The sequence below is a fragment of the Scardinius erythrophthalmus genome, assembly GCF_964197995.2.
Source record: "Scardinius erythrophthalmus genome assembly, chromosome: 12".
Lineage (NCBI taxonomy): Eukaryota > Metazoa > Chordata > Actinopteri > Cypriniformes > Leuciscidae > Scardinius > Scardinius erythrophthalmus.
In genome coordinates, this window is record NC_138232.1 from 20,119,620 (window position 1) to 20,263,798 (window position 144,179).

A 144,179-nucleotide genomic window follows, 5' to 3' on the forward strand; every position below is an offset into this window, starting at 1 on the left:
TTTTAGTATTCTCAACATTTGTCTCAGATGGCCAATTCATGGCCAAAATAAGCTGCAAAACCGCTCGTTTTGAATGCGTGATTTTTTTCCCAAGCCAGTTAAGCGCAAAGCCCTCCCCACAGCCGATTCTAAAGATTTCACTGGTCATGTCAATCTCAGGGATGATTGTCTACACCATGCTGAAAACAAATAATGACCCTGAACCCAACGCTAGTAAAACACCAACAAAATGTATTCCTTTTTACACAAATTATGATTAAAGGAGTAAAGAAAGGCTTTGGGATGTTTCTTGCTCAATACTATACATAGCATATTTATTTTTCACCAGGGTATTGGTGCCTTCAATGCAATTCTACACTCTTGAAAATGTTGGGTTGTTTCAATCCATGTTTGAGTCAGATGTGGACAAATCCAACCATTGGTTTAAATTAAATTTTTTTAAATATTAAACCCAGCAGTTGGTTTTGTCCATATTTGACCCAAACATGGGCTGAAACAACCCAGCATTTTTAGAGTGTATATAACACAGAATATTCTAAACAAACTAAATAAGTCTATAAAAAAATAAACTCAATATAAAGTCAGTGTTTCTGCCATGTTTCAAATTGATGCACCTCTTACAACAATCACAACCCAGCAACTCATGTATCATTTAGAATTCTGAGTTTCCCACTATATACGACTTCTGTCATTCATGTGCTTGGAAATCATAATTACGGTATTTCGACTACTTGGTGGGCACATATGTTATATGACCTCAAAACACTTCTGCCATAGTGGAAGATTTGTAAACTAATACATTTCACATTTGCATCACATAACCAGCTCCATATGTATCACCTTTTTTGTTTAAGCTTATCTGTTTTAAAGAAAAATTTAATGTGCTTTTAGCACCACATGTTAGAAGCAACATAATATCATTTTGCATAAATTCCACAGGAACGTTTTTCTAAAATGGTTCTTAAAGTCATATCAGCAAAACAATCAAAAAGAGGATTAAAAATTTGTTCTGTTGGGGCGCTCAACTTTACTAACAATATAAAGTTTAAGGTGGGCATATTATATGTCCAATTTAAAAGTTCAGGTAAAATCAACTAAGATTAATGCCCCTTTTACAATTACAATACAAGGTGATCAACAACACATTCTTCCATGCCAAAGTGGTACATGCCTGAGCTCACTAACAATCTATGATAAAGTTAGCATATGTAGCATATGCTGTGAGCAGAGTGTGGATTAACTGGCATTGGCCTGCTGCCATTCATCTCCAGCATACAGCTGTAATTTATACAGGCCGAATGAGCTGATGTGATAGGACCATATGCTTGAGTGCATCAATGCTGCTCATAATTCAAATCTAATAGCTACTTAAACTGAAGTGAGAACCTGAGCAAGGCCCTTCATACAGAGTGGGGTAATAAGGGATGAGGGATGACTGGAGTGGGTGACTGATGCTGCTGGAGCTCTGTGGAAGTGGAAAAGAGAACAGAATGAGAGAGAGGGGGAGATGATGCTGTGTGACTCCTGGCTTTCAGTTCCAGCTCTTTAGCTGAGTTGTTTCAATGGCTTTCCCTTCGCTAACACATGTCACATGGCTAATCAGTGGGTTAATCAACATGTTATGCAGCTTAACAGGAATGTTTAGAGTAGAGATCCAGAGATAAGAAGATAATCTACAGTCAGTACTGCATATTTGGCATTGTACCTACTAAAGATTCTGCTTATATGATGACTTTGTTCAGTAGAGGAAGAATTAGTCTTTACTAAAATGTTGTAAAGCTTGAATGAATGTCCAAGCTAATGTTCAGCTAAAATCTGACATGCAAGAGCAAAATGTTAACTCAGCTTGCTTGATCTGATGTTTTTGTGCCTGCTATAATATTGTGTAACCCAGTAATATTGGGGAAACCCAGGCTAATGTTTAAAACTATGATTTAAAAAAGAGAGAAATAAAATATTTACACAAGTTTATTTCAGTTGTTTTCACAACTGGCATAATTTTTACCACAATGGACTATTGTAACACACACAAAAAAAATAAATAAATAAAAATAATAATAAAAAAAAATATATATATATATATATATTTGTAAAATATATATAAATGTGAGTACACCACTCACATTTCAGCTTCTTCTCAAAGAACACTATAGGAAATGAAACTTATATTTTAGAGTAGTCAATGTGCTGCTTGTATAGCAGTATATATTTACTGTCCTCTGAAAATAACTCAACATACTATTGTCAAAATAGCTGGCAACAAAAGTGACTACACCCTAAATGAACATGTCAAAACTGTGTCCAAAGTGTCAATATTTTGTGTGAGCACCATTGTTTATCTAGCACTGCCTTAATCCTCCTGGACAATTCACCAGAGCTGCACAGGTTGTTGCTGGGATCCTTAATGACATCACAGAGCTGCTGGATGTTAGACACATGGTCCTTCTCCACCTTCCGCTTGAGGATGCCCCACAGGTGCTCAATAAGGTTCAGGTCTGGAGACATACTTGGCCACTCCATCACCTTCACCTTCAGCTTCCTCAGCAAGGCAGTTGTCATCTTGGCGGTGTGTTTGGGGTCGTTATCATGCCGTTCGACCTGAAGGGAGGGCATCATGTTCTGCTTCAGAATGTCACAGTACATGTTGGAATCCATGTTTACCTCAATGAAGCACAGGTCTCCAGTACCAGCAGCACTCATGCAGCCCCAGACCATGATGCCACCACCACCATACTCGACTGTAGGCAAGACACAATTTTCTTGGTACTCCTTACCAGGGCGTCGCCACACATGCTGGACACCATCTGAGCCAAACAAGTTTATCTTAGTCTCATCAGGCCACAGGACATGGTTCCAGTAATGCATGCTCTTAGACAGGTTGTCTCAGCAAGCTGTTTGCGGGCTTTCTTGTGAGCCAGCTTCAGAAGAGGCTTTTTTCTGGGACGACGGCCATGCAAACCAACTTGTTGCAGTGTGCGGCATATGGTCTGAGCACTGACAAGCTGATCTTCCACTTCTGCAACCTCTAAAGCAATGCTGGCAGGACTCATGCGTCTGTTTTTTGAAGCCAGCTTCTGCACCTGACGCACAGCACAAGGACTCAACTTCTTTGATTGACCCTTGCGAGGCCTGTTCCAAGTGGAACCTGTCTGAAAACTTCTGTATGACCCTGGCCTGTACTGTAACTCAGTTTCAGAGTGTTACCAATCTTTTTGTAGCCTAGGTCAACTTCGTGGAGAGCAACAATTCTAATTCTCAAATCCTGAGTTCTTTGCCATGAGGTGCCATGTTGAACATCCAGTGGTCAGTGTGAGAGAATTGTACTCAAAGCACAAATTTTAACTGCTCTAATACAAGATACACAAATTTGTATGGTCATGTCAAGTAGACAAAAACATGAAAATGATGAATAGGACATGCGGCCTTGCATGGTTAAACGACATACAGCTATTATCACTTAGGCTGTACTCACTTTTGTTGCCAGCTATTTTGACAATAATGGCTGTATGTTGAGTTATTTTCAGAGGACAGTAAATATACTGTATACTGCTATACAAGCAGCACATTGACTACTCTAAAATATATCCAAGTTTCATTTCAATAGTATTGTCCCTTGAGAAGATATACTAAAATCTTTATAGTGTATATATATATATATGTATATATTACACATATACATATTATTTTGTAAAGTTAGTGTACTTGTTTACCGAGGAGATAACAAATTCAGTGAAATGCACGCTTGAGATAAAATATAAGAAATGTGATGTGAAGGAAAAAAGAAAGAAAATATAAAGTAAATATCACTTAGCAGTGTAGTAATAACATGCAGAGAATGTTTTATTGTACATTATTTAGGCAAAGTGTGAAAATAGTATTTAATTGTGTGTGTATTTATAAGAATCGTGACAAACAGCTTTATTCCTAAAATGTTTTAAATGTTTTCTACCACAGATTGCTATTAACTTCAATAGGCTAACATGATTTGACGGTGTGGAATTCTCATGTCACAAATACACTGTTCGTGGACATTTTAGTGGACAAATTAAACTAGCGAGAGTGTGAAAAGTTTGTTTTAAGTGACTTGATTTTCACCTATATATTATGTTTGCTCTATATATCGTACTTTAGGTTGCTTTCTATTTAATTACAAGATATGACAAGAAAAATGTTTATTTCATAAATAACATTTATAATAATATTTTCATAATAAATTAAGTCAATGATGTATTGTAATGGATCTGAATACAAATACTATCAGTAATGTGCAATATAAACGTGATGAGATCACTAACGCTTTAAAAGAGCCATCAGTGCTCCCATTTTGATCTGATTCTCTGTGTTGTTTGTCAGGAAAATCACATTGTGTCATCTAATTACACCTTAGTTCTGCTTTTTACAGCAGTTCTGTCTGTTGTCATTGTAATTCAATGGAACACTGTACAGAAAATAACATGAGCTTGCCTGCAGCCAGTCACATCTTATTTCACCTATTATTCCTCTTGTTTACTCTTTGCTATGACATTCTTCTATAAGTATGAGATGCGGCATGCTACCACAGCGCTAGCCACCATTGTCATCTCCAGCTCAAGCCCAAATCAATGAGAACAGCCACACTTCCTTCCCTCCCTCTCCCCATCGCTCAATTCTTCCGAATGTCATACCCATTGCCCATTGTCACTGTATTAACCGTAGGCTAGCTTAAAAGTAATTGGAAACTGACGCCATCCAGAGCTCCAATTAACGCTCCCGCCAAAAGTCCCCTGTTCTGTGTAATCCACTATAATAGCTCCATGTTTTGGGCGACGGTGGGTTGCCCGTGTTCACCGTTCACCTCCTGACACTGGGCTCTTCAGCTCCATACAAAAACCCCCCGTTTGCAATAATCTCAATTTCCAGCGTTTGTCTCCCTCTCTCTCACTCTGTGGTGTTTGCTCGCAGTCATTGCGTATGTATCGCGGGAGCAGGAGGTGTAATTGACTGCTGACGACTTGGCGACAGGATTGTTAATTATTACCTCAGGGAACAGCGACCGGGGGAGAGTTCAGCTCTTCCACTCAGAGCACTTAAACAGCCGTGACTACTGCACTTACCATATTCAAATGCATCCTGCTCTGTGCTGTCTGGTGTCAAACCTCTCACTGTGACAGAGAAAGAGGAGCTTCAGAAATGTGGAGTGAAAGTACAATGCAACATTGTCCAGATGAAGAATGACTTCTTAGTCTTTTAGTATGGAATCACCAAGTATTTGTAACATTGGCTGCTAATGACAAAGTCCTATCCACTCAAAGCAAAGGCTAGCTGATAGAATAATGAACCATGCTAATGTAATAATAATTATATAATATGATTAACTGCTCATTTAATATCACAATCTTTGCCTTACAACTCTCTAAACTATCAGCTTTACAACTACTCTTGAAATTCTCATTAAATGTTTATCCTAAAATGTGTAAAACGGTTGAAGTGTGTGATATCTGTAGCACTAGCCTCACCAAACAGAATTGCAAAAATAACAATCCCAGTGACCTGACAGCAGACAAGTGGTTTGGAGAAAGGATAGATGAATCTACACAGTATCCCAAACTGAAGTGATCATGCATATTTTTGAGTGAGTATTGTTGTGTATGTTTGGTCACATTGGCAAAGCTCAGAATAAATTCCTGGTGGCAGGGACTATCAATAGTGTAGCGATTCATGAAGCACCACTTACTCAGAGGTCACTTCCAAACTAAACAGCTTTTCCTTACAAAAAAAGAAGTATACTTCAAATTAATTTTATTAAGTATATTTAAGTTAAGTTCAAGTATATCTTTAAGTATACTTTATGTAGTAACTATACTAATATCAATGTACTAGTAGTATTCTTGTAAGTGTACTAATTCAGTACTACTTGACAAAATTGGCCTGCTTTTTAGTGCATAAAAGTGTAACAGTAGTAGCCTAAACTTTGAGTGTACAACTAGTTTACGAAGTTCATTCATTTGCACTGCAACTATACTATAAGTGAACTTAGGTATACTGGTGGTTTACTAGTTAAAGGGATGGTTTGGAGTAATTTCAACCTAGGGTCCTTTGCACCATGACCTCGAGTCCGTAAAAGTCCTGGCAGAAAGTGATGCCTAAGGATGTAGTGTAACGACGAATTATTATTTTTTCCGAAGTGTTGACAACTTAGTGTTAACTAATAATTGTTGCAAACTGGTACTACTAACAAAATATTAGTGCATTCCTGGAACTGGGCGTCGTTACACTACATCCTTATGCATCGCTTTCTGCCAGGACTTTGCCAGGAAGTGACCTTGACGTCCGGGTTAGCAGTAGCATAAGCCAACAGGCAAGTGTTATTTAAATAAACTCCTGATGTACTTACAAACTTTCCAATGCCTCGTTTTATGAGTACAGAACATATTTGTAGCTACTACTGTAGAAGTTTGGTACCATTCCGGGCATTATTAGATCGGTGATTTATGAGATACAACCTTGGATCCATTAACGCCTGCACTAAGGCTGATATCTCTAAATAAGCTCTAACTTTAATAATGTTCGACAGAGGGAAAAAAGGCTTCTGGGAGGGTGTTTGGCTCGAGGTCATGGTGCAAAGGACCCTAGGTTGAAATTACTCTGAACCATTCCTTTAAAGCTACAATACGTAATTTTTTTCCACCGCTAGAGGTCACTAACCTCTTACAATAACAAAGGCATAGGTTGATGATAAGCGGATTGATGGGACTTGCTGTCATGCTGATGGATCTAATAATGTTTATGGATGAGTGAAAACATTGTTTTTTAACATGACTGTGGTATGAAACAGGTCGCGATTGCTAATGAGAGACAAATATCAGCGCACACGCGAGTCCCACGGATATAAAAGAAAAAGGACATTTAATTCTACCGAACTACCCGCAAGTGCTGAATTACTACTTACACTAATCAGTTTATTTGACGAATTAAACTTGTGAGGTAACGCAGCGCTGTTTCATTTGGTCTAATGTTACACTATCATACTAAACAGCATTTGAGTATGTTGAAAGTTATAGGCCTAATGTTATTCTATGTGTTAGTTTGTTTGCTATATGAGTCTAGCAGTAAGCTAGATCAACATTAGAATAACATACTGATCATATTCTAACATGTCATCATGTTGAGCTATATAACATTTATTTGTTTTATGTACATTTGCTCACCTGTCTAATAAAGTACATGCAAGAGCAGCGTCCCTGTCAAGGCGTGACTCGTGAAGCTCTGTCAAGTCTGCTTGCCATGGTCCATAATGCTCATACTTATAGTTTACTATTTATATATTATTTTTGCACTAAGTATACTTCGTTCATATTATGTCATATTAAGTATACTATGTTCATATTTAGGTATTAATTTGTATACTTGAAATATACCTTTAACTGTACTTTAACTCTTTTCCCATCAGCGGAATCATTACATCATTTTTACAAAACTTTCACGACCCCCAGAATATTTTGTTAAATATCTGAAAATGCAAAATATCAAAAAAGAAAAAAAGTAAGTTTCATAAAAAACAACAACAACAACAACAACAACAACACTAAAAGCTGTGTCAATTCATAGATAGATGGAGTAACGTTAGATCAAGTCCATCAACAAGCCCAAAACTTCAGTCTTACCTCTTCCTTGGTCGACATTTCATTCGGTAACGTTAGGCAGTTTTTATATGCTGTTTAATGTTTGATGATCGCGTTATTTTACATTTGCGTAAGCAATCTTCTATCACTTGTTTCTGCTTATTCTTCGCCTGTTTTTTGAACTGGAGATTCTGCACTACTCTTGCAGAAGATGCGTAATAGCGCCCCCTACCGTATAACAGTGGAAACATGGATAGCCGAAAAATTCCAGCAATGGCGGGGGAGTACATTTGAAGTAGGCTAAATTCCTATGTAGGCTATACTACCAGTGGACTACACAAAAATGTACAAACTCAGAATTAGGAGCATATCTGTTTTCTTTATAAATCAATATTTTCAGACAATGTAAGTTCATATGACAGTATGTAAAACTATGTGAAAAAAAAAAAAAGTATTTAAAGGAGTATCGGCCAACTTGTCAATAAAAGTCAATACCCATATTGGCCTACTTACTTGAAATTTTGAAATTATCTTAAAAAAGTATACTAATAGCACACTTGAATAAACTTCTTTATGCAAATGAAACTTCTTCATTTGCAAGTTCAAAGTTCAACTTGAATCCTTGAATCCCCTTACACGTCCCTCATGTGAAAACCCTTTTCGTCTGCAGAATTTTGCCACAAAAGGTAATAATGTAAATATGCACCCTATGTCATGAGAATGTAGAATTCCACAGTGTGTCAAATACTGTAATATATAGCATTGTTTGTGGCTGGATGAGTGCAAACTGATGGCAGTAGAACAGCATGCTGGGTCAGTCAGAATGTGGCTTAAGAACCTCTGACCTACTCCGTTAGTTTGTCTGGACAACCTCTTTTTGGCCTTTATTCACAGTAGTGGCAGAGAGGAAAGTGGGAAAATGGGAATGGGTCATGAGCCAAGTCGGATTCGAAGTCGGATTCGGTCCCTTAAGCCAACCACTGTGCGCTACCTACTGCACAAAAGCTAAAAAAATAAAATAAATCATCTCCTACAAAACACAGCAACACTGTGATAAAATAGATTTTTTTTACAAACACTTTCCAGCTTTGTCTGGTGTTGACTTGTTGTGTTAGCTCTGTTCTGTGAGATTGGGTAGATCAGCCTGGTTAGAGAGACATTGCTTTTGCTCCACTGTGGCATCTATATCAAGCTTTCTTTGCGGGAGGATATGGACGGGGGTGTAAAAACAATTGGACAAAATGGCCTTAACACGATTAGAGCCTCTTCTTTCTTTAATCAAAGCACACACACATGGGGCACAAAGGGAAACAGAGAAAATGTGATTCTCCGCTGAAACTCCGTAGCCTCTGTTCTCTGGCTTAGCTTTACCAGCTGTCCCCTATGCTGAAAATGAGGCGACACACAGGATTTCAATGCCTCTTTCACTTTTAAACTATAGAAAGGCTCTCACTATGTTCATTCCAAATGGAGTCTGGTATACAGTAAGATGTCTGATCTTAGCAGCTGTATGACTGGAGTGTTGATGGATTAGGAAAGCTACAAACTTGATAAATAGGTGCAAGTGATCTTAAAATACTAAATATTTGTTAAGGTGTGACACAGTCAAAAGTATGTAATACTAAGCCACTTTTGTCCAAAGCAAATTACCTTGCATTCAAAATAATTTCATGCATTCCTTTGGAATTGAACCCATGACATTAGCATGCTAGCACCATGCTACTGTTTGAGCTACACAAACACCTTGTTGCTATAATGCAGAGATCACCAATAAGCAAAACTCAGAATCCATTCTCCAAACTGCTTGTCCTAGTTGCAGGAATGCTTGAGTCTATCACAACTCATAGCGATGTGGATATGTTTTACAGGCTCTACAAATCGGCAGTCCAGTCAAGTCATGACACATTTTACTTATACTGCTTAAAAGTATACAGCTTTAATAAACATGAACAAACAGTTTCAGTTTTGCTTTCAATTAGAATTGCAACTTCAATTTCGACTATAAAGCAGCTGTCCAGTGTGTTCATGTTTGACCTCATTGGACTGAACAGAAGAAATGAACTGGAGACTTCCACGTCAAAGAGGGCGGAGCCCCAGAGCACACATAACTTTTATGTAATCGCCACGGACCAAAGGTTCAAAGGTCTTTACCAGCCATGAGTGAGTTTGGTTTTACAAGTTTTTGAACTCCTGAAATTAACTCCAAAAGTCCAACATTATTTTGGCCTGATTTTGTTTGAAGTTCTGTCACACCAGTTCGTTCTTTGCTTTTGCTTGAAGTACGTCGGGGCCTTTACAGCATCTGGTATTGCAGGCGGTCTCCCATCCAAATTCTAACCAAGCCAAACCTTGCTTAGCTTTTGAGATGTGCCCACTGGACCATGAGCCACTGCTATTAAACTATTATTAATACAAAACTAGCACTTTTTGGCTACACAAAATGGTTAAACAAACTTTACATTGCAAAGTTGAAACATAAACTATACATGTGAAGTAACATATAACCATGACATGGATGGAGCTTATACTTTTTGATGCCATAAAGAGAAAGCCAGAATTCAGATTTCACACTTGATTTATTTATTGAGTTTTACTCTTGTGGTATTGTGGCTGCCAACCTACAGTAAAATTTACAATTAATTATAGGCCGTCCTGGACCCTCATTTTAGAAATCTCTAAACAACATACTGACTGCTGAAACATTGTTATGATTGTTTAAAAAAAAAAAATTGACCTTTTGGAACTTCAGTTGAATACCCATGCTATATTTCATTGCTGTGGATGTTGAAAGTTGATCATTTTGCCTGAAATCACTGGTATTTCTATAGTCGATAACTTTGCCCTTGTGATCTTTATTGTTTATTCAGTAGAGAGATCTTTATTTTTTGACATCTTTACTATGCATTTTGGCCCTCCATATTTCAGTGCGTGCAGGTCCGAGAGGAAGCTTTACTGAAGCCCAATAAGAACAGTGACATAATGTTGGATTCCCATCTGTAATTTGATAGCCGAATGAAAGGAGTATACCTGGAAGGGCACAAAGCGTTTAAAGATGGCTGTAGCTGGCCCACTTGCCCTTGCCCTTAGTCTAACATTCAAGGGGAGAAGAGTATCCCTTTGTTATCATCCTTCTCTCGCTTGCAATTATCACCCTCTCCACTTCCCCCTGCCCCGCGGAGCCCAAGAGCTGAGCCGGCTGAAGACGAAGAATAGCTACATTTATAATTTTTTTTTACTCTCTCTCTCTCTCTCTCTCTTCACTCTCCATAGATTAATTTTACAGGAAGCCCTGTCACTGCCCATACAGGGAGGGTGAGGGAGAGAGAGAGAAGGAGAAAGAGAGAGTAGAAAATGAGGGGAGGGGAGAGATTGGGGCTATGGTGCAAAAGCCTTTTCGCATTCCTTTTTCCCCTTCTTTTTTTTCTTTGACAGATCATTTTCATACGGGGTATCAGGGGGTCTGGCCGATAATTGGCATGCAGATTGCTACTGATGGCGTCCTGCAACAGAAGAAAAGAGCCGGCTAGTTAGAATAATGAGCCAGCCGTTCTGATGGATGGCCGAGAGAGGAGGTCATACAAAATGTTTCAGACACAATCCAAACCCCGTTCCCCTCCCCTCACCTCCGCACAAGCGTCGCCAATATCCCTACTTCTCCCTTAAAGAGCCGCTCTTCTTTGCCTGATATTACATTATTGCTCTCCAATCTCTCGCTCTCTCTCATTCTCCCTCTCTTCCTCACACTTTACTTTACTTAGATCCACCTCTACTTCCTTATGCTTGCTTTCCTCTTCCAGCTTTTAGCTCACATACTTCTTTTTGTTTAAAATAGCTTCACTTCAAGGCCTTGATGTCAACAATATGAACAGATGTGTTCGATATGAATAAACCGCAGTGTGTATACAGGCTATAGTCATGTTTGATAATGCCATGCCATTTAAAGCATGTTTAAAGCGTCTGAAACGTCCCCTGCGTTTGGCAATTAATTGATGGCGTTAAGTGGCTTCTTCAGTTCCAGAGAAAAGGATGCTTAGTAAGAAATTCTCTCTTCATTAATTTTCCAGATGTTACATCAAGGGTTAAAAATAAGGCTTTATACTGTCATTTCTAAAGGGTGGAAAAAAGGCTGCCATATCTAAACATTCATTGTATGTTTAGATTCTCCTTTAGATGTGTATAATGTAGCACATTAGATGCATAGCTAAATGTTTACATACTTTTTAAGGAGGGCACTTGATGTGAATAACACCAAAGCTATTTCACTCAATGACTAAGAAAGGAAAGGCATATTTATATTTGTCTAGCCCGTATAAATTCAGTTGTTGCATGGAAAGATGGCTGATATTCCTTAGTAATCTTCATAAACATAAAATACTGCATAGATTATGCAAACAGTATACACTACTGTTTAAAATTTGGGGGTCGGTAAGATTTTTAAAATGTTTTTTAAAGAAGTCTCTTATGTTCACCAAGGATGTATTTGCTGTATTTGCTCAATAATACAGTGAAAAAAGAACTATTGTGAGATATTATTACATTTTCAAACATTTTTTCTTTTTTTGCTTAATATTTTTGTGGAAAATGTGATGCATTTTCAGGATTCTTTGGTAAATAAAAAGAATAGCATTTATTTGAAAGTAATCTTTATAAATGTAATTTACTGTATTTACTATTATTACTTTTTGAAAGGTACAGTAGTATATGTAATACACAGTAATATATATGAAATAACATTCATATAGGCCTATATTGTATATTTTTAATATATTAAATGTCTAATAGTATTTGGCAGAAACTTATTATTATTAATATTATTATTATATAGCAAATAGCTCCTCCTGAAAGAACCTGTATTCAAAATCAGTATTGTTTTTATCATTTTTAAATGAAGTACAAAGGTGACCTTTGTCTATAATTCGGATTTGACTAAATCTCAGGGTTTCATTGCCATGCCTTGAGGAAAGATTCAGTTCTTTAAAGATAGTTCTCAATAGCACACTGACAAGAGGATTTGGGGTGTTGGGCCTTACACATATCAACCACCATCAACTTCAGTGTGAACCAGAAACCTGTTCTCCTTTGCAGGCAGCAGTAATTATTTTTTGAATGAAGGTAGGTATTGGAATGCTGACGCACCCTGTTTCAGCCTTTGTGTTAAAACCAGAGGCTTTAAACGTTTCTTTTTTAAATCTCTCCCTTTCTTTCCTTCACTGTTACCCGAGGTCTTAACTCCCATATCTGTAACCACATAACTACTCTAGCTTAACCCCACCCATTGTGTCAATACTTGTCTGTCTCTCTAACTTTAATATATGGCTGTTCACTCGCTCACAGATCTGTTGGCGATGGTGAAACAACCCCCTGTCAATGCCAATATTTCCCCTCTGCTCTTCTCCATGACTCTTTACCATGATGTCAGAATGGGCCTGGAGGGTGTGGTGAGGCCTAGTAGTTAAAGCTTCTCACACAAAGGAAGCTGTCACATCCACACCGCCCCTTGAATGCCGTCCCTCCTCTCTGATCGCTTCTAATCCCAGCAGCTATACTGATAATTAGCCCGTCCTGTCATCCAGCCAGGCACTGCCTCCTCTCTTTGATCACCTCCAGTACAGGTAATGCAGCAGAGGAAGGCTGATTTAGGCCCTGTCCACACGTACACGGGTATTTTCAAAATCGCAGCTTTTTCTGTGCGGTTTGGCCGTTTGTCCACATGCAAACGCAGAATCCGGTCACTGAAACCGATTTTTTTTGAACTCCTGCCAGGGTGAAGATTTTTAGAAACTCTGGTTGCAGTGTTGTCGTGTAGATGGTGAAAACCGGAGATTTTGGCTTGTGAATTTTTATCCAGGCTTCTGATTGGCCAACATGGCTTTACAGTTAGGGTTATATCGCCACCTGTTGGTTTGGAATGCTCTTGACAAAGATTCATTGCATTTTCTATTTTTTTTTAATGAAGGAGGAAAAACTCAGTTTATAAAAATACCCATGAATGTGTGAACTAGGCCTTAGTGTGGAGGTGTGGAGGACATACGCTTTTAACTCAGGCCCTGTTTAAACCTCGTATTAAGATACGTTTTGGTCAATCGGATCACAGGTAAACGAGGAAAACACCCGTTTTTAACTGGGGGCAGATTTACTAAAAAGGGCAAATTAAAGTGAGCGCAATTTCAAAACAGCGCTGATGGGAGTGGAAAGTTCTGCGTGTGATCTACAGACAACGAGCAAACACAGACTCCGTCAGCTCATTTACATTATGACCAACGCAATCTACCAGGTAGTGTCTAGTGTCTGGTATTTAAGACGTGTTTTTTTTGGGCGGTAAATAATGGCGCAAACACTAGTAGGCCTACATTGACGAGCGCAAACCTTAAATCACCTTGCGTGATTCATTTAAATACATTCCTCCCATAAATTTTGCACCTGAAATGGAAACCATCTTGGCTTCACGTGTTTACGCCTTTTCAGCGCTAATTTTTCACTGAGTGTTTTTAGTAGGCCTAAATCCTGGCAGTAGGTTGCGATGGCGCAAGCTGTTAGTAAATTTGGCCCAGGGGCCGTGTTTTAATCCGTCTCTTTTGTCCACTTTCAACCACTTTTTTCCTGATTTCTACGAGGGGAGGGTAAATATATGAGCTTATTCAGATCTTTTGATTCAATGGAAAAATAAGCTCACGCAATTAATTAATATATGAACGCAACCGAAGACGACAGAAAAACAAACGGACAGCGGCAGCTCTTGTTTCTGATCTGACAGCCGCAAGACCAAGCCAAACGCAGTGAATGCGGGTTAGAAATCAGGAATGGTGAGAGAACATTGTGCTTGGTAAGTTTTTCGTCTTTAGCTGACAAATTTTAAATCGCGGCTGGCTAGCGTGCTTCCCATAATGTTTACGCATTAAGGCAGTAGGCGGTCTTTTGTGGCTGTTCGAAGGCATTGGACCACATGAGCATCTACACCACGAAAGCAATCCAGTCTGATGTGTTTTCGACTACCTCTGGAAGTGGACAAGCTCAAAATGCTTTGACCCAGTTTAAAGAGAATTCAGTGGTGGACTGTTGAGGCAGGTAGCAACAAAATACTTTTTTATAAATATGTGACTTAATGTGTTGGGAAAGATGTTTTTTTTGTTTGTTTTTCAGATTACAGATGTGTATTGATTTCAGTGTGTTTGCATTTCAATGAAGTGTGGGGGTTCTAATATTTTATAATGTATTTTTTTTGTGTGTGTGTGAAACTGGTAAAGAGCACTGTTGCATAAAACTAACACTGTCCAGTGTTTTTATATAGATGCACAAACCCAACAATCAAGACCACAAATTGTCTTGGTTTCTTGTGTTTAGTACTGAACACTTTATTGCATTGTCTCATCAGGCATTTGAAACCAACTAGTAGTATTTTAGTAGTATATAGTAGTATATTTTTGTTCCTTAAATGTAGTAGTCAACATGTACTTAAGTAAATTATTTTAACACATGATGCTTAATATTGTTTGGGAGACATGACATTTTTGTACATTGTACATGGCAAAAATCATACCTCATCAATTATATGGCAAAAGAAAGATAGCCTATATAAATGTATAAAGGAAATGATAACATTATTATATGCACTATGTATCCAAGTAATGCATTTGTGCAAATAACATTAATCACACTTCATGTTCACAAGATTTTCCTTAAGATTTTTGCATCTTTAATTTTTCAGAGACCAGAAGCTATTTTTCATAGGTCCAAAATCCTCACACACTTATTGGTCACTTGTCATTTAACACAAAATTTACCCAAAGCGATTTAAAGTTCAAAGCATCAACCTTTCCAGTGAGTTACATCACCTTCACTGCTGCAGTTTGCAAGTGCTGTGTATTCAGGATTAGTTGCTAATCGGGATAGTCCAATTTACTGGAAGTTGTGAGTATTGTGATGGAGATGCCAGGGATTGAACCAGGACCTGCAATTTGCGCGCCATGTGCGCTATACCACCAAGCTACATCCTCTTATTAGCATGATTCATATTCCTGAACATACTCAAACCTGGAAATTTCAGGAAACTCCAACTTTAAAGCCCATCATAAATCCGAGCTGCGCTTTCATCAGCTTTTGCGTAGAGGAAGTGTCCATCCCAGAGGGTCCTCCTCGCTGCAAACATAATCTCTCCCGCACCCCCATCAACAGCAAACAGAAAGGGAACAAATTCACTGTCTCATCCTCATTCTTCCTGTCGTGCCAAGAAGCTGTATACAGTACACTGCAGATCAAAGCCTTAATTGAAAAATAATTATAGGCACTTAATCATGGGAGGCGGTGGGCTAATTGAAGCAAAAACAAGGCAGTGAGTGGAGGCCCTCCGAATCGTAGCAGAAAAAGGATATTGTGTGAGCTCCCGTCTTTAATAAAGCATCGTCTTCAATCCCCCATTGTCTCCCAGATTAAATTGGAGAGGGCTATTAGCAGAGTTAATTGGCTCTCTAATTTAGATCTGGCCAGTCTCAATGCATAACGGATGTGAGTCGCAGCGGCCCGTGATGTGCTCACTCTGTCACACCATATTGCCAGACCTGATTGGTTAATTGCTCTGGAATCAGCAAAAGTTTGTGCCCATCCTTCAATTGCAGGGGACCTCTGCTTTCCTGGAGGAATCGCCACCCTCAACTCAGTGTGTTGTCAAGTGATTCTTCATTCGTGCGTGACGGAGAGCAGCTCCAGACCGCACTTATGAGTGTGTTTGCAAGTTATTTGGACAATAAAATCCAATTGCCGATCTCTTGAGTGAGTTTACGTTTCCTATTGTAAAGATGAAAATCCACACAGCTTAAATAAATTCACCCTGTGACCTCACTATCCGCGAGACTCTGACCCGGGGGTCAACACATTAAATGCGGCTATCGGTAATAGAGAAAAGGTCTTTATTTTCCACCAGTGTGGAGAACTTAAGCCTGCCGTTTCCAGCACCGATGGGACCATGTCAGTTTCTAGCATCTGTGTTTCCTCTGTGTTAGAACAAAAAACTATTTCAATGTCACTTGAATTTGCCATTTCCCGGTCTTTCCGCGAGAGCCGCGCTGGATGTTGTTTCGTCTGCTTGGTGTTGCGTATTAGTGGATGCTGCTCATTGAAGCCGGGCCCCCGGGCATTCATCTTGGAGGATTTGAAATCCTCTGTCTGTCAGCTGAAAGCGGCAGCACTGGCATTATGGAGCTTCGGGATGGACAGAAGATAAAGAACAAGGACACAGAAGATTGTGAGGAACTATGGATTGACTGTTTCAACACTTATTTCAAGTGTGAAATGTGGGTAAAAATCCTAATTGTCCTCTTCTTGACTGGCCCACATTCAGTGCGAAATCCTCAAGGCCTGTTGAGAAGTACAAACAAACTGTTTCCGCTTGGGGCTTCGGAGAATGAAAAGAGAATGAAAAGAAACACTCTTATCAAGTGCTCTGCAAATTTGTTTCCTGCTGCGATACAAGCCGCTTATTCTGTACACTCTGCGCCCTCTAGTGACAGCTGAGCTGTAATAGCAACTAGGCATCAATCTAGTGGATAGTGAAGAAGAGTTACAGAGGAAGTAAGCCAGGTAACCATGGGTAAAAGGCTGTAAATGGCACCCTATTTGTCACCATTTTCCCTGGAGAGTCTTTCATCTTCGCCAACACTGCACGGCTTGGGTTCTTTTCTCCGAGACTTCGCTAATGGAGGGCCCACAATAATTGCAGCAGCTCAGGCTATCAGAGCTCAGAGGCACAGACAGAATTTAAAGGCCAGAAACCTTTATGTCTCTTTATGAGGATGCAAGCCATTCTAGGTCACGGTGTAAAATAGGACAAACAATCGCCAGGCCACTGCTGAAAGAGCGGGTAGGAAGGCAGGTTGTGCGTTGCCGGGTGAGAAACGGAGAGGGGTGCGATTCAACATTTAATCTCATTCTGAGATGAATGTGTGCTGATAAGAATGGCAAGGAACCCAACTCTGTTGCCCGAGAGATAAGAACATGCAGCCAGGCTATTGCGGCAACTGTAGCCTGCATGGTCGCTTATTTGGTCAGAACTTAAAGCCACCTCACTCGTTGCAAACTATAGTGTTTCACCTTCATCACACATGGCAAACATTACTTTGAAATATTTTCTCATTAGCTACTGTTTTACTTTGCATTGTTACTTCTACGGCTATTATGATCATGCCATGCTTTAAAATATGAAAGATGAAGAATTATATAGTTGGAATCACTTTCAGAATGCTTGTTTTATGAGCTAAAATCAAATTGACAGCCAATCAGAATCCACCTGACTTTAAAGAGAACAAACATAACTGTAGCACACTTACAATAAACAGAAAGTTATAGTTACCATTCTTGGAGTGAATGGGCCTTCAGACATTTATTAACCTGATTTTGTTTATGTTTCATATGGTCATGAGTAATGTTTTCATTTTCACCAATACCGCAACCATATATTTATTGAAGGTATTTGAAAAAAAGGTTTTGAAACCCAATGGTAGTTTACTGTATATAAAAAGCTAATTGAAAATGTGTACTACTTCCTGCTTGGCTGCTAAAAATTCAATGCGTATTGGACTACGTTTGTCACTATCAAGTGCACGGTTTATAAAAACAAAGTGTCTGAAGGTTATACTACAGCACACAAACAAATAATGGCTGATATTTGTGGCTACAATTTTGAGGGTACACTCAAAAAAACATTGTAAATGCACTTGTAAATTATATACGAGTCTGCATTTATTTGACAGGTCACTTCACACATCATCACCACGCTGCTCCTGGTCTACTGGCCGCAGAACTCCATGCACTGGTGCCCGAGGTTCCGCCGACCTCTGAACTTTTGCGTACTCCTGCACGGTTTGCTGTGAGCTCTTCTATGGAGGACAGCTCGAAATCACTATCTTCATCAGACAGCTAGAAGACAGGTATAATACAAAGCCATTCAATCCAATACTAAAGACAATGGGTCTCATTCACTAGTAATTGCATACACTTTGTATTTATGTACACATTTGAACTTCTCACGAAAATTGTATGCCTAATTCAAAACACATGCTTATGTAACGGACGTAGTCAAGTAAGAGCTGTGCGTGTAAACCTCACTTAACAACTGTCTATTTAAGCAGATATATTCATCTTCATTCTTCATTTGAAAAAGGCAAAGCAAAACTAAGACTGCAGGTATACAAACCACAAACAAAGCAGCGCTTGCCGTTTTGAATATCAATCATGCTGATCATGTTCTTTATTCCACTCAGCTCATGTTATTATGAAAATATTTGCACAGTGGAATGCTCAGGTAAGATGACGTAAAATTAGAACAGCCTTCTGTCTTTGCCGTCATGATTTCTTTGCTTGATTTCATAACTTTTGCTCTTATTCTCATGCACCAACTCGTTCGCTAAACTGAACAGCCAATCAGAGTTCTCTCTCTCACCGACGGCCCGACACTGATTCTACATGTTAAATCGGCCAGAAAAACCCTGTGCGATGCGTGTAAACCTCATTCACCCGGCCTCAAGAGGCACAGTCTTTAGCGTCCTTGTGGCGCGCCCGCCTCCCACACCGGAGAGTTGGTCGAGTAGGACCGGTTAACAGTAAGTATATATGTGATGAAATATACCGTATATACCCGAATATAAGACGAGGTTTTTGTCCTAAAAATAGGCTGAAAAATGGGGGGTCGTCTTATATTCGCGATATAGACAAAATCACGGGGGGAAAGGGAGAAAGAACAACTGAATAAATATGAAATAGTGACTGAAACATAACCCATTAAGACAAATGATTTCGGCTATACTTGCATGTAAAATTAGAGAAGCAACATTCTGTGTTTAACTGAATTAAAACGCTGCTCCTCTCTGCCGCGCGAGACGCAGAGAGAGCGAGAGAGAGCGAGAGGTGCGCGTGCGCGAGATGCAGAGCAAGGTGCGCTAGACGCAGAGAGAGAGAGAGAGAGAGGAGCGCGTGCGAGACGCAGAGCGCAAGAGAGAGAGATAGAGAAAGGTGCGCGCGCGCGCTGGAAGAGAGAGAATGAATTATCACTGCAATTTTCAAATAAAATTATTTTCTGTTGAAAACCAGATTTTTTCCACAAAAATCTCTTTTTGTCCCAAAAATAAGTCTGGAAAATGGGGGGGTCGTCTTATATTCAGGGTCGTCTTATAGTCGGGTATATACGGTATTTCATATCTATATCTATGTTTAAAATTTCATCTTAACATGTTTATAAGGCCACCAATAATATTTGATTTCAGTTTTTCTTACATTTTTTGCAAATTTAGAATAAACTTTAGACTGGAAGTTATTGATGGAAACATTGAAAACATTCGAAACATTCGTAAGCAGAATTCACGCACAAATTTGTGCAAATGTATGCATGCTTAGTGAATGAGACCTAATGTTCAAAAACAAATTATATTTCTGCTGCAAGATTTCAATAGGTATAGAAATAGCTTATATGCAAGCTTTTTTTTTTTTTTTACCGCTCTCTGTTTTACAATGGCAGGGCGAGGGGAGGGGCTGGATGGTGGCAGAACTCTAGTCCCGCCTACAGGCTTTTTGACTGGTGTGCTTAGCTGTCTTTCCAAACTTCTTGTCAGTGTTTGGACAACAGAACCTGCAATCATAAACCATTCATGTTAACTGACTAATACTGTAATGTAAGACTAAACTTTGATTAAACTGAATTCTCCACATCCCACAGGACATTGAATTGGAATGACAGAATGACAAGAAATTTCACCCTGGTCCACAAAAGTTTATTAAACATGATAAAATATATGATTTAAATACAAATTTCTATAGGTGGCATTTAAAAAAAAATCTGTCTATTCTTTTGTTATAGAGTGTTGCAATGATGATACATTTTTGTAAGCCAAAACCCAAAAAGCGAGCTTGCATTTTAGCACTTTCGGTTCCATCATCCTGAAGGCAATAGGTTTTTTGAACGGGTTTTTGGTTAAATGCCTGAAATCAGGGTTTCTGCAGGTTTCAGTAAGTCAAATTTAAGACCATTTTAAGACATTTTAAGACCATAAAGATTGAAATTTAAGACCTACACAACGCATTATCCAAGTTAGATAGATAGTTACCTCGGGATCATTAGAGTATCTATCTATCTATCTATCTATCTATCTATCTATCTATCTATCTATCTATCTATCTATCTATCTATCTATCTATCTATCTATCTATCTATCTATCTATCAATCTATGATTATCTGATGTGTGTGTGAGAGAGAGAGAGAGAGAGGTAGATTTTTTTTAATAGAAAATTGTACTTTTGCATATTATACTGTTAAAAACACAATTATTGTTGATTTTAGTTGATCATAACTAGAGAGGAAATGATGAGATGATTGAGTGACCAAAATTATCACGGTTATCACAGAATCCTGTTCAAAAAGTACTAATACTACAGAATGAAGTCAATTCAACAAGTTTTATGTCGAAAAACAGCAAATAACAAATTGACTAGCATCAATATGCACTTTTTGTTTACGTAAACATTAAAATATCATTAAAAATAATGGCCAGATTTTAAAAGAGTGTCTTGCAACATGTTATCTACTAACATGTACAAGTTCAAATAAAGTTTTGACAAAAAAGGTTTTATACAAAGATAAACCTCATATTTCAGCCTTTAAATATTTTTTTATAAAAAGAATGAGTCAAAAAAGATAAATTACTGACATTTACACATTAGCTTATATTTATTAGTAGTGTTTGGGTGCACCCCCATCCTTCATGTTGACTGAGCTTTCAATGTTGTTATGGAAAGGGGTGATTGGTTGGTTCCTGCGGTGCGTTTGCGGCATTCTGAAAAGTTTAGATTTTTTTCATCTCGTTGCGCCTGGTAAAAAAATTAGCGCGTCGCTTCAATTATGAGCGCGCTTCCCGCGTGCCTATATTTGAACAAACTTGAGCGTGCAAAAGACGCAATATGTGAACGGCCTCTGGCGAGCTAGCTCATATCAAGCCACGAGCTATTGGCAGCACGCGAGCGACGTGTTGGAGACCCCTGCTAGAGCTCCGCTTTGTAGGCTACAACTCGATACTTTTTTGCTACTTTGTAATAACTTTCCGCGGCCAGCGTTTCTGGAAATGAACGAGGGTAAACACTTTTTAAGACCTGACTAAATGAAATTTAAGACCTAGGATGAAAATATGGCCGTTTTTAAGACTTTTTAAGGCCTTAAATTTAAAGTTCAGAATTTCAGACTTTAAGACTTTTAAAGACCCCGCAGAAACCCTGTGAAATAAGGTCCGTGGTTAATACAAACTCAATAAATTTTAACGTTTTTATTTCACAACATGACATACATCAGCAATACCCTCTTATGATTTTTTTAAAAGCTTTTACTTGTTTTGAAAAAGGTGGGTTGTTAACAAGTGGCTAAATGGGGTTTTCGGGGACATTAAACGTCATCATGCAGAACAGGTAAACTCATCTACTCACTAGTCTGCTTTTTATAATTGTGCTCTTGCAAACCAATCTAACTCAAACTTTCAGGGAACTTTTGTTTTCTTTTAAAGACTAAAAGAGCTTTATGGTGTTGACGCTGAAGTCATGCGACCGTGATGTACTTTGTTTACAGCCTACATTTAGCTTTTTACTTCTGGCGATTGTATTTAGGCTTCAAAATTAAAACAAAAGTTGTGTTAATTTTTGAAGATTATCATGAATGTGCAAGAATCAAACTTTTGTTGGTCACAGGTCTTTTTTCTGCAATAATCCAAAAGCCATTAGAAATTTCCTATTGTCTTTTTTTTCAAGGGACCCAGGGTGATGCTAACTTCCAGGTTGGCCTACAAAAATACATCACTGCAGAACTCTATTTTAGCTAAATGATTTGCACATACATGTTAGGGAGTGGTGATCATATACATCATTTATATATATTAAATACATTCAATATTCAGACTAGTTCCAAATGGTCTTGTTGTGATTAAAATAAATAAACTATGTATAGGAATTTGGTATTTGCTCACCATGTGGATTGGGAGTTCTGAGGAGTTTGGGTGTGTCTGCAGTCTCTGACAGCTCATTATCTGTCCAATCAGGCTCAGCTGTTGGGTTCATCAGTGATCCTGATTGAACAAGGCGGACAGAGGTGGAAGGCTTGGCCCGTGAGCTGGTAACATAGGCACTGTCCTCAACTGTCTCATCCTCATCTGAACTGAAAGGTGGTGTGCTGAAAAGAGAAATATACTCATTAAAGACTGATATTAAGCTGCTTGGTCTTTCACAATCTATTTCATGTTTTAATTTTCATTTGTCCCTGAGTAATGTTTTCCAATTGTACGAAAAAGTATACCTGTTCTTTTTTTGCTGTGTTTTTGGATTCTGAATCTGAGGAGGTGCATTGGAGCGTGGGGAGGGTGTTGGAATAAGTGCTTTTGGCTGTAGTCTCTTGGCTTTCTGAATGGACGGCTTTGAGCCCTCGCTAGATCGGAGCCTTTTTTCCTTCACTGGGGTTGAATTTCTCTTTCCCCCTAAAAACAAATATACAAGATTGACTGATCTTGGTTCAGATGAGTAGCAATCAAATAGAACATGATATGAAAGAAGATAAACAAGATGCATGAATATGGGTAGTGTGGTGGCATGATAAATAACACTTCTGCTCACTCTGTTTCGAAGTGCTGGGTGTTAATTGCCCCTGGCTCTTCTGTAGGCTTTTCACTCGCCTGGTGACCTCATGTACCAAGTTGTCTCTGTAGTTTTGAAGGTCTGGCTGCTGTCTATATCTCTGCTGCCGCTGACCAGTCAACAGAACACTCAGACTCTTAAATGTTTGCTTAGAGATGCCCTTGGTACCCTGCCAAAACATAATCACTTTAACCACTAAGCAATGTTTTTGAATTACATAATATTCATGTGTTTTCATGTGTTCAACTTTTTTTTGTCAGAAAACAATTTACTTTATTAATATAATTATTTACTTTATTATTCGGTTTGCATGTCGGGATAAGACTATCAATCTTACAGTTTGAATTAAATCATGTATTTCCTAAAAAAATCTGTTCTATTTACAATTTTTACTCCATTTTGCCACATGTCAAATGTAAATATTTGTGTCTGCAATGTGTTCTACCTTCCGCAGTCCCATATTCTCCAGTTTTTCCTCCAGTGATTCTTCTAGAATGGGTCTACACTCTCTCATCAGCTCTGGCTTTCCTTTGTGTAACTTTAGAACCTTCCACTGGGGTTCATCTGAGTCATCCAGGCCTGGAGGTGCATGCACAAGTTTGCTTTAAATACATAATGGCATGATTGGTGTATGCATACAGTATACTGTAGTTAGAAACAACTGAACCACATACTCTCCCCTTCCTCCTCTAGCTCCTCAGGAGAATCTTGGGCATATTGAGAAACCACTGGAACTACCAAATGAGATGAGAAAAATGGGCCAAAACCAGATTAAACTTAATTCAAAGCAACAATATTTTATTTAATCAAGCAATGAGTAAGTCCACATAGATATAATTCATTACCTGAGACTGGAATGACCGACCGTTTTTTAATCTGTGCGATAAAGCATCAATTAGAAAGATAATTAGTGTTTAAGAATCAAGACATCAGCAGATCATTTTACAATAACTACAATCACTTTAATAATCTAATTATTAATTAATATAGTTAAAGGTAAAGTGTGCAATTTTTTAATGTGAAAATCCTTAAAATACCTTTAAAATAATATCACAGGTTAATATGAGATAAGTTTGAAGGTTGTCCTAAGTGTAAGCACTGTGATGCTTCATTTTACAGGATGGCCTGCAATAAACTGTTTGCAATAAACTGCAATAAAATTGAGATGTGAAGCAGGAGGGCTAGTAGAGCAGTTTGGGGAAACCTTTGGAATCTGGAAACATTATTTTTGTAATTATGTTTGGTGCCTCTAGTGGAACTTTACCTTTAAGGAAACTATTTCCGTGACAATTGCATGAAATTATTGCTCACTTTCTTCCACTGTTTGTGATTGTGAAGTAAATAACCAACCTTATCCTCCAGAGATTTGATGAGTCTGTCCTTCTGGCTCAACTGAGAAGAGAGAGAGACAACCTGCTGCTGAAGTTTCTTCAAACTGGAGCCAGAGTTTTTCTCTACAGACAAGGCCTCCAGAAGCCTGGCATTCTCTCTCTTCAGCTGTGACATACACATACAAATCACAGACGTGATGAGAGGATTCCAAAATGTTGCCAAGACAGTGCAATACCAGAAAGACTTGCCTCCTCTTGCTTCTGCTGGTGTCTGTTCTGTGCTTCCTGGTATTTCTTCTTCCATTCACTTTTCTGAATGAAAAAAAACAAAACAAAAATGGAACATGAATAATTAAATATAAAAAATACAGAGTAAATATTTAAAAATGCAAGCACTATGTGGACTGAAAAGTCTCATATATTTATAAATTTTACTTTCTATAACGATACAATCAGGGATGTAGTGGAGGCTAAACGCACATAAACGGCGTTTACTCACCTCCCAAAAATTCGGAAATAGCGTTTGCCCACCTCCAAAGTGCGTTTATCCACCTCTAAATTTCACGTTATTTGAGCGGACTTTGCTTTTCCAGTGCGTGATCGCCGATCGGTACATGATTCGAGCATTTGGGCCATTAACGACAGAGCAGAACGCGCAGCGCAAACACAGAGCAGAACATTGAGCAGAGAGCGCAGCGCGCCGACACACACACACACACACACACACACACACACACACACACACACACACACACACACGGAACAAAGAGAACGGCGCACACACGTAGCAAAAAACACACGCTCGTAAAGTTACTAAACAAGCTGCGCGAGAATGAAACTTGATCGCAGCCGCAAAAGGAAATCATTAAAACGATGCAAAAATTATTATTATTATTATTATTTTTTTTTTTTATTCATTACAGGCAGCTGGTTTAATGTAGGGAGCATGTCGAAACCGAACTGTACAATAGATTCAGAGGGAATCAAGCCTGTACCAGGTTAAAGGGATAGTTCACCCAAAAATGAAAATTCTGTCATCAGTTACTCTCCCTCAAGTTGTTCCAAACCTGTATGACTTTCTTTCTTCTGCTGATCACAAAAGAAGATATTTTGAAGAAAGTCGGTAACCAAACGACTGATGGACCCCATTGACTTCCATAGTAGGAAAAAAAATTACTATGGATGTCAATGGGGACCAGCAACTGTTTAATTACCAACCTTCTTTAAAATAACTTCTTTTGTGTTTAGCAGAAGAAAGGAAATCATACAGGTTTGGAACAACTTGAGGGAGAGTAAATGATGACAGAATTTTCATTTTTGGGTGACCAACCCCTTAAAGACTTTTCCCTCTACAGGGAAACACTGATCCACATTTTTCTGATAGACCAAACAACTAATCAATTAATCGAGGAAATATTCAACAGATTAATTGACTATGAAAATAATCCCAAGTCCCTAATCATTATGCACAAGTGCATTGCATTGGAAGCCCTGGATATAAGCCTCCCTCTCGAACTCTCTCTTAAATATTTTTGTTTTCTCTGTTTTGTCATTTAGTAAACTTTATAGATTTCAACCATATTATTCCTTTTTGAGTCTCTTTAACAAGAACTTAGATTAAAGCAGCACTAGGTAACTTTTCAACCTTCATAATATATTTCCAAGACTCTTGTGATGGTACATCGACTTACAGTAGGTTGAATGACATGTCTGCCATAGCCTGACGGGGTCTGTATAGTTTTTAATCGTACTTTTAAACTTCGGGGTTCGGGTAGTAACCCCCGCGCACAAAAAGAACTACAAAATTCGACTGCTTTATGGCATAGGCTACCTCACTTCCCCCAACACGTCCTCACATGCTGTTGGACTAAGTAAGTATATTGCTTATATTGTATATCACTCGGACAAGCTTTCACTCGTTGGTGTGAGCTAAAAAGCACCTGGCGTTCTTGTCGATGGATTAGTAACTTAGACATCTTCGGAGGCTATAGCTCGATGTTCGATGTCCGACGATTTGAAACGTGTTGTGTTTATTCCCCAGTCGAACAAGAATGAGCATCAAACAGAAACAACCCGCTTACGGGGTGTTCGAGGCGCACATACAATACAGACTGTGCCGAGTCAGTTAAACAGGGCGCGCGCAGCTCTTAAAGGGGACACACCTTATTTCTCGTTACAGCTTCCATCCGACTGAACAGGGACCGGCATACAGGGGGGAGGGGATCAGGCCGTGAGTGAAGAGACTGCTCTGCGTGAGTGGTATTTACGACAGTAACGTTAAATACAAGTAGTCCACAGCGACTCTAGGGGTCGTTGTTTGACCAAAACGGAATTCCTACCTAGTGTGGCTTTAATGTATGAATTGAAAAGTGATTGTGTGACCTATGATGAGGAAACAACCAGTGATACCCTTGGTAGTACCATCAAATGATAGCCTATAGCGATGTCATCAGGATACACATACACCGGTAGGCAGTGGCCCACCTTACTGGGTGACCACGTCGTGGTCCACCAGAATTTATAGTTTACCCACCTCTTTTTTTACCACTACACCACTGGATACAATCAAATATATAGATACTTTATTAGGTAAACCTGTTCAACTGCTCGTTAACGCAAATATCTAATCAGCCAATCACATGGCAGCAACTTAATGTATTTAGGTATGTAGACATGGGATGCATCTCAATCAGCTCTCTAGTTCAGTAGTCAGGGCACTGATCAGAGAGTCAGCCATTTTAAGGGCTGTTTCAATCGCAAAATTGTTACAGTGCACTGAAACGTTCGCTCCCTAAAAGGTCCCACAATGCACCTTGAAAACCAGGGAACCACCCTTAACGGAAGTTCTGAAGCGAAAAACAAAAATCAAGTGAACCAACTCACTACACATATTGACACACGATAGATGTTTTTTCTATCCCCTTCCATGCTCAAAGTATATGTGGCGGCCATCGCAGCGAATCACACTCTTGTGGCAGGCCAGTCTGTAGGAAGAAATGACTTTGAGGCACTGAGAGGCACCTATGTTTTCCTATGGCAGTGAGCGTTCTGCGTGCTGTTTATGCGCCCCAGGCACCTCGCGTTTTACCACCTGCTGCGCCGATGTCATCGCGTTTTTTTTCCACTGTCCAATCGAATGAATGGAGAGGCGGGCCTTCCGTTGTAGTGATGAAAGCTACAGTTGCTTTGAACGCCCGGGCAGTGCGATGATGGAGGATAAACTTGTGGTGCTCTCGCGGGTTACCAGGAGCTTAACGACCTCACGAACTGTAACTACCACAATTTTAACAGAAAGTAAATAAAATTAATAAAAGGCTGATTTGACGTTTACTTTACTGACAGGACAGCTGTTTCAGTGGTTGCCTAGCAACATAAAAATCGCATCGCGTTTTCGACCTGAAAAACGTGTTTGGTGTGATCGTCAAGTTCTTGCGGGGAGCCAGGAGACTTAAAGGTGCCCTAGAATGTGAAATTGAATTTATCTTGGCATAGTTAAATAACAAGAGTTCAGTACATGGACATGACATACAGTGAGTCTCAAACACCATAGTTTTCCCTTTCTTATTTAAATCTCGTTTTTGAAAAACACCCCTGAAAAACAGGTGAATCTCCACATAACACCAACTGTGACGCAACAGTTGGGATCATTAATATGTACGCCTCTAAAAATTTGCATATGCCAGCCCATGCTCAGTGCCAGGCGAAACTGCACAGCCGAATCATCAGAAGTTCTGCAGGTGAAGAAACAAGCAGGAGGAGGATCATAGGGAAAATGGCAGATCTATCTATAATCTGATACCGCTACAGTTTAATTCGAAGTTGTTAGTTGCTCTGCTCGTTTCACCACGGACTGTTTTTCTAACCTGGAACATATATCAAGCAGCCAGGCTTCTCTTGGCGTCTCAAACGGACGAAGGGGGCAATTTCAACTAACGTTATATTCCCGCAAGCGGTAAGTAGTGATTTTATTAACAATAATTTACACTGTGTTATCTAGATCCAGCGCGATATTGTTTTTTCCTCGAGAGACATCGTGGCTTGCAAACGAGCGAACGAAGCATGGCAGTTGCTCAGTGTTTGGATGTACAAATGAACACAAAAGTATTTTTTTTAGTTCCTTCATCAGAGCCTCCGGAGAACCAGTGGGTTATGTGAATTTCTGATGTGTAATTGTTCAAGTTCAGACAGATAATGTTTCTCTCAAAGTCGTTCAACACTGTTTATGCATCAGTAGATCGCGTTGCAGTGATAAGATCTTCATTCACGCGATCAACCGGCTGTCATCTGCTCAATGCTGGAAAAGATCTAAATACTTAAAAAACTTCTCATGATTCGTTAATCCCGATAGCTGTAATAGTAAAAACGTATAAAAGCTGTAATAGTAAAAGTTTTCCAGATAGCTCTACATGTAATGCCAGATATTTCATATGCAAGCATGTCAGCCAATCACAGCAGTGGGCAACAACACTGAAGTCTCACAGCAGACACGCCCCTTCAAACAGAGTGTTCAATCCAGGGAATGAAATCAGGCTAGAAAATATGCCTTTTATTTCTAAATTATAACAAATTTTGATCTAAAAAACATACTAACATTATAAGGGCACCCCAGGAAACATTATAAAATAATAAAATAATCCATTCTACGGCACCTTTAACCCGCCTTGCCCTCATATTGTTCCGATCTAGGACCTGTCCACAGTCCTTAGGGCCTTTCAATGCCCTCTGTTTGAGCCCTACTGCTAGCTTTAGTGTCAGTAAAGTGTGTGGCCGACATGCAGGTACTCTCAGTGAGCGCTTCCTGGGGCCGGTTTCACAAAGATAGACTTTGACTATGGCTTAGATATAGTAGATAGTCAGACTTCAGATAGACATCTAAATCAGACTGTTGCACAAAGCACTTAAGACTCTGACTATCTTAAGTAGGACTACACTGCAATGCATTCTGGGTAAAATAAGACACTTTTCAAAACAAAAAACATGGCGGATCGAGTAAGCGCATTCAACCGCTCAGTGCAGTTTACCCCAGCGGAAAATAAAAGAGTCATGGACTGAGTATGTTTTTATGTTTCCACTGTTCAATCGCGCCCGTGCCTCTCTCTCTCTCTCTGACACACACACACACACACACACACACACTCACACACACACACACACACACACACACATTCCAGCATTGCAATCTTGACATCGCAGCCTGTTATTATGCAGCGTTCACACCAAACGCGAATAGAGCGTCAAATTCGCGTCTGTCGCATCTAGTTCGACGCTTGAACATTTTGAATCCATTCGCGCATCCAAGGACTATGTAACGGCCCTAACAGTTACAAGGACATTTTACTTGGGAATGTAGTAACAAGAAGAAATGTTTAAATTATGAGCCATTTTCCCTTTTCTTTTGGCAGTTTGTAATGTAACTGATTGTTACTGCTGGTTGCCAAGGTAACATAGAGTCTTAGACTTAAGTTAGCCTGTGGGTAAGGTGTCTTAATTTTTTTGGTCTAAATTAAGTCAGTCTTTATTTTTGTGAAACAGTCTAACTTGCATTAGACTAGTCTATGAGCAAATTTTAGACTTGTCTAACACTATAGACCGGTCTAAAATAGCTTTGTGAAACCGGCCCCTGTTTGGAGTTTGGGCCTAATGACCTTAAAGTTGTCCTCAAACCCAGGCATGGATACGTACCTAAAGTGCTCTCTACTCCGTTCTCTCCCTGCTTCAGAGGATGAGCAGGGTGCTAACTTACTTTGCCTGGTCCGGGCCCTCAGAACTTACGTGGAGCGCTCTAGCCAGTATCGGCAGTCAGAGCAGCTATTTTGTGCTTCAGAGGCCGCACTTAAGGGCTGCCAGTTACGAAGCAGAGATTGTCCTGAATGCCCCATTGGAATGAGGACCCACTCCAAGGGGGATGGCCTGCTCCTGGGCTTGGTCCAGCAGAGTCTCCATTGGGGATATTTGTGCGGCAGCCGACTGGTCTTTGCTGTCTACCTTCGCTAGGTTTTATAACCTGGATGTCTACTATAACAAGGTACGATCTTTTCCGCCTTGACTGTCTTGCACCCATAATAGTGGTTTGGCCTGTCTTTGTTGAGGCTCCAGCCTTGTGGCTTGAGCCTTGCAAGTTAGCCTATGCTTCTGGGCTCATAGGACAGCTTCTGTTCTGTGCTTATAGCACGGCACCATGGTATATCGTTCCCCAAAGTGTGATTCACGCAATGTGATAGACCGTTTCGAAAGGGAACGCTCCGGTTACTAACGTAACCTCGGTTCTCTGAGATAACGGGAATGAGCATTGCGTACTCTGTCATGCTATACAGCTGCACACAAGTCGACGCTGACGCTTATCAGTTGAAAGATTCTGATAAACTGCCATTCGGCACCGACTTACATAGGCAGTCGGCCCTGCCCATTTTGCAGAGCTGAAATGCCATAGGTTTGTGCAGTTGCACAAATGTTAACAAATCAGGCTTCAGAATTCTGAGAAAAAAGTTGTCCCCCAAAGCATGTCTCATTATCTCAGGGAACAGCTCTGCTGAAGTTTAAACTGAGCATCAGCACGGTGAAGAACTGTGATTTAAGTGCAAGTTCAGCACCTTGTTGAATCTATGCAACAAATAATTAAGGCAGTTCTGAAGGCAAAAGGGTACTAGCAAGTTGTACCTCATAAAGTGGCTGGTGAGGGTATTATATACATACATACATACATATATATATATATATATATATATATATATATATATATATAGAGATATATTACTGTATATACTTGCCTAAGAGTTGTTAAGGTATTTGCAGACGAATAATCCCTTCCTTGCCAGTTTAAAGGACATTGAATAATAATGTCCATTCATTTTAAAAGTGCATTGTATTAATTACTCATGCATGACTCATTGAACAAGGAGAGAAATCTTACCTTCCTTGCCATTATCTCTTTCAGCTCTCTCTCTCTTTTTTCTCTCATTTCTTTCTCAGGGTCAATCTCTTCTTGTAAACTGACATTGTTAAATAGACCTACTTCTTTGTTCTGCAACACCAGCAGTTTCTATAGATGAAACAATGACAAATAACATAGAAAAGTATTACAACAACACTAAACTACTTTTCCATCATACAAAAATATCTTACCTCCAATAGCTCCTCTATTGAATGGCTTGTAGAAATACATAGCAGAGGATTTGTCTCCATCTACTGGTGACAATTTAAAATGTTCATTTTATTAAACTTGTGTACACTCACAGCCTCTATGGATGAGCTCTTGCTTGCCATGTCTTTTGATTCCTGGAGAAACAATTGTCTCAGCTCTCCAATTTCCTGCTGAAATTTTCTTCTCTCCTCTTCTTTCCATCTCTCCAGCACTTGTTTCTCTGACTGTTCTCTCCTTTGCTGCTCTTCATGTTCCTGGCAGAATACAGGATTTTTTTTTATATATAACAAAAATGTACTTAAACTGGTATTTCATATGGAGTGCTTAAAGGGGTCATGAACTGGATTATTTTATTATTTTATACTGGTTCCTGGGGTGCCCTTATAATGTTAGTATGATTTTTACATCAAAAATTGTCATAATCTAGAAATAAAAGGCATTTTCCAAGCCTGATTTTAGCCTCTGATTCGTTTGCTTACGCAACTTTTGCGTACTTTTGTGAGCAAATGTAGCATTTGCTCACAAAATGTTTGTGTGTTTCTTCCCATCCCTTTAGATGCTCAATATTACTGGGAGGAAAAATTATATTTCAGTGCTTTAGGGTTCGCTCACAAAACTTTTGAGTTCTTGATTCAAACACAAACTCACATGCTGCCGCCTCAAATTGTCGGTTTCTCTCTCTGCCTGTAGCTGCAACTGTGTCACTCTCAGTCTCTCCTTCAGTTCTTCTATCCCATCTTCCATCTGTTCGACTTTTCTCTTTTTCTGCCTCTCTGAGAAACACACATGCACAAGTGATACTGAGTTGACAAAATATTCTTTATTTATTTTTCCACATCATAGAAACATATTTATCAAGTGAAATTAAAGTGCTAGCTTCCTATCTCTGAAATTTTATGAAACTTCGTTTGAAAAGTGAGTGGACACACATTTTCTCACCAACCTGCATCTGTGACCTCAGGATGTCTTCGCTGAACATGTGCTTGTAAGTAGGAGTAGTTGACAAATGATTTTTCACAGAACTGGCACTTTCACAAGGAAAAGGGATCAAAACATTAGAACTGGTTTTATGATTACTAGGCTCTAGCACGAAACAGGCAGTTCGCTTTAATATAATGTAAGAAAAAAAGAGTGTTTATTAGCCTACAGATATACTACCTTTCTAAAGTTTGGGCTCAGTACTATGACAATAAAGACATGTACAATGTTACAAAAGATTTCTAGCCTATTTAAAAAAAATGCTGATCTTTTGAACCATCTAATATTAATTATTCTAAATTATCACAGTTTCCATAAAAAATATTAAGTAGCACAACTTTTCTCAACATTGATAATAATCACAGGAATATATTACATTTTAAAATACATGAAAATAGAAAACAGTTATTTCAAAAAATTAATATTATTATTTTTTCTGTATTGCTGATCAAATATACGCATCCTTGGTGAGCATAGAGACTTCTTTCAAAGTAACAAAAAAAATCGTATGGACCCCAAACTTTTGATCTGTACTGAATGTGAGTGTACCATTTTAAAAAGACTTTTCGAAAGCTCCTTATGTGTACAACTTTTTAAGAAATCCACCTTGTGATAATTATTTGCACTGGCCTGCAGGAGGAGCTGTTGAGTGCTGATCAACTTCTTTCTCCGTCGATTCTCCAGCTTGGCTTCCTGCAGATTTTTTCCGAGTTCTGCTCGTTGTTCTTCTCCTCGCTGGACCAGAGAGAGCGCCCCCTGCAGACGCTCCTCCAGTCCTGACAGCTGAGCGCTCAGGAAGTCCTGGCAGTGCAGCAGGTACTCAGTGCTCAGCTGAGACATACGAAGCAGCTTGATCAAAGAAGGGTCGGCAGGCCCACGGCAGTTTGGACACCGCTCGCCGTCCACGGCACAGAATGTTACGGTCATAATGAAGTCCTGAAGCACTCTGACATCTATCTCTTGCACAACGCGGTCCACGTCAAGGGCGGAGAGACGCCTCCAGTCTATGGGCTCAGTGCGTGAGCGGAAGCGGAAGGGCTGAAGTTGGTGTGCTGGGCTCCAGGGTGGTGTGGGGGACACAGCAGGGGAGAACTGGCCCAACATGGTGAAAGGTTTGAGATACAAAGATGAATCGATGTGGTGATTCCTAACCAGAGACTGGATGGGGAGAGAAAGAGAGAAAACAAAGAGTATTTCTAGATTAGCTATGACAACATATCGGAATTAAATTTTAAAATACAATAAACTAGAAAATTTTTAAATTGGAAAACTATTACCATATTACTGTTTTTACTATTTTAGCAAGCAACGCAGTCTTGGTGAGCATAAGATACTTCTTTCTCTAACCCGCCTTGTTTCTTTTTAGTTTGTTTTCTTATATCTCTCTTTCTTTCGGGACTATTGAGAAGGTAACCACTAACATGAAGATAACTGCATAAGAAGGACATACAAATTTTACATGATGGCTATCTGTCTGTTCAGTTCTTTTGTATTTCTGTGTTCCACTATTTAAATAAAAATCTAAGTTAAAAAAGAGAGAGAACGAGACTTCTTTCAAAAACAAAAAAAATCTGATCAAAAAACAACAACATTTGACTAGTATAAATGGCAGAGGGTGAGATTTTCACTGAAAAACATCTTAAATGTCAGACTGTTTATCACACAATGCTATTACATTGTTTCAAAGTAGGCTATGACCTGTTTTTTTTATTCATTTTCTTTGAGGCATTTACAATAATATTTTTGACTATTAAAATGTTTTACGTATTCAGCAATGTAGAAATGTTTACAGAAAAATGAAGGCAAAACACTGAAACACTGAGAACATGCAGTTTACATTTTCAGTAAGCTTAAAACAGATAATGTATTATTATTTATATTCATTTTACTCATTATTACTTATTATATGTAATTTTTAAAAGGAAGCCTGGGCAAAGGTTTTTCTTTTTTTTTTTCTATAGAGACAGAGCGCAACGCGTCATAATCTGAAGAACATGCCCACCAAGGGGGAAAACAAACCAACCGTCTCCATTGACTTTGCATTGCGAGAGGCTGCCTCCTTGTCATTTCTTGCTTCTAACAAAAGACAGAAAAATGCCTAAAAGCTGCTATGTGACAAGGTGTACAGCAAACAAGCTAAGAAACCCAGAAATAAGTTTTCATAAGTTGTCGACCCCAAAAAACGAGCGTTTGAGGACATAAAAGTGGATACAGGCTGGAACAAATGGGTAAATTGTGGGATCCTGACACTCAGTATGCACTAAAAATACACTACGTGTGCAGTAAGTTAAACATTTGGTCACTGGTGAGTCAAATATCCAAATGTCAGTTTTATATATTATATTTCTGTAAGATAAACTATCCTGTGTAGCCGATTACGGTCTCCTCCAGCGGACGTACGTTAGTTCTCAGAGTAATGAGACACGTGACGCTCTGTCTCAACTGCCCGTATCCACTTTTATGTCCTAAACACTTGTTTTTTTGGGGTCGAGAGCTAATAAAAACTTATTTCTGGGTTTTGTAGCTTGTTTTCTGTACACCTTGTCACACAGCAGCTTTTTCTGTCTTTTGTTAGAAGCAAGAAATGACAAGGAGGCAGCCTCTCGCAATGCAAAGTCAATGGGCACGGTTGGTTTGTTTTCCCCCTGGGTGTAGGCATAGCCTAAATGCGCTCTGTCTCTATTCTAAAACACAATTTAGAACCATTATCTCAAAGAGATATTATTCCCATAATATACAAAAGCACAGGCACATGCCCTCTTTTAGCTATAACAAGTAAAGGAAATACTTTTTTGCAGATGGCAGACAACATACTGTTCAAGTCCATCTCTGTGACAACTGTTAAAGCCATAGGCAATTTCAATAAAAATTGTAAATATAAATATATATAATGAGTGCGAAAGAGAGAAATACATGCATTGCCTTTCTTATACTCTGTGCAGTAGATATGATATACATTAGTCTTGGCATAGCAGGCCTAGGCTACATTAATTACATCAGCCATAACAACAGAACCAAACATAGATCTATTAAGTGAGTAGCCTATTGTATATGAGAAATAACTCCTATTTCTTAAAGAGCAATTTTCTTTATAACAGTCTATATTGTTTCTTTATACAAATCTGTCCGGATGTTTACCTGAAAATGCTCTTGGTAAGGGTTCATCTCTCTCCTATGAAACAGTGTCATAGTGTCTGAACTGAGTTTGATGCCTCTTAGTTTACATATCAACAATAAACCGTCTCTCTGCAACTCAAAACACAACCCCTCTGATAAGCAGCTTATAGTATTTCACTTCCCCTGTTTCTAGACAACCAGCCACGCCTGTAAATCACTGGTCTTACTCTTAACTAACTGCACGATCTCAGCAGCTCACCAGGCAATTTACCTGCATCAGGCAATCAATAGTAATATATAGTACTTTTCTCTGGGTCTTATTGACTGATTGACCAAAATCAGCATCCTCTTCTGTTAATAGCAATTAAAGGATCAAATAATGATAACGTGATATAATCAAAAACTGAAAGAGAATTTCATTTATATTTTATTAAAACACAAAGCCTTCTCTTTATCAGGCCACATTGTTAAAGACGCATTCAAATGAAATTCATTCAAAAAAATACTTGAATACACATTTTTTTCTATGATCAACATGATCATAGAAATGATCAACTTGAATTCCTAAATTAAAGTCTGATTTTTTTATTTTTTTTTAAGAAAATGCTGGTATTAGTTTGTAGTAGTTTGGCATACTTCGTATTTGGCAAACTACATGAAAGCATGGTTCCATCCTGCCATGTATCAACGGTTCAGGTTGCTGCTGGTGGTGTAATGGTGTGGGGATATTGTCTTGGCACACCTTGGATCCTAGTACCAACTGAGATTGTTTAAATGCCACAGCCTATCTGAGTATTGTTGCTGCTGACCATATCCATCTCTTTATGACCAGTGTACCATCTTCTGATGGCTGCTTCCAGCAGGATAATGCACCATGTCACAAAGCTCAGATCATCTCAAACTGGTTTCTAAAACATGACAATGACTTCCAGAGTCACCAAATCTCAATCCAATAGATCAACTTTGGGATGCGGTGGAACGGGAGTTTCGCATCATGGATGTGAGCCGACAAATCTCCAGCAAATGCGTGATGCCATCATGTCAATATGGACCAAAATTTTCCAGCACCTTGTTAAATCTTTGCCACAAAGAATTAAGACAGTTTTGAAGGCAAAGGGGGGTCCAACACGTTACTAGCAAGGTGTACCTAATAAAGTGGCCAGTGAGGGTGTGTTTTCCATGAATAATATGTTTAAAAACGTTTTGGAAAATGTTTATAGCCAATCCAAACCAAGAACAAACAAAGTATAATAACTTTTTACTTAATTACATATTTAAAGTCATTAAACATTAATCTAAAAAAAAAAAAAAAAAAAAAAAAAAAACATTGTTTACACGTTGTAAGTTAAATAGCCTAAGTTATAACATGGACATCAGTGCTGATCATTATAGATCAGTGATGGACACACATTTCTAAGAAGATTTTTAAAAGATTGCTCTAATCATCTCGGATGTCCTTATTTGTCATTGATCGATGTGTAGCCTTATTAATTACAGTACAACGCTATAAATCGATTGCCATATAACATAACGTTAAATGTGTAACGACGTAACCTGTGTAAACAGTTTCTGCGATCAACGGTTGACAACGGCAATAACACTATACACAAAAGTAACTAATAACCGTAATAGTTAATGCGCAAAGATTTCAGACACTTACCTTTGTCTCTATTATAAAAGGTCACAACAATAGTTTATAAGTTGTTTATAAGTTAAAAGAAGAAAACCGGAGCAATTCATGATGGCAGTTTCAAGCTAAAAATTGAAAGGAGAAGTTAACAGCTGGCAACTGTTGCTGATGGGCGGGGCTAAGAGAGAAGCGCGTCCTGTTGCCATGGAGACTACTGACTCATGACCTCAGGTACAAAACTGAGGATAAGCAAAGAGGCAGTTTTCAGGAGATTTGTTAGTTCATCTATATTATATTATATTATATTATATTATATTATATTATATTATATTATATTATATTATATTATATTATATTATATTAACTTGTGAATTATATAATATTGTAAAAAAAAAAATTGTGAAAGTAAACAATCTAAACAGAGTTTAATATAAAATCAATTGTGTTGGGTAATATTTTTTTCCTCACAATTTGAACATAAAGTGGCAGAGGAGAGGACAGAGAGAAATGTTTCAAGCTTAGACTGATCACCAGTAAGGGAAATGCTTCCAGTCTAGCGGTTATTTGATATGCTTTTGTCAAATAACATTATGTTAATCTGTCGATAATCTTAAATGCAGTTACTTTATGTAAATGAACACAAGATGGCGCCACAAATTAGTAGGCTGCATGTCTGAGATGGTGGCAAGGTTTCCTGCTAAAAGAGAGTTAAACACATGAACTCTAATTTTGTTTCTACATATATTTTAACATATAGGCTATAAGTAGAACATACCGTATTCTAGGGTATTTAATTACTATTTTAATAATTGTGGTGGGGAAAGCAGAGGATTATCAAAATGTCATTATATAGATCAGTGGTCCCCACGGTAATTGTTTAAACTGGGCCAGCCAAAAAATAAATAAATAAATAATTTTTAAAATAATAATAAAACTATATATGCATATAGCATATACAAATATAGAATATACACACATATATACAACACTTTAAAAGTACAATAAACACCTGTAGATAGAAAAACAATTCATCTCAATTCAAATCTTACCATGCCTTCCCAAAATAAACTGCAAAGTAATTTAATGTTTTTTAAACAATAAATGCAAAATAATTCACGAGGGTGAATCAAAATAATAATAATAATAATAATAATAAAATAAATAAATAAATAAATGTGTGTCTAAATAAAATATATATGGTCTTCTAAATCAGTTTAGCTTGATAACCAATTAATTTATGTGTATTTGAACAGATTCTCTTTAAGGTATGTTTAGATCCCATTCTTGCTCTCTGCCTGACTGCTTTGGCCCCTTCTGAGCAAGTTCATCCTTTACTGTCTGTTTAATGAGGTGCTTGACTTGCACAGCTCTGTTCTCACAGTACTAACAGCCTCGCTGGTCTGTTGTTTTTACAGAAAAAAAGGAGTGTTTCTAGTCTGGTTCTAGTAGTTTCTTGTTTCTAGTTAACCATATGTAGCCCCAGCCTGATCTCACGACAATTCGTACGAATTCGACGAGGTGGCTAATTCGTACGAATTCATACGACCTCACTCGTACGTATTAGTACGATTTTTCCTAAATCGTACATATTTGACGATTTACCCAATTCGAATGAATTCATACGAATGACCTACCCCTCACCCCGCCCCTAAACCTACCCATCACGTGAGTTTAGACAAATCGTTCAAATTCGTACGAGTGAGGTCGTACGAATTCGTACGAATTAGCCAATTTTCCCACACTCGTCGAATTCGTACGAATTGGTCGTGAGATAGCGTAGGTAGCCCTCATTGATATCACAGGTTTGCTTTATCCTTGTTGTTCTCCCATTTCTCTTGCATTTTTTTATTTGTATTTTGGTTCTTTTGTAATTAAATATAACTGCTGCAACTAGATCCTGCATCAACGCCTGAGCCCACCACAGGCAGGAGCTTGAGCCTACCGCGATGCCTACATCAGAGCCAACACCTGAGCACATCAGGTGCGAAAGCCGGCAACAGTGGCAACGTCCGGCAATGTCTGTCCCAGTGGGCGTGCTCGTGGAGTATAAGGGCTTGGAGGAAAGCTGAGAGGTGACAGCACTAAGGATGAGCTGTACCTGGCCTCTGTGAGTGACCACCTGGGACCATCGTCCTTACAAATCCACTGGACTCACTCGTCCCTCCTGCTCCGCCTTGGTCAGTCGTCACTATGCCTATGCCATGGACTTCCAGTCTCTGTGTCTCCTCGGCTCCACCTGGTCTCCTCCTCTACTGGCTCCACCTCAGTCGGACAGACTCCTGGCTCCACCCTGGACACCCTCTTTTGTCTCCTCCCTGGCCCCTCCCTCCTTCGACTCCCCCATGGATTCTTCTTCAAACTGACTTTTGTGTGTGTGTGTGTGTGTTTACATCCCGGTACATACCGATTAGGAGTGCATCCCCGCTTATATTAGAACATTTTCCTAACCCTACCTGGCGGCACACCAACAGTGCACAATAGGGCTTTTCACACTTGAAATACCCTGGGTCATTCTAAACCCTGTGTAAACAGAATCCTGGGTTATCTTTATTCACGTTTAAGACTGCTCATACTATACCCAGGGTTAACAGTTAAACCTGGGTATTCATAAGCTTCACATTCCTAAACCCTGGGTTAAAGTCCTTATCCGACTTATTTTCATGGAAACACCGTGCAATGTATATGAACACATTCATATACGTCGTTTCTGTGTAGGAAAAATGTCAAACGGCGATCGAAAACGCGACAGTTAGAGTGAAGAAGAGACCGTCATTCTTACCTTTATATTTCGAAAAGTTCACTCAGAAAAAAACTTGATATCACAGTCAGCAATGTGAGGACGCACATGAGCCTGTATGTAAACAGGTTACTTGTTGCGTTTGTCCATTCAGTAACGATTGACTTTAACCTGGGGTTTAGGAATGTGCAGAAATGTACAGTTTAACTGTAAATCCCGGATAGTATGAGCAGTGTGAAACATGAATAAAGATAACCCAGGATTTCGTGTACCCGGGGTTTAGAATGACCCAGGGTATTTCAAGTGTGAAAAGCCCTAATCTGGATGTCTCCCAAGTGTCTGTAAAACACTTTTAATAGGAAAATGCCACACTGAACCTCAGATCTCTCTTTTTTTCACTGCTATTAATAAATTAGCATTTAGGCCAAAGCATTTATTATTAATTACTAGTTTTGAGGTTAATAATGGATGTCTGGGCATGATTAATGCATTGTTAATTAGCTTTTACTATGTATTTTCACTGCCTTAACAGATGCCTTACTGCTGATTAGTGTTGTAATCCTTTTAAGGTTGCCTCCCTTATGTCTTTGTTTTACTCCTTTCTCCATAATGCCTCTCAACTAATTTTGCTTCAGTAATGTAATTTCATAGTGCATGAGGGACAATATATTTAAACTCATAAGAGAAGACATAATCCAGACAAAAAAGCTCCAGATCTTACTTTTGGTCAAGTCACACTATAGCGTCTCAACAATACAACATAAAAAACATGACTGCGTGTGGATCTCAAATAATCTCATGAAAATATTGACCTTGTATTGAACTGATACATCCACTGCTTAGTTGACATGTAGTTGCAAGGTTACTTAGTTAGAGGTAGTCTAAAGTAGACCGTCAAAATAAAGTGTAACCAAACGTTTTATAAGAATACAATAAACACTGTTATTTGGGCCAGACACTTTGTGCTATTATTTAACTCGGTCTATATCGGTTAATTTAAAAATAAATAAAAATAAAATAATAATGGACATAAAACAAGGTTCACTTAACTTTTTTTTGTTAACCAATGTAGACTTTTGTCAGATTTTTTTAAAATATATAATTTGAGCAGGCCAAGATTTAAATGTTCAATTAAAAATTAATTAAAAAACTATTTAAAGGTTTAATTAACTTCACAACACATCAGTACAAAAACTAACCAGTGGAGGGTGAAACCTAAATTACAGTCTAATAAACTATGCTTGTATGAATTTGTGGATTAATTGCCTTTTGATAATTAAGACTTGCACACTGTGTGTGATGTACACATAAGACAAAATTCTTGTGACATTTCCCAACATTCTTACGACTACTACTAAGTACATTTTAATGAAAAAGAAAAATGTAATAAAAGCCAGATATGACCAAAATAAAGCCATACCTAACTGAGTTGAATGGGGTGTTTTTTTTTTTTTTTTTATGAGAATATTTTTTACTTCTGTCTTTCATTGTGTAGAAATAAAAAGAAATGTAAAATGGCAAAATGGATTAAACAACTTTCAGAAAATTACAAGCGCCGAGTACTGAGGAAAGCAGCATTGATTTTTTGGAAACAGCATGGTGTGGTGGGGGTTTAAGAGCGGTCCAAATAGCTTCTCGCTTTTCATAGTTTCACACAGTAAATGCTCAAAAATGTTCTGCTTTAAACAGACACTGATCATTCACCCCTAAAAGAAGCCACATGGAAAAAGAAATCTATATTCATCAATGTGTGCGTCACTGGAAAGTCTGGCAATAGATAAGCTGTTACAAACATCTCCTTTGTGTCTTTTGGTCAGTCTGTTTGAGACATACTGTCTCTTTGTTATCTTCAGTGCTTATAGAGACACAAAGAATGCCAAGCACTTGAATGATGCAATCAATGTGCCTGCAGTTTATAAAAGGACTTGACCGATTCACTCAACTCTGTTAAAAAATTATATTACATATACGTTTCTATTCAGCAGTGGATCCTTTTTTTCTTCTTTTTTTAAAACACATCACAATATGGCCCCGGATGTGCAGTAAGCTATTGGTTGCTCCAACATGCATTGATCATATAGGCTACAGTCTGATTGTGAGGAAACATTTGGCTTTATATATTTAGATGGCCACAGGAAGATGATTCATACATAGGCCTGATGATACAGTGCTGTGCCTGCTGTGTGACAAGCGGTAAGAGGAGTTAAGAAGCCAAATCTAGATGATTTGATCGGTGGCAATTTCATGCGCAGCATGCATGCCTGCCTCTACAGGTTTTGCTGTGTTGACAACACTTGGTACAGCAGAGACTTAATACAGTTATTCTTACATACATCTACACATAATTCCCATGGTGGACACTGCAATTACATTCAGAAATATGAGTCAGATGCTTAAAATACTTGGAGAGGTCCCCAGAATCGGCCTTCTCAGCATATTATGCAGTTTTATAATCACAGTTTCAGTTGGTTATGTTTCTCAGTTTTATTTAGTCGGTGCATATTGCGTTCTTCATATTTCCTACTAATGTTTTTTTTTATTCTCTCTCAAAAAATATTAAAAATAAGCCAATAAAACAGTCTGAACTCAGCATTTTTAGAGCTTGTGCATGCATGCATGTTTGTAGATTACGCATGTAGGCCTATGTTTTTATTTAGCCTATATTGATTATAATTTATTATTATTATTTATAGCCTAATTATTAATATTATTCATACATTATTGAGAAGAGTCCACCCCCATCTCATTTATCCTAGTCCATGTAGGCAAAAATTGTAAATCACTTAGAAAGGCCTCAAAACCTTGAATTATCGCTTAGAGAACGGCGAGATACACAAAACTTAACACATATGTGACTTGGCCACATAACGTAAAATGCCATGTGACTAAATTACTAAAAGAAAATAAACTTTCAATGAGAGATATATTGGGACACTTAGGCCAGTATTTAGCTCATGAATAGTAGGCTAATACTGTTATGCGTAGGCTACTACGTTTGCACATCATAACATGACAGGGACTAGACTCGAGGTCCAGAAATTCAAATTCATAAGCCAAGCGAGTCCCAGCGATCGTTTCTGTCAATCTCCAACTCGATAGATGGCGCTATAAGCGTCATCTCGTTCCACTCGCCTCACTTCAGTCCGCGGAGGAATAAAATCCCTGTGTGTTGACTGACGCAGGAGAGAGCAGAGCAGTGGACGATTGGAGCTGCGCTGATGTGCAACAACTAAGACCGAGAGTCAAGAGTCCAGGGTTTTATCAGAATACCACATTCGGCTAACAGATGAGCGTCTGAAATGCCATTGTTTGCACTTGATGTATTCGGTTACCACATTCATAACTTTACTGTGTTCTCTGCGCATAATCGAGATCATCTGTCCGGAGCCGATATTACTGTTCCAGTAACGGATTGATCCACGCTTCTCATTCAAAATTCCGGCATGACATGTAGATAATCATCCGATACTTAGATGGGGCTCCTGAGGATCATCATGCCACCCAAGTTCCAGCTGCTGGCTGTTATGGCGTTTGGAGTGGCGATGCTTTTTATTGAGAACCAGATTCAGAAGCTGGAAGAGTCTCGGTCAAAGCTGGGTAAGACTGCGGTTTTGTCTCAAACCTTGTACTGCCTACCTAGCCAGTATGATAGGGACATGCTATGCACGTTCGATTCTCGATTGGTATAGGCGCACATGATGCCCAAAAATGCGGTTCATGTAGGCAGCTCATTAGGGTTTCACATTCTGCTGCTGCTGCTGCTGCTGTTGTCTCCTTTACAACAAACACACAACAACTGCAAGAAAGACAACCGAGTTTGCATTGCATAGTTCACCCACAAATGACAATTCTATTCTATACCCCTCGACTTGTGTCTTCTTTCTTCTGTGAAACACAAAAAAGGAGAGATTTTGAAGAATGCCGTTGCCATGCAGTGCCAAGTAAAGATGTCAAACCTGAAAAGGATGTAGTGTCACCAATGAAGTAGCTCTTCTGCTATTCTTCATGTCTTTTGAAGCTGTATGATAGATTTGTGTAAGGGACTGATATTTTGTTTAGAATCTTCCTCCAGTGTGCAACAGTGCCCACTTTTCCGAATTTTTGATTCTGGAAGTAGTTTTTTTTTTCTTTTTCTATAGGATTTATAAAAAAAAATCTTCATACGAGTCATAAGCCATGACCGAAACCAACCAGCTATGAGGTGAATAACAACATTACAAACTTTAATTTTAAGAAATTGAAAATTGGACAACGACAAAGGTACAAGAGTAAACTGCTTTATTGAGGGGAAAGAACAACAATCCAATGAAGCATTGTGAATGATGGTGAAATAAAGATGGATTAATAAAAAAATCCTGATTTAAAAATTGATTAGGTACAGTACCTGCCAACATTTTGAAAACACTAAAAAAAATTATGTTTTTGGAAAAAAGTATCTTATGCTCACCAAGGCTGCATTCGTTTAAACAAAAAATACAGGAAAACAGTAATGTGAAATATTATTACAATTTAAAATGATTGTTATTTTATTATTATTATTTTATTTTTTTACCAGCCATGAAACAGATTAAAGTTACAAAAGTTATTCAGTCAAGAGCAATGAGTGATTGTTCTTTGTCTTCAGTTGTTTGATTAACATTAAAAACGCAGACAGCAGGAGGGATATAAGGCTGGTTTCACTTTAAGAGTTAATGGATTGATTACATATGCGTTTTATTTCTCAACTGTTTTCCTTCAGTTAAGACAGAATTGACTGTTTATTGAGCCCTCAAAATTACCGCAAGGGAAATTCCTTCACCGCGACAGCCCTAGCTGACACTTTAACAGTTTATGCACGGATCCAATATACTGTTACTCAACATGCGGTTTCTCTCAACTATTTAACGTTCCAAAACTGTTTAGCTGAATACTCGCCAAGACAGGCATTTTGACATAATTTTGTATGTATTTGACTTGTTTAAGCGCAGTAAGCCAATCATGTTGGTACTTACGACTCAATACAGAACTTATATAGATCAGTGGTGCACACGCTTTTGGTGTGAGCACGAAACTTGGAAATGACTAGAATGTTGCGCAATACAAGCACTATAACCAGAGCGAATGAGATGAGGCGGGTGTGTGTCACTTCATCGTCAGAGAGAAGAGAACCAGAATGCGAAGCTGACGTTATTGCCTGTGTCCTGCTGGCAACAAAACAGAAAACGCCAATCGGAAAGACAAGAGACTGATCAAGGCCGATCACGTGGAAAATCATCCAAATCCGGTCCCTGGCCGGTCGATTGGTACATCTCTAGTGAATGACAATTGAAATTTCGTTCTGTTCCTCACATAATTGTCGTCATATGACTCCAGGGCTTGGAGTAAAGAGTCTTGTGGGCACCTTTTAAATTCTGACAGAATTTTTATTTTTGGGTAAACCATCCCTTTAAACATAAACCATAGCAATATACTTTCACTGGCACATACATTATTAAATGTTACTATTAAAAACTCAGCAAAAGGGTATTTTTTAGTACATTTCATCAAACTCTTAAGTGAACATGCTTTGAATCATGATCATGCAGTCAGTTTCCTCAACCAAATGCATTATTTTTGCAAAGCAAATGCATCTTTGGTTGTCACCTGGGATGTCTGACTGTTTGAAATCATGCATTGATTATAGCCTAAATGTTTATAGTAGTGTATTATGTGTTGATCATACCCCGATTTCTTGAATAGAATGCATTGTTTTTGTCTGAGCATTTTAATATCCAGAGCTTTCTGTTTGCATCTTAAATGGTGTGATGATAATGCATCTGTGAGCTACATATCCACTGCTGATGTTCCTATTAAAGGTATGAAGCTGGTGTGTTTAATCACACACATCCTCCAGTGACCCATGACAAAGCAGCACAGGTGCATCCACACATTAGTGCAGCAGAACTGCTGAAACAAGTCCATTTATTTGGTCTGGCACTGAACAGATTGCTAGTAGAGAATGGGTAGAAGTCTAGTCAGGTCTGTGGAAATCCTTGAATATTTACTAGTGGAAAACTTAATTTGGACTCCGAAGTGAGAAAAGCAACACAAGGCTTATGTTTAATGTTTCTGACCGAAATCCAGAAATAGGAATATTTTCTGAAGTGGGAAAAACACCAATGTTGAATGTTTTTCCAGAAGAGAAAAAAATTATATATATATATATATATATGTGTGTGTATAAGTGTGTAAGTTTATTTAAAATGATTAATAATATAAATAAAAGTAAAATATTTTATAATAAATAATCCTAGAGGTCTGTGAACATCTACATGCTTGCTTTTATTATGGAATAATCAAATCATTTGCGCGTAAAATGCGTAGAAATACATTTACATTTGCAACTAAAGAAAATAGCATGACAGGCATCATTTACATATAGTGGCACCTTTAAAATAAATGAATAAACATGCCACTCCGTTACCAGTGCAAATGATGCTGTCATATTTAGCATCGAGCCCAGTTTTTGCATTATGGATGAGGAAATATTAATCATAAGTCCATGAAGTGGAGAGTTAATTAAATTGAAAGCAATGCTGCCGTTCTAACCTTGTGATGGACGTTTGTTGAGGCTTAGGATGCCAGGACTGACAGAGGAGTGAAATCTGATTTGCCCTGTGCAGGCTTTGAATTTATAGACCCTGCACTATGCTTATTAGGTTGTCTCACATGACATGGTTCATTAGAAGATGGAAAACCCTTAGCTTTGCCTCCCACTCCACTAAGTTACAAGCATCACTGTCAAGCTATAAATCTGGTGTTCAGCCACTGCCAACAGGTCTATTATTGGGGGGTTTCTTACACCATAGATTATACAACATCATTTTATTCTCATTCCACTACCAGCTGTGCAGCTCACAAAGAGAAATAAGCAGAAGCCTGTATGCAGAGTGACAGGAATAGCTCCGCTTTAAAAAGCCCACGTTGTACGTTGTAAAATTCTCCTGTGTACTATAGGCAAAGAGATGAAAGCGCCGAAAGACTGGATTTCTGAAATCCATTTGATGCCAATGATATGCAGCATAATCTCTCGGATATGCTGTGCAAATAGTTCACCGGATTGATAGAAATGCATTTGGAGGCATGAAATGGCAGACATGTTGTATGTATGCATTAAAGACATTTATAAATGCGGTTCTTTTGAACTTTCTGTAAAAAAAATGTATCACGGTTTCCATAAAAAAAATTAAGCAGCGCAATTTTTTTAACATTGATAATAACAAATGTTTCTTAAAACCAAATCAGTGAATTTATAATGATGAGTAATTTTGAAATCAGTTATTTTTGCATCTATGTTTTGTGGTGCAGAATATGCTCACTTGAACTTTTAAGAATACTTTCTTTCATTCCTTTTATCAAACCACTTTATGCAGTTGTACTGCTAACTGAAAGTCCTTTTCACTTATCGCACAACAATCATTTTATCATTTTGAAAGGTCTCTTTCTGCAGTGAAGGTAGTTAACTGTTAACAGACATGCAGACAAGATTGGATGTCCTTGTTAACAGGTGATTCATTCCCATGTCAGCCACTGAAATCTCTCAGGACTGGGGGACAAACTTGCTGTCCATGTGCCCAGGGGTGAGTGGCTGATAGCAGAGCTCTCTAAATTGGAGACCTTTCTTTGATGACTTTTAAATGGAGTGATTTATTCTGTTTGTCATCAAGGCAGCATCTCTCAGCTGTTTCACTAGAATTCATCTCATGTTCTGAGAATTGAATGGGCCCTGTGTTGTCTGGCTAGATGCAGAACAGGTCTGATCTGATGACAGTGCAATATATATATATTTTTTGTCTGGCTTGCTTTTCTGTTGTGTACACTCTTGCGGGCAAAACAATGCCTCTATCTTTTGTGTCAAGATATTATGGGAAATGGCGCAATTCTTGATTTGACTTTCTAATTAAAAGCTAATTTTACTGCTATAATATCTTTAAAATATTATAGAATACAAACATTGCTTGAACCTGCTTGACGAAAGAGAACAAACCTCATTGGTTCTTGCGGAAGCTCAAACGTGCTGCGTAACACCGTGTCCTAACCAGACGCGATGCGATAAGATTCCAGCGACAAATAATTTATCTGTCCACACTAGACGCGACACGACTGCGAGATGCGTCAAAATCAATCAAAACCCACAGCCAATCAGAACAGCGTGTGGGCGGGCTCTCACAGCAAGTGCACAGCACCACCGAGTAATCTTGACGGCACTCGCAAGAAAATTGATAAGTAGGCTACATAATCAAATTCACAAATATTACACCATTTAAACATTAAAAATACATAGGCTACTGAGTTACTAAAACAATCTTTGTCAAAGAATACACTTGTCTGTTCACAGTTTGAACGTTCTTGTTTCCATTTGTTTAATTTCAAGATCTGAGGTGAATTATCCATTGTTGCTTTCATAGCTACAAAGCTGGGAGCACTAAATGATATTCAAAGTCACATTGCATGCTTTTAACATTAAATAAAGCACATAAACAGTACCTGAGTTTATCATTGCCACACTTTGTGTTTGTTGTTCCAGCCACGAAGTCGCAGAAAAATGGAAAGCGTTTCTAAAATAAAATCGTCGCGTGTCGCCGTCGCGGCTGGTTAGGACAAAAAACTCTGATTAACATGGAAAATATACCTTTTATCGCGTGCCGCGCGTAGTTAGGACACGGTGTAACATGATAATGAATCTCATTGGTTTTCACACGTCAAGCGAACATGCTAGAGCTTCCGTTTACCACAACTGATGTGTGAGTTTATATGTGAATAAAAAAACTAAATTCAATCTGTTAATCATGAAGCAATCATGTCTCCTCTGAAAATTTGGACTAAACCACTCAATTCACATGGAATAGTTATACAATCTCTTTATGAACTTTTTGAAGCGTCATAGTGGTAGTTGTGTAGCTGCGTAGCTGTCAATGGAGAGGACATAAATCACTGAGATTTTATTAAAAATATCTTCATTTGTGTTCCGAAGATGAACGATAGCCAGCAGGACGTTTCCGAATGGTTAGTTTAAAATATTATGTCTGGACTTTATTCGGATGGTAGTTATTATCATGTAGCTAACGCTAACCTACTGTTGCCTTTTCACGAGACATCTGTAACATCTGTAATTGATCTTATTACAATTACATCAAGCTCTGCGATCTTGAAATGTGGATATCGCGCACGCCGTATAACCAACAGGAAAACGCTATCCAAATAACAAAGAAGTGTACAACACTCGCGTTACAGTGTGTGTATTCACACACATACTTGATGCTATCTAACTTTACATTAGCGCAAGTAACTGCATAGCTAATGTTACAGCCACATTCTACGTGTAACAAGCTAGGTAACGTTAACCATAAACAGTAAAGCAACAACTTGTATTATTAGTTGACTTACTTGTCCGAGGTGTGTAACGTTAGCTGAGCCAAAGATAGTTGGTACTGATCCAGACTTTAGTTTCAGACGTTCAGCAAGCCCAGCTCTGTATTAACCCTTCGGTGTTCATTTGTACATCCAATTATTGAGCAATTATTATGCTTCAAAAAGCCATTATATCTCTCGTGGACAAACTAAAATCGCGCGCGCGCGTTCCTACTTCCTAGCTCATTTTCTCATGGGAGGAAAATATTCTCTGGGCGGGCAAAGCAGAGACAGGGGAGGTAACATTCCTCCTTATAACGTCATAAGGAGGAGATTCAAGATCAGCGCGGTTGAGCGTCCATTTTCTCAAAGGCAGAGAAAGATAGCAAAAGCTCGATTTACACCGATTCAAATTTCTAGAAACTTGGGGACCATATACAGGCTAGGGGAAGTCATATTAATGTTAAAAAACCCCAGAAAGTGAAAATTTCATGTCATGGGACCTTTAAGTGTGTTCAGTTCAGTCTTAGAATGTTTCAGCTAGTCGTTAAGTGTGTCCCCGGCATTAGACGTTTATCAGATGTTTTTACACAGCAGATGCTTTCCAGATTAACAGATCTTTAGCAGACATCTTACAGACGTACCTGTGCTAAATTTTAAATTACACTTCATGGATTTAATCTCTCTTTATCTTTGTTACAACAGCTTTTATAATTGTTAAAATTCTCCTACATTCTGTTTACTGATATCTGTAATGGCAGAGCAGATGAAAGGTGCATTGCATGTTCTATTTAACTCTTTCCTCGCCATTGACGGAAATTTCCCTCATTTGTGTGAAAAAGCTTTCCATTGTGAAAAAGCTTTCCATTTGTGAAAAATCCGCCATTGACAGAATTTTCCGCTTTTCTGTTTTCACTGTTATATGGTACGGGGCGCTATTACGCATCCTCTGATAGAGTACTGCATCTCCTGATCAAAACACATGAGAAGATGCAGAAAAAAATCGATTTCATATGTAATCATATGCATATGTAAAATAACGTGATCACCAACATTAAACAGCATATACACTAAAACTGCCTTTTGTTACTTGAATGAAATGTTCGACCCAGGACAAGTTATAGGACAGTGTTTTTTTTTGTGTGTGTGAAAATTATCAAAAATGCTGGTGCTGGCTGACAACTTTATTTTTTTTAATGCTGGTGGAAAAAGAATGAATTTGCTTTTACCATAGTCCATTGCATATTGATTTTGTTCATGGTGTGAGTAGAGATCTTTTTTTTTTTTTTTCATGTTTTGTGTGAAAGGGCCTTTAGGTACTTGAAAGTTCCCTTTCACCTTTCATGATTTCCAATTACCCATGATGGTAGGATCTCTACAACAATCTTGACGTTAGGTTTGTGTGTGTTCTAAAGCATATGAAATCTGTTATATGCAGCTTTCTGCATATTGCCTACAGGCATCTCCCAGGAAATATAATACATACAGGGGTCAGCTCAATTTCCTAGAGATTATCTTGCAACCCGCTGGCACTCCATTGGCATGGGAACTGGTAAATTGGTTGGGAAGTTACCTGCACTTTGTTCACCTGTTCACAAGCAATTATGTTTCTGTAAATGCCTATCTGAACCTGATATCACTTATAATGAAACTGAGATCCTGCCAGTGTATCTGTTTGTCACATTAGTATGTCAATATATTCCTCAGTAATGATACAGTTTGTCTTTGGGTAAATTACCCAATGAAAAAGCGTAGTGCTGCTTTAAAAAAAAAACATAAAATGGAAAAATATTTTAATGAAATCCTATTATAATTTACCTTGGAAATCCAGAGTTCTTGCGAGAGCACAAGTTGAATTTGCTCAGCGAGTTACTCTGACGTCGAGTAATGATGCTCATTAAATATGCCCTTGTATCCGAGCTGCACCAATCACATCAGGTTATCTGATATAGGCGGGCCAGAGGCGAGCTAAACAGATGACGACAGCGCTGTGACGTCGAATTCATTAGTAAACATTGCAAGATGGCTATGGATGAACACGAGTTGTTTGAAACAGCTTTGGCCACTACAATGAACAAATTAGACTTGGCTTTTTATCTAAAAGAGGAACAGAAGTCGGCGCTCAAATCCTTCCCTTGCAAGAAGAACGTTTTTTCTGTTTTCTGACCGGATACGGCAAGAGTCTAATCTACCAGTTAGCTCCGCTGGTAGCTAAGCGTATGGGGCTTATTGTTGTGATTGGTCGTAGTGTTATCCAATTGCGTGCAGTGAGATTTTCAAATGCATGCTTGGTGCCACCCTTCGAGCTGAGCGATTTTCATTAGTCGATGTCAGATCCTTAATCTTTCAGATTTGGGTCTGGATTTCCAGGCTAATTATAATTGTTTATCATCTCAAAACTAATATTGCCATTTACTTTGCAATTACATGGTATAAAGTCCACACCAACTAATAACTGATCAAAAAAAGTTGAGAGCCAATCAGAATCTCCCCAATTCTGAAGAGATTGTGAATTTAAAGTACAGAAAACTACAGCATGCAGTTACATTTACATTTATTCATTTAGCAGAGGCTTTTGTCCAAAGCGACTTACAAATGAGAACAAGAGAAGCAGTTAAACTAACAGTAGGACAACAATATGCAAGTGCTATGACCCTTCTCAGTTTAATCTAACGTAGTACATGTTAATTAAAAAAAAAAAAAATAGAATAGAAGAGAAGAGAAAGTGTTAGTATTACTGGATCAAGTGCTGTCGAAAAAGAAGCGTCTTCGGCCGTTTCTTGAAAGTGGCTATGGACTCAGCAGCTCTGGTTGAGTTAGGCAGATCATTCCACCAGCAGGGAACAGTCATGGTAAAGGTCCGAGAAGGAGATTTTGTGCCTATTTGAGATGGCGCCACAAGACGTCCTTCGCTTGCAGAGCACAAGTTTCTGGATGGCACATAAGTCTGAAGTAATGAGTTTAAGGAAAAGGGAGCAGAGCCAGTGGTTGTTCTATAGGCAAACATCAGTGACTTGAATTTGATGCGAGCCGCAACTGGCAACCAGTGCAATTTTGTGAGGAGAGGAGTGACGTGCTCTCTTCGGCTTGTTAAAACCACTCTGGCTGCAGCATTCTGGATCAGTTGCAGAGGTTTGACCGTGCAAGCTGGAAGACCAGCCAGGAGAGCATTACAATAGTCCAGTCTGGATGGAACTAGCACTTGGACAAGGAGTTACAGTCAGTGTATAATAAACAGAATGTTATTGTCTAGTGGTGTGGAAGCCAATATTCAAATTCAAAGTTATCATTTTAGGAATCTTTATAGATGTGAAGCTTACGACTGCAATTTTGTCTTGTCTTACAAAGTCCAGTCCATTATGAGAGGGTATTATGTAGAAACTGGACAGTGTGTGTGCTAATGTGACTGTAATATTGGCAAAATTGCAAGTTAATAGACATTTGTGTAATGTGTTTGTGATTAAATAACGTTTTGTATTTTAGAGACATGGACAGAACATATTTAGTTTGTTATTGATTCTGCCTTCCGTTATGACCTACTTTGTTGAAGAAAGATTCCTCTGAACATTTCTCTGTAAAAGAAGCTGTGCTGAGTTAAAGTTTACATAAAATGGGCTTAGATTTTCTTCATTCTTTCTTTTTAAATTTTTTTTTTTTATATCCCCATCTAATATTTTACATGCCACAAGTAAAATTAGGCATTAAAACATCACATGAACAATGTTTGTAAATGTGTTGTGTAAGGTAGGAACTAAGGATGTCAGTTTACATAAATTCCAACAATCGATTGCGGTTTAAATTAACTATCAATTATTCGATTAATCGTTAACCTTAAACTCTTAAATATACACACACACACACACACACACACACACACACACACACACACACACACACATATATATATTATACATATACAGTATAATACATATATACTGTGACGATTTGTAGAGAGACCAATCGGACACTGTTTGACAGTTGGAGTATGATTTGATTGGTTTAATCATTCACAATGTCTTATAATAAAGGCATAGTTACTTGTTTGTCCATTCTTTGAATTTTCAGTCTACATCATTGTCTTCTGTGTAATCAATCTTGTCATCTCGTTCATGATTAGACGTGTTTTATGCTATTTTATTGTGTTTCCCCCGTGACCTAGTTTTTCCATGTGTTTGATTAGTCATTTAGTTCACCTGGTGTTCATCAATTATCTCATTAGTTCACTTGTTTAGTTCTGGTATAAGTACTCTGTTTTGTTCAGTTCTTGGTCCTGTGGATGTTTTACCCAAGTTTACACCCCATCTCCTGTGGATTATTGAATTTTGTACTCTTCGTCTTAGTGCGCTGCTTATATCCAGCCACTCGTGACAATTTACCACATATTTTACCACATATATTTATATATATATTTCATTTGAAGACACAATGAAATATGTGTGCATACATGGTGCTGGTTAATATTTAGAGCAGGAGAGAATGTGAAACATGTCCATAAAAACTTGAAACACGCTTGCTCTGATCGGTATATGAACTGTGATCTGCGTTGCGAGTGTTGTTAAACTCGTTACGTGCACAAACGTAACGAGAGAAAACTGCTCTCATGTGCGGTGTGTTGTTTTTGTCACGTATTAAATATTGTTGCAGACATATTTTTTATGCGTTGGTAAGCTCCAGCTCTAACCGCATCCTGGAAATAATGCAAACAACACTTTTGTGCTACCGTGCTGACTTATGACACTTATGACACGTGTGTCTGAACAGGCAGAGGCGCTGAACCGGTCTTGTTACATTGGAATTCTTCGGTGTAATGTGTTCTCATTCGTATCACAGCGCAGTGATTGGATTAAAAGAGTTTATTCTAATGAATAATAGGGAGAAAAAACTGGTGACATAGATGTTTCCAGCCACATAGATGTGTCCAGCCATGACAGCCAACCACCACTCCAAAATGAATGCATGTACATCACTTTTCGTGGCATAGGTTTAACTTTTCCATTTAAAATTTTTCTTTTTAAACCAGAAGAATGAAATGGGCCAGAAAAACATAAACCACTTTAAGAACCACTTTTCCCTTAAAGGGTTAGTTCACCCAAAAATGAAAATTCTGTCAGTAATTACTCACCCTAATGTTGTTCCAACCCTGTAAGACTTTCGTTCGTCTTCGGAACACAAATGAAGATATTTTTGATGAAATCTGAGTGCTGGCTCACTCCTCCACAGGCTTATGGACACTATAACTTGCTGGCCCAGAAAATGTATTAAAGACATTGTTAATATAGTCCAAGTGACTCCAGTGGCTCAATCTTAAGTTTATAAAGCGACGAGAATACTTTTTATATGCAAAAACAAACTAAAATAATGACTTTATTACACTTTTCATTTCCTTCTCTCTGGGCCTCGAGTCTTTTCACGTAGTGTTTTTGCGTAGCGCGTCTGTGTTGCACGTCACCACGCATCACACACATGACCAGCATCGCCCAATAGTGAGCCTACGTGGTGACGTGCAACACAGACGCGCTGCGCAAAAACACTACGTAAACTAACTCGAGGCACAGAGAGAGAATGAAATGAATAGTGGAATAAAGTTTTTTTTTTTTTTCCACAAAAAGTATTCTCGTCGCTTTATAAACTTAAGATTGAGCCACTGGAGTCACTTGGACTATATTAACGATGTCTTTAATACATTTTCTGGGCCAGCAAGTTATAATGTCCATAAGCCTGTGGAGGAGTGAGCCAGCACTCAGATTTCATCAAAAATATCTTCATTTGTGTTCCGAAGATGAACGAAAGACTTACGGGGTTGGAACAACATTAGGGTGAGTAATTACTGACATAATTTTTGGGTGAACTAACCCTTTAATAATAAACACAATGAGTGCGTTTGGTGTTTTCATTGATGTGAAACCAAATGTTAACATCTCAAAAACACGCTGTAGGGTTTCATGACCCTTTTAGTGTCAGTTTTTAAAACAGTGGTCACAGATACACAAAAGGTCTTTAGTGTCTTTTGGGGCCCTTTTAAGAGTAAGATCACATATAGAATGAACATACATTTGGCATATTTTGACATGTTTGGAACTTTCAAATTTTTGTACGTTGCGGTCTCCCAAGATGAGACTGACCCAACTCCCCCCTCCCCCCTCTCCCCTCCCCCCCTCCAGCCCTTCCTCCCTCCCTCTCTTTTTTGAATAGAAATCCCTTTTGAAAGAAGTGGGTTATAGCCACTTGGAGTCCAATCTGAAAGCAGACAACCCATAGAAGCCCAGTGAGGGAACAGCTGAATAGATTTTCCAACTCGCTTCCCTCCATGCTCCTCCCCTTTATCCGAAAATTGGAATGGCTCTTGTTTGTAGTGGATTCCCTGCTCACCCTGCGGGTCTCCTTGGCAAAGTTGTGTTTACTGAGGCTAGTGAGGGAAAAAGGAATGGATGATTGACAGCTGCCTCTCATTTCACTGTGAACTCTAGTCTGATGTTCCACAGAGACTTCCCCTTAGTTTTATCACAAAGAAAGCACTCTCGGGAAAAAACTTGTGTGCCATTGTAGGGGAATATATATATATATATATATATATATATATATATATATATATATATATATATATATATATATATATTTCTTTTTCTTTTTTTGACGTCATCTTGTTCTAATATACCTGTTATATAGAAGAATGACAATGACTTGACTTGACTTGACTTGACTTGACTTGAATGGGTGTCGTTTTGCCCATTTTCTCTGTTTTTAATATTTGAGCCCATTACCAACCCCATTCCACCCCCCCAAACAAAGCAGAAAAACAAAAGCAAGTGAAAGTGAATAACTGTTTTGTCATGGTAATATTGGAATTGCCATGTCATAACATCCCGGTACAAGTAAAAGTACTGACACATTAATTTTGATGGGGTGCTTATGTTTTTATACAGATTATAAAAATTAGTTTTAGGCCCTGTTTATGTGTGTGTGTATTTTTCCCCCAGTCTTTCTATGAATACAGGAAATGTAGGTGTCTTCTTTTTAATTGAACACCTTTTTTTTTTCTTTTTTTTTATAAAACCATTCATTCTAATACTAGTCATTTTGACCCCCTTTATGCATTTATGTAGGTTTTTTTTGGTTCGTGCATTCTTGGATTAATAGGCATTTTAAAGATCAAATTTGCAATCCTGTTACTGGTGAAGTTTTGAGGTCGACAATCGATATTTTCTGAAGATTGATAATGGCCCTACAGAGAATAAACGGTTGGGTGGATATACAAAATAGGACATAAAATTATAAATGTATATATAAAAAATAAAAATCAGGCCATATTTTGAATTTTTATTCATGACATTATGTAGCCTAAGTATTGTTTTCCTAATAAATTGGACTGAATGTATTCACTCACTTTGTGTCTTTGCAAGGCTATATTTAATTGTCCCTCCTCCTGTGCTACTCTATTAATCATTCCCTTGAAGTCTAGCTTTTAGATTAATCAAGTGACAAATGATCCAGCCAGGCTGGATGTTGAATCATAGCTCATCAGACCAATGCTCCACAACACTAGGGGTTTCACCTGCAACCTAAAGATTTTCTCATTCTTGCATGGCGTATGTTTTCCCACTGCACACAATTTCATTAATACAATCTTCAAAACCTTTTCACAGCTGCAGTCCACTTATCAGTTGCTCCCATAAGGAAATTCTGACTGCCGAGTCTCTTTCAGGGCTGAAATTAATTATCCTTAATATCGCTAAATGAGAATAGCTGAATATTAATAGCACCAGTGCTGACCTAAGAATAGCGCTCGTCTGAGATCATTTGTTTCCATTCTCATCTCGCTCAGCCATCCTGGAGCCCCATGCCAGAGGCTTTTCTAATGTGCAAGTATGTTCTTGCAAACATTCACTTCTCCATCACTACCCACACATCACCCCAGCCTCCATTCCAGCCGGCCTCTCACGTCGGCAGCCTCACACACGCTCCAATGATCACTGTAATGTTGTCAGGGGAGAGCAAGTGTACCATACACACTGGTAATAATGGACAATTGGAGGTTTTTAGTAGCAACAATGAAACCAGTTTTGCTTCAGGACCTGGAATTGGCATTGGACATGTTTTGAATTGGACATCAAGCCCAGCATTATATAAAAATTGTAAATGAGTAGGAAAATTGGCAATTTTAATTTTTAAATGTCTTGGAAAATTTGTAGATTGATTGTTTCCGAGAAGATCTTGACCAAAAAGTGTCTGTCTAGAAGCTTGAATCATTCACAAGCTTCTATAACTGAATTTCAACCTACATGTTAATGCCTTTTTATATAAATGCTGGGTGGAAAGACCAAGATGTTATTTTTAAATACTTATATCTGGGTCTTCCCATCTGGCATTTGTACAATATATATATATTTTTTTTGACATGCATAAACCTATGAATCTCACAAATGAGGTCATGTGACTGAACAATTAGCTCAGATGATTGGCTGTTATTATCCTCTAGATCTTTCAGATGCTGTTGCTTCCAGACAGAAGGCATCTGCCGCAAATCGCTTGCAAAAATGGAGTTCATCAGAGCATTTTGTTTGTGCGCTCAAAACCAAAAGTAATTTATTACATTAATAAAAGAGCCAGTTGCTTTGCCAGTGGCTACACCTCCCATTTTCATTTTGAGAAAGTTTTCCAAGTAGTCGTGATTTCGTTCACTTGAACGAATTGGGCTTTATTTGCTAATTGTTTTTGAGAAAATCAGATTTTTCTGGTAAATTAAACTTGAATGGACTTGGCTTGTGAAGTGACAGATGAATTAGATTTTTTTAAGGGCTGATCACACCAGTCACAAAAAGGAAAAAGGTGGCACATCAAAGCTCCATAAATAGAAAAATATGTTTGTGTTTGAGCAACCTCTTTGAGCTTTTTGCCTGCTGGATGTGCACACTTTTTGTCTAGTTTGTTTGATGGGAAAATATGGTGTGATTTGACATTAATTTTAATGGCGCCTGCCATCAATGCAACTGATTTTTATTTTATTTTAAGGATAAGTGTTCTTTTTCATTTTACTGCGATTAAAAACTGGCCATCCAATAAAATGTGCCGTTTTAGTCACATACCCAGAGCTGCTGTTATATAATTAGGTGCCACTAACAAACAGACTATTTTGCTAAGCGACAGTGAGAAGGAAGAATACAAAACCAGCTTGCTTACTAAACTATGTTCAATCAAATGTTAGGTGCCCTTTATTATTTGCATGGATCTCAACCAGCTTGGCTGAGATTTCTTCAAATCCAGAGCTTAATTTACCCATTAAGGTCATTGCAGAAAGAAGCCACAAAACAGCACTGTAACAGCACTGTAACAGCAGCCTGTTGTGAGAGGTGGTGTTCATGCTGTGAAGGAATTGATCTGGTGTTGAGAGAGATGATCTCAAAGATAAAGACTGAACAGAGATCCTATAGATAACAAACTCTTTCCCAGCCAGTTTGTGAAAGAATTTCTCACTTTGGCTGGCGTAGCTCGCTGTAGCTTCCACACCCAGCAAGAAGGTGAAAGTTGTTGTGCTGAATCACTAAGGCAGAAGGATCGTCATAAATTATTCATCAGACTCTCACACCTTACTGCCGCCTTGGCACAGAAAGGGAATGCTGGCTACTATCTTCACTCGTCTCAAGTGTTTGTGTAATCCAAGTAAAACTATTGATGGCTTTTTGACAGCTCTTTTTTGATCTATAATAGCAGTGAAAGGCTCACGAGAAATCTGATGATGACTAGTTTGTGACTTTGATTTGACTTTCGTCCCTAGCTTATGTGGACAGCTTCATCTACCCGCTGAGATCAAAGTTACAGACATGCTCTTGATCTTAAACTCTGCCTTATGAATAACACCTTTTAATCCATATTTAATCCATATTTTCACCTTTCTGCTTAATACTGAGACCAAATTGGGTCAAGGTGACTCTTGCCAACCAGGATTGACTGCTGGATTGATTGATTGGAAATAATGAGGAAAAACAAACACAAAAATAGCTCAAATGCATGAATTGCATCATATTTCTGTTGTATACAGTTGTATAAAGTATGTAGTTTCAAGAATATATTTTTATCCATCAAGTTACAACTGCCGTTTCTGCCGCACGCCACACAGATAATTGGTTTTGTGACAGTTTTAGAGAAAACCTGCTACTCTCACCTATAAAAGGTGAGAAATGAGAAACGGTTATTATACTGGGGTAGTCATAGTGGATCATTGGTGACGTATTTTGTTTGTGTGTAGTGAAACAATAAATCATATTATGTTTACACTGACATACTTGAGAGAAAATATGAAGAGACATTTTATCGTGTTTGTCATGGACTAAAAAAAATATGATCAATAATCATTGCAACATATGTATGTATATATATATATATAAATTTTTTTTTACATTACTTTAAAATAATTTAAGCAATTTTAACTTTCTTTTATAAATTATACAAGATTCAACTTGATTTCTTAAATATTTTTTTCTATTTTACGTTGAATTGACATGTACAGCCAGTTTATACTTAAAGCAGCAACATAGGGTTAGCTCACCCAAAAATGAAAATTCTGTCAGTAATTACTCACCCTCATGTTGTTCCAACCCTGTAAGACTTTCGTTCATCTTCGGAACACAAATGAAGATATTTTTGATGAAATCTGAGTGCTGGCTCACTCCTCCACAGGCTTATGGACATTATAACTTGCTGGCCCAGAAAATGTATTAAAGACATTGTTAATATAGTCCAAGTGACTCCAGTGGCTCAATCTTAAGTTTATAAAGCGACGAGAATACTTTTTGTGCGCAAAAACAAACAAAAATAACGACTTTATTCCACTTTTCATTTCCTTCTCTCTGGACCTCGAGTCTTTTTACGTAGTGTAATAGCGTAGCGCGTCTGTGTTTCACGTCACCACATATCACACATGACCAGAGTCGCCCAATAGTGAGCCTACGTGGTGACGTGAAACACAGACGCGCTACGAAGATGAACGAAAGTCTTACGCGGTTGGAACAATATGAGGGTGAGTAATTACTGACAGAATTTTCATTTTTGGGTGAACTAACCCTTTAAGTTAATAACTTAAACTGCTCGAAACTGCTGCGTTATATTTTTTTCTTGGTAATTTGGCGTTCAGTTTCATACTCTACGCTGTTTTATGAAGGCCCACCCCTTGAACATCTCTGGCCTCTCCACTGCTGTGAAGAACTGTAATAAATCCAAACTGATGATTCTTGACCATGTTTGCGATCATGGTTGGCGCAACCTCTGTGCTTACAATACAGAGTAAAAATGTAACATAATTTGCGTTTTAGAATTGGTATTTGCTATTTCAAATGTTCAATTTCACAATACAGTCAAACAGTATGCATTGAATGAACTTAATGCATTGAATCTTTTCAAGGTTTTGCTATTAAAAATGTGTCTACAGGGATGACTACGCCTCCATGTAACAGGGACTGAGGTCTTGTTGGGCATAAAGTGATGCGTTGACAAACTATACGATGCAGAATTTATTTTTTGTTCACGGTTTAGCTATTTATCTAAAGCTAGCGGGCGCGGCTTTGAAACTGAAACGGCATATACTCCCTGTTTGTATGCCATTGTAGGCAATACTACCCTTCTAATCCGTAGAGGATATAGTGCATAGTATGTAGTTTGTCATTTGGGACAAAACTGATAGTTATATATTTTTACCCAAACCAGAAGTAACCAGTAGTTTCACTGGTGTTGGACTGGTAAGTGTTCCTGCAAAATCTGAAGCCTGCAATCTTCCTGCATTAGAGACCTGTGCTATTAGTTCTTCACACTGTCCCTATGAGGTCTGCAACACTGTCAAAGTGTCACACCGCACAGCATCCATTAACATGTTATTCTCACTCACACGTCTGTGTCACAGTCTGGTAACAGTCAGAAATAATAACCACCAGTTCAGGTCATGCTGTTCCTCAAGTAATCCACTGCCTCATTTGTTTGTTTTGTTCATCTCTTTTCTATCTACAAGAGAGTAGAGCGTATGAGAGTCCTTCAACCAGTTGGTGGATAAGGACCCTTATACTTTTGCTCTAGTGTCTTGTTGATGCATCGTTGTCTTATTATTTTAATAATTTGAAATAACCAAACGTGTGATGTGCCAGAGCTTCAACAGATGCTCATGCTGGTAATACGAGTATGAGTCCGGCTTGTGACATTTCTTGATCCTGTTCCCCCACTCTCCTCCTCATCATTTCTCATCCTATTTCTCACTCTTTTTAAATAATATAGACAAATGTCACTTCAGCTGTTTTGCTGTAATAAATGGTCTGTGACTGACTCCTGTTTCATTTTTAAAATTTCTGTGAAATTTTAAAAGCTTTGATTCATTTTAATGATGATGACGATGAGGACATGCAGTTATTTGCAGTATATTGCACTACCACTCAGGGTTTTTCCTGTATTGACCAGTTCTGCAGTATACCCACTGATAGCTGGCTGCTTTAAAAAACTTTAAAATGCTCCCGTGAGTGTTTGTGTAAGCGCTCTGTAAAGAGTATCAAAGGTTTCTATTTACAATGTGTTTTTGCAGCGTTGAGATTTGCAGCCAATCACATACATATCTGTAGAGCGTGTGCACTCAATGGCCAATCAAATGTGTCAGAATCCGCTCAAAATAGCAGATGCCCCAGCTACGTCCCTGCACACGCAGGTAACTGACCTAACACAACATTTCTGTATCTGGGATTATTAGCAGAAATGGTTTACTATGCATTATCTTGCTCAGAGGGACAGTATGCTTGGACAAAAATATTTCCTTGTTTGTTAAGTCCATTCACAGCAAGCAGTATTTTTCCAGTGAATCATTTAAATTAAATTGCTGTGCTTAAATAAAAAAATAAAAAATAAAAAACAGAATTAGCAAATACAAAATAATTGCACAACCAAGGTGAAGAACTGTAGGCAAGTTGAGTTAAATGAATAGTTCACTTAAAAATGAAAATTCTGTCATCATTTACTCACCCTCAAGTTGTTTCAGTTCAAACCAGTATGAATTTCTTTCTTCTGCTGAACACAAAGGAAGATATTTTGAAGAATGTTGGTAACCAGACAGTCAATGGGGTCCATCAACTGTTTGGTTACCGACATTCTTCAAATTATCTTCCTTTGTGTTCAGCAGAAAAAAGAAATTCATACAGGTTTGAAACAACTTGAGGCTGAGTAAATGATGACAGAATTTTCATTTTTAAGTGAACTAATACTTTAAGTTGTAGGTTGTAAGTTGTAATACCGATTTCAGAATGAGCACTTTGACATTTGCAGTGGGCTTATGTAGCTTTTAATAAGCAGGGACAATTCCCGAATTTTAATAAATAGTAATTTACATGTGACGTTTACATTGGAAAAATGTACAGGGAGTTTAGATGTAAAAACTCTGACTCGTTAGGAAACATTTACACATCTTGGTTGCTTCACTTAAGATATGAGCAATTCAGTTCTTTATTAGCAAAGTTCGTAACCATTGTGAATGGCGCCTTAAGTATAACTAAGTGAGAATGTGTCAGCATGGACATACATTGACTACGCTAGGCATAGGCATGCCTGCATAGTTTTGGTTTGTGCAACAGGTATAAATATTTATCGGAAGGCTGGGCGTAGCTAAGCCCAGCATAGAGCTTACACTCCAACATTTTTATGCCCAGCAGTTGCAACCAACCCTAGACGTCTAATAATTATAGTAAATTATAGTGTACTAAAAAATGAAAATTCTGTCATCAGTTGCTCACTATCCATTGCAAACCCATAAGACTCAACCCCATGTGTATGATGGATGAGAGCAAACCTCATTGGTTCTCGCACATCAAGCAAGCACGTGAACCTATGCGAATAAGAGCCAAAACCATTGTCTCTTCAAAAGACTTGGATTAAACTACTCCATTTATATGGATCTATTTCACTTTTTTCTTTATGAACTTTGAAGTGTCAAGTTTGGTGGAATGGAAGGACATTTGTTTCAAAGACAGACAAAAGTTGTGGGTTTGGAATGGCGCAAGGGTGAGTAATTGACAGAATTTTCAGTTTTTGGGTGGACCATCTCTTTAAGAGTAAAAAAAAAAAAAAAAAAAAAACCTAACCAGAATGAGGAATATCAAAAGTGCTGCCTTGCAAACGTTTTCTTTTTTTCTTTTCTTTTTGACGCTTGGAAGCAGCTAAAATTGTTAAGAACTGACATTTGTTTTTAGACCTTGACTCAAGAGCTGAGTTATTGTGCCAATAAAGGTGAACTTCAAGTGGTTTCCATGGCGACATTCTTTAGTTTAAGTGTTCTGAAATGGAGGTTTAGCCACCAATTCTTGCCCTGAGCTTTGTATAGGTGCTGTATAGGTAGATTTGGAGACCCAGATCTTTAGAGCTGTAAAGGAAGGAGGCTCTATATTGTGATGGCGGTATGTTGATGTATGGTTCTGAAAAGCTTTTGTGACCTCTGTGTCTTCCCTCCTGCACTGCTTATCTGTGTGAACATTCCACTATATTCACTTGGATTCAGTGTCAAGGTAAGAGAGTGCAAACTAACTAGCAGGTGGGTTGCATGGAGATGTGAGGAAATGAATGTCAAAGCAGCGTTACGTTCATCTCAATTTTTTCAAAGGCATGTTTACTCCGAGGTGCTGAAATGTGTTTAGTACCTCTTTTTTTTTTTCAACTGGCATCATGTGTAATTAGGACAAATCATTTGTTGTATTATTGATTTTGGCATGAATGTGATACAGGGTAATGGGTTTGTCTCCAGTGCCTAGATTTGTCTCCAGAACAGTGAGTTTCTCAGAAACATATTATATATTTATTTTTTCAACTCAAAAGAAAAATTAAAGCTTCATATTGATGGCACAAAATAGCTTAGGGAATTGTGTTGTTTCCAAATCATACATTGCAATGCATATAGTATCTACAATATTTCTATATTTTATATTTGTATTTTATTTAGCATTTTATACGCACGCACACGCGCACACACACACATATATACATATATACACATATGTGCATACACACATACATACATACATACATACATATGTGTGTGTGTGTATGTGTGTGTTTATTCAAATAGTTATATATAATTTTAATTTAATTGTTATTTGTAATTTCAGTCATATTTTGGCCATATCACAGTGTAGCAAATATTCGTTATTGTGGGAAGCGGAGGAGGGAACCGGCGAACATTCAACAGATTTTAATAATAAAATAAACAAATACAAAATGAAAGTAAAGACAGCAGCCCCTCACGGACAACTGCTGTCACATATAACAAAACACAAATAAAATCCAGGCCTGGCCTCTCTCGCTCTTCACTGTCGTCGCTCCTCCTTCATGCTGCCGCTCCTCCGTGAGAGATACGAGACTGGTGCGTCTCGCAGGTGTCGCTCATCATTAATCACGCCACTGGCCTCGCGCCGTTCTCTCACGGCCCTCGGCCTCGTCCTGCTCGCCACACACAGTTCATTCAGATAATTTGTTTATTGATTTTGTTAATTTGAGAATAATTCATGAACAATTTACTTTGGTTTCTGAGAAGCTCATATTTAAACTCTTCTCACACTTTTTGATTCTGAACCGGTCATGAACACCTTTTATTTGAAATCGATTGGTATTTGTTATGCTACATAAATTGACTATTAACAGCTACATTTTTATCAATTGGGTATTTCCAAATATTACCTCTTATTTTTGGTTTGGCTGCATTGTTTTTCACAAGTTTCTTTACGAATTACGATCAAATACTAGTATCTTGATATTAATTGGAAATGCCTGTCATGCAATTGTCTATAGTCGTTTAACTCTTTTAAATGAGAGTACTAGAAATGTAAGTAATGGAAATGTAGTGTACTGTGGTAGCCCTTAACAGCTGCGAGGGTGCAGTTGTTTATGAGCTAGAGGTTGTAAAGTTGTTCACAGAGCAAGAACGGACATGAGCTGGAAAATCTGCATGGCTGGCAGGATTTATTAAGCCTCTAGTGTCACTGTGCCTGTCTCAAGAGTACCTTTTCCTTCAGGCTTTAGCCATAAATAATTACCTGGAACCTATTTTCTTCATTTGTTTTCCTCTTTGCATGTAGGAAGTGAAACTGACACCCTTGCCGCAGTTGCTGGATGATTACCTTTCATAGGAGAGAATTTAGTAAATGGGTTTTAAGCAAATGTGAAATATTCAAAGGAATATTTTGTCCTGTGGAGTAGATTGTGCTCTTTCATGAGGTATCTGTCTTTGATCCAGGTAGCTGGGCTTTGCAGAAACAGTGGGACCTAGTGTACGTACTGTACTCTTTGAAGTCTGCTCTCATTGCTGCAGTCTCCCATGTGGCCAGTGGTCCATCCTGCCGCATGGGAACTGCCAGTAGCTTTAGTTTTGTGTTGTTAACAACATCCACCAGGACACATTCTCCAGCGCAGCTCCTTGAGCAATGAGTGACGCAAGGTAACAAATGTCTACAGAGAATGTGATTAGTGTAGGGGAACATTTGCCTCTTAAACTGTTTTTACTCTGCAACAGCAGCACAGGATAATTTTTTTTTTTTTTTTTTAAACGTAATGTATTCCTTTGATGGCACATTTGGATATTCAGCAGCCATTCTTCTTCGATGAATGGAAAGTTCAAAAGAACAGCATTTATTTATAATCTCTAGGTCAGTCAAAATAATGGACTAAAACAAACTGTTCAACTCTCTACAATGCTAGTAAATCAATCGCACATGCGACCAAATATCACAAGAGGCGACTAATATGTATTTCATTAGACAGTGGCTAGTAAATTGTATGATTACAGTCGCCTGCAATTGAGTTAGAGGGAAAAAAATGTTTAGCACAGATTTAATTTCATTGCCTGCTGAGCTTTATGCACCATCGCTAGGCTGAGAGCGTCCTCTGTCACGTTCTCTCACACACGCACACTCATCGTGAGAGAAAGAGCGAGCACATGCAGGGCTCGTCGACAGAACTTTCGTCGTGAAAATGTAGCATTTGCACACGTTTTTAAGCCTTGCCAATTGAAACATTAAAGCGGAAGAAGACGCAAAAGAATACTTGCGTGTGATGTGTGAGAAAGTTTGTGTGTGCAAACTGCACATCCGAAGCACACAGAATTGAGCTCTCTTTGATGTCGTCTTGCGCTTGAACGGACAATTTCATACAAAATGATGTCAAAATGCCCGTCTTGGCGAGTATCCTGGTGAATCTCTGGTAGAAAGTCTGCCGAGTAAAATAAATAAATTGCTAGACAACATGGCGACTCAAGCTTCAGTTTGTCCGTAGAGGGTTGCTGTTGTGGACGTGAGGTTGTAGTTGTAGTACATGGTCTGAACATCTGATTGGGCGTCGGTTATATTTGAAATTTGTTCATTGATGGTTATGTTGAAGTTATTTGATATGCTCTAAAATGTCCTTTTTGTAAAATTGTTATAGAAGTAAAAGAAAGAAATCAAGTAATAATTTCTCCCCATTTATGGTTTTGACACTTTCTAGATCTTTCTGGATTCTGAGTTCATTTGACTGTTGTGGTCCAGGAGTGGATTGTTGCTTGATGATGAATTGTTGAACAGCCTAACTGAAGTGAGCTAATGATTGTAACTGAATAGTCTATTGTTAGCAATACAGGAGTTGATCTGTATGTGAACCTCTTTATTTGGCATTTATGCCCACAAGATCACGTGTCTCTGATTCAAACATTTTCTTGTCTGTTTCTGCCCCTTTTCTTGTGATGATGTCTCCACACAACAGCACATTAAAGGGATAGTTCATCCAAAATGTTTGTATCATTATTCACCCTCATGTTGTTCCAAACCTGTATATAAAGCTCTTTTTTATTCTGTGGGACACAAAAAGTTATTTTGGAAAATGTATCCGTGTCCATACAGTCAGTCAATGGGGTCCCCCAACATTCTTTAAAATGTTTTTTTTTTTTTTTTTTTTTGGATTTACAGAAGAAACAATCAGTGAATGTCATTTAATATTTTCATAATATACACTCCGAGTCACTTTGTCAGGCTTCTTTGCCCTGTAATGCTTGTCTTCACTTCATTGCGTACTGACATTCTCTCTCTTCCTCCTTTCCTTTCTCCTATTCCTTTACTTCTCCCTTTTTCCTATGTTCAACTGTAAAGGCCCTGTTAAAGGGATAGTTCACCCAAAAATGAAAATTGTCATTTACTAACCCTCATTTTGCTCCAATCCCGTATGACTTTATTTCCTCTGTGTATTTTTTTGGTCCATACAATGGAAGTCAGTGAACATTTTTCAAAATATCTTGTTTTTGTTCTGTTGTGCTCATTTTTGGATAGACAATCCCTTTAACATATCATTGCTGTCGGACCGAATCCTCCGTAGCATATTTTGTCATTTTTATGTTTTTCATAAATCATTACTAATTGGTCACCCTTTACGTCTGTCTGTCTTGTTGGTTTTTTGGTTATTTATTTTTTTACAAATAATTATCCAATGAAAAGTATTAAAAAGAGCTTGTGACTAAACCTCATAACTCCATTGGATCCTCAAACTGTCAGTCAAACCTTATAACTCCACCCCTCCTCTATCGTGAATGAAGTGCCACAGTTTGGACCGTCTCTGCTTGTTTGCAGTGCAAGGGTAAAAAGAACTGGTTGTTTGAATAAGTACAGGGTTTTCTTTACTCAAGAAATGCTATATAGCCTGTAAAGGCTAATGTTTTATGTATTTAAAGAGCGTCTTTTGTTTAGAAGAGTGTCTAAGTCTAGCATCTGTTGTCGAGTCATAGCCAGTACTGTCTTAAATAGTTGTAAATAGTTGTCGTCTTTTATGAGATTTTGTCCAAATGACAGAAAAAAATGAGCGTCCACATAGCTATAGTAATATTATTAACCTTTAAGTTGATGAAAATGTAATGCAATGCACTTTATGCCTCAGACAGGTGTGATATTTAAGGACACCTAGTTCAATGAGATCTGTCAGGTAATAGTTTTTTTATTTTTATTAATGCCATTCCTTTTAAACTCACCTATAGTACCTTTTGAATAACACAAATTAATAAATACATGAATACAAATAAAGCTTTCATTTATAGCATTTTCTCTTGCAGAAGAATATTTATCCTATCTTATCTGCATCAGTGCACATTGTTTTTCTCACAAGGGTTAGAAATAAAAGACCTTTCAAATGTCATTAGTGGCTCTTGGAATGTATTTTTGGGATGTTAATGAATTAGTCATGAATGACTCTCTGTAACACTGAAGCTGAGTAATTTTGTCAAATTGTCATGGGTTATTGAGTATATGTGAAAACAACAGTTCAATTCTTTGTCTCAGTCACTATACAGATGTTGTCCTCGGTGTTGTGTGTGTGTGTGTGTGTGTGTGTGTGTGTGTGTGTGTGTGTGTGTGTGTGTGTATATATATATATATATGTGTGTGTGTATATATATATATATATATATATATATATATATATATATATATATATAATATAATATAATATATATGTGTGTTATGTCTAAATGGTATGCAAACAGACACAGTTGTCTCTGTTTTGCTTTGAATGATGCTCTGAGCTTGTCTGATTTCAGTGTGTTTGTGTTTCTGTGTAATGGGAGCTGTCCTAAAGACCCTTTTACACTAATGGTGTGTGGTACCTGATTCATCTAATGTGAACCCTAGGGGTACTTGTCCTAATTTAGTACATTATTCTGTATTCATGTTGTACACAAACACCTAAGGGATGGTTCATCTAAAAATTGAAATTTTCGCTATGTTCTTGCAGTCATGTTGGTCCAAACAAGTATGCTAGGGCTGGGTGACATGTGGTCAAAAATATTCTTGCAATATTCTTGTTAAATAAGGTGCTGTACAACAGAACTGTAAAATGTTACATTAAGAGATATTTATAAATATAGCTCGCCCAGCCCTATTTTTTGCCATTAAAAATGGTTTTGAAAAGAAGCTTAGAAAAAGGTTCATGCTATTCTCTTCAATACAGTGAAAGTGAACGGGACCAGGGGCTCTAAAAAAAGTAAAAAGTTCTTCTGACTCATGCACTATTCTTCTGAAGCCATTAAATAAATTTGCATGAGGGATAGACATTTGACCAATAGTTGGGCAGATCTGGTTTGATTTATATTTCCAAATGTGATCATAGATGACCGGGTTTGCACTGCCTGCGGCATCTCTAACATGGCATCTCAAGGTAGGAAGAGACAAGGTGAAAAGAGGAAGTAAGATTGACAGAGAGCTGAAAATAGCCTGTTATGCAGTGATGTCTCTGTAGAGCATCCGTCTAATGCTGTGATTCTTCACATGCCAGAACTGATTTGACACACTCAAGCTTTAGATTTGTAGGTCATAATGACGAATGTTATAGACAAATGTGTCAGTTTTCCTTCTACAATCACAGGGAAGATGTTAGCAGTGTTGCCAGATTAGAAATGTCGAAGTATCGTACCAAAACCTCAAAATTAACGTTTTTTGAGAAAAATGATCGTACACGAACCAAACACATAAAATATAGCTATTTTCCAACAATTTTATTTTTCAAATAATTTTACAGCCAATTTAAACAAGCTGTGTAATACGCTCACAATAACTGGAGGAAGTCTGGCTACTTCACTTTTTTTTGCCAAAGTGCAAAAGATATGCCGACAGTCCACATTTTGAACTAGACCATAATTAAACTATTATACAGAGAGAAAAAAGTGCACAATTAACACTAGAAAGATTCAAATTCGATCTCTTAAGTCGCTGTCATCATCGACCACATCCACTTGTGCTGTGTTGGCAGATTTTGTTGGTTGGGGAATCCTTTTACGGTACAGATTGGATGCCGAACTGAACTGTCTTCTTCTGCAAAACTGTAGTAGTGTAGTGTTGACGTGCGGTCGACACCGTGTGGTGCCTGTGTGTGTGTGTGTGTGTGTGTGTGTGTGTGTGTGTGTGTGTGTGTGTGTTTGCAGGGCCGTTTCTAGCCTTTTTGGCACCCTAGGCAAGATTCCTATTGACCGCCCCCCCCCCCCCCTCCCTCCACTATCCCTCTAGGGGGGTTCGGGGGCATGCTCCCCCGCAAGAAAATTTTGTTCATTTTAAGGTTAAATTAATGCATCAATCTGGTACTTTGAGAGCTAAAAATTAAGAGCTTCAACCCATGAACTGTGCACATTGAACAAAGAAAAAACATTGACTTGTACCTGGACACTAAAGAGGGCTCAAACATTTTATTAGTTATCATGATATAGAGTCTCAGTCTACATTACATTATCACTGGTGTTTATGATTTATATAAGTATTCCTATGACGTAAAATCCATATAATAGCCAATAATATGTAGGCTACTTTATAAATTAAAATGAATATTTCAAAAGTATATTTTACATTACACTATAGTATCGGAAAATTACAATACTTCTGTCCTCCTAATTTCTTCACTTGCAAGAAATAAACCCTTGAGCTTTTATTTTGGAGAAAAACACCAGATCACCATACTGATCACAAAGCCTTTTGATTTCGATTTTAATTCATTGACAAAATATAACGCTAGAGACCTTTATGTTAGGCTATAAATTTTACATCTCAAGTGTTGGGAAAAGGGAGAAGAGCGATTTCGGCAAAAGGCGAATTCGAACTCAGGTCGAACGCATCCAAAGCTACTTTCAAGCACCTCACGCCTTACGACCTATGCCACTGTAGATATTTAGTGGTGGGTGTATTTTTGCTAAAAAAGACAGGCACTTAGTGCAAATATACGCTCCATTATTGGAAATGTAAAGAAAGAAGGATTTTTCTTCCACTCGCTTGGGCAAAAATCTTTTGGTGTGGTGGGGGCTCTCAATGGTGCCCCCCAGCTGTTTGCGCCCTAGGCGACCGCCTAGTTTGCCTATGCCTAGAAACGGCCCTGTGTGTTTGTATACATGCTTGCGTGCAGGCAGGCGAGCCTGCGAAATGATTCGGGGTCAGAGAGAGAAGCGTGTGTTTGGACGAACGACTGAAAACTCTGAAATTATCGTACATTATGGGATTTTTTTCATTATTGATCATACATCGTACAAAGGTCAAAATTATCGTACAAATACGATAATTATCGTACATCTGGCAACATTGGATGTTAGGCTAACCACTGATACTGATGACAAAGCAGAAAACCAGGAAGTAGCATTCGTTTTTTTTTTTTTCTCTAAGTTGCATATTGGTCACAATAAGAGAGTGAGAATGAAAAAGATTAAGGAAATAATAATTAAGGGAAGGGAAAGAGAGTGAGTGAGCAGCTGGGTGTGTTGGGAATGGTGCATAATGGACAGTCAGAAAAAAACGGCAGAGGCACATACATTTTCTCTCCCGTCATGGTGAAATTAATCTTAGGTGTCAGTTGGATTTGCCTCAATATTTATCATTTATTGCACGCAAGAGCCCACAATGAAGTGCCGAAACTTTTGATGCTTGGAACTGCAATTTCCACAGAAATAGAGTTGAATGATGTGCAGCACATTAAAATCGACTCTCATGCATGATTTATGAGAAAAAGTAAAATTGACTGCAGACACTGAAATGTGTTTTATTGGAGCTGAACATAATTATGCGAGGTTGATGTAATAATCTTTGTTGAGAGGGGTTTGTGTTATGTGCAGCGGATTAAAAAATTCATGAAGTAGTCGCAGTTTTCTTTATGTAAATTTAGTGCTTTGGACGAACCTTTCATGTGTTTCATTTGCAGGAGTGTGCAGTAACTCTGGGGGTGAGAGTGTTTCACAGGGCTGCAGCCTGACCGCAGCTTTAAGTAATTCTGTCAGATTGAAAGATCCATTTCACCCTGTGTGAAAGTTCTTTAAACATTTACATTGCGCTCCATTTTGGATGACGTCACGCCACGGTGGTTATTTCAGTACGGAGTAGGCTTCTCTTGTCAGCTTTTTCATCACCTTTTTGTCTCTTCCATAAATGTGTAAAATAGGGCTGGGCGATAAACCGATATCGATAATTATCGTTTTTTTAATTTTCCCTCGATAAAACGATAACAGGTGTTCGATAAATGTTCAATATAATGTTAATGAGGAACGAAACAGCACTACTTATTTGAACGGCGCCACACAGACCATTTAAGTTCAAACGGCAGCACAGCGCAAGCTTTCTATAACTAATGCGTTTACTTGATCGGTCTTGACCACTAAACAGTGCTGTGAGATCCAGTGAAGATCACACAAATGGCTCTGTGATTTAAACTAGTTTAAAGCCAGATGAAACAGCGCTGACAAACAGGAGAAACACTGCAACGATACAGTCAGAAGGCTTTTCAGTCTACATATCACCATCATTTACCATGGATTTACTGTAGTAACACTAACTGTACCATGGTAGACGTGGGATATTCATATAACATTTTTATTATATTATTAATGCAGACTGGTACGTATTAAAAGAGTAATGGAATATAATTGCAGTATTTTTTTGTGATTTAAACAAAGTGTAGTTTGATAACGCAACATTTGCTAAGAATTATGGATCTTGTCATCAACGTCAAGCCGACCGATTTAATAATGTTTATGGATGAGTAAATACATCAATGTTTTTATCATGACTGTGATATGAAGCAGGTTGTGATTGCTAAGAGACAGCTTACATACTTGTGTCCTGCGGACATAAAAGGAATATGGACATTTCATTCTACCAAACTACATGCAGAATTACTACTCACAGGTCAGTTTATTAGACAAATTAAACTTGTGAGGTAACGCAGCGCTGTTTCACTTGGTCTAACATTACACTATCACACTAAACTGCATTTGAGTGTGTTGAAAGTTATAATGTTATTCTATGTGTTAGTTTGTCTGTATGAGACTAGCAGTAAGCTAGATCAACATTAGAATAACATACAGATCATATTCTAACATTTTATCATTGTTTAACTATATAACATTGATTAGTTTTATGTAAATGTGCTCACCTGTTTAATAAAGTACATGTAAGAGCGGTCGAAGTCTCGAACGTGGAGCTCTCGTTTATATACTGTCTATGGGAGCTCTAGGCATCTCAAAAACACTGCGCTGATATTGATTCTCGTTTTAGTTCTCATTTTTTATCCAAAGTCTGCTTGCCATGGTCCATAATGTTTGAACGAAACAACAACAGCGTGCAGATAGACATTTCGAACTACTCAGTTGTCCACGTCTGTCGCCTTGGTTACTATCAGGGGGCTCTGGTTACTATGGCAGTACGAGCGGAAACCAGGGAGAACATGGATATGACGCCACTGACGGCGACAAAACGGAAATAAAGAAACGGTATGCGTCTTCGAATTAAATTACAAATTTCTCCTGGTTTGAAAGTTGTTGGAAACAGTAGGGATAATGTAAGTACACAACTAAAAAAAATTAGTTGTGTACTTTTTGCTATTTTTAAAGCAAAAAAATTACATATTGTACCTTTAAGCTATAGCATTTGTGCATTTATACTAAATGTCTTTAGGGTTTTATTAAAATATACCATAGGAAATGTAACATGGTGGTTTTAACTGTGGTTACCATTATCTAAATGTATGCTACTATGGAATTTAATGCTTAATTTTAATAAAACTCCAACAGTCAGAATATTTAAATTTTACCATTAAAAATGGTTTATTCATTTTTTTTAATTTTTTTTTTTTTACAGATGTTACTTTTTTTGTTAATGAAGATAAATTTACATCTGCATCTTAACTCAAGCTACTACTACTGTAAACTGAAGCTACTGTAAAATGTTTTTTTTAAAAGGCAAAACATGTAATACTAAAGAAACGCATCAAAGTCAGGCAACACAAACCTGTTTTATAACTTGAAGTAACCCGTTAGATTAGAACATGCAGAAACTAAGAAATAATTTTTTCTATTAATATATTTATTTTGTTAAAGGAAAATGCCTGGAATAGTGTAAATAATTCAAAAACATGAAGTGTTTGTCATGTTCTGACAATTGTAGTTTAAAACCACAATTAACGGTCTGGTTTCTACAACTTTCACTTGGAGCAAAAATCTGTCTTTGAACTTGAAAGCAATACAGATTTGACATTTATTGTGATAATTATCAATATCAACTGATATGAAAAATGTTATTGTGAGATTTTTTTGTTGTTGTTGTTGTTGACATATCGCCCAGCCCTAGTGAAAAAAAATATTTTAACCCTCATCCGTTTTAAGACTTGTCAGTAAACAGCCACTGTTATGATTGGCTGTAATGCCATTGCATAGGAAAACATACAAACTCCCCCTTGCCATTGCACACGAGTAAGTGTTTTGAAAACATTATCCATGTAAGACTGTCATTTACAGAAAAATCATCATGAAATTGTTTATTTATGGTTTGCGATGTAGCTGCTGTCAGATCCAATACAGTTGGTTGCTTCATCTTTCAAACGTTTTTTTTTTTTTGTGAACTCTTCATCACACTGTGTTTCGTTTACAGAACACTCTGCATTGAAATGCTCCTTACGAACATAAAATCCTCAGATGCAATCCGGGACACCATTAAAAATAAACCATCCATTTGTTCCTTACGCTGGGGCCCTACTGAATTCTGTTCGGAGACGCAAACAAGCTGATTAAATAGGACACGTCAAAACGCACGTTCTGTTACTTTGTCCAGTTGTCAGGAGTCCCTCAAGCGTGTGGAGTATATCAGAAATCAAATGGGCATCTGTTGGCTGTATCCAGCGTTGGCAGCTTCAATTAGTATAATGGGTTCTATTTGCTTTTGACGTAACACACACCTGGTTTAGACTGATGTCAGACTACACTTCCACAAGTTTTTCAACAATGTTATGATTTAATGTTTTGATCAAAAATGATAAATTAGGCTTTATAAAGTTATATTGAAACATTGATCAAATATATCTGCTTTCGATAACTGCGTCAAAGTTTTAGATCGACGCAGATAAAGAAAACACTGTGCACATGACTGGTGTATGTTTGTGTAAGTGTGTTACGCGCGCACAAAAGTTTCAGCCCAAGGCACCCGCTGACGATTTGGTGAATTGGTTGATCGCGTTCACAAAACCAGTCTGAATGATTTGTTCATAAATTAATAAAATATGCTTCTCAAACTCAACACACTTGATCTGGACTTAGCGGTTCTTGAGTTGCCGTGTGGCTTTAGAAGACTTGGAACATAGAGCAAAAGTCGATTGGATAACTTTCATGGTTATTGTCTTATTTCTGAAACTTAAAATATCCAGTCCCCATTCATTGTAATTAAAAAAAGAAAAGAAAAGAAAAGGAAAAAAGCCTAGCATATATATTTTTTTATATTTTATATTTCTTTTGTGTTTCATGGAAGAAACAAAATTGGCCAGGAAAATGTTTTGTCTAAAATGGGGTTGAAGATTCCTGCTGTCCCTTAATGCCGTTTTTCTGTTCACTTCGGATGATGCAGGAGCTGGCAGTGGTGGCAGGAAAGTCGTCGCCTGTCAAGAAATCAATAGCCCAATTAGCCAGTGCTGCCCCAGTCAGACAGAGGCACTGTGCTCCACAGATCCAGACTGGGTCTTTGCCTGTTTGGCTGGGTTTGAAACACAGTTTGTTTTGCTGGGGGTTAATGCTGAGGTGATGGTGTTGGATTTGGGCTGTTGACTGTCGGATTGATTTGGTGAGTTGCTGTCTAGACAGAAGCACAGTGGTATTCTTTCCAGTCAGCTGATGTCCTGGGAAATTTTGATTTAAGCTATGTGGTCTGACACTGGTACGTGACTTAGGATTGATTGAGGTGGCCTTAAAAAGGAGGCATATGGCTCAGTAATGTTGGAAAAAGAGAGGGTTGCAGTTTGGATTGAACATCCATTGTCTTTCCTTTCTCTGCCATTTAATGGAATAAATAAATAATACAAATAAAAATCTATTACTTCCATCTTCAGTGTCTACTTAATATATTTTTTAAGGATTCTTTGAATAGAAAACATTAGAGAATCCTGTAATTTTAATTAGAAATCTTTTGTAACATTATAAATGACATCCTGGGTTCAGATCCTGCCTGAATAATATAACAACAACAACAACAACAACAATAATGATAAATGGTAGCGAGGATGCAGTTGGTTGCTTTTTATTTTGTGATTTCTCTGACTTGATTAACTTGACCTATACTGTGCAATGCTTTTAACATAAAATCCTTCCCTCCACGTTTGGCACTACTAGCATGCTTTTCACTGGCAGACAGAAACAGAAGCGAGACGAGCTGGCGAGGAGGGAAGCTGTTACATACAGGGTCATAAATCAGGAGTAGAGATGGATGGGATGATTGTCAATGGACAGTTAGTGAATTAGTTTTTTTGTTTTTTAATATGTTAAAATATTTTAAACATCAGTGGCTTAAAGGGAATGAATTCTAAGACACTTCTCAAAAAAGGATTTTGGCAGCACATTCATTGACATCATCAATTTCATGAGAATTATTGTCAAAATTCAAATCTCACACTGTGAACATTGTTCTTGTTAATATGCATAAGGTTGATTATGCTTATGAAAAGCTTGTTTTCCAATTGCCTGCACCAGGATCCACCACTGTGATGAAAGTGAGAGATTGCATGCTCAATGCAGACATACATCATTCACATTTTATCGTCACAGTAATGGTAAAGGCAAAACTCTTTTATATACAGTATTCAACTTTTAAAGTGGATCAAAACCTTTCATCAAAGTGTTAAACATGCATTTTGAACAATACCTGTTCTTGTCTTAGGACAGCTTTTTTTTTATCCACATTCCAAATGTTCACTACTGTATAAATAATCAGTATTAAAAATTAATTATTTTATTTTTGTTTTTTATATATGTAACCCTTTTCATTAGTGTGCTCCCACAAATGTCTCTGCATTATGTTGAAGTGATGGTTGAATGAGGAGGACACAAAGATCGTGGTTGTCACAGCAATGAAGCTTTAGTTTATTGGGCTCTTTATCTGTATCAGCCACTATGTAGCACACAGCAACATCTTTCCACAAGGAAATAGAACTGTTAGTTACCAATATCAAAATAACAATGCATACGAAATTATAAAACAAAATAATATAGTTTTAGCTGCAGTTATTAACCTTAAATCACTGGGTTCTTAAACACTGGAAAAATTACTTTCGGCATGACAATTGAAGTTAAATTTGAGATGCATCCAAAATACAAAGAATAAAACCCCCAAATACTCAGATAAACGTTAAAGGGGGGGGTGAAACACTCATTTTCAGTCAATCTCATGTTAATCTTGAGTACCTATAGAGTAGTACTGCATCCTTCATATCTCCAAAAAGTCTTTAGTTTTATTATATTTATAAAAGAAAGATAGGCAGTTCCGAGTCTTTCCGGAAAAAACCGAGCGGCTGGAGGCGTGCTGTGTGGGCTGTGCTTACGCGCCGATAGCTAACAACACACAGACATTTGAAGCAGACAAGCAGTTTTACTCACGGTTCCAACGCACGACTGTGAACCTTTATCATTGGGACTGCATCCTTAAGTATTAGACGATCTGCAAATCCGGCGTCGAACTGGGCTTTGGCGCTGTGATGATGGGCGAACTGCTTTTCCGCTCTCTTGCTCTGGTCTACGGTTGCGCGTGCGCCCGCGCTCTTCCGATAGAAGTGCCCTTAGGACCCATATAAGGAAATTCCGCCCTATCTGACGTCACACATGCCCATACTCGAAAAAAACTTTACGAAACTTGTGACAAACCGGAAGGAGCATTTTTGGCACAGAAATACTCCTTCAAACGTACAATTTAATTTTTGAAACTTTGTCCATGTGTAGCATGGGAATCCAACTCTTTAACAGTGTAAAAAAACTCAGTATGCATGAAATAGCATTTCACCCCCCCTTTAAACACAATACAATATACAGAAAAATATACAACACCACTACATAGGATTTACAACACATGAAATAATATCAGAAATACAAAACCATTCATTGAAAATGACTACACATATATGTTAGTAAACCTCTTTAACAGCAATATATTTCTGCAAATAACATCGATAACCCTAACCAAAATAATTAAATAAATTAAATAGATTAATCAGATAACAGCGAAAACCTTCGTACCTTTACACAAGGAAATATAACTGAATTTAACAACAGCTCCACCCATGTGTAGGACTCACTCACACAGTGAAACACTCATGGAACACAGCTCCCCCCTAAGGCTGGGAGAAACATATTACATCTTCCCTACATATATAATCTGGTGCCCCGTGGCCTTATAGGACCATAATTCGTTCTTGTCAAGCCCTGTACTCTGAGAGTCTCCAGTGAGTCCAAATGGAGTTTTCTGCATTTATTAAGAGATGAGAACACTTAGGGAGAAGGAGTTGTCAAGCCTGATGCACCATCAAATGCCTGTAGTCACTTTGCCTCGTCTTTCTACTACTCTCTATCTCGGGCCAGCTCACTGCCAGAGTTGGTTCCTACAAGTATACAGCCTACAACCATAAATTAAATGTTAAGTTGTAGGTGTAGGTATGGATCATTTGTTGTCTCAAATGCTCAAAATGCTGCATTATGATGGATGGATATTTCAGCTATTCACAAATGTAAAAGCAAAAGGAGAGCAGCAACAGACATCATGTTAACAAAGTACTGACTAAGTGCAGTGTTGACCTGAAACATGTATGGTTGGAGGAGGACGTGGAATGTTTGGTGGTTGCAGGCAGAATAGATCCCCAGCAGCATTTAGGACGTTGGTAGAGTATTATGGAAAGGATGTGCAGAATTTATTAATGATGAGCTCCAATCCTCTTTCTGACACTGCCTCCAGTGGGTCCCGGGTGAGTCTGATAACAGACTGGCCTTTTTAATTAGTTCATTGAGAGGTCTGGAATTGCCAATGCTGGTGGCTTCGAAATCACACTGGCCTTTAAATGCTGCAAAACATCTCCAGTTGCTTAATGCATATTAAAAGACCTGAGCATGTTCTGAAAGGGCATTTCTTGTACAACATAACCGTATTATCCATCCATTCTTATGTTTAAGTAGAAACAGGACTTATGTTAGTACCTTTCCCATCACTACACAATATTTTTATTTTTAAATGGCTATAGTATAAAATAGTATAGCATGTATTTGTTATTTATAGCATGCATTTGTTGTACACCTTGATATGTGTGTGTACCACTAATCTATATAAACGACTGGATTGCTCATGACTTCATAAAGTAAATCCACCGCGCTGCTATATATTGGTATTCCCGCATGTTCTATTGAATTAATAGGAAATCATCTGATTTTAAACATTACCTAATGAGTCAGCATTTTTAAATCTGAAGTCCCTGTACAGTCTTACAATGCAAACATCCTAAACATTTAAATGGTTATTGGTTTAAAGTCTGGGAACTTCCCTGGCTTTTTAAGTTACGTTCATCTTCATTATAGTAGCAAATATCAGATCAACTGACGGATGAGACACCTCAGCATATGTATGTTATTATGAAAATATTCATGCAGTGGAATGTTCATGTAAGATGATGTGAAATTTGAACAGCCTTCTGTCTGTCATCATGACTTCTTGCTTGCTTTCATCACTTTAGCTCTTATTCTCATGCACTGACTCGTTCGCTAAACTGAACACCCAGTCAGAGTTCGACAGCTGACACCAATTCTACATGTTGAATCAGCCAAAAAAAAAGTCAGTCAACGGCCCGACGTTGCCCAGCGGCCGACCTTCGGCTTGGTGTGACCTTGGCTGAAACGGCTGGAAGAAAATAAACAGAACCCAAGAGCAGATAAGTTCCAACAGTTTATTGGGCAAAAAATCAAAGTAAAAGGAAACAATATTTAATCAGGCAGCCGAGCCACCGAGCATAGGGTGAAGAGATGATTCCGTAGTCTAAGGGCAGACAAGGGTCAAAATGGGTAGGCAGTCCAACAAGGCAAGAGGGCAAGACAGGAGAGTGGTCAAGAGACAGGCAGGGTCAGAACCAGCAAACACAATCCAAGGAACAGGGCAGAGAATAATCCATGTACAGGCAAAGGTCCAATAACAGAAGCAAATCCAAAATGGTTGGGGAAAACTAAGGTGCAGGACTGGGAGAAACAAAACAGGGTCAAAGGATCTTCCTGACAATGAAGGCAGGAGTGCCCTCAACCATGAGGAGGAGGAGGAGGAGACACAGTGGTAGAGGGGAAAACAGAGGAACAAATAAAAGGCTTGATGCAGGAGTCATGGAAGACAGGGTGAACACGGTGAAAGGGTTGCGGGATCCGAAGCCAGACCATCACCGGACTGATCACCTTGACAGTAGAGTATGGCCCGATGAACCGCAGTGCCAACTTCTGAGATGGCATCCTAAGAGGTAGGTCCCTGGTGGAGAGCCACACCCTTTGCCCACAGATGTATTTAGGTGCTTCAGCCCTACAACGGTCCGCCAATCTCTTGGTGCGTTCCTCGGTTCGCAGCAGTGCCTCCCTGGCCCGCCTCCAGGTCCGCCAGCACCGATCAATGAATGCCTGAACCGAGGGAACCACAGCTTCGGGACTCTGTGAGGGAAACAGAGGGGTTTGATGACCAAGACAGCATAAAAAAGGAGATAACCCAGTAGATGACACCGGCAAGGAATTATGGGCGTATTCAGCCCAGGTGAGCTGCTGGCTCCAGGACGAAGGATTGTGGGAAGCAAGACACCGGAGAATCTGCCTAAGATCCTGGTTCGCCCGCTCTGTTTGACCGTTGGTCTATGGATTGAATCCCGACATCAGCAGTAACACCAATCTGCCAACAAAATTCCCTCCAAAAGTGAGAGATAAACTGGGGACCCCTGTTAGAGACCATGTCCCCCGGAAGACCATGAATCCAGAAGATGTGGTCCACGACCACCTGAGCCGTCTCCCTGGCAGAAGGGAGTTTGGGAAGGGGAATGAAATGGGCCGCCTTAGAGAAACGGTCCACCACCGTAAGGACCACGGTATTGCCACTGGACTCTGGCAACCCTGACACGAAGTCTAGTGCAATGTGGGACCAAGGGCGGGAGGGAATAGGAAGGGGTTGGAGCAGACCAACGGGCATAGAGTTACAAGACTTGTTTTGCGCACAAACAGAGCAGGAAACCACAAACCGATGGACGTCCCCTCCCATGCCCCGCAGCCAGCGTTCTTCTCACCCCTGGGTGACACACTAACCTGGACGAGTGGTACCACTCCAGAACCTCCAGCTGAACCGACTCCGGAACAAACAGTTTGCCCACCAGGCACCCCCTTGGCGCCTCTGATCCTGACTGGGCCCGCCTGATGCGCTCCTCAATGCCCCAGGTGACAGATCCCACCACACAACCAGAGGGGAGGATAGTATCTGGTGGCACCACGTCCTCTAGGGCAGCGAACTGACACAAAAGTGCGTCAGGCTTACCATTTTTGGAGCCCGTGCAGTACGACAGGGTGAAATTAAAGCGACCAAAAAAAGTGCCCAGCAGGCTTGCCTGGAGTTCAGCTGTTTGGCCGTTTGAATGGCTCCAGTGACCCCTCAAACCAGTGGTGCCACTCCCCCAGTACCAAGCGCACGGCCAGCAACTCACGGTTACCGATGTCATAGTTCCGCTCTGTGGGTGACAACCGGTGAGAAAAGTATGCACAAGGGTGTAACTTATCATGAGGGGACCGTTGGGAGAGAACTGCTCCGACATCTACTTCTGACGCATCGACCTCTACAAGAAACTGTCGAGAAGGATCTGGAGTAATTAGAATAGGCGCCGAAGAAAAAAGGCTCCTTAGTTCATTAAAAGCAGCGTGACCTGCCGGAAACCAGCAAAAAGGTTGCCTAGTGGAGGTCAATGCAGTCAGAGAGGCCGCCACCTGACCAAAATTACGAATGAACCTCCGATAAAAATTGGCAAAACCAATAAAACATTGCAATGTCTTTCGGCTATCAGGTGTCGGCCAATCGGAAACAGCCCTCACCTTGCAGGGTCCATGGGGATCCCCTCCACTGAGATGATGTGACCCAAGAACGGAACTGACAGTTTATGAAACAAGCACTTCTCCGCCTTAGCATAGAGTTGGTTCTCTAACAGCCGCTGCAGTACCTGCCTGCCGTGCTGAATGTGTACCTGGAGAGAACGAGAAAATATCAGAATATCATCCAGATACACAAAGACAAATTGGTTTATCATGTCTCTCAGCACGTCATTGATCAGAGCCTGGAAGACGGCTGGGGCATTAGTAAGGCAGAAGGGAAGGACCCTGTATTCAAAATGCCCTGTGAGAGTGTTAAATGCCGTCTTCCATTCATCCCCCTTCCTGATCCAAACCAAATGGTAGGCATTGCGGAGATCAAACTTCGTAAAGTACTCTGCTCCCTGCAGAACCTCGAAGGCTGAAGACATCAAAGGTAAAGGATACCAGTTTTTAATAGTTATGCCATTCAATTATGTAGTCATAGTTATGTAACTGTCCATGGCCGCCCGTTCAGGAGCGGACAGGGAGAACAACCGTCCTTTGGGCGGAGAAGTGCCAGGGAGGAGATTGATGGCAAAATCATAAGGACGGTGCGGAGGAAGCAATGTGGCCCGAGACCGACTGAAGACCAACCGCAAATCATGATAGACCTCAGGAACCCGAGATAGATCCACAGGCTCCTCCTGCAATACAGGGGGAGAAGAGACAGGAGGCAAGGCAAACACAAGACAATGGGCATAACTATAAGAACTCCATGACAAAATAGAATTCTCAGACCAATTAACATGCGGGTTGTGTGTAGTAAGCCAAGGGTGTCCTAAGACGACAGAAGCAAGAGGTGAATGACAAATAAGAAAAAACAATTCTTCCCTGTGGTTACCCGAAGTGACAATTACTAAAGGAATAGTGGTATGAGAAATAGTGGAGAGTTCTCTGCCATCAAGACCGTGAGCCGTGAGAGGGGGAACAAGAGTTTGAAAAGGAATGCCTCTCTTAGAAGCCCAGGAGTGGTCCATAAAATTTCCATCAGCCCCTGAGTCTAAGAGAGCAGAGATGGAAATTGGTACCTTGGACCATTACAGAGATAGGGAGCATGGATCGGGAACCTGCAGATGGGGTGGTAGAGGTGACTCTTGCCAGCACCCCCTTAGCTACTGGCGAGCGTTGGCTTTTACTGGACAGGTGGTCGCAAAGTGCCCCGGCTTCCCACAGTACAGGCACGATTGTCCAAACGAATCGCCAATTCTACAAGCTTGCAAAACCCTCAGGAAGCTCACGTGCATAAACTTCGTCCCGTATATCCTCTACCAGTCCCTCCGCAAACCTGGCCACCAGGGCTTCATCATTCCACCCATTTGATGCAGCCAGAGTACGGAACTGTTCAGCAAAATCCGCCACTGAACGTCTACCCTGCTGCAGGGCTGCCATAAGCCGAGATGCTTCTTTACCAAGGGCCGACCGATCAAACACCTTCAACATTTCCGCCCTGAACAGTGAAAACTCCTTGCAGAAATCAGCTTTCTCAGACCACACAGCCGTGGCCCATTCCAGAGCCTGTCCAGTAAGGAGGGAGATAACAAAAGTCACCTTAGAAGAATCCAAGGCATAAGTGATGGGCTGTAAGGAAAAAAAACACCTCGCACTGGATGATGAAGTGTCGGCACATAGTGGGTTCACCGGAATAAACCGATGGGTTGTTAATCCGCGGCTCGTGGAAGATCCGAACGTTTTCGGTTGCAGGTGGCAGGTGGCTCAAGGTCACAGTCCCTTTGTATCCGGGTGATAGTATCTGTAAGTTCTGTGACCCGGCGCACTAAGGTGTCAACGGTATGATGTGCAGCTGTGAGTTCCTCCTGGTGATGTTCAAGCATAGCTCCTTGTGCCTCCACAGCTGCACGCATAGATTACTGATCTGCTGGGTCCATCCTGGCCAGAGTGTGACGAAATGGCATATAAACAAACCAAGAGCAGATAAGTTTCAACAGTTTATTGGGCAAAAAATCGAAGTAAAAGGAAACAATATTTTAATCAGGCAGCCGAGCCATCGAGCATAGGGGGAAGAGATGATTCCGTAGTCTAATGGCAGACCAAGGTCAGCAACGGGTAGGCAGTCCAACAAGGCAACAATTCAAGAGGGCAAGACAGGAGAGTGGTCAAGAGACAGGCAGGGTCAGAACTAGCAAAAACAGTCCAAGGAACAGGGCAGAGAATAATCCAGGTACAGGCAAAGGTCCAATAACAGAGGCAAATCCAAAATGGTTGGGGAAAACTAAGCTGCAGGGCTGGGAGAAACAAAACAGGGTCAAAGAACTTGACAAGGCAAAATATGACAATATTTGAATGGCTGGAGAATGACAGAAAAGACAGTCAAAACACTCTGGCAAAGAAGGCAGATAAAGAAGGGATCTAAATAGTGTGAGAAATCAAACAAGAGGGGAATCAGGTGAGAGAGGTGTGTAAGAGCACTAATTACAAATGCTGCACAGCTGTGGTTGCCCAGGAAACAAGAGTGTGGGGAAATAAGAAACAGGTGAGAGAAAGGTGCGCAGTAGCGCTGATTACAAATGCAGCATTGCTGTGGTGCTGTGGAAATATACAGGAAAACATAAGAGACAAAGCAGGAAGAGCAATCTCAAGTCCTGACACTGGCTCTATGCTGCTTCTAAGTGCTGACTAACTGGCCTAACCAAAACACCTGAGCAACTCCATTGCATAGTTCTGCCAAGCACACAGAACCGTCTAGCATTATGGTAGCAATTTTGTATAGGCAAGCACCACCAGCATTTTCTTCAGAAAATAGGCAGACCTGAAGATGTATGATATCATGTGCCTGTTTATCAATCAGGGCAAGAGTTTATTTCAGTGGAGATCTGTAATCGAAGAGCTTCAGGCATTCTCATAAAGGAGGCGGCCATGCAAGACTGGTAACGGAATTCTCATTCAATGAGGTGGTTTCATTAGCAATCTGGCCTTTGAAGCGCAGATGTTCTTAGAAATTGTCACCCACTCGGAAGAGCATTCGATGTGAGAGCGTAACAGTTACAGTGTGACCAATATACACTGTGATACTGCTCTTTTCATATTGTTTGTTTAACTGCTGTTGAAAGATGTGAATGAGGGCCTGAGAGAAAAAGAACAAGGGATGGCTTTGGCTCGATAAATTGGGAGGAAGTCAGGTTTGCTCCCGCCACAGGAGCTAAATGCCACCTTCCTAATTAGTCCCAGGGGTCCCCGCAGCCTGCTGGCCTGAAGAGGTGAATGCCTCCATCTCTATCATCGACAGCATCACTTCACCTTCACCCTTCATTGATCTCCCAATCATGCGTGTCAGGGCCAGTCTGGGATGAGAAGCATCTGAGAGATTCATGAGATGGCCCTCTTTAGCCCTGTTATATAGCACACAGCACCCTCACACTGACCCGTTTTATTTCATGACCCAGTGCTCATCCTCACTCAGCAGACTAATGGAGTGTTTGGAGCATTTCTGCGTTTCCTATAATGAGCTGACAATAAGTGACACTTGAGTGTTCATCTCATCAAAACTCTCGAGGTATTTAAGTTAAGCATGTTATTTTCAAGGGTATATTAGAACCACATTGAACTTCAGCTGACAGCTTTGTTAGCCACAGTGTTGTATATTATTTTCATTTAAATATATTGGAAGGATATTATTAAATGTATTGGATGGATATTAAGTTTTATTTTAACTTTGTGATTTTTTTATATTTTTTATATTTCAGTTAGCTCTGTGCTAAAACCGTTAACCTGATGATAATGATGATGATGATGATGATAATAAGAATAATAATTATTATTATTAGATAAATGGTACTAGTTGAGATAGAAGAAATCAATGGATATCCCCCTTACCCCATTTTAATGGATCAAGTGATTTTAATTCTCATTGATTGGGCTTCTGTGATATTTGATGAGGAAAGCATTGAATAGACATTACAAAAAGTAGCTTAATAAAGAAATATTTTGATTTAGCATACAATTTATATCCATTATATCCATAGTTCGAATTGCGGGGTGTATTGGGGGGGTCCGACCCTCCTAGATGAGTCTTGGACCCTCCCAAAAGGGATGAAAATAATAGTTTGGGGGGTACTGAAAAACTTTTAATAAAATGTAATGTTAGCCTATCCAAAATTGTATGTATTTAAATGCAGTATTACCATCACATACCTACAATTCAGGAAATAATCTAATGAAATACGATTTTCAAACCCTCACTCTAGAGGTCGACCGATATGTTTTTTTTTTCAGGCCGATGCCGATCTTTTGAAATCCGGGTCGGCCGATGGCCAATAAATGCTGCCGATTTATTTTGGCCGATATTTGGCCGATTATGTGCTTGTTTTTAACCTCTATTTGAAAGATAAAATGTAACACAAATAATTACTTAAGATAGACAAAATTTCTCAACAAAAACATTTATTGAACACTTTACCAATCTGCACTTGTACAAAAGACAAAAAGACCTTGAGATATGTTTGGTAATTGTACCTGAATGAATTGAAAATTAATTTGCTACATTTCAGATTAATATATTTGTTTTCCTTAACATTTTAATTAACAGTAACTTAAACACTTTGCAGTTTGAATGATGTTCTGATAAACAAAATGACGGAGTATATGTCTATATACTCCGTATAATATAAGTAAACACTTTGCGACTTTAAACACACGCGACTTTTCGATCTCGATCGCGCCCCTCTCTCTCTCTCTCTCTCACACACACACACACAACATATTCCAGCATTGCAATCTTTACATCCAGGGCTTGACATTAACTTTTTTCCTCACTAGCCAATGTGGCTGGTGGTTTTCCAAAGTTACTAGCCACACAGCATTTGTATTAGCCACATTTTTGTTGTTGCAAATTACCTGATAAAAGCTGACTATGGCGTGCTAAAATTTACTTGAACTAGATTTACAACCCTTTTAAATGTAAAACCACTGTACACAGATCAAGACTACATAAATATATAACAATACAGGTCATTATCATTAGCTCTGATAAGGTTGTGTGTAAAGCTCCTTTTTTTTAATAAAACCATGTATTATGTATTGTATGTCGCCACATTGCTCCACCGGCAGACGACATAACTCCAGCAGGGCAGCTAGGCCTATAGCTGTCTCTTCGATTCTTTGTTGTCGGTCACTATAGCGACAATATTCATTAGGGCTGTCAAAATTGCTCAAAAATGACCTTCGAATATTCCCTCTAAAAAAAAACACATAGCTTTGTAAGGCCCGTGAAATTGGTCCAATCTGCCGGTTTGCCAATACACGGGGAAGGTATCACGTGTTCTGTCCTTACTCGTGCAGAGTATTGGTTGGTTAAATTTACAATACATTTAGTTATGTATTCTCTCGTTAATTCATCTGACTCCATAAATGAAAGGTTTTAATAATATCTGTGCCTCACTAAAAGTGAGTGAACATTTGACTATTCCGTTTATCTCTTCAATGGAAATAATATCAAAGTCAGTTAGAATAATCAAATGTAACAATTTATTATGTCAGGTAAATGTATCATGCCAATTTCATAATCAATTCAAAGATAATCGATACAAAACATCAAATTCTCTGGAATAAAGAAAAGAGATGCATACCCAACATTTAAGAAATACATTAGGCTGAGAGATCTATATCTCTCAGCCTAACGGACCGATCTGAAATACAGAAAAGGCCCCGATTTCCCTGCTGTACTCCATTAAATAGCCAGACCTCTTTCACATGTAAACATGTGCTAACAATAGTAAATTTGCATTCTGAGGTACACTGTAGCACCTCTTGGAGGGGTGTGACCATTTGCTTGAGAGATCAACCCGTCCTTGTATGCTAGTTATCCATAAACCTTCAAAAACCTTATTACCTTGTGTTTTACTTATTCTGAGATGAGAGAATTGTACCAGTCGCACTGTGACATTTTAAACGATACCAAACATGAATATACTCTGTGATAATCATTCACATTAAACTGTAAATTTTCTTGGGTGAAATCAGGTAGTCACCTGAGCATGAGAGAGAGGGGGTGAAGGGAGAGGGAAAGAGATGTAGATTAGATGACTCGGGGGTGAGACTTTCGTCTCAATGGTGCATGAGAGCCAGTTCAAATGCTAATCTCCAGAGAGGTCCTTTTGTTCTCTCAGGGCCTGGTCACCCCCAAAACAGACCGTCTGGAATTTCCTAATTTATCAATTCTTACAGCTTATATTCGAACTATTCGAACATCTGGTTGCACATTTTGTCAATGACGCGCATTACGTCAATAACAGGACAAATTAATAAAAAGAGACATAACTACTTGTATAGGTAGTTTATTTAAGTTTAAACATATATGACAACGTATTACCTACACGAAAACGAGTAAATCAACTAATGGCCAAGACCGCAGACCTCACTCATAATAGAGCGTATGGCGCGAGTGTAAAGACGCGTTTACGCGCGTCTGGAGGTCTTGCGGCGCGAATGAGGTGTCACGCGCTCTGTGCATAACAGTTTACATGAACAACAACAATAAGCAAATGTTGTGTGCTGATCAAGAGTTTTGTGCAAGCAATTTAAGGTCGCGACTCTTATATAGCAGGCTTCATTCAGTGATTGAAACAAATATTATTAACATTAATTGAAGTTTTACAGTATAGGCTATAGAACCGACATTGAACGCTCCGAGCGAGCTGTGCTGTGGTAAACATGGAACTTTTCCTTGACATGAAACGGTAAATAATCAAACCAGTGGAAGCCTGCAGTGCATGAAACTGCTGTATCTAACCTACCTTATTCATGCAATATCTATTCAGTCAGTACAGTAGCCTACACTTCAGTAATGTTTCTGTTTAACGTTAAATAAAATGACCTGACCCTGACCACTCGCAAAGCAAGTCACACAGCCACACGGGCGTTTTTCCACATTCGAATATTAATTTTCACCTTCGAAATTCTGTTTTTTAAAACTGTTCGAATATATATTCGAATTTAGAATATTCGTTGACAGCCCTATGGGATTTGTAGTGTCAACCCGCAATTGTGTCAACCCGCAACCCACAATTATTCAACCCGCCAAAGTGGCTAGTTGGAGTGACTGTGTTACCCGCCACGAGCAAAATCCACCCGCATTTGGCGGGTTGGCGGGTGTTAATGTCAAGCCCTGTTTACATCGCAGCCGGAGCTAAAGCGGAGCTACAGATTAGGTGTTCCTAAAGAACCCGCGTATCTAACAGTAGTTCCGCATTACTTTGCACGCGAGTTTTATTTATTTTTATAGCGTGTATTCTCCGTGGAAATTTATACACCGAACCGTGACGCCTGTACCGTTTCGGTTCAATACGAATACATGTACCGTTCCACCCCTAGTCTACAGTGAAATACAGTCACACATTACACTACTGTTTGGCCAGCATTTTAACCGTGTTTAATCCAGCTACTAGCTAACGGAATGCTAAAGTTAACTGCTGACTAGTGTCAAGTGCAGCGAAGCGATGTTTCTGTTATTCTAACGTCCGTTTTCAGAGCATCCTAGAGAAGCACAGACATAACAGTAGCACCGAAATGAAGCACAGAAATGCGCGTTGATATTCGGTCCGGTAAATAACGGTCGTTAAGGCACCAGTGCCGTATTAGCTCCGGGTCTGTCTGTAGCTACCCAACCCTAGCGACAACGACACTAGCAAAGCAAAGCCAGTCCTTCACTAGCATATAGTTGGTCTCTTTTTTTATTACTTATTTCTCTGCATTGAGTGACAACCCTCTCAAATATAAGACACACAAACAGAACAAATAAAAGTCTCAGATTCCCTGTCTGTAAATTCTTGCTTACTTATTGTGACATGATAGCAACCCTTCTGCTGTGCTAATGCAACCTCAACTACGCTATCAATTTCAAAGTAGCCGAACATCATGTCGCCTATTCATGTTTTTTCTCTAAGTTGGCAGTAACATATCAAAAGTTTTTAATTAAATATAAAGCAGTTTTCTCCAAGGAACTTAGCTCCTTCCTTAAGCACTGGATGAGGTCTGCTCACTCTGCTGGAGAATGACTCTAGGCGCAGCGTGCGTCGAACGCGTGTTCCACAACAACAACACCACAGGCTGCCCACAGATGCGCCTGCCTAATAATCAGCTTGATACACATGGATATTGGCCGATGCCGATTATGTTAAAAATGCAAAAAATCGGCCGATTAATCGGCCGACCAATGAATCGGTCGACCTCTACCTCACTCCCCATTGGGCTGTACCATTTCTCTGGTACGTTCAGACTGTGTTCTTTGCTATGGTTCTTTGATATCACTTCACTAGCTGTCAAAACGTACATACCGGGTACGGGCGCAGGCGCTGGTGTGTCAGCGAAAAATCAAGAGTAATGTTAAGTGGCTGAATCAACTTTAATCTCTGCCTATGGTTTTGACTGCCATGTATCTCATCATGTGTTGTGCTTTGTGGAAAATGTTATGAGCAGCTCGTCACATAGGTGTCACTAGGCCCTTTTTAGGGGGGCTTCAGCCTAGCCCCCCTAAAAATTTGTGATTAAGTGTAGGCTACACAAATTCGTGTTCGCTTCAGTCTTGTTATAATCAGTTTCAGCGCTTTCTTCATCTTCAATCCGCAGTGGCGCCGAGCAGAGTGCACGTCAGAAACAGAGGACAGTGTGTGTGTGTGTTCATCTGAGCTTCATTGGTCTGTCACTGCTCGTCAATGTCAGAATATTTGAGATGACCAATCAAATCAAAGTAGGCGGGCTTTATGTTCACAGAAGCTGCTGAGCGCGAATTTTAGCAGAGCGACTCAAATACTCTGAGTGGCTTTATACATTTTAGACCCCAGACCCCACGGTTCAGCATGCATGTGATCTGCGGATTAATTGCAAAGTTTAACCATCATTGCCAATCTACACTTTCAAGCGATTTTTAAACCAGTCCAGTGGAAGAAGAGGAAAAAGAGAACTCAATTCGGTATTAGCGTGCTGTTATCTGCGCACACACCTGAAGCGCGCACACACAGAGGGGCGCGTTTCAGATAGCGCACAAACACCGAATTGATTCCTTTTTCGCATTTCCTTGCACTTGAACGGACACATACATACACAATTACGTCAAAATACCTGTCTCGGTAAATATTCTCATAAAACACACTCGGTTATGTCTGAAGTGAACTTAAACAGTTGAGAAAGAAATCGGATGTGTATCATTATATTGGATCTGTGCATTAGGTCTTAAAGTGACAGCAGTCTATAAATACCTGCTGCTGTCTATGTTGTTAATGTTAGTCAAACAACAAAACGCAGCTTTAACAAAAATGTATCTATCACATTTGGAATGTATTAGGAAAGAAAAATGTATATAATGAAAACCTCTGCTTCAATTATTTAAGTGTTGTTGTATGTGTTGCTACAAAAGCTGCGGTATAATCTTCACCCACCTCACGCTCATGAAAGGAATGAATAATCTCTGAAGAGGGTAATACTTTATGCCCTCACACACACTGATACTGTGAGACAGAGAATTAGGCCAGTGTGCTGTCAGCAGTTTGAAGGCCTATAGAGACACTCTGGTTCCCTAAGTCAGCAGTGTAAGTCAGGTCAGGGATGCAGCCACTCTATCTTAGCCTGAAAACTTAGAGCCGACTGCTATGCAGAAAGCATTTTATAGACATTTCTTTTGTGTTGTCATCTTAGGTGTCTTTACACTCCAGAGTCCAGGAAATGTTTCTAGTTCAATTCAAGTTAATCTCTATCAAAAGCATTTGTAGCAGCATGTTTATAACTATTGACAACTTGTATATCGTTTAAAAAAATATAATTTAAATATATTTATTTTATGATCACAAGGTTATTTATATTGTGTAAAATGTATATTTTAATTATCTAATTTTTCTTATTTCATAAAACATCCATGCATTTAAACCCAAACGACTTACTTCTCAGTGATGCGGTTTGTTGGGAGATATTGACTGTAACTATTTGAATACTGAGAACAGTTAAAGCCCCAGCTGTCAGTATCGTGTTATATCTACTCTGATTGCAGAACAGTCACCGTTTCATTTCTGTGGATCAAAGCCATCCATGATGTTTTAAATGTCAAAATAATTTAGATCTTGTCTGTTGTATAATGGCTTTGTTCTCTGACCATTTCAGCCATTAGAGCTGATTTGCCTTGTCAGTTAATTAGCTTGGTGCTAATGAAGCTGAATGGTGGGGCTTAATAGTATTTAATAAGAAAATAGTGTACTGCATTATGTATAAAAATAGTGTATGGTATGAAGATTAAAATTCAACTTTTTACCTTTTTTTACAGCCTTATCACCAAAAGACAATATACAATATACACGACCAATGTAGCTAATTCATGTAGGTCATTATTAATTTAGATTTTTTTTTTATGTATCGTTTAAAGAAACTTCAGGTAAAAGTGTGTTTTCAGCGAAGTCATGGACCTTATGAAGATGATGTATTTTTTTATATATATATTTTTAAATAATAAACACATCACAGAAACAGTTACAAACTGATTTTAAATGTATATGTGTACTTGGTAGTAGCAATCACATTTTGACTTTTGATTGGGCTTTTAAAACGGCATAAATGTTAATGTCAACAAATAGCATCAAATGTTATTAGCATAATGACTATATTATTATAAGAGACACACTGTTATCTTCCATTTCTACCACCATCTCCTTTTGTATCGTCTTCTTTTTTTCCTCTGAAGCTCAAGCCATCTCTCTACTCAATGAGATTGAGCAAGGCGCCCTTCCTGCTCGCCTATCCGCATGGCTGAAGTAGCTGTCAGCAACTTGGTGTCACTGAACGGGCAGCTGATGGAGGCACTGCACTTTTTGTCCTCTCCTAAGTTAGCCACACGCCCACAGCCAGCTCTGACAGCAGAAGGTGACACAGAGTGAAGCAAACCGGGCCGAGCACGAAGCCCTGCAGCACTCCTGATGTGTGCTCAGAAATGGAGCTATAGAGCTGCAACACTGTTGCTTAGTTAAGGTCAAGTTGCTAGTCTCAGACTCAGGCGGATACCTACAGTCCAGTCACTGACCATCTTATGCATATTGCACAAAAAAATGGACAGTATTTTCTTGATCTGGCCAGCTTAAATATAATTGGCTGATACAAGTGCTTTTTATATGAATTTTTATCTGAATAAAAAAAAAAAAATCTTTTTAAATGCTATTTATTTAAAGTGATTTTGGCAACAAAATGATAATGTACAGTATTAAAAATGGATTATCAAGTTTGCCATTATATTACTAATAATATAATACTTTAATACTTTTCATATATCATTTACTTTCTTTAACAATTTTGTCTAAAAATGTATTAGACAGAAATAAAATAAATCTTTCTACCATTTGTATAGACTGCTGTGTTGGTTTCCTAGCTTCGCATGTGTTTGGTCTGTAATGTAAGCAGATAAAATCAATTTAATTCATTATTTAATGTCAATGTGTATATTTATTATGTTGCTGTGTAATAATGGGGATAATAAAAAAATATATATTTTGCATCAGGGTTCATGTTCAAGTCAATTATGACTGACTGTACATTATCCCTTACATAATGTAGGATATTTCATTTAGACCTGCCCTTAAACTGCACATAAAAACAGTTGGCCACCTTACATGTCGATCAAACAGTCTCTTACTGTCGAATTGGGTGTTTTTTGGCCAGAATAATTCTCGGCTGTTTTACTGCAGAGATTTGCTTGCTGCATAAGCAGTATGGTTAGTGGCAGATAACATTAATGCATGGTGCAATTCATTTGCAGGAATCGGAATGGTTTCATGGTTGGGGTTTTGAAAAGGGAGGTATCTAAATCTAGGCCACTGCACAATGGGCTTTGGATTTGGCTACTCTGCCTCACTGTCTCTCTCTGCTCCCCGCAGAGTGTCGTCTGACTGCTGTAATTTCATTAAGCTGTGAGCCCTCACCATACATTGGGAAGTGTAACACTTGCTAATTGGGAACAAGCATTAGCCAATTCTTGTCTTGTCTGCCGATTTGAAAGGTAAGAGACAGTGATCGCCCCCTAGTGTTGAAAATCCCTGGGGTTAAGGAGGCAGTGAGATCAAGTGGCATCAAAGCACTGAGTGCGTTTTAATTGGGACAAGAGGATTTACTGAAGCCAGCTTCTAGCAAGATGAGTCGGATAATGGAAGAGATTGCTAACAACAGCTTTAAGGCATGCTTGCGGGCCAATCACATTTTTGTCAGTTATTCTTGGCACTTTATGGTAAAATGCTGCTCTAAATGGAAAACTAAATGTTGAAATAAACTATTTTACGAAACTGTGTTTAGGGTACGTTTACACGACAACAATGTATCGTTATTTCTGTGTCGCAAATATTCATATTACAGAAGAACTGTGATAAGTTCATAGTTCGGATATTATTTCGATCGTTCCGTAGACATCAGAGTAAATCACCTTTTGAAAGAAACATGGTGCTTCAAATAACGATTGTATTGATTACATCGTTACGAAAAGTGATTGTTAAATAATGTATTTGGCATTGAATCATTCATTCAAGAGATTCGCTCAAAAAAACGCTGATTCATCCAGTAATGAAAAAAGTAATTGAATTATTCATTCAAACCAATTATTTTTTTTTTTATATAATTCAGATTCAATAAACATTTTAAACAGACTGCAGCAATTAACATTTGTCAGAACATCTGTAAACTACATGTTATTTTGTTTACTTGTCTGTTCAGAATCGTGCAAAAAATAATAATTGTTTCTCAATTTATCCAGAATCGTGCAGTTTTACTCCTTAAACTATTTCCTGACCACTCTGGTGGGACATTTTACCGATCCCTTGGTTGTTGTGCCATCACACCAGGTAACCTGTCCATAATACAAAATTATTGGTCCAAAACTTTACTCCTAATAACTAACATCAAATATCTTTTGATTTGAATGCATTCTTAATAGCTAGGGGTTAGTGGTTTAGAAAAAACTGCAACCTGAATTTTTGTGCAATAAAAGTATGTTGGTTTTGTCAAGCTAAATTATCTTTTTTATTTCACATGGATCATGTAAATAAAGTCACTGCTCTGTCACTTGTCTGTTTGCTTAACTCTGTTTCCGCAGGCAAAATGAAAGGCAGAAGCTTAAAATTTCCATCATAAGGTAGCAGAATTTCAGAGAGATTGAGCTCTGCTTTTGTGATGTTTGTTCGCTAAACGCCAGAGAAACACTCAGAAATCAAAAAAGCTTTTCAGTTCAGTTGTGGATCAAACTTTACAGCGTTCCATCTTGAATAAATAAACAGGCATAAAGACAGAGAAACAGTATTGCATTAACAATAAATGGGTTCAACAGCAGTTCACTTGCAGAAAGCTTCAGGTCGTTTTTTCCTTTTTCTGCTGTCTTGAGGCATGTCTTCTCGATAGGTCCTTTTTTTTTTTTTTTTTTTTTTTAAATCCTCTTCTGTTGACTGAATGATGAAATGAGGATGCAACCTCATTATACCTCCCACTCCTCAAACAAAGCTTTGCCCATTTTTACTTATTCACAGGGTTTTAAAGGGAAGCTTACACTGTCTAATCTGAAACTAGATTTTAGAAAATATGATTCTGTGCTTGTCCATGCAAAACTCACTGCCAATTGCTAGGGTGTTCTGGGTTGTTATGCTAGCATATTGCTACAGTAAGTGTTTTGTTCTGGGTCATTAATAAGTGACTGTGTTTCCTGCAACTCAGTGCTGCTGAATACAGCGGCATGGGAATAGGAGTTATATTTTCCCAAAATTGTGAGCATGCCAATGGCAAGTAAACACACATTTCTGTCGAGTTTTCCTTTCGGAGTGCACAAACAGCTTATCAGTGAAGTCTGATTCATGAACAAATGTCTTTAATGAGCTAGTTATTTTAATGAATCATTTAAAAAGACTGACAAACTCATTCTGACAAATCCTTCACTGAATGAGCTTGCTGAATCAGTCTGAATCACTTTTCACTGAATCAATTTTTATTGATTTCAGTGATTTCCGTTCTTGAAAAATCCAAATATAGCAGATGAATTAAGGTTTCGTACATATTTACCATTGAGATGACTGGGAAAAAGTGTCCCAATCAAACTGAATTCACCTACCTAAGTTTTGTCAAATTTAAAATACATTTGTTTTATTAATTACTAGATGCATTTTGTATGTGTTATTCACCACTGTAAAGTGACATGACTGACGGATATGTTCTGTGTACAGGATGCAGATGCGATTATTCAATAAAAATGTTTATGTATTATTATTATTATTATTATTATTTAAATGATCATAGTTGTTGGAGCCCCAATTGCCTTAGCAAACACGTATCTTGAGATGGCTGCAGCTCCATGTACTTGTGTGAAGCTTAAGGTCAAAGTTATATTTTTAATTGCGTCAGTGCCAAAAATATGCTACATTTTGCCCTTGTGCCCCACAAGGAATCAAAGGTTGTATGGTTAAGGGGCCATAGGCACCTTGTTTTAATTTTAATTTTTTTTTTTTTTTTGCTAAGATGAACTGTCATGTCAGAACTGGTCTCCAGTCAGTTTAACACCACTCAACTGACTCTGACCTTCACAGACTCTCTCATCCCTCTGATAACTACCTTGTTTCTCTCTTTATGTCATCTGCAGTGGACGTAAAGTGTCTTGTGCAGGCCAGTGGCTGTCATTACGGGTGTCATCTGCAATGTTTATCATCTTAGGGAATCGTTTTAAAGGCATTGGGCTGTAATGAAAGTGTGGGATTGGTGAATGCTCTTGAACAGCAGTTTCTTGTTTAATGGGCATTTTAAAGAATTTTGTCATGGTTTTCAATCACATCTTGATTGGTAGTGACACTCAGGATTAAATGATGCCATCAAACTCTGCTACAGTTATAGTTGCAGATAGGACCATGAAAGACAGAAGTTAAAGCTCACCTTGGACAAGAGAAAGGGAGTGATAAGCCAAAACTTGGAGGACAAGGACATTTGTTTGAGCCAAACTATTGTTTCAGGTCATTACACTGATTGAATGTGATGGAAATTGAACTGACTTGCAGAGCCAATAATAACTTTAAAATTCACTGTATGGTTTTGCATTGGGAAATGGCGGTCCAATATGGACTTTTTTTGTAGGATTGGGTATTAGTAAGACAACAGTACGTTACCCCATGATTGTTACCGTTAAGCTCAAAAAGAAAAGGCCCAAAAAAGCAGCACAGGGGGTTTAATGCATTATATTCCAAGTCATCTAAAGCCATTCAATTGCATTATTTGAGGATCACACAGTGTAGTTCACAGAAACCTTCCCTCCGCAACAGCTGTCAAATGTCTCCATTTAGCATCTTCGAACAGCGTGTCGTGTTCAGTTGCGACAGTTAGCATGGTAAAACTTTCTCCGAGATGTACCGATGTCCCCATTATTGCATAATCTGATCATAAAGGTCTGGGCTTTTGTTTAAAATGACTACTTTGCTGTAGATTTCTGAATGCTTTGGTACTCTCTGTCTGATGAGAGCACTGGAGTAGAGAACTGAATAAAACTCATTCACACAATAACTGGAATGATGAAAAAGGCTCAGAAAACTGTTGGGACAGATCAGATGTAAAAAACTGTGTTGCACACACAATATATATTCTCTTTGTTCTGTAACTGTTATTAACTGTAACTTCATAAAACAATTCCTTTTAAGAGAACTAAAAAAAAAAAGATTTCTTTCTCATTATGACAAGACTATCACAGCAGACAGATGTTTTTAAATTGTTGATCAGTCGCACACATTCACTTTTGTTTTTCGTCAATTCGTTTCTTGTATCCGTCTTGCTGTAGAATGCTGACTGCTTTAATAAAAACCCACTAATTGGCATATTTGTCCATATTTTTAAAAATGTGCTAAAAAAGCTGTTAGAGTTAGAGCAGGAACACAAAGAAAGCAAGAGAGAGAGTAATGAGGACTGTTAGTGCTGAGACGGTGAAGTGTCGTACAATAAATTTAGAGGTTTAATCAGGAGAGGGTGAGCCGCCTGTCAACGATATTGGCCCGTGAGACAGGCGAGTGTTTACAGAGCCAGGTGCGCTGAGATAATGTACTGCCTCCCGGCTCCTGTCCTCCATGCTCTTCCTCTATGACAGATGGGTGATAAATATGCTTGTATCTAATTAAATCAGTAGAGGTTATTGGGATCAATCCATCTCACCTGCCCCCTCCTATAGTCCTATCAGCCATTAATCTCAGCTTTGTTTTATGTTCCGATAATGTCGACACTCCTGCCTGCCTTGAATTGCATCAAGTTGATTACCACTGAGATGCCACCACCTGGCATCCTGTTTTTTGTTTGTTTTAAAAGGTTAAAAAATGATTATTTGACCTGCGACATGTGTTTCCACTATTTAACGATGACTTCCTGCTACAATTTCATACAAGTTCTTAAACAGTTGAGTATGGTTTCTGCTTAAGGGGCTTATTTTTTAACATATTTCCAGGGAAAATATGCATGACATTTCTGCATAATTTGGTCAAATGTATTCTGATCTTTAAAGCTACACTGTGCAATTTTTTTAAGTTGATTCTTAGCAAAAAACACTTTGTTCTTTCTAAATTATATGTGCTCATTCATGTGTAATTACTTCCACCAGCTAATCAAGTATTCTCGTAAGCGTAGAATCTGCCATTCAGAATACATACGAGCGAGTCGCTCGAATGGCGGCAGCCATGTTGCGCCTCCATCTTGAAAATACATTAGCCAAAGAGGGACATACCTGGAAATTCAAGCTTCGCCTGCACTTTTACATTCAGTGGCACCATGACGAATGCGAGGGGGAGATTACTCGTGACTGCTGGCAGATCTCTGACTCCGCTCATGGAGAACATTATGTAGCCTACGCTGTAAACATTGCCTTACACTATTAATCTCGTACAATGTACAGAATAACGATAGCACTGATACTTTACTAAGATTAGCTTGCATTGGTTTGGGTACCTTATAGCTGATGTTATCAAATGAAATGGTACCAAAATAACGTAAACGTAAAACCATTATTCGTTTTACATAGAGGTCATAACTTACATGTTAACTGACTAAATAACTAAATGCAATTTGTTATAGTTTTCTAAAGTAACCTCATCACTTGAAGGAACACTCATGGACGACAAGTCGAACTGGAAGCCATGTAAATCTTGGAATAATGCGGCCACCGTAGGAGTTAAAATGCCCTCGGAATGGGAGGGGCTAGAAAGTAATATTCAGTTGGTAGTCATATACAATTACACTGCTAGATGGGAGAAAATCTTACACAGTGTAGCTTTAATCAACAATAGTTGGCAAATACAGTCTTTTAAAAATGACCTAATGATTTGTTTAATGTCTTTATTAAACATACTGTATAAACATATTTTCACATATTTTCTCCTTATGGAGGTCAAGGAGTGCCATCTGAAAATAAAATGAAGGAATGAATTAAAACATTTTGTAATTAGTAATTTTCTAATTGTTTAAAATTAGATTTTTTTTTTTGTACGCGTAAACATTTTGTTAAATGTAACCTTAAATTTCTGATTATTCTGATAATTACCCATTCCTGTTTTTAAATCAATTTGCCTGTTGCATTGGCAATGTACTGTTTTAAAAACGTCCGCGATTATTTAGGGGGTTTTATTAATAAATGAATTGATTCCATAATTTTATCAAGTCACACTTGAACCGTAATCCTCCATACTTCCTAACACTGTATATTGAGATGATCAGAAAATAGCTGATTTAGTCAAAATAAAACAAGTTAGGGTAGGTTTGTTTTCCAGTTTCAAGCAGGTAATCTTTTCCCATGTTTGAATGAGCTTCACACCCGACGGAGAAACCTACAGTATTCTCACAAGTGCAGACATGCTTTTACACATTTAAAGACTGCTGTCATCGCGTTGAGAGATCTGCTCTACTGATCACATTCCTCTTATTCCAAGCACAGCTGAGAGTTCTTCCTGCTGCTCCTGCAATTGAGATGAACTTCAGTGATGTAGTTCAGTTCTGCCTCGTGAGAATAACAACAAAAGCTAGAATTCCTGCAGATAAACGTCTGATAGCGGCAGCTTTTCAACCTTCGCTACAAATAAACCAATGACTCCTCTGGAGCTTTTCTTCTGAGGAGAGGCACTGGATTAGGATACTAATAAAGGTCCGGACTAGGGTATAGCTGTTGGGGAGATTGAAAATAAATTCAGCCACTACTGAAGTGAAAGGGTGTGTACACTTATTGGATAAAGTGTAGATATCAAAATATTAAGTAAACAGATCTCTCTTCCTGTCATCCGCCAAGCATGACTGTTTTGACCCCTTTTGTAACCCATAACATGTTCATTCTTTGAAGATTAGATGCAAAGATTATTTGAAGATTAGTTTGCTGTAGTGATATATCTGCTCTGTTTGAACATTTTTAGGTTTACCTACAGAATACCCACACTACATTTATGCTCTTACTGCTAGTTAATTCCAGATAAGCGCCACCTGCTGGAGATCATGAACTTGACACAGTATGGGCCCTATTTTAACGATCTGAAACGCAAGTGTCAAAGCGCAAAGCGCAAGTAACTTTGTGGGCGGGTTTTGGCGCTGTTGCTATTATACCGGCGGGATAAATGACTCTTGCGCCCGGCGCAAATCTAAAAGGGGTTGGTCTGAAGTAGCTTCATTATTCATAGGTGTGGTTTGGGCGTAACGTGAAATAAACCAATCAGAGCGTCATCTCACATTCCCTTTAAGAGCAGACGCGCTTTTTCCATGGCGGATTGCTATTGTAGGCTAACGGCGGATTTGCCAGGCGCGCCAGGAGCGGTTCACAGCCGAGGAGACCGACGTTCTCATCAGGGACGTTGGGGATGGAGAAACACACCCAAATTAACTTCGGTTAAACAGGCGTATGATAATTTGGGTAAATGTGTAAGCTAGATGTATGCTTTTATAATAAACTGTCTATCTATTTATCTATCTATCTATCTATCTATCTATCTATCTATCTATCTATCTATCTATCTATCTATCTATCTATCTATCTATCTATCTATCGTAATAATGTATGATTTGCAAAAATGATAACTGCTGCGTCTGTGTGTAGATGAGAGAATCATGCGCGTTGTGCACACGCTACATTGATTAAGGCCAAGCATGCGCCCTTAAAATAGCATATGAATAACATGCGCAACGCGCCACTGACTTTAAACTGTTTTTTTTTTTTTCGGTCAGTGGCGGAATTGTTTTCTAAACCTGTAAAATAGCATGAGGGAACCTTTGCGCCGGAACACGCCTCCTCTTTGCGCCGGAACACGCCTCCTCTTTGCGCTGAACCGCCCCCGCGAGGGCAAGTGTATTTCTTAGTTAACCGACGTGCGTCTGTGGAGGGAAAAGTCTGCTTTGCGCGGGTGTAAAATAGGAATGATACATGCGTCTGTGTACAAAGTCAATTGCGCTGGGTGCAAGATAGGGCCCTATGAGTTTTATGGATAAGTGTTCAGGCAGAGTTGGTGGACATAGACATTATTTTCTTTGTTTGTATTTTAATCAGAAAAGAATGCTCAAGTGGCCCTCCAATAAGCCCCTGGAAGAGTTTAGATTTAGTCCCATAAATGGTTGTCTATTCATTCAAACCCTACATTTTTTTTTTATTATCCCCTATCAAATCCATTAGATTTTTGTTCTGTGAGCACAAAAGAAGAAATTTTGAAGATGTTTAAGGCGCTCTTTTCAACATCATAAAAGCATTTTGTAGATTGCAGGACAAAGAAAGTGCGTACATTTAGCTTTTTACTTATGCCGATCTATATTCAGGCCTCTCAATTCATAAAAGTTGTTCATTTGTGGAGATTATCTTGATGAACAAAACATGAATGAATCATAAACTATATATCTATATATATAATATATATAATACATTTATATGTATCATTTGTATTTATTTTCCTCACAGCTTATTTTTTACAATAATCCAAAAGCCAATGGAGAAAAATAAATAAATTGTGCATTTGTTGAGGGAACCAGGATAATGCTGACTTCTGGATTTGCCAAAAAAAAAAAAAAAAGTGATCACTGCAGCACTCTATATATTGTACACTAATAACAGGATCAGCCGTCATCATTTTATTTAAAAAGTCCAGTTTGTCTCCCCATCAGATGATCTCACTGATATAGAGATGTGGACAACAGTTTGATCATTAGTGGATGAAACGCCTCCAGGAAACCTGCTGAGCCTTCATGAGGGAAACATTCCCAAAATCCCTGCCAATTACACAGCCACCTGTCCTGGTAGCAGGATGCTGCCCTCTGCTGTGCAGAACGGAAACCAGAAAGAGCGAGAGATGCGCGTAGACTTTAATGAGCTCCCATCAGACCTTGGTTTCATTCCAAAAGCAAAAACACCTCAAACAGCTTCACTTGTAATTATGCATCCTCCTCTTAACACCATCAAAGACTTAATCACCTGCAAAGGTGATTGTGTGTCAGGAAGGAGCGGGTTGTTTTACTAATTAAGACAAGCAATGCAAGCGTTCCTGCTATAACCTTTCCCTTGTGTACTTCTGCTGGGAGAAGAGCTGAGCTTTTCCCCTCCATCAGATTGATGAAAAGTGTAAAATGCATGAGTGAGAGAAATGCATTCCTGCTGTGATTATGTAAAGAAGCTGGAGGGAGTTGGATCTGTAATGGACGCTATGCTCAATGACACGACTGAGCCGTCTCCATCCCTCTCCATTATGAGCAGATTCAGCCTTCTATTAGTGTTGCAGAGGACAAACACACAGCTCCAGTTTCAGGCTTTATCACTTCTTGCCTATTACACCCGCAACCTTCTGTCTATGATGCCTTTTTCACTTGAGCTGAGCTTTATGCTGAGAACAAATGACCAATCTAAATGATGCCATTATAATCTTATTACATATGCTATAAATGATTATAAATATATATATAGATTTTTAAATCTTAATGACATCAAACTTTTGAACGATAGTGTGCATATACATAAATATATATTGTTTTATACTATTTGTGTTGTATTGTTCAACATTTTTATTATTAGCTGCTTTTAGTGTTATGGCACTGCAGTCTGCCATTCAGGATTGTAGTGGTGAGGATGTGTTTGGGGAGCGTTCTAGTTTGGGTGTTTTGTGTCAATCACAGTGTAGACGGCGGCGCTGTTGATTTGAAGAGAGTGTCCTAGTTTTGTCGTGTAGATGGGATGTCAGGCTGAGTGTGGTTAGGGTCCTCAGCGGTGGAGGATGTTTTAGAGCAGTACAGCTGATGCACAGAGGCTTGTTAAGACTTGATCAATATTTTAAGTGGCTTATTTAATGCACTGGTAGGCGTGCACTGTTAAAGACTGATGAGTCTATTAGCAAACTGAGTTTTGCATAATTGCTGTGTGGAAAATGAGTGTTTGATATAGTGCGATGACTGGGGAAAGATTTCATTATTTTTTGCTTGGCTTTTGTTTGGCAGGATTGCTGTGCATTTCTATTATAATCACATGGAGCGTAAAATTCCACTCTGTTATTTAGTTTATTTACACTCCAGAAGATATCATGCTATTTTAATCTTTATCTGTTTAAATATAAATATTTAAAAGATAGTCCACCCAAAAATGGAATGCTATGGAATGTAAAAATATATTTTGAAGAATGTTGGGAACCAAACAGTTTTGGTTCTGATTGGTATATGGACAACAAATACAATCTAAGTAATTGGGAATTGAAACTGTTTGGTTTCCAACATTCTATTAAATATTTATTTTTGTTCCACAGAAGAAAAATACGGGTTTGGAAAACAGAGGGTAAGTAAATGTTAACAGAATTGAAATGTTTGGGTGAACTAACCATTGTTTTATCTACTTATTTAATTATTTCAATTAAAAATCTATTACAATGCACAAAATCACTGGCATGCCCACATTTTCTTTTTGTGTTCTGGTACAGTGATGCATCAGATAGTATACAGGTTTAGTTTGTACAGTATTTATTTATTAATTTAGGAAATGGTATTGTAAATGGTACTTTAATATTTGGTGTTTCCATACTGAACTCTCTTGTCTCCATGTGAACCACAGGAGAATGCTTGTTTTGTTGTTGAGTGTTGGTCCCTCATGAGACACACAGTTAAAAATAAAGGTCCTTTATTGGCATTGATAGTTCCATAAAAATCCTTTAACATCAATGGAGCCTTTCCATTCCACAAAAAGTTCTTAATAAAAAAAGCTTCTTTAGATTTTTAAAATGTTCTTCACACTTAAGAAAATAAAATGGTGATTTTAAGAACTGATCACTGAAAGGTTCTTTTGGAACCAAAGAGTGGTTCTTCTGGCATTGTGAAAACCCCCTTTTTGGAATCTTTATTTTTAAGAGTGCACTTTCTTTTGAAAGCACCTCCAGGGCACAGAAGAATTGGGAGCTGTGCTCGCTTTATATGGAAGAGGGTGTCCAGCTCACACCACACAGCCTTTAACAGTTTAACTGTCAGAAACGACAGATTGATGGGCTAAAATATACTGTAGAACATTGAATCGTATTGGTGACCCACTGTCCTTCACTCGGGACAACCATTGAGCTTCATGAGCAATGTGCCTTCCTTCTGTGGCAGGTTTTGAAGATTGGAAACATCTGCCAAACTCAGATGTGTTATAGTTGAAAATGTATTTGTTTGTTTGTTTGTTTGTTTGTTTATGAAAAACATTGCAGTTCCATTTTAAAGAAAGCATACAGTATAGGCCCGTTCACACCAAGCACGATACCTATAAAGATAACTATATATGTGTCCACACCAGCGACCGATAACGGTGTTTTTTTTCTAAACACGCACGCGCCCGGATGATCCAGATCCATTTTAAATGCGCGAGACCTTTAAATTAGAATGGATTCTGATTGGCTGTCAATGTTTTATCGTTCAACAGCTGGAAAAAAAATCGTTCTGAAAGTGATCCCAACGATATCGTTCCTCATATCTTTATCGTTATAGTTGTGGTGTGAACTCTGTTATTCTTTAATATGGAGAACGATTTTTAGAATTATATCTTTATCATTATCTTTATAGTTATCGTCCTTGGTGTGAACGGGCCTTATATGTCTACAAAAATATTTAGCAATACACTGTCGATGCAGTTGACTGATAATTGTTTAATTATTAATTTTTATGTTTTTATTTATGTGTGGAGCTGATTTTGAAATAGATTCTATATTCAGGCTTTAGATTTTAGAATTTGTAAACTGTAAACTCTTCATCATACATTGGTGAGTTGTGTAAATGTCGCTGGGATCATCATGTGTAGTCTCTGTCGTCAGCGTCTTTAGTTTCAATTGCTGTAACTCCAGAATTTAACTGAAAACCTATGAAATACGAAAAAGTACATTATCAGCAGAAAACGTAGAAAAAAAGTAGATTTTCAAAGCTATCCTCTCTGAACATGTATAGACAAGTGGTTTTCAAATGGTGATTTAGCTCTGATATAATTCATTATAGGCCTATATAGGGTAGGCTTATTACAACATTTATACAATTATTACTTTATTCTATATATTTTGTCTTGTGTGTTACTTTACACTGTTTTTTTGTTTGTTTTTTTTTTAAACAGAAAGCTGAGTGATTTTATGGTGCAGAATTCTCCTGATGTCTTTATACCGGCAGTGAAGTTATTGTGCTTGAGTGTGTGTGTGTGTACATAAAGAAAAACATGCTCTGCTGCTGAAACTGCTTGCTTTGTTTTCCCTTCTTGCTCCATTATTTAGGCTTTTCATCCTGCTGCTGTTTTCTGTCACCTAAATCAACAGGTTGCTGAAGGGCCTGTTGGGAACCTTTACAGATCTTTAGCTGCCCCTGATTTATGGGCTGTAGTCTCAGTCTCTCTCTCTCTCTCTCTCTCTCTCTCTCTCTCTCTCTCTCTCTCTCTCTCTCTCTCTCTCTCTCTCTCTCTCTCTCTCTCTCTCTCTCTCTCTCTCTCTCTCGTTATGTGCTTGCTGTCCTTTGAAATTGCAAGTAGACTGTAGAAATTTTTTGATGTTGTTTGATATAAATACAAAATAAATATGAAAATTGTTCTTTCTCCTGCAGAGCGCACCATGGCCAGACACGAGGTGCGAGAGGTGGAGCATAGACAGACACGGGACAGTCTGCGGGACTCTCCAGCATTGCCTGAGATTGAGGATCTGGTCATTATCTATAACCGTGTGCCCAAGACTGCCAGCACCTCCTTCACCAACATCGCATACGACCTGTGCGGAAAGAACCGCTTCCATGTTCTCCACATCAACACCACCAAGAACAATCCGGTCATGTCCCTGCAAGACCAGGTAACATGTCCATTACATCAGCTTGAATTACATAAAAATAATTGCCATTTCTATAAATACTATGAGTTTATTTAACATTTTAATCCAACATTCTTAATCCAAAATTCGTAATCTTTTGCAAATCCAGTCATACGAGACAAAAAAAGAGATTAAAGGTGCCCTAGAATTTGAAATTGAATTTATCTTGGCATAGGTAAATAACAAGAGTTCAGTACATGGACATGACATGCAGTGAGTCTCAAACACCATTGTTTTCTTCTTCTTATTTAAATCATGTTCAAGGCCAGGCGGAACTGTGCAGCCAAATCATCAGAAAGTTCTGCAGGTGAAGAAACAAGCGAGGATAATAGGGAAAATGGCAGATCATGGAAATAAATGTTTTGTTCCAGGCTGTGCAGGAGATGTGAGGACTTTTCATACCCTTCCCACAGAAAAGAAATGTCAACGGGCGTGGTTGATGTTTATTTAGATGTTTATTTTATTCAGTTTAATTCGAAGTTGTTAGTTTGCTCTGTTTATGCATCAGTAAATCTAGCCAGTGACTAAACGATCAACTACACTGAAGTCTCACAGCAGACACGCCCCTTCAAATAGAGCGTTAAAATCAGGCTAGGAAAAATACTTTTTATTTCTAAATTATGACAATTTTTGATCTGAAAAACATACTAACATTATAAGGGCACCCCAGGAAACATTGTAAAATAATAAAATAATCCATGCCATGGGACCTTTAAAGACATTTTCCCACCTAGCTTGTTTAACCACTTCAGGCCTTCTTGATACAGTATATACACAATATGGATAAAGGTATTGAGACACCTGACCATTACACCAAGAGGGACTGTAATGATATCGCATTCTAAATACAGAACATAGACATTAATATGGAGTTGGTCCCCTCTTTGAAGCTCCACTCTTCTGGGAAGGCTTTCCGCAAGAGTGTTTGGACTGTTTCTGTGGGAATTTTTACCCATTAATCCAGTGGAGCATTTGTGAGTTCATGCACTGATGTTGGAAGAGAAGGCCTGGCTAGCAATCTCCGTTCCAGTTCATTCCAAAGGTGTTCCATGGGGTTGAGGTCCGGCCTCAAGTTCTTCCACACCAAACTCATCCAACCATGCCTTTATGAACCTTGCTTTGTGCACTGTGGCACAGTCATGATGGAATAGTTAAGAGCCTTCCCCAAACTGTTCCCACAAAGTTGGAACTTGTCGAAAATGGCTTGGTATGCTGAAGCATTAAGATTTCACCTTCACTAGAAGTAGGGGGCCTAGACCAACCCTTTAAAAACAGCCCCATATCTCCTCCACCAAATTTTGCAGTTGGCACAATGCAGTCATGCAGGTAATGTTCTCCTGGCATCTGCCGAACTCAGACTCGTCCATCAGATGGTCCAAACAGAGAAGCGTGATTCATCACTTCACAAAACGCGTTGGCAGAAAGCGATGCATAAGGATGTAGTGTAACAACGCCCAGTTCCAGGAATGCACTAATATTTTGTTAGTAGTACCAGTTTGCAAACATTATTAGTTGACACTAAGTTGTCAACACTAAAAAAAAAATAATAATTTGTCGTTACACTACATCTTTATGCATCGCTTTCTGCCAGGACTTTTACGTGCTTTTCCCAAATCACGGAAGTGACCTCGACATCCGGGTTAGCGGTAGCATTAGCCATCAGGCAAGTGTTATTTAAATAAACTCCTGATGTACTTACAAACTTTCCAATGCCTCATTTGAGTACAGAACCTATTTGTACTACTGTAGAAGTCTGGTACCATTCCGGGCATTATTAGTGGGGTAATCTACGAGATACAACCTTGGATCCATTAGCGCCTGCACTAAGCCATTTGGCTGATAACTCTAAATAAGCTCTAACTTTAATAATGTTCGACCAAGGGAAAAAAGGCTTCTGGGGGGTGTTTGACTCGAGGTCATGGTGCAAAGGACCCTAGGTTGATTTTACTCCAAACCATCCTTTTAAGTATACTCACAGGTGATCAGAGTTGTAAAAAATGGCATTCATTTTTAAAAATGCTTACAAGATAACTAAATAGCCAGCCAGTGTCTGTTAATATGCCAGCTGTTAGGCACATCTTACAGACACACCTGTGCATTTTGGACCGAGTGCAGAGGTCTAGGGCATTTGTACTTGTGAGATTGTGATGATCTTTTGCTCAATTCACACTCTGACAGGCCAGGTGATGTCAGCGCAGCGGCCCTGTGTTTCTGTCGCACACTTTCTCTAACAAGCCTTCTCATCTCTGGCTCCACCTTCATTATTCATAGCCTACTGTCAATACCCACACTGCTGCTGTGCCTTTGTGTGACAAGCAGCGTTGAACAAGCTGAACCCAGAGAGAAAAAGAAGAACAAGGGGGGAAAAGAATGAATCACAGATTTTGTTGACAACAGCAAAGAAATACAATTCTCTATTCATCATATGTATTGTTACATAGAGGAACGTGTTGTCAGCTAACGGAAATCAATCTCGGGTTTTGACGAATGCACCTGTTTTATTTGCAGGGTTGAAAGTGTTGCCTTCAACAAAAAGCATTCCTGCATCATTTTGACCTCACAAGTGTCAACGTTATTCAACTCAGCGTGTGGCTGTGTCGGACTGCGATCATGAGCATACGTTTGAATTTGTATTCATGTCATCTTGTCATCTGCAAAATAAAATGCCCTGGAGCATTGGGAGGGAAGGTGTTACTTGTGGGCAATTCTGCCAAGGCAATATCTAGTCTAGCTTTCAACAAAGCCTGTCGACGGTGCAGGAGGTACAACCTTTCCCCTCCCGGGGGAGTTTAGCTGTGGGACTATGGGGAGGATGTTTGGAGAAAACATTGCTGAAATGTGTTTGTGTCTGGTTTGTATTAAGTATTCACTTGGCTGGTTTGTTCGGCAGACTGTGACAGATGAAGGACGTCAGTGCGAGATTGTTATTTGAGATTTGGATATCGTTGATGCTTGAATGATGGAGGCATATCACACATGCATTAAAATAAATTTAGTGGTTTATAAACTGTGCACAGGGACAAATCGAATGTGTTATCTTGTGCTTGCAGATGAGGTTTGTAAAGAACGTGACATCCTGGCGAGAAATGAAACCAGGTTTCTACCACGGCCATGTCGCCTACTTGGACTTTACAAAGTGAGTTTTTGCTGTATTCATATAAAACCATCACAACAATTACTGTAAGCAATTGCCTTAGTCAATTATTTGTTGTCTGTGCCTGCAAAAGAGAGGTCCATCAGACAACTATATAATTGACTGATGTGAGAAGAAGAGATACATTTAGGTGCTTCTGCACTCTAGTGGTTAAAAATGGAACAAACCTTTATTTTGGAACATGCCTATCAATGGAATGGAAGTCTGAAACACTGAATATTTTATTTTGTATGTATGGAGTTTGTGCTGCTGTCATGAAAGGAAAAGAAACATGTATCAAAAATTAAGAAATTCTTACATTTATATTATCAGTAGTAGTAGTAGTAGTAGTACTTAAGCCTAGTCTCAGACTAATGGCGCTTTTCCATTACCAGTACCAGCTCAACTCGACTCGACTAGGCTCGGCTCGGCTCGCTTTTCGCTCCGTTTTCCATTGCAGATAGTACCTCCACAATAGTACCGGGTCGTCATAGCAACGCCACAGGAAACTGCCGTGACTTAATCTTCTACACGAGACACACCCGCTACCCACACACACAGGACAATGGAGGAAATCGAGTGTATGCTGTTTTTGGATGTTTTTGTTTTTGTTTTTGCTGTTTTTTATTCAGGATACTCCGTCTGGCGCGTGCAATGATGACGCAGTGAATAGTGACGATTCTATCTGACCAATCAGCAGTCTGCCGTGTTTTCACGTCACATTTTAGTATCGCCTCAGCTCGCTCAGAGCCTCGCCGGAGGTGGTACGAAAAAAAGTACCTGGAAGCAGGTACAGGTACAACTTTTACACAGTGGAAAACCAAACAAAGCCGAGTCGAGTCGAGTCGAGGCGAGCTGGTACTGTGTAGTGGAAAAGCGCCATAAAATGCATGTTTGAGCTGTCTTGACTGAAAGCAACTTGTACTGACACAAATCTTAAAACATGTCAGTTCCATTGTTAACTGACATGTTCCAAATCATACAGAAAACATTTTTTTTTTTTTTGCGAATGTAAAAATACTGAAAGTTTTGTGTGATGGGAAGGTTTAAAGGTAGGGTTAGTGTAAGGGGATAGAATATATAGTTTGTACAGTATAAAACCATTACGTCTATGGAGAGTCCCCACAAAGATAGTAAACCAGACATCTATTTGTGTATAATATATATTTTTCCCAAATAGGTTTGGGATCAAGGGGAAGCCGGTTTACATCAACATCGTGCGGGACCCCATCGAGAGGTTGGTGTCTTACTACTATTTTCTCCGATTTGGAGATGATTATCGGCCAGGTCTCAGACGGAGAAAGCAGGGCGACAAAAAGGTATTGTATTTGAAGGTTTTTATCTCTTATTATTTGATGATGCCTCCATTATGACAAGTAACATTTCATGTTCTCACCATACGAATGCTGAGATGCAATGTGTGTGACTGTGTTTCAGACGTTTGATGAGTGTGTGTCGTCAGGAGGTTCTGATTGCACTCCTGAGAAGCTTTGGTTACAGATCCCGTTCTTCTGTGGCCATTACTCAGAGTGCTGGTGGGTAATATGAGCAGTCTGCAGCCTGTTACTCTGCTTTTCATTTAATGCTCTTTCTCATTACATTAATTGATTGAATCACCCATTACTGATTTGTTCTCAACTGTGTAGGAGCTGGAATTGATCTTGTGTGTCTGTGTGTGTAGGAATGTTGGTAGTAGATGGGCTCTCGAGCAGGCCAAGTATAATTTGGTGAATGAGTATCTGCTAGTGGGAGTGACTGAGGAGCTGGAGGATTTTATCATGATGCTCGAGGCAGCGCTACCACGTTTCTTCAGAGGAGCAACTGAGCTTTACCGCACAGGTACTTGATCCGAATAGGTCAACCAAAAATAACAATTCTACTACATCCACTCAATGTTTTCATTCCAAAGCTGACTTACTTTTTTCTCTGTTACACAAAAGGTGAATACGATAGCTTTGTGAGAGGAACAGCCAGAAGTTCAAATTCATGGCACATCTATGAAAGTCCATTTATGAAAGTCCATGAGAGAAGTTCCTTAAAGGGATATTTCACCCAAACATTTAAATTTGCTTTGAATTTACTCACCCTCAGACCATCCAAGATGTAGGTGGCTTTTTTTTCAGTAGAAGAGTAAAGAAGATTTTTAGCTGAAACCGTGGTCCTCTGCGATTCATATAATGGAAGTCAATGGGTGCCGTCACTTTGAGATTCAAAAAAACATATGCAGACGAAATAAAATGAAAACCCGTGGCTCCTGACATTGAGGTATTATGAAACGATCAGTCAATGCAAGGGAACTAACATTATTTACAACAATATTACCTGTAATCCACAGCCTCAGCAAACCATCCTGAGCGCGTTCATGGAAGTCGGGAGCACGAGCTTCCTCTCACATTTTTTTGCAACGTTATTATAAACATATTTGCTGTCACTTTGCTGTAAAATAATACATTTCTTTAAACAAAAAATCTTAAAATCTTGCAGTGTGCATAAATCAGATTACACACCAAATGCTATATTTTATGTTTTTCAACCAGCACAAAAAATCTTCCCGTTTTTGTTAGGAAATGAAAATAAAGAAATTTGAAATTGCTTAACATCAATTTTTTTTTTTTTGCAACCAAAATCACTTTAACACGCATCACTATAATAATTATATCATCGCATAATTATACATTTTTTAGCTCATATTTAACATGTGAAGTTAAAATTCAATATATTAGCTATTAAAAGGCCCCTCATGTGTTTCTTATTCAGGTATTCAGCATAAAAAAAAAATGATGATACTCACCAGTAAAACCTCCTGAGTGACCTGCATTTTCTTGTCTTTGACTTCAACTGCAGGTAAGAAGTCTCACTTGAGGAAAACCAGCGAGAAGAAACCTCCTACTAAGGAGTCCATCTCAAAGCTGCAGCAGTCCAACATATGGAAGATGGAGAACGAGTTCTATGAGTTTGCGCTGGAACAGTTTCAGTTCGTGCGCGCTCACAGCGTCAGGGAAAAAGATGGAGAGCTTTACCTGCTGGCTCAGAACTTCTTTTACGAGAAAATCTATCCAAAAGTAAACTAGAGTATGCATTATCACGGTCCATGTGTCGTTCGGCCTGTTCATGTACTGTTCTGTCACTTTCACTGGGAAGAGAAGAAGAGGACGTCAAGAAATGTGGACACCATTATCCTGGAGGTCCTAGACTAGAGGTGGTGAGGGTTTTAGAGCCTGTTTTTTAGTTCGTTTTTTTTTTTTTTGAGAGAGAGAGAGAGAGAGAGAGAGAGAGAGAGAGAGAGAGAGAGAGACTTTACGCAGTGCTGACCACGACTCTCTGTATCAAGTCTCTTTGAGCCCAGTATCCTTTTTATGGACTTTCACAGCAGTGAAAACACTTGTGACATAAACATCACATTTTCACATTATTCATCATGCCTTCCAAAAGAAAATGACAGAAGCTTTTTTGGCCATCAGTCATTGTTGTGAAATATGAATTTTGAACAGGGTCAAAAGGGGTACTTTTTGTACCAGGCATTTGGTACATTAGGAGCACCTCCTTATTTTACTACTAACTGTGGTTTTGTGAATTCTTATCACTTTCTTGCATTGTGTATATTGATTTTTAATAGAATGCCATGAACAGTGTTTACAGACTTTAGTAAAGGTATTGTAGCCTAGCCGGAGGTTAGAAAGTTGTGAAACAGATTTCATATCTGTACAAATTGTATTTACGTGTATATTTTATGTAATTGGACCAAATGGTTGAGTAGAGTTTAAAATTAGAAAATAGACTTCTTTTTGAGAAACCCACTGGTGCTTGCTTTTTTTTCTATTGCTCATTTTTTCCATCACAACTCCTGTAGACTCTAAAATAATGAAATAGAAGTTGCACTGTCCGTATACTTTCAAGTACAGAGACTGTTTTGAATGGAAGATCATGACCTCCATGATCCTGTTTCTCAGTCCAGATCTGGTTCCTGGAGTCTTAACTACTGGTATCATCTTGTAGCGGTCAGGACCATGTTCTCAACAGACTGCCATCCTCTCAGAAGTTGGAATTATTATAGTGTGTTCTACCAGAAGGTGAAAAAAAAAGAAAAGGTTTAAACCAACATTAGTTGTACACTCAATAGTGCCTTCATGAATCATTTATCCCGCCCTGGTTTCAGCAGTTGTTCGGATAATTTAAACAATGTCTGTGTTTTAAACTTTTAAAGATGCCAGCTTTCCTTTTTTATTTTTGGGTTCTTTCCCTTATATTTTGGGTCCTTTATCTTTCGTTATCTTTTTTTTTATTTTATAAACTGTCTCAAAGCATTTCAAATAAACGTAACTGTCTGTGAGACCATTTTCAGGTTGCTTAGTTTCTCTTACAAACAACAATTCATTCCAGAGGTTTTCAAACGGGGCTGTATATGTATATAATATGTGTTTTCTAGGACTGGGTTACATTAAAACATCAGTTAAATATTAAACATGTTAAAGTTTTATTTATTTTCTGATTTATCAAATATCCTATTATCCTATTAATTAATCATGTGTGTTAAGGGCTGCTTAATATGATTTTGGGAAAACTGGAAACGATTTTTCTTTGATTAAATTGAAAATTAAAAAGAACAATTTATTTAAAATAGAAATGTTTTGTAACAATTTGAACATCCTGCCTGTCACTTGTGATCAAATTAATGTATCCCAGCTGAACAAAAGTGTTAATTTCTTAAAAAAATAAAAAAAAAATAATAATAATATATATATACTGTACATACACTCACCTAAAGGATTATTAGGAACACCATACTAATGCTGTGTTTGACCCCCTTTCACCTTCAGAACTGCCTAAATTCTACGTGGCATTGATTCAACAAGGTGCTGAAAGCATTCTTTAGAAATGTTGGCCCATATTGATAGGATAGCATCTTGCAGTTGATGGAGATTTGTGGGATGCACATCCAGGGCACAAGCTCCCGTTCCACCACATCCCAAAGATGCTCTATTAGGTTGAGATCTGGTGACTGTGGGGGCCATTTTAGTACAGTGAACTTATTGTCATGTTCAAGAAACCAATTTGAAATGATTCGAGCTTTGTGACATGGTGCATTATCCTGCTGGAAGTAGCCATCAGAGGATGGGTACATGGTGGTCATAAAGGGATGGACATGGTCAGAAACAATGCTCAATTGGCACTAAGGGGCCTAAAGTGTGCCAAGAAAACATCCCCCACACCATTACACCACCACCACCAGCCTGCACAGTGGTAACAAGGCATGATGGATCCATGTTCTCATTCTGTTTACGCCACATTCTGACTCTACCATCTGAATGTCTCAACAGAAATCGAGACTCATCAGACCAGGCAACATTTTTCCAGTCTTCAACTGTCCAATTTTGGTGAGCTCGTGCAAATTGTAGCCTCTTTTTGCTATTTGTAGTGGAGATGAGTGGTACCCGGTGGGGTCTTCTGCTGTTGTAGCCCATCCGCCTCAAGGTTGTCCGTGTTGTGGCTTCACAAATGCTTTGCTGCATACCTCGGTTGTAACGAGTGGTTATTTCAGTCAAAGTTGCTCTTCTATCAGCTTGAATCAGTCGGCCCATTCTCCTCTGACCTCTAGCATCAACAAGGCATTTTCGCCCACAGGACTGCCGCATACTGGATGTTTTTCCCTTTTCACACCATTCTTTGTAAACCCTAGAAATGGTTTGTGCGTGAAAATCCCAGTAACTGAGCAGATTGTGAAATACTCAGACCGGCCCGTCTGCCACCAACAACCATGCCACGCTCAAAATTGCTTAAATCACCTTTCTTTGCATTTTCTTTGCTTTCTTTCCCCTAAATGCATTGAAGCAACTGCCATGTGATTGGTTGATTAGATAATTGCATTAATGAGAAATTGAACAGGTGTTCCTAATAATCCTTTAGGTGAGTGTGTATATATATATATATATATATATATATATATATATATATATATATATATATATATATATATATATATATATATATATATATATATATATATATATTATTATTATTATTATTATTATTATTATATATATATATATTTTTTTTTCTGAGCCCAAATTTTGAATGGCAGTATGTTTATTATATGTTTATTTATTTACTTATATTTTATATATTACAAAACCATACAGATTTGGTCATATATTATAATTGGTAGTAGTGTATAATTATTTTCTTTATAATATCATTAATAACGTGCATGAATGCCCACTGTCTATTTTCAGGTACCGTCCTACATTTTATTTTAGAATAATATTTTAATCAATCAGAAATGTCACGAGACATAAAATTGGTTATGAGTAGAATTTCACATTGACTTTAAATATGTGACAGTTGGCTAACTTGATGTAAAAATATCACAGAAATGTAATAGTAGTTGCTCTAAAGTAAATAACAAGTAATGGACATTTCTTATTGGTTGCTCAATCTCATTTTTACAGTTTTACCATTAAACAAGGGAAATGACCTCTGATTCTAAAATGGTAGAGACTAAAAGTGTGAGGAGAGTGAGCGTGTCCAATGTGATCAGTGCACAACGAACAACAGCCTTCTTCATCTCCACACAGACAGACTGACAACGACAAGGAGAGAGCGTCTGCTTCACAAAAGAGAACTCGATTAACTTTTCTTTTGCTGCAGGCGAAACAAAGCATCGTTTCATTAGGCAGATGAAAACCGGCTGATAATTACTCCTCAATTAAAAACAGCCTGTACCATGTATTGATTTGCAAGGGAGAAGGTTAATTAGTGTTCTGTTGATGTAGTGTTGCAATCATTTGTTTGTTTCCATGTCATTGAGTTTCCTAACATGAAACATGATTTTTATCTGAGTTATTGTTTGTTTAGAATATATTTAAGTTTATATAATAAAAAGTAAAATGGCCATATCTCTTGAAGGATTGCTGATGGGTAAATTATCAAATACTTATAACATTCTGGCAACCTAAAAGTATTCTGTTAGCTGGGTCATTCTAAGTAGTTTAGATGGCATTTGTGCCATTTGCATTACAGCTTTATTGTTAGTGATACCATGGTATTATTTAAATCTTTTTAACATTTTTCTTACTTCATGAGGATTTTTTTTTTGGTCTGTTCCCAGACTTCTGCTGTGTTTGCGAATAACAATTTAAGGTTACACTTTATTTTAAAGGGTTAGTTCACCCAAAAAGGAAAATTCTGTCAGTAATTACTCACCCTCATGTTGTTCCAACCGCGTAAGACCTTCGTTCATCTTCGGAACACAAATTAAGATATTTTTGATGAAATCTGAGCCATGTCTCACTCCTCCATAGGCTTCTATGTGACCGAAACTTGCTGGCCCAGAAAAGTTATTAAAGAGATCGTTAATAAGTAACTCCAGTGGCTCAATCTTAAGTATATCAAGCGACGAGAATACTTTTTGTGTGCAAAAACAAACAAAAATAACGACTTTATTCTACTATTCATTTCCTTCTCTCTGGGCCTCGTAGTGTTTTTGCGCTGCGCGTCTGTGTTGCACGTCATCACGCATCACACACATGACCGGCGTCGGCCAATAGTGAGCCTACGTGGTGACGTGTAACACGGACGCGCTGCGCAAAAACACTACGCGAACCAACTAGAGGTCCAGAGAGAAGGAAATGAATAGTGGAATAAAGTCGTTATTTTTGTTTGTTTTTGCGCACAAAAAGTATTCTCGTCGCTTGATATACTTAAGATTGAGCCACTGGAATTACTTGGACTATATTAACGATCTCTTTAATAACTTTTCTGGGCCAGCAAGTTTCGGTCACATAGAAGCCTATGGAGGAGTGAGACATGGCTCAGATTTCATCAAAAATATCTTAATTTGTGTTCCGAAGATGAACGAAGGTCTTACGCGGTTGGAACAACATGAGGGTGAGTAATTACTGACAGAATTTTCATTTTTGGGTGAACTAACCCTTTAAGGTGTCATTGTTGCAGTGCAATTATATATTTAAGTACTGAGTAATATTAAGCAACTACATGTACTTACTATAGGGTTAGGGTAGGATTAGGGTTTGGTTGAGGGTTAGTTGCATGTAATTCAGTGTTATTACTATGGTAAGTACATGTAACATATGTAACAAGGACACTGTAAAATAAAGTGTTAGCCAATTTAACATTTAAAAATGCAAACATAGATTATATTGAAATAAATGCTAGCATTTTGTCTTAATTTTATATTCATTTTTAGTTTGACAAAACAAACAAACAAAATTTGTTATATATATATATATATATATATATCAACCCTGTTATCAACATATTTAAAAAAAAACAGCTGTCATAACATTACCTTTATCATTATCACCAAATTCTTCAAGGACAAGTCATAAAGCACTTGTCTGTCACTTTAATTCTTTTATATTTTGTTAGGTTCATCATAAGGGGACATGAATCTTGAAATATGTCAACTCTGTTATTATGAATTTATATAGGCTAGCAAACATCTGAAAAGAATAAATCAACATGAAGTGTTCTTTCTAATAAGCACTTTGAGGTTTCACCTGTTAGCACCCTTCTGAGGGCATAATTACAACCCAACACATTCAAATATACACATTTTGCTTGAAATGGCCAAGTGCAATTTTATTAACACTTCAACTAATTTATTTGATAGAATGTGTAAAACCATAATTACATTAATCACCATATTTGCCAATATCAAACTGGATATTTTATATAATGATCCAGATGATATTGAAATCGTTTGACAGAATAGATTATGGGCTCTGAAACCATACTGTAATTTCTTTCTTTCTTTCTTGAAAATTTCTTTCCAGTCCTTCTGGTAATTCTTCCTTCCTCCACAAGAGGGAGTATTGTCCTCACTGATCCGTTCTTCTCCTCAAATCAGCTCAGCTGGAACTGTTCAACAAGCCCCATTAATGCACCTGTACTGAGCCAAATGGACCAAACGAACAGGGCATTACCATTAAGAATACAGATTGCTCTATTAGAGCTGCACCGGCTTTTAGCTTTGGTGGCAGCTAAAAAGCTCTTTACTTTAGCCTCGGCAATTTGCTCCCCTCTCTCTCTGTTCACTTGCATAAATGACACTATACGGTTTAAGTCACTGTGTGTGCAGATGGTGGGCTGGTGATGTGCCTTTCCAGAGAATAAGTTTAGCATTTCCGAGAAGACTTTTTTAGGTCATAACTGCTTCAAGAAGCTTTTACCAAAATGAGCGATTTACAGGTTCGAAAAGACTAAGTGGCATATTGAACTTCACTGTTTGTAAAATTACAGGGAGATGAGTGTGACATGATTGGCCGTAATTTTAATAATAGGCTGAATGAGTCTGCTTTCTTAATCTTTGAAGGATATGATCAGGCTTACTTAAGACTGAAAAGTAAAGCTCACCACCATTAGACCATAGGCCTACTGTGAGTCTCTGTTCTGAAATAACCTCTAAATCAGAGTCAAAATAATGACCTCATTCAACTAATGAAGGCTGGCTGGGGTTGACAACCATAACCCTTCTGGACCTTTGACAAAATGGCTGTTTTTCTTTTCTTTTTCTTTTTTTTTCTGGGTAGATCAGAGGAGATTGCTGAGCTGTGGAGTAAAACTGGCCGTGGTGTTTTGAAATCGGTGCTCCATAAAACAAACAGAGCGTAGAGGAGAGACACTGACCCCCTACTCTTCAGGACAGAAGGCAGGACCTCTGAGCACTTGGCTAAAGGGAATTATTATGCTTGCTATGAAAACTCCTTCACCTGATGGAAACACGGTGATCTAAATCGGAAGGTGTGGGGGATAAAAAACAAAGTTCAAAGTCAACGGAGAGCCAAGGTAACTTGCACATTATTTCCATTCTGGGGGCGTTTAGGCTTCCTTGACTATGCAAGCTAAAAATAGTAATTAAGGGAGTTGTTCCCATGATGTGGAAAGATAATTAGGAAAAGCTAAAAATGTAGGACGTGGTTTGACTTTACTATGCAAGGCGAATGACTCAGGTACTGGAAAAATCGGATTGCTCACTAGGAAAGAAATCGAAATAAACCACATAGAGACATTTCAATATAAACATCATGATGGGTAATTTGTTGGACGTCTATGATTAAGGCTTTGGTCTAACCCATTTGTTTTTATCCAATTGCTCTTTAGAAAAAAAAAAAAAAAAAAAAAAAACAGAGAAAAGACAATCATATAGTGCTTTAGAAAATCTGTCCATAACCATTTCCTTCCATTACTGTAGAAACAGCATGAGTTCTGATGCTGGATTTGATCTTTGACTCTTAATTAGATTGATACTGTATACTATGGCCGTTTGACATTGGAAAAAAATTCAATGTGCCTCTCTTTCTCTTTAATGCAGAATTCAGGGAGGTAAAGAACCTAGCAGGCAAAGAGAGATGCAATCAGCATTTCAATCTTGCCTATTGTTCAGGCTTACTGATGAGCTTTGCAGTGCAGATAATGGAGTAAATTATTTACCTCTCTGCTCTCTTTTCTTTTGTGACTCCTTATTGTTGTCAGTGCTGTCAGCGAACCTGTATGGTCACATGTTAAAGGCCTGCATCATATCTTTCTCAAAAAGTATATTTCAAATGGTATTTGGATTTTTCCTTTTGTCTTCTTACCTCCTTTTCTGTTCTTAAGCGCAATTCTACAAAACAGATGCCATTAGGATCCCTCTAATACACGTGTAATGAGTTTAACAATAAATATGTGTTGCTGTTCATTAAAAAAAAAATGTTTTAATCCAACATTTCTTTGTTATCATAAGGTAGCATTTTGTGTTTATTCTCCATATATAACTTTTTTAGATTTGAATTAGAATAATAAAAAGAAAACTCATCATCTTACAGTAAATTAAAGTGCCCCTAATTTTTTTTTTTTTTTTAAGTTTTACCTTTCTTTAGTGTGTTATATAGCTGTTTGAGAATATAAAAGGTCTGCAAAGGTTTAAAGTTTGCAAAGGTCTGCAAAGTTGGTTTGTAACATATTTGCATAATGCCAACCCATGGTCTTCATTGGCTGCCCGTGAACTACATCTACTTTTACCCGCCCTCAAACACTGTAGTTGTAGCTGTGGCCTGATAGAGTTTGGTTCGTATTGTGGACGTGTCGAGAAAACGACACGCGTTTTCTGCGCTGCGAAAGCAAAGGGTGAGGATGAGGACTCTGGCTTGAATTGATACAGTAAATCTGATGTCATTGTTACTGTTCGTATCAAGTGCTGTGGAGCTGAAATTCAGATATGCTAATGGTTTTGTTTCCGACATGCACTGCGGTAGACCAATCAAAACAGACTGGGCCGTCTGACCAATCAGAGCCGAGTAGGCTTGTGGGGAGGAGGGGTTTAAGGCCGTGTCCCAAATGGCACACTTCATTAACGGGGCGTGTCCACTACAGTGGCAAAACTCCGCTCAGTAGCGCGGCAACGCTATACCGCCTCCGCTTTTGGGGTGTGTCTGTAGCGAGTGTGTTTAATCAATGTTTTTTTTTTTCAATGCATGAGCAATGTAATCATCACAGATACAAGCAATTACAGTTGGAAAGAGTCCAGCTTTGTTTACAAATGCCCCAAGTAAAGATATGCTGTCAATTTTATAAACTTCTGTAGACCCAGCCAGTATAATCACAATTAATGCATCAAAACTGCAATATTTAACTTTAATAAATAACAACTGCAAAGCATCCAATGTGTAAACAATGTGATTTATGCACTACATTCAGCATAAACTGTGACACAACCATAGACTGTAAAAAAATATGGACGTATAGTGTCTGTGACATCAACCGTAGGTTTCTGATGTGATCCTAAAGTGGACGGAGCCGGCCGTCACCATCTTGGCAGCGCGTAACCACGCATCACTCCCGGATAACCAAAAATGGGCAAAGCGGCGGGATTAGCTGAGGTGGCGGCTAACAGACAGCAGACAAATTGCTAGTAGTGACAGCAGCGGCAATCCAACTGTCACTCAAGTGGCCACGCAGAATTTTAAGGCTTAATATACTTTAAACAGATAAGTTATAAAAAAAATCACCGTTGAAAAAAAAAATCACAGTTGTCATGAAGGGCAAAATTAGCTATATATACCAAAACCACTTTTTGTACCAGGCTGTAAAGTTGCTGTAAATTTGGGCATATTAACATGGGGGGTCTATGGGATTGACTCTCTTTTGGAGCCTGTCTCTAGTGGCCAGTTGATGAATTGTAGTTTAACTCCTTTCCGTGTTGGATTCAAAAAGAGACCTTTCTCTTGTCCGCTTGTCTGCATGCGTGAAGCGTGAAGCTCAACTTCCATAGGAATGAATTGAAAACACTCGCTCTGCTCCACTCGCTCTTCGCCAGTGGACGGTCTTGTGGACTTACAATGGCTGCCGCGTTCGCATGTTCACTAAGTCCATGCATCTGCTGAAGTTTATTGCAGATATAGATATTCATGCGTCTAACTGGTTGCAGACACTTAGTCAACTTGCTTTTGAATGTTCCAGAATGTTCCGTTCCAGTATGGCGAATGGCTTACATACCGGCCAATAGAAACAGATGCTAATGTAGCATCTATATATATATATATATATATATATATATATATATATATATATATATATATATATATATATATATATATATATATATATATATATATATATATACTTATTATACCATGGTCTGTCTGAATACTCTATTCTGATTGGCTGGAAGATGTGCAATATAAAACCATTTAATGCACAGGTAGTTCAATGTCAGTTGAATCATTGTTCTATTTAGCATGCCACATTTGGTATTGAGAAAGGGACCGTTAGTGATTGTGATTTTGACATTATTACACCATTTGATGGCAGCAAAGACTGTCTTTGAGTGAGTCAGTAGCAAATACTTTTATATTGAAAGGGCAATAGGGCATGAAACAAGGCTGTGCAACTTACAAATGCATTGACTAGTGCTGTCATGGGAAATCCCCTTAACTGTTAAAAGGACAAAGACAAAGATATCACTTTCCTCAGCGGACATTCAAACTGATTTTGTATGAATAGGCTATAAGATTGACCTGAAGAATGTCAGCTCGATGCAGGTAATCGATCTCTTTCTCATAATACTCTACATCATACAATGCTTCAACGAAGCAACTCAGCGTTCCTTCGCTGCTAGTTCTAATGTGAAGTTTTAGAATTAGTAATGGAGGCTTGGGCTCAACTGTTAAACTGTCACATTGAGATTTGAATCCATGGCGGAAGGAAGTAGTCCCGCACAAAAGAGGGTTGCTAAAGACACTTTGTTTGTTGTTTCTTATTTATTTAGCCTACTTACTTGTGCCATCGAACTGTTGTTTAAACGCAACATCATACTCGCAATGCAATATGGCTTTATATCCCCTGCTGCAAAACTATTTAAAAAAAACTTCTGTGTGATCCAGACCGATAAATATAAAGATAACTATAACAAACCGGCGCCCACAGCAACGGATGATAACGTTGTTTATTATAAGCGCGCCCTGCAGTTAAATTCTCAAGCTCTTTAAGGTCCGTTCACACCAAGAACAATAACTTTAAAGATACCTGTAACTATTCTGTTTTAGCATTAAAAATAGTTAATAGTTTGCATCGACTTCCATTTTCTTCCTTCATCATTACTAAAACGATTATTAAAACTTTATAGTTATATTTATTTAGATTTCTTTTTACACAGGGGTGCTACAAAATCAGTAATGCTGGTCTGTCACATTGGTGACGCTAGAGTTGGCGACGCCATGATTGGAGTGAGCGCATTATTGAGGATAATCTTATCAAAATAAAAGGTAAAAGCTCCAAGACTAGCTACACATTTAATTTATTGAGATAATAGTCCCTACTAGTAATAGGGAAATAGTTATTATGAGTTTTAATGAATTGGCGGAAGCATATCCGGGCCGAATAGTAATCAAAATCATAAGCTGCACAAACCATTTAAAGTAGGCTATTGAAAGACCTGATGCTTTTCCTATGCTACTTCCCCATATTTCATTGTGTGTATCAAGGGTTGCTAAAGTGTGAATTGAATACGTGACCTGTGTAGCTATTTACAGACCAGTGTAGTAGGGGAGAAAACAGGAACTTAGAACACAGACAAACACTCACTATTTTACTCGCCGTCGGCCATTACAATCTCTGCTGGACACAGTGCTTTTCTCCCACGTTTGCCTCAGTTAGAGGTAGGCCTAAATAACCTCCATGCAAATTGGTTTCAGTAGCCCTGAGCCCCTCTTTTGCATCACTTTATTTAGCTGCTTTGAATCACTCAAATTATTCCTTTTCAGTTCTACAAAAACCTCATGCCGACTGAGAAAAAATATCAGCTCCCTGCATGCCTCAAAATATTTTAACTGAAACTTCACACTACTAAAATGAGAGGATGACCTTCACAAGACAATACAATTTCAAATCCCCACCAAAAAGAACATCTCCCATGATTTTAATAGTTAGGCCTACTTGAATTTTTTTCAAATGGTTTCATGTGAAAGCAATTACTAAATGAATGTGCTTTTTATGAGCACACATTAGTTTCTGAAGAACTATAGGCAGATTTGTCTGCACTGCGCATGTCAGAACAAAATCTGCATTCCTCTAAACTAAAACCCACACAAATGATGAGAAATTAGACCTAATCATGCTTATGAAACTTGCATAAGCCAAGTATGATGTTTTTACCATATAAACTGTAGAATGTATACATTAAGACAAGACTCGAAAGATTAAAGTACTGAAAAATTAATAAGGGGCTGCTCTAGTACTTACGTTCATCAGCCGCTAGGTGTCACTGCTTTCTTGTTAAATATGTAATATTTCTACAGCAAAACGTCACACTCGTTTGTTGTGGGTACAGAGGTCGAACTGTACACACACACACACACACACACACACACACACACACACACACACACACACACACACACACACACACACACACACACACACACACACACACACACACACACACACACACACACACACACACACACACACACACAATCAAGGGGAATGATGGGAGGCGCTCCTGCTGCTAACCTTACACAATGATTTCAAAGTGTTTTTAAAACATTTTTATTTATAGGATTGAAGAGTAGAATAAAAATCTATACATTATTAATGAAAGAATTTATATAACTGTAGTACTGTATTACCAGACTCTCTGTCTATCTCACTCACAATCCATGCGTGCCAAAAATACCTAAAATTATGACTCCGGAGAGCACTGAAGTGTTTATAGTCCTAATCATTATCAACAGATTTAAAACATAAAAATACTTCTATAGCCTAAATGACTTCCAAATGACAATTATATTTCAAACTTTTCAGGGCTCCAAAGCTCAAATAGTAAAGAAGAAAAGAAAACGGTGATAATTTAAATGTTTCATCCTATAGCTACAGTGCTATGCATAAGTTTAGACACCCATGCTAAAGTTGACTAAAAAGAAGAATACAAAATCATCTTTTGGAAATTGAACTTAATTAATTTAAAATTTAAAAAATTAGGAAAAATCCAACCTTTAAGGACACCAATTTTCTTTGTGAATGAATAATGTATCGTAAATAAATAAAAGTTCTTCCTTAAAATACAGGGTGCATAAGTTTGGACACCCCTATGTTAAATTCCCATAGAGGCAGGCAGATTTTTATTTTTAAGTATTTTATTTTATTGTATTTTTAGGATACTATGCATCCTGATAAAGTTCCCTTGGCCTTTGGAATTAAAATAGCCCCACATCATCACATAGCATTCACCATACCTAGAGATTGGCATGGAGTACTTTCCATAAGATCATCTCTCAATGCAAATCAAACTAGCTATTAGGCTAACTGAAATAAAATCATGCCAAACTCTAGGTATGGTGAATGCTATGTGATGATGTGGGGCTATTTTAATTCCAAAGGCCAAGGGAACTTTATCAGGATGCATAGTATCCTAAAAAAAAACAAAAAAAAACAAAAAAAACTTAAAAATAAAAATCTGCCTGCCTCTATGGGAATTTAACATAGGGGTGTCCAAACTTATGCACCCTGTATTTTAAGGAAGAACATTTATTTATTTACGATACATTATTCATTCATAAAGAAAATTGGTGTCCTTAAAGGTTGGATTTTTCCTAATTTTTTAAATTAAGGCATTAAGTTCAGTTTCCAAAAGATGATTTTTTATTCCTCTTTTCAGTCAACTTTAGTATGGGTGTCTAAACTTATGAATAGCACTGTATAACCACACTATGCTATACTCATATATATTGTATATGTACTGTGTCCTCTGCCTTGCATCCTCGCCACTTTTGAAACAGAAGCATCACAAGCTGCTCTTCTAGTCTAAAAAGCATGATTCACTGAAAAAATTGCATGCCATTTGGACACCTTTAGCTTTCTATTTTCAACATTATAATTGGATACCCTCTAATTATGACCTTGAACATTAGAAGATGTATAGTATATGAATTGGGACGCATCCAAAGTTTATCAATTGCACAACAATACAGTATGCAACAGTAATTTCTGGCAATGAAATATTCTTTCTGCAAGGTCCAAATAAATTAGAACTCAGACGTAAATAGAGCAATTAAAGAGAAAAATTGATGAACGTACATACCGTATGCATAAATTGTGCAAATGCTGCAGTATGCCTTGTGTGGTATAAATATGCCATGTGAGGCAAATAGTGATGGAAAAATAGGCTACTAGGGTATACCATCCCATTAAATATCACACCGGTCCGAGATACATTTGATTTACTTTATTAACCAGTTGGTAACTTTACTAGTAAGTTACGGCCCTGCAGGAAAACTTATTAAGATTTCGCTCACTCTGATCCACAACAAAGTAAGACTGTATCCACATGTCATTACAGAACTGAGCGAAGTCTAACGGTGACCCAGCAGAAGTTCGCTCTCCTGCTGTGGAGAGGACACATGGCTTCGGGTTCTCTGTGCTTGAGTTCCAGAGCTTTGCTCGGGTCACACATTTCTGGAGGCTGCTTCCCTGACAACTGCCAACAAAGGGGGCATTGAAGAGAGGCACTTTGATGCCTAATCTACATGCGTTTGTACAGAGAAACCGGAGCCGCGTTAAAGGAAACAGGTGCAACTAATTACAATGCTCTACAGTCCTTTCTCTTTCCTTCTCACTCGCTCTCTATTCCTTTCTCTTTGTATTTATCGCTCTCCCTTTCATACGATGACTGTCACAGAGGCCTCGGAGCGAAAGGAGTTCGAAGCACAAATGTTAGGGCACATAGAGGGCGCAGTCTCTCCCGCACACCAGACATCAAAGCTGGCCACTTAAAAACATTCCATGACACTGCTGGCTGGCCCTGCTCACCAACGTGAAGTTGGCTGTTATTGAATAGCTTGATTTAACCTGTTGCCAAGTTAAATTAACCCACTTTAGTTTCTCTCTTTTCAAAGTCTTGACCTATGTCAGAAAAGTCAAATATGTAAAACAGGACTGCTGAGCATGAAAGAGCCTCGCACTGAAAGTTTAGCTTGGAATAATCCAGATGCTTGCCATTTTTTCCATACTAGTTGCTCATTAAAAATACTCCAAAATATGAATAGGACTGAGAGGAACTGAAAAACTAAGGTTGTCACTGGGGGCATCTAGGTATTTTTTTATTTTTTTTACAGTACGGGCACACAGTGCCCTATTTCAGGGGTTTTCTTGCGAAGTTTCCTAAAACGTGTGACAAAATTCACACTGTATAATCTTTAAATTAATAATATTATGGCCTGGTTTTCACAGACAGGGTTTAGATTAAGCCAGGATTAGGCCTTCAATTAGGTTCAATTAGGACATTTAAGAAGCTTTTATACATGTGCCTTAAAGAAAAAGAAAAAAACATTACTGGTGTGTATCTTGAGACAAAACAATGGCACTGGCATATTTTAAGATATGTCAGTGCAAGTTGCTTTCAATCATTGTAAAACAGCTCAAATATGCATTTTAGTCTGGATCTATGTATATATGATGTATATGTATATACTGAGCAAAAATGCAACTCAACTTGACAGCCAGTGATCGTTGTGCATTTTTATTTGGACAAACATTTTGTTCCACAGGAAAAACAGGCCTTGTACATTTTGATTAACACGAGGATGAGTAAATGATGTGCAAATAATCTGTGTAATGTTCAAGTGACCAGATTTATACATGTGAATTCTGCCAGACAAACTTTTATTTTTAAGTACAACAACAATTATTGTGCTTAAAAATAAAAGTTTGTCTGGCAGAATTTGTTGCTTAATGTTCAATGATGCAAAATAGATAAATAAAATAAAACAAATTGGAAATTGCATTGAAAATCCACATGTCAGTTCTTGGGCTTGATGCTTTTGGTTGTGATCAACAGTGATATCTATATGACCCTTTGAACTCAAACAGATGTAAACACTCAGGTGATCACTCACTCACACTCAGTCTGAACAACTGCATTACGAGTCAATGAGTCACATCTCTGGTGTCATTGTGCTTAAATCTCAAGAGCCTGCAGCGATCCTCCAGCTGGAGAAAGCTGAGAGGCCTTCAGCCTTTTCCCATCTTTCCCATACAATAAAGAGGTGTGACTTACCCTGAGTGACAATGCTTCTGGGTGTCAGGTTCAGTCTGTGGACCAACCCCTGTATTATGTAACTGGAAACCACCTTGACCAGTAAGATAATATAACTGATGTTAGCAGCAGGAACAATTAGAGTGGGGTGGAGACATCAAAACCTGTGTCTATCATTCACTAGAAATTGAAAAGCAACCAAATCAGAGCAGCTCGGAGCACAGACAGGTGTCTCCAATCAAAGCTGCTTTCTTTCTGAGGACTGCATGCTCAGAACAACTTCAGAGCCTTTTGAAAAGAGCTGTGAAATCTGACCAGCCAGTTGGGTGATTTGTCTTCCAAACGGAGCAAAGAAGAGTTTGTGAAGATGAGAGTTGAAGGAAACTTTTGCACTATAGTGTCCTGATCTTACTAGGATCACCGCCTGCTCCATAGAAGCCGAGGATATAAATTTGGAGCCTTATTTATGCCACAGCATTTTATTTCCAGCATTCTTCTGCTCTCTTTGACAGCAGGAATTTGATGCGGAGGCAAATGGCCAAATCCTTAGAGATAAATCATCTACAAATGTAAGGTACTCAGAAACATAATGCATTATGGCTGGAAAAGAGTAGCTGGCAATCTGTAGCAGACCTCAAAATCACTTACAGATTTTAGAAAACAAGGATATAAGCTGACCTTACCGTTTTGTGAAGTGGAGCACATTTTCATTTTGGTGGCAGGTCATTTTGTGGCCTAACAGATACGTACAAGCTCCAGCATGGCCACTTCACTTTAAAGATCTATTTATAACATAATGTTGCACACAGCATGCCTGTCATCAGCACACCGCTGACTAACCACCGGTCCCAAACGACTGATAGACGCACTGTGTAAATCACTGTCTCCACTTCAGGATGTGGATACAAACCACAAGGGGCCTTCAACCGGCCACACTCAAATGTGACTTTGTTTGTAGCAGCGTGGGCTGACATTTCCCCCGAGCTCTGTCTGAGGATCATACTTGCCTTCTATCTGAAACGGGACAGTGAAGTCATTGTAAATCACGCATAAGTGTAAACCTCTGCCTCAAGTGTGGGTCAGACAGAACATGACTTACGTTCTCATCAGCGTTGGGTCGAATCCAGTATACCGTACGTTTTATATTTATGCACACTGACTGGTTAAGTAGAGAATTAAAGATAGGAATGCAGGTCTGAGTTTGGGTCCCTGGAGGAACAGGGATGAGGAGGTAGAGGTTGGGTCAGGGTGGGATTAGGGGTGCAACGCACTTCCAGCCAAACTTCCCTCTCAGGTTTACTTGAGTTTTGGCCTTCTACTATTGCAATGTTGAAATACTCAGTCAGGCTGTTGCATTAATACTGGAAAACTAATTTTTAGATAACAATGTAGCTTTGTTGATTTAATGCACCAGTACTTGGTCAAAAGGTCCGTTTGGCCCATTTACACCTGTGGCCTATAACATTAAGCGGGTTTAGGTGGCTAGCCATGTTTCAGTTCAGTTTGCGCCAGCCCTTTTAGTGGTATTCTTTGCAGTAACTTGCGCTCCATGGCTAATTTCCATGGGATATTTTCTGAGTAAGAGATGTCAAACCAAAAGTGGACCAAAAGTGACACACAATGAAGTCACTCCCCCAGTTTCTCTTACTTCAAATTAAAGGTCACTACAAGTTATTTTGTGTGATTTATATATTATTTATATAATTATTATTCCCCTAACCCGTTACACATGAACAATTTTAGTTTAACTATTGTTAAGAATTTAGTTTAAGTGAATATAAATATATACAGATAATATGTAATATAAACCAAATTTGGAATCATCAACTATTTTCTTCTTGGTGTGTAAATGCATTTATATTCTTCAATCTCTTAATCTTCGACTGAAGAGAGAAATGAATCTCGCTGATTCTCTCGCAATAAGCAAATTGCAGTTTTTCTATGTTTCAAGGTGTGCGATTGGCTGTTCTCTACTGATGTCACACTCTCATGTGCACGGGCTCTATGAACTCAGGATTAAAGCCTGAGTTGACAGATAACGTTGATGATCATGGTACAAAAAAAACCTGATTGAATTGGTTTGGTTTTGTCAACTTGAAACTAATCCCGTAAGCCACAGTTTGTTCAACTACCATCATACAGGCCCCAAGTATTAAGATCCGACTTGGGTGATTCGATCACAGGTGTGACAGTACTAATTAGTAATGATAATTTGTAATACAGTAACTAAAACCACATTTGGAGGTAGTCAACTGCTTTGTGACTTAGTATATTAAAAATGACAGTGATACTTTAGGGTCCATTTCTCGCTGTTAACTAGTTGCTTATTAGCATGCATATTACAAGGATATTAGCTGTTTATTAGTAATTATAAAGCACATATTATGACTTATTCTGCATGACCATATTCTACAGCCCTTAATCCTACCCAATACCTACATTTAACAGCTACCTTAATAACTATTAATTAGGAGTTTATTGAGGCAAAAGTCATAGTTAATAGTTAGATAAGAATTGGATCCTAAACTAAAGTGTGACCATAATAACTTAAATTATTTGAAAGTGTGCCAACTTTTGGCGTTTTCTTTCTTTTACCGGGGCTTTCATTCTACTCACCCCGCTTGGAGCGGGACTCGAACCGGCGTCTTCGGCAAGGAAAGTGGGCATTTACAAAAACACTTAAGACCGCATTCTCTAGCGTCAGTCGCTAGTGCACCTTTTGAAATAAGGGGAGTGAGGTTTACACACACAGCTCTCACTAGCTTGACTCCGTTACAGGTGCACACTGTATGATTTATAATAGTCCCAGAGAATGTCTAATAAGGGGAGAAGTTCCACTCTCAGTATACTTCCGGCTTCTGAACTGGCTGCAGTTCCACTCTGGCTCCATATGAGGGCGCTTACAGGACGAGTGCAGAATGAATGGAGGTCTATGGCGCTATACCCCTCAAAATCCACTTTTCTCAGGATATAATTTTTTGTCTCGTAATTTGAATGTTGTATTCGAAAGGAGATGCAAAGAAATTACACATTGCTGGGTGTTAGATTTTTTACAGTCACTTATTTGCTTTACAAAGTATTTTAAAATGTCAATGACGTCATACACATCGTACGTAGCCTGACGTCGTCATACTCAGATTCTAGTCAGAATGTGAGTCTGATACGGCTACATTGAGCTTTGATTATGGGGCGTGTTTCAACCGAATCAGGAAGGAAAATGCCTCTGCACTCAATTGGATAGACCTACAACCAATCAGAGCAATGGAGTAAGTTTTCATTCATGTTTCCGATCGACAAATGCCTTGATCGCGGTCCTCTGTTCCTTTTAAAATCAATGCGCTGTCGATATCTTCTATAACAGACGCGATGGCGGAATCTACACATAATGTTTCATAAACAAAGTTCGTCAGGAACACGTTCACATAATCAATCCAATCAACTTGTCATCAAACACCATGTCTACACTATCAGCATGAGAGGAAATATTCACTCTGTCAACTCACCTAACATTCCTTGACAGTTTCCAGCATCCCTCCACTCACTCTCGGCTTGTTCTTCCACAGCCAGGAATACGGGGGGAGTACTCTGGGTTCGGGCCGAATACCGAGCCCGGAGCCCTCTCCTCGGACAGCACGTCAAATATGCATTTATTCTATCTGACTTATTTGTAAGTGTGAACTCGTGAAATCTCAATTCTCCAGCGGCAGTCATCTTTGCTGTTAACGGATTCAACCCAAGCGCTCGTTGGTGACGTAGATGATTACGTTGCTCATCTGTCCATCATCGTATAAAGCCCGCCCTGACAATTTGATTGGTCCGAACAATTTTTGTTCGGGCATAATAGCTCCTCAACGGATCGAGTCCAGACCGAACTTCCCGACCTAAAAATTTTGTGGGCGGGGCTAAGTTCGGCTGGCATCCAGGCTACATCGTACGACCAGAGATACTGCTTTACGGCAATCCTTCAGTCACTTTGGTGCTTTCACGCTCTGCACTTTCTTTTCTCTCGAGGCATCGACAACACAGGTAAATACACATGCTAGAAGAGTTTTTGTTTTGTTTGTTTCTGGTCCCGCTTCGGATGCCACGATGCCATCAAACGGTATCTCTGGTCGTAATCAGTCCTTCACTGACCAATCAGCATTCATTAGCAGAATGCTAGCGTGTTATGGGCAACAACAACTCTACCTGTAAGAAATCGAAAGGACATAAGTACTCGTTCATTCAACTTTCGACCTATAACCCATATTGAACTTGCAAAACCTGCAATCAAATCTGAGATTTATCAACAACAATCGGGTGAAAGAGACAAATTTAGCCGTCTAGCTCCATAAACTCCCATTAATTTTGCTGTAAGCCATGTCACACTGTGGGATCTCAATTGTCATTAATGTAATGACTTAGACGCGTTAAAAACGGACACATGGAAGAAGCGGGATACAAATGGTTATTTACATGCATGATTTACATGCGGGATACAAATGGTGGCTAGCAAACAAAATCAATCACTAGCGTTAATTTTGATCATGGCTTCTCTTGAAATGAAAACTGGATAAAAACAAAAAACAAAGACAATGTGTGTGGAGCAAATGGGGTTTGCAAACCTCTGGTCCTCAGTCCTCTGAATTTCGTGAAATTAGGTAAAATTTTATCGCAGTGGTCATTAATCGGCTGTCGATGAACATGCCAAACTAACGATCAAAGACTTCAGATTTTGGCTTAGGGTCCGAGGATTCACAAAATTTGTCTCAGACAGCAAAATCGTGGCCAAAATCGTACCGTGTGTACACGGTTTTACTTTATTGTACATCAACATTGCGTAAAGAATACAATAGATGTATTTGTGACGCAACAGATGTATTTTTGTATTTGTAATGTTACAATTTTGCCAGATAAGGTACAAAAATATAGTCAAACAATAAAAAACATTTTACAAAAATGTTTCACTATATATAAAAATAGGCATTTATGCATACAAATATATAGCTGCATTTGTTTTTTATGCCTTACTATTTGGGTTTCTGTGGTATCAAAAGGTGTGAAACTCCTGTTCTAGGGAGTGAAGGATATCTAGATATCACTTTAAAAAAAAAACAAATATAAGAAGGCAGTATTTTTCATGTTTCAGGCATAGCCATAGTTTATTTATTTGTCTGGAAAAGGGAGCAAGAAGTAAGTGGTGTTTGTGGTGAGTGGGGGGGCTTGACTGACATGTCCAGTGTTCTGTTGGAAGTTAAATGCATTTACTGTTCTCTCCTTTCACACAAAGTGAGGGCTACGATGATCCTAATGCACCTGAGAGCCCAACAATAGGCCGGCTGATAGCACCGGCAGAAGGTCTTCCTGCACCCCAGACACAGTCTCCTTTGTCCATTAACCTGCCAACGGCAGGTTACTTGTCTCTCTGATCATGTGTAAGAGGCTGGAGGGGACAGAGTGACAATAAAACGCACACCAGTGTCCAGTCGCGTATATAGACCACCAGGCTTTGCTCTTGTTTAGGTATTCCACTTCCGTTATTCTGACATTTGTAAGCAAGGCTGTTGTTCTTACATCATTGCAAATGAAGATGCGTTTGCAAGGATGTGACTCTGACAAGAGCAGTACATTTGTTTGTTGCAACGTCTCCCTCACTACAAGGTGTTAGGTGAGAAAATCAATTCAGGTTGCTCAGTCTAAGAGTTCTTGAGTGCTCATCCAAATCAGTTAAATGAAGAGAGACTGTGAGCGAGTGTTGGTGTGAGCCAAAGTAAAAAGCAATAATTCAAAGACAAATTACTGAATCTGTTCACCCAAGATAAATAAATGTTGGTTAAAGCTTTTAGCCTAGTAAGTTAATAACCTTTGTTTTACATTTAGAGGAGTGCAGAACTAATCTGAGGAATATAAATGTTGTACCACACCTTGTGTTCCAAACAGTGAGCTGTATTCTCTCATTCCCTCCACCCCATCAAAATTTGTTCAAACAAAAAGATGAAAAAAAAAAAAACCTTACACCAACATAACATTTATTACTGTGTTATGAATTTGGTCGAGGCCATTTCATACCCACATCTGCAACTAATCCATGACCTGCTGGGATTTGTAAATAGAGTACAGTGAAGAGTTTGTTCCACTAATGCATTATAAACATAGAGGACGGCTCAGGGCCTTTGAGTTTAGGGTTACATTCAATATGGAACCGGATGCTTCACTAATGTAACACTTTGCACATGGTTCTGCATTTTAGAATTAATCATTTTCCATTGAAATCCTGCTGTCCTTTAGCGCAAAACAGAGAGAATGCCGTTGTCTCATTTCAGAACTTTGGTGTTTTCGGAAACAGGAGTAGAAAGAAAATTCGACAGGAACATAAATTATTCCTTTTCTCTCTCTTTTTACTACTCTGTTTCTCTCAGTGTTTTTCTTGAAGGTCCTGCTTAAAGTGGACAGCAGGAGCATTAATCACAGCCACGACTGCAGACAAACAAGGAAACGCACTCTTCGACCACGGCAACAACACAGTCGCCTCTGCCCTGTACTGTGGTCTTAATGAAAGCTTTATCTTGTTAAACCACCAGCGAAACCAGCCTCTGGGAGTCGATCAGTGCCTCTTTGCCCCTGAAAGCTGTAATATCTTGTAGAACTTGTGTGAATATTCGACATCGTGAAAAGCGGCCCACCCTGTTCTTGGGTCTATTTCATGGTTTCTCTGATTCTGCACTCAGGTTAAAGGCCATTTTCCCATGCTCTTCAAAAACGTCAGCTCAAACAAGACGCACCGCAATGAGAGTTAAAAGGACATCAAAATTGGTCTGCTGTCATCAAGGGTCTGTCTTATCCCTATTTGCCTTTCTCCAACCGATCCATCAGCGAGGTCTGATCAAAAAGGGATACCATGTCTTCCAGCATTCCTTATTCCCGGGGATGAGTGTCCCTGACTGTCCCTCTGCCACCACTTCCTGTCAGCCAAGCCTGAAACAAAGACCCTCTCTCTCTAACTCCTTTTTCTGCTGCTCCTCTCTCACTCGCTCTCTATAAGCCTGAGAATTGGGCATGAAATGCAACACATATTTATGAGATTATCTACTGTCTCGTGTTTCATTTCCATGTACGAAAGGAGAACATTTTTCATTCCCTCTGAGTGAAAACACGTGAAAAGGACAAAATGATTTTTGTGCTGTTGTTGTCCTCAGATCTCCAAGGGGACGTTAATTCACATTGATCTGGTTTTGAACTATGGCACTTCCCCCCAATACCATTAGAATGATAACAGCCTAAAATAATTCTCCTATCCCACCTCCCTCCTGACACGTACGTACAAACACACGCACACGCACACAAACAATCTGTATAGAGATAATCCCAAGAGATAGATGCGCACAAAAACAGCCCAAAATGAAAAGGTCACTGAATTCAAAGCCGATTCAAAATGAAGCAAGCGAGGATGTCAGCATGAAATGCAGCACAAGACTCCTTTGTCTCCTAAACAGCCAAAAGACGACACAAGAGGAGTGATCAGAGAATGACTCTGTGAGGGGGAAACGTGCCCTGAAGCAGATAGCATTAGAAAGGCCTAAATCATTTCTTTTAGTTTTGCATTGCTACAAACATGAAGTATATAGTGTAAAAACATTATAACCACCACAATCAACTGTTTACTTGCTCTAAGGCCTCTCTTCTCACTACAATCAGAAGCAAAAATAAAACTGCATGTAACAAGTGAAAGTGTTTAGGGTACTGTTTCAACAATTGTAACACACCAAGAATTCTAAACAGGACGTCACATGGGTGTATTCCATGTAGCCATTAACCTGAGAGGTCAAGTAAGAGGGAGAATGTTGGAGGAGCTAGGAGGGTCCATGTTTTGCCAATGTGTTTTTATTAGACTGAAAGAGTTCATTAGCAATCTGGTGCTGCGATAAAACTGTATGGATAGTAATGGATTATAACGCTACTAGAGGACTGTAGATAATAAAAAATACATTTTCTCTGGAAGTTGGATCTATGCATAAACACAATTTAGCACTGTTTCCAAACAGAAAAATCTAATAAATAGAGTTTTTTTATAGATAGATAGATAGATAGATAGATAGATAGATAGATAGATAGATAGATAGATAGATAGATAGATAGATAGATAGATAGATAGATAGATAGATAGATAGATAGATAGATAGATAGATAGATAGATAGATAGATAGATGGCAAACAGTAAAGAACAGTCTCAAGCAATATCAAGCCAAAACATGTCTGTGAGAGCATGAATAAAAAATGGAAATACTTCACATACATGAAAAGATTAATCCATTTTGTCTAAAAGGGAACATATAGGCTTTTTAGTTAAATAATCCAGATTACAGTGTGCAGGCGTTTGCCAGGCAAACAAGAGATAAGATCTCCATTTCCTGCAATCAAAAGCTCTCCCTCAATATAAGCCTTTATAAAAAGGCACTTACTCTGTTTTTTCAGTCTCTAGTCAAATTAGATGTATAAGGCCTATTTACATCCATTATCCAATTGGACTCAGGAAAAGGAACTCATGGAAATTATGAGACATTTTAAAAGGGGACAAAAGGAAAGAGCTGTATGACTGAGATGCTTTTAAAAAGTTCAAATTCATGGCACATGATTGAAACGTAATTGTTACAATTTTAGTCTGTTCAATGTGCCGTGTGATTATGCAACTAAAATGAGGTGTTCTGAAGGCGCTAAAAAACTACTCATTTGCTATGTTTAAGTCTTAAAAATGCTTCAACAGGTTTTTCACCTCTGAGTGACTCAACGTCAAGTAGTTCAATGATGCAGCACAATGGTGTTTGCACTTACTGCCTTTGTTTTGGAAATGTAAAACCTTATGTTAGTGCAAGTACTCTGTGTCAACCTCTGAAATTGAGTTTTAGCTTTTATATTCTGTGAAAGAAAGAACCAGAAAATGTTTTGTTTGTTCACTGTCTAGCCAGTGCATTTTCCATATTTGATATTAATTTGAATTTGTCACCAATTAATTGTTCATTAACCAGGGAGCATATCATCTGCAGAGAAATTAAAAATGCAAATTAGATATCAACCTAATATCAAAACAATTTAGACTGGTGGTGACAAATGATTGACAATTATTTCCTACTTTTTCCCCCCTAACTAGTGTTGCCATGGAAACCTTGATTAGCTTGCTCTGATTGGTTAACTGCATTGATATAATGACCAGAAAAAAATCCTTTCTAACTGAATGTTTGCATCAACATGCTTACAGGGATAGGTCATCTAAAAATGGAAATTCTGTCATCATTTACTCGCCCTTATGTTTTTCCTAACCTGTATGAGTTTCTTTCTTCTGATGAACACAAAGAAGAATGTTGGTAACCAGACAGTTGACGGTAGCCATTGACTTCCATAGTAGAAAAAAATTAAATACTATGGAAGTCAATGGCTACCGTCAACTTTCTTTTTTTCCAACTTCCTTCAAAATTTCTTCTTTTGTGTTCAACAGAAGAAAGAAACTCATACAGGTTTGGAAAAACATAAGGGTGAGTAAATGATGACAAAATTTCCATTTTTGGGTTTAACCATCCCTTTAACCCTGATGCGCTACTTTTGATTTCCCAGAACAACTTGAGTTATTAGGCCCAATGCAGAGGATATTTTCAGCAGTAGAAAATAGTCGTGCCATCGCTGTCAGTAAGCAATGCTGGGCAGTGGTGCTTTGCAGCACTAAATGGGATGGTTGGTTGAAAGATTGGGGCATCTGGTTGGGAGTGGCAGGCCAGAGCTGAGTGGACTCATCTGAAGCCAGGCATCCAAAAGCTTTAGACATCCCTGGTCAGCCAAATGACCGTGGATAGAACCCATGTCCAAGAAAATTGCTTTCGGAATGCTTGGGATTGGCCTAGGAGGGAGGGAGAGCGCTTATCTGCGGTCAATTACCATCCCGCACACAATGAACCAAATGAAAGATAGCTCAACAATCTGAGGTCTGGCAAAGTGTAGATAAGAGCGAGCTGATCAGATATTACCAGTCGCGATAGATCTATCTGCAAATATGACACATGAGGTGTGAGATATTCATCCTGGTTTAAGGCTTGACAGCTCTTAGATTGAGCTATCTCGGTATAGTCTATGTTTAATTAAGCACTTCAAATCACCTTTGGTAGAATCAGCACAGCTCCTCGCTGATTCACGTGTTTAATCAGGACTACTTGAGGGACAACTTGTGCAATTCAGCCATCTTTGACTGTTGTCTGGCAGTTAAAGCGGCATCTAATCAAGTATCTATACGGCATGTGAGGTTCCTAATGGCCTCTGGGTCTTTGTGAGCATGACTTCCGCTCTCTGAGGTTGGTCATTGTTATTAACTGTACGTCTCAAACAAAAGCAGCCAGTTAAGGGACCAAGATGAGAGACCGGCATGACCTGGGTGTTTCATTTCAGGATGAGCGCCTTAATTAGAATCGCTCCACATTCCCCCAAGGGCCAAAATTAGAGCCTCTTCCTTTTCATTTTTTGTTGTTGTCTTTGTTATGTGCACATTGTCTTGGTTCATTATTTCTACAGGCATTTAAATATGTGGTAATGACGGATTGTGTCCACCGAGAGAAACTGCAATTTAGGCCAAAATATCATCCTCTTAGTTTAAAAAGGGCAAATGAAAGGCACCTTTTCTTAGTTTTCTTCATTTTTTTTTAGATTCAAGTCGAAAGCAATTAAAGGAAAAATCCTAGAGAGAACCTTTTCCTAATGTGCGTGATGGCGAACATGCATTGCATTAATGAATCAATTCAAACTGTATAAAGAAAGGACCTTTATCTGATATCCAGCCAATTTAAACATTCCTTTACCAGTTAACTATATCACTTCATTAGCTGATACCATGTTAAATGATCGAAATGAAATCGTGAGTTCCTTTTCTAAACCCAAATTGCAGTCAGTACAGAGCCATTCTGCAGCGTATCAAAGATGGCAGAGGCAGGGGGGCCTTCTCCACAGGAAGTTCCTGCAAACAGAGTGCACCCACTTTTTAAACCCCATTTGTCTTGTTAATGGGCCCCACTGATTACCTGATTGCACTGGATGACTGTGGAGAAATCTGATTGCGTGAAATTATACAGAGCAAAAACTTTTGATTGGGGAATGGATCTGGGATGCTCGTTGCTACCATTTGACAGGGCCCCTGTGAAATTTGGCCTCATTGATTTCAAATCAGCAAAGTGTAGCGCATAATTGTAATCAGAGCCCATGTTCACTGAGCGGTCTATTTTAAAACCCAACTTCCTTGCTGTGCAAACTTTTGAGCCTTAACAGTATGACAATGGCATTAGACCTTGTTAATTACATGCTCTTTAAAATATTATGAGGTCTAAACCCTTTCTGCCTGGAAGAACATAGAGGATTTTAGCCATGAGGGTCATTGCCTCATACAATACACTTTTATTCTAATCATGAGTCCAGCTGATACTTCAGATCTATTACTTCAACGTCTAATCAAGCCAGTTTTTTTTTTCTTTTTAAATCAGGTGGCCATGGCAAAAATGGGGGATTGTCTAAATTGTATGCCTTTCACATCTGACATTTGTGTGAAAAGTCATTTTTCAACCTTCAACAATGTTCAATGGGCAATTGTGGGATAGATTGTTTTATCAAAAATTGTTAAAAAAAATAGTTTAATACAATACCCCTTAATCAGCTTCAGTGCAGCTAATGCTTAGTAAAATGACTTTTTGAAAATTGCGTCATTATTCTCTAATGCGTCCCTTTCCTTTGGTGTAGGCTTGATTTAAAACCCTCTTCACGTCACATGTGACATTGCCAAATACTTTACAGATATTGCAAATGTTAAGAGAAGTCTTATCTCTCCTCTTCCCATGCATTTATGGACATCTTTAAAAGAATGAAATCTGAGAAAATTCTGTTCTTCCATTGAAAGTCCATTCCACCAAAACTTTGATGTTTCAAAAAGTTCATAAAGAAATTGTAAAAGCAATCAATCCATTTGAAAGGAGAATATGGATGCATTCATGGCGGTCATGGCTCTTTTCCCTTGCCATGACCGCGTCCATATTCTCCTTTCAAATGGATTGCTTTTACGATCTCTTCATAAACTTTTTAACCTGGCCATGACCGTGTCCATATTCTCCTCTTTTGCTCCCTCCTCTTTTTTTCAGCGCACATAAAACCACAATTGCTAAAGTGCGATTCATCTTGATCTATTTGTTTACCACTAGCTCATGCTGATGGCATTTTATTCTTCTATACTAACTTGCATCGTAGCCTACGATTCAATAGGTGTCATAATCATACAGTCTACATACCATACCAAAGTTTATTAGATCCATGTTTTACAGTGTGATTTGTAATGATCTTAAAGAATTGCTGAAATCACACAGGCTGAAGCAGGCATTAAGCTTGACGTCAACTAGTCGCTGATCATGGCCTATAGAGGGCGCAACAGGATAATAAATCTTTGAAGTCCACTTTTACACTCTGTTTCCAGCAGTCAAACAGCTTCACTGTTAGTAGAGAGATGCTACCAGGTAGAATTATTTCATACGCAATCACTCTCTTACTAATACATGAATGTAATCTTGACTGTGCTACCTTATCTGTATAACGACCCAAAGACAGAAGAAGAACTGATAAAAATAAGCTATTATGTATAGGAACAATAGCCTTGTGGGCAGTGCTGTGTCATATATGCCATAGCTGTGCACAAGGCAACCCGAGTTCGACTCTCAGATCGAGGTTCGGGTTTATTTGTTAATTAATGACGTCAATGAATAGTCAACGTCGACTCAAATTTAATCACATAAATGTCAACTTTCAATGGAAAGAAAGAAATCTCAAACAGTGGAATAACATGCCTCTACCAATTGCACAAGATTTCAAAACGTACCTTTAGGCCTACATACACACAAGTGGTAGTAAAACATCTTTTTTCCCCACTTTTGAAAAAAAAAATGATTACAGGAGCAGATTATCAATTAATAGAGACTTTAATTTTCAGCTCTGGTGTGAAGGGGACTTTTTTATGGAAACATTTTTGAGCGGTTCCTTGAACAATCCTATGTTATAACCTGAAAACACTTTTACAGCAGTGAATGATTAATAAACTAATACATTTTGAAGTTTGCATTACATAAGATGCTCCACATGTATGGCTTTTCCTGTAAACTTGCTTGGCAAATCACCTGGTACAGCATTGCACTTGTGATGTGGTGTGTTTGGGTAAGTGTTCCTTGACACACGAGTCATGATAGTTTAAAGACTTATAGAAGATAGCAAAATACATTTTTATCACATATTTGCTTTTGTTAAAACTATCGGTTAGGTTTAGGGTATGGTTATGTTATGATTCCAACCTGTGTTCCCCTGTCTTGTGTGTTTCTAGCCTTTTATGTTATTTCCTGTCTTTCTCCATGTTTTGCAGTTCCTTGTAACATTTAATGTTAATTAGTCTCCCCAGGTGTTTCTTATTAGCCACGCCCCCTTGGTATCTTGTTAAGCTTGTTTTTAATTTTTACTTTTAAAAATATATATGTAATATATATATATATATATATATATATATATATATATATATATATATATATATATATAATTATTATTATTATTATTATTATTATTTTTTTAAATGAGCCTGGGTTGAAAGTCCCTCAGAATTATGGCATTTTTGGGCAAACTATAACTTTAACGCTACATATTTCATCTTTTATAGATGTGACACCTTTGCCTATGGTCGAGATGTTTATTTTTCCCTTTTAATTTGAAATTACTAAAAATATGAGATTAACTGAACTGCAAGCCATTGAGAATCATGAAAAGAAGCCTCTCTTTGTGTCTTGCAGCAGTATGAAGAACATGTGCTCCATAGGAATCAAGAGCATCTGGCAGTTCTGCTCACTTCATTAATTAACTTTCCATTGATCTGACATTCTGTGCTTTCAAGTCATTGTTTTGTGCACACTGTTTGCGGTGTCTTTCCTTTGCCACGGTCAAGTTCAGCATCGCCATGGTTACAGAACTTATATGGACATGAATGCATTCAGCAGTTCAAAACTGACATTTAAATCAGATCCTATATGATCCTAATATATGTATAACATATTAAACATATATAAAATGTCTTGTACAATATTTTTAAAAACATATTATGGTTAAGAATAAAGTTCCATGCATCTGTTGACACGGTAGGAGGAAATTCAGTCCAGTTGGCGTCATCATATTCCTGTCCCACCAAACTTTCAACCACCTGCAAAAACTTTTAATGAAACCGTCACCAGTCGGGGAGAGTTTATTAGGGAGGGGTGGAATGTTAACACAGATGTCCAAATAAGAGTGTGAATGATTCATTCTGCCGAGATTAGCCTCCGTCTCCAACAGCAACTTTCCCAGGACTCAGGAACTCTCTGCCTTTCAGTGCAGCACACAGGATTGTCATCAGAAATTGATTTTCCTCCTGAAAGACAAATTGAATCGCATATGAAATACAACAGAAAGAACAAAAAAGTGCCTGTCTCCACGTCCTGTCTCCCCATCATGCCTCATTCCCAGTATACCTCTCACCTCCTCTCGCACCCTTGTTCCTTTCTGTCCATCCCCCTCGTCTCTTGTATCTAAGTGATCTGGAGTGTTCAAACCTAAATTAAGATCTGCAGCGAGATACACGGTTCCCATAGCTACCTCTCAAACAGTGTTGTGATTGCATTATAATCTGACAGTAATCAAATCTAAATGAAACCAGGATGATAAGGATGCTATTTTCAGTCAGTGTTTGTGAGAGCGAGTGTGTGCATTGCCTTTTCACTTTGTCCTTTTTCACTTTTTATTACCTTCCAATCAGCTCAGCCTGGCAGCGGCTTTTTTCATTACTTTGGGCCATTGTTTTGGACAAACATAGTTGTAATGAGCTGTAAGAAGAGGAGATTAGCCTGGTCAAATGATACGGTCTGACTGAAGGGATTTCACACACAAACACACACACCAAACACACCACATCCTATGAAATCCAACTCTTCTAACTAAAATTCAGCTATATTGACCATATATTTCCTATTGGCATCAAGAAAAAATGTGGGATTTGTGAGAATATAACATTTCAAATGGTTGCGTCTCTGATGTTGATGAGGATGGCAAAAAAATAATGAGATGGTTTATATTTTAGACACATTTGACCACATATTCTGTTCAAGTTCACTGAAAATGAATTTAAACTGTTAAAAAGTGGGTAGTGTTGCTCATCATTGTATAGTTACTAGTCATTGCCTTTACTGTAGGCAGAGAGCAGTATCAGTTTTATGGATTCATCCCTAGCCCGACCTTGAATGAGCTACCTTGTAACTGGAGTCTTTTGTGCTCTGACTGCATTGTTTCTCATGAATTCATTTGTCCAAACCATTTATCTCATCAACTCTGTCCTCTCTTTCTCTGCTGTGTAGTCCTGTGGAAATATATTCCAAAAACTTTTTTTATTATGGACAAAATGTGAAGTACACATTTTACATTTTACAAGTGCCCTCAGTAGGCCTTAGTCTTTGTTACTGGCTGCATCAGAAATCGCATGCTTCCCTACTATATAGAGGGCGAAAAACAATAAGTGACAAGAGTATGTCGGAATTCACAGTACTCATAAAAGAGTAGGCAAAAACTATCCGGATGACCTACTTCTTCCAGTGAGATTCTGAAGTGTGCATATACACTTTACTATCCCATGAGGCCACGGGGGAGGCTTTATGACTGGCAGTGATTCAACGTAACTAACGCTGGTAGGTCACATGATAATGACAGCATGGAACATATCTAGAACATTGAAGGCTTTTCT

The 144,179-nt window shown here is 38.5% G+C and overlaps 2 protein-coding genes across 2 annotated transcripts; one reads left to right on the plus strand and one right to left on the minus strand.

The window, feature by feature from the left end:
• Positions 1–18,311: 18,311 nt before the first annotated feature.
• Positions 18,312–37,601, minus strand: dzip1l (DAZ interacting zinc finger protein 1-like). The gene is made up of 16 exons (XM_081380501.1): positions 37,478–37,601; positions 33,307–33,858; positions 32,666–32,750; positions 32,371–32,495; positions 31,815–31,976; positions 31,492–31,620; positions 24,831–24,893; positions 24,601–24,747; positions 24,096–24,126; positions 23,925–23,984; positions 23,696–23,829; positions 23,230–23,419; positions 22,916–23,093; positions 22,590–22,792; positions 20,081–20,214; positions 18,312–18,509 (listed from the first exon to the last, which is right to left on the minus strand). Exons 2-16 carry the CDS (start codon positions 33,802–33,804, stop codon positions 18,360–18,362), a joined length of 2,289 nt encoding a protein of 762 aa, XP_081236627.1. The 5' UTR covers positions 33,805–33,858; positions 37,478–37,601; the 3' UTR covers positions 18,312–18,359.
• A 5,718-nt stretch (positions 37,602–43,319) lies between these two features.
• hs2st1b (heparan sulfate 2-O-sulfotransferase 1b) lies at positions 43,320–114,477 on the plus strand. The gene is made up of 7 exons (XM_081380293.1): positions 43,320–43,781; positions 106,474–106,712; positions 109,781–109,866; positions 111,044–111,182; positions 111,301–111,398; positions 111,545–111,702; positions 112,708–114,477. Exons 1-7 carry the CDS (start codon positions 43,658–43,660, stop codon positions 112,932–112,934), a joined length of 1,071 nt encoding a protein of 356 aa, XP_081236419.1. The 5' UTR covers positions 43,320–43,657; the 3' UTR covers positions 112,935–114,477.
• Positions 114,478–144,179: the final 29,702 nt, after the last annotated feature.

Excerpts from the sequence above, each read along its gene's own strand:
- dzip1l (XM_081380501.1), bottom strand. The coding sequence starts at position 33,804 with ATGTTGGGCCAGTTCTCCCCTGCTGTGTCCCCCACACCACCCTGGAGC. Across the intron at positions 23,985-24,095 it reads GTCGGTCATTCCAGTCTCAG|TTCCAGTGGTTTCTCAATAT; the intron begins GTAATGAATTAT and ends CTCATTTGGTAG. Across the intron at positions 20,215-22,589 it reads CAGAACTCCCAATCCACATG|GTTCTGTTGTCCAAACACTG; the intron begins GTGAGCAAATAC and ends TTATGATTGCAG.
- hs2st1b (XM_081380293.1), top strand. The coding sequence starts at position 43,658 with ATGGGGCTCCTGAGGATCATCATGCCACCCAAGTTCCAGCTGCTGGCT. Across the intron at positions 111,183-111,300 it reads GAAAGCAGGGCGACAAAAAG|ACGTTTGATGAGTGTGTGTC; the intron begins GTATTGTATTTG and ends ACTGTGTTTCAG. Across the intron at positions 111,703-112,707 it reads AACTGAGCTTTACCGCACAG|GTAAGAAGTCTCACTTGAGG; the intron begins GTACTTGATCCG and ends CTTCAACTGCAG.